The following is a 144,179-nucleotide window of genomic DNA, read 5'->3' on the forward strand; positions in this document are numbered from 1 at the left end:
CTCCTGCTCTTTTTAAATCTCCGCTCTGACTCTCAGCTCCCGCTCTTTTTAAATCTCCGCTCTGACTCTCGGCTCCCGCTCTTTTTAAATCTCCGCTCTGACTCTCGGCTCCCGCTCTTTTTAAATCTCCGCTCTGACTCTCGGCTCCCGCTCTTTTTAAATCTCCGCTCTGACTCTCGGCTCCCGCTCTTTTTAAATCTCCGCTCTGATTCTCGGCTCCCGTTCTTTTTAAATCTCCGCTCTGACTCTCGGCTCCCGCTCTTTTTAAATCTCCGCTCTGATTCTCGGCTCCCGTTCTTTTTAAATCTCCGCTCTGACTCTCGGCTCCCGCTCTTTTTAAATCTCCGCTCTGACTCTCGGCTCCCGCTCTTTTTAAATCTCCGCTCTGATTCTCGGCTCCCGTTCTTTTTAAATCTCCGCTCTGACTCTCGGCTCCCGCTCTTTTTAAATCTCCATGCTGACTCTCGGCTCCCGCTCTTTTTAAATCTCCGCTCTGACTCTCGGCTCCCGTTCTTTTTAAATCTCCGCTCTGACTCTCGGCTCCCGCTCTTTTTAAATCTCCGCTCTGACTCTCGGCTCCCGCTCTTTTTATATCTCTGCTCTGTCTCCCGGCTCCCGCTCTTTTTAAATCTCCATGCTGACTCTCGGCTCCCCCTCTTTTTATATTTCTGCTCTCGCTCTTTTTATATTTCTGCTCTGACTCCCAGCTCCTGCTCTTTTTAAATCTCCGCTCTGACTCTCAGCTCCCACTGTTTTTAAATCCGGGCTCTGACTCTCGACTCTCGCTCTTTTTAAATCTCCGTGCTGACTCTCAGCTCCCGCTCTTTTCAACTACACAACACGACTCCAGTGAAACATCCATGAGGAAAAGGACAGCTCTGGTTTTTAATTAAACGTCCCTGTGTCCCAATAATTTCCTCAAAATGGTTCAAACGTGCCACTTTTCAGCTTTCCCATTTATTCTATGGAAGTGGAATTAGTTCAAATTGCATTTAGGTTTGTGCACGTGACCTAGATCTAATGCTTTGCCCTGTAGTTGGCACAGTTTGTGTGATGCTCTGCACCCTGCAGTTGGTGCAGGTCATGAGGCTTTACCGTGAAGTCGATGCGACACATAACATTTCCAGATAATGCATGAAAGCACTTCTGGGTGAGGCTGACAGAAAACGGGCAGCAGGAAAGCAGAAGGTGCTTGTCCGAGTTGTTTACATCCACAGTGCTTGATTTCCTCAGAACTTGGCAGGGAATTGACTTTGAAGAGATTAAAGGCACAGATTTATGGTCACTTCACTTGTTTCAGGTGGTAAAATAATGTAACCAGAGAAGGTACTGCACCTGAGGAGATGCATGGGAAATCTGTTCGCATGGTGAGGGATTGCATTATCTGCGGGTGCCCTTGTTTTCACTTTTGAAAATCTGGTCACCCTATTAAATTGTTAAGTACTGGTTTTCTATGGATGGCACTACAGACAGCTAGTTATTTCAATTATATCACTTGTCCTTATGCGTATGACTTGGAATTGTTGCTTAAAATTTGGCACTTTTGAGTTAATCAACTCATTACAAGCAATCAATATTTTAAGTGGATCAAAACGTATAAAGTCTGAAAAGTTGAGCTTGATTAAGGTACCTAAAGCTGTTAGGCAAGCATGAATGTAGTTGTTAAACATACTGGGGGCAAAATTGAATAGCCTTCGAAAATGTGCATGAGGATCCTGCTATGTGATTAACCCATGCCCATTAGTTCTGTTACCGGCAGCACGCAAACTTTGTGCTGCCTGTGCATTTACATGTTTGCAATGTGCAACCATCACTAAATGCATTATTGAGTGGCTGCACCGCTGAACAGGGACACAAAATTGAGAAGCTAGCATGAATTCAAGCTGGTCTGTCCTGCCTAAAACCAGCTTGCACCCTGTAGGTTTATAAAGAATATTTTGATAAATTTAGCTGTTGCTTAATTTAGCTGTGCATGGCCTAATTACTGGATCCCAAATTAACCCTTTAAACTGTCTTAGTTTGATAGAGGTATAACCATCAGGCAAAGTCTCAGACACTGAATTAGCAAAATAATATCAAAATTTATTGAATAAAGGGAGAAATAAAACAATAATGCACTTATCAACTAACTGAGTTAAAGAACAAAAAGGTATACTTATCAATAATATACTGCAGACTCTACGACTTCAAATGGATGGACAATCCAGAAGAAGGGGAAAATGACCTCAACCCTTCTACGCCGACAAAAATTCTGCCTCTGTCTTGGAAGAAAACTACACTATGCAAGGTCCACGGCAACAGAAATTCTGTCTCTATCCTTGGCCCAGTGCTACGCTATGCATTCTCACGCTGACAGTAATTCTGCCTGTCCCTGAGAAAATATATTACACAGTCCCTTTACTTGGTGTACACAAACAAGCTGGTTCGTGAATCCCTCTTTTCTATCTAATTTTGGCATCAACCCACCTTGACCCAAGGTTGTTGCTAACAGCCAATTGGTCAATAATGTTGTAAGGGTTAATTTCATTAGATTTGTCCATCTGCGCAAATTGCCTTAAACATAAGACAATGGACTATTTCAAGATGTATTCTTAATCTTAATACTGCACAAGTCATTAATTCATTAGGCTCAGTGCTAGACAGTTTGTTTTGATAGGGATCTCTACTGGATAGTGTTGGTTGCTTCCTCACAACATGCTGTCACTGCATATAAAAACAAAAAATTGCGGATGCTGGAAATCCAAAACAAAAACAGAATTACCTGGAAAAACTCAGCGGAGAAGTAAAAAGTTGACGTTTCGAGTCCTCATGACCCTTCGACAGAACTAGGTGAATCCCAGGAAGGGGTGAAATATAAGCTGGTTTAAGGTGGTAGTGGGGGGGGGGGGTGCTTTGGGTGGGGGGAGAGAAGTGGAGGGGGGGTGGTGTGGTTGTAGGCAAAAGCAGTGATAGAAGCAGAACATCAAAAGATGTCACAGACAGCAGAACAAAAGAACACATAGGTGTCGAAGTTGGTGATATTATCTAAACGAATGTGCTAATTAAGAATGGATGGTAGGGCACTCAAGGTATAGCTCTAGTGGGGGTGGGGGGAGCATAAAAGATTTAAAAATATTTAAAAATAATGGAAATAGGTGGGAAAAAGAAAAATCTATATAATTTATTGGAAAAAAACAAAAGGAAGGGGGAAGAAACAGAAAGGGGGTGGGGATGGAGGAGGGAGGTCAAGATCTAAAGTTGTTGAATTCAATATTCAGTCCAGAAGGCTGTAAAGTGCCTAGTCGGAAGATGAGGTATTGTTCCTCCAGTTTGCGTTGGGCTTCACTGGAACAATGCAGCAAACCAAGGACAGACATGTGGGCAAGAGAGCAGGGTGGAGTGTTGAAATGGCAAGCAACAGGGAGGTTTGGGTCATTCTTGCGGACAGATCGCAGGTGTTCTGCAAAGCGGTCGCCCAGTTTACGTTTGGTCTCTCCAATGTGGAGGAGACCGCATTGGGAGCAACGAATGCAGTAGACTAAGTTAGGGGAAATGCAAGTGAAATGTTGCTTCACTTGAAAGGAGTGTTTGGGCCCTTGGACGGTGAGGAGAGAGGAAGTGAAGGGGCAGGTGTTACATCTTTTGCGTGGGCATGGGGTGGTGCCATAGGTGGGGGTTGGGGAGTAGGGGTGATGGAGGAGTGGACCAGGGTGTCCCGGAGGGAACGATCACTACGGAATGCCAACAGTGGGGGTGAAGGGAAGATGTGTTTGGTAGTGGCATCATGCTGGAGTTGGTGGAAATGGCGGAGGATGATCCTTTGAATGCGGAGGCTGGTGGGGTGATAAGTGAGGACAAGGGGGACCCTATCATGTTTCTGGGAGGGAGGAGAAGGCGTGAGGGCAAATGCGCAGGAGATGGGCCGGACACGGTTGAGGGCCCTGTCAATGACCGTGGGTGGAAAACCTCGGTTAAGGAAGAAGGAGGACATGTCAGAGGAACTGTTTTTGAAGGTAGCATCATCAGAACAGATGCGATGGAGGTGAAGGAACTGAGAGAATGGGATGGAGTCCTTACAGGAAGCGGGGTGTGAAGAGCTGCAGTCGAGGTAGCTGTGGGAGTCGGTAGGCTTGTAATGGATATTGGTGGACAGTCTATCACCAGAGATCGAGACAGTGAGGTCAAGGAAGGGAAGGGAAGTGTCAGAGATGGACCACGTGAAAATGATGGAGGGGTGGAGATTGGAAGCAAAATTAATAAATTTTTCCAAGTCCCGACGAGAGCACGAAGCAGCACCAACGTAATCATCGATGTACCGGAGAAAGAGTTGTGGAAGGGGGCCGCAGTAGGACTGCAACAGGGAATGTTCCACATACCCCATAAAGAGACAGGCATAGCTGGGGCCCATGCAGGTACCCATAGCCACACCTTTTATTTGGAGGAAGTGAGAGGAGTTGAAGGAGAAATTGTTCAGTGTGAGAACAAGTTCAGCCAGACGGAGGAGAGTAGTGGTGGATGGGGATTGTTCGGGCCTCTGTTCGAGGAAGAAGCTAAGGGCCCTCAGACCATCCTGGTGGGGGATGGAGGTGTAGAAGGATTGGACTTCCATGGTGAAGAGGAAGCGGTTGGGGCCAGGGAACTGGAAATTGTTGATGTGGCGTAAGGTGTCAGAGGAATCACGGATGTAGGTGGGGAGGGACTGGACAAGGGGAGAGAGAAGGGAGTCAAGATAACGAGAAATGAGTTCTGTGGGGCAGGAGCAAGCTGACACGATCAGTCTACCGGGACAGTTCTGTTTGTGGATTTTGGGTAGGAGGTAGAAGCGGGCCGTCCGAAGTTGGGCGACTATCAGGTTGGAAGCTGTGGGAGGAAGATCCCCAGAGGAGATGAGGTCAGTGACAGTCCTGGAAACAATGGCTTGATGTTCAGTGGTTTCCGTATCTCTCTTTTGCCTTGTTCACCTTCATTGCTTTCCATTTCTCTCCTGGTGCTTGACAAGGTGTTTACTAAAACCCGCTTTCACAGTCATATCTCCTTTCTCAGTGACTGTCTCCGTCTCTGAATCACCCCACGTGGATTTCAACTGAAATTCCACCCCTCATGTTTCGAACCCACCCAGGATTACAGGTATTTCCGGGACATAAAACATTTCTCGGACTGCTGTTCCCGTCGCACCCTGAGATCCACACTCAGTGCCATGCGCCGCCATATGAACACACTCGACCTCTCCCTCCAGCAGCACAACCCTACCCTTTTTCAAAGCTGCGCTTGCCCCCAGTTTCATTTTATTCTTCGGCTCATCTGACGCCTCAACAATAAACTTTTTCTCTTTCTCTCAAGTGCTAAGGAACGCAAGCTCCAACAACTCATCGATACCAACACCTATCTAGGACCCTCCACCCCTGCCTATCCCTCCGTCCCCAACCCATCTTCCAATCCCAGCCCCAGCCGTGTTTTCACTATACCCCCTGACCTTCCCCTCTCTGATGCTGAACGTTCAGTGCTCAGCAAAGGACTTAGTTTCATACCCCTACGCCCTCACCTTAATGAATTTCGGGCTCGGCATGATGCTTAACTCTTCTTCCGCCGTCTTCATCTCCGGGCTCACTTCTTTGGGCAGGAGTCCTCTCCCCATTCAATGGATCCTTTCACCCACCTCCAATATTCTCCCTCCACCTGGACCCCTCCCTCTGGATTCTTTCCTTCTCTTGATCTTTTCATTGAGAACTGTCGGCACGACATTAGTCATCTCAATTTCTCTGCTCCTCTCACCCATTCTAATCTCTCTCTCGCTGAACTTATTGCACTCCATTCTCTCAGATCCAACCCTGACATCATCATCAAACCCGCTGACAAGGGTGGTGCTGTTGCTGTCTGGCGCACTGATCTCTACCTCGCGGAGGCCGAGCGTCAACTGAACATCAAGCCATTGTTTCCAGGACTGTCACTGTTTTCATACAATCTCTCTATTATTTTTCAATCATCTGGTGCATCACACTATAGGAGTACTGGACTACACAAAGGCAAATGGGAGATAGGGATTAAGTGAATGCCCAGGATGATTGGTTGATGTATAGAATATTGGGTGGTTTATTTATTTAAATTTGGTTTGGAATGTTTATTTTCTGGTGATCTTATTGCATTCAGAGGATGCTGTGATAGTCAGTAACAAGGATGGTAAGGTATGGAACTGTTCTTGAATGGGGAATTATGGTTGAGTGGTATCATTAGTTTATTTTGCTACATTACCAATCATGGACAATGTGGCCAGCAAGGGGGTGTGCTTTCCACTTCCTCCTCAGTTGCTTGCCTAGTAGCATGAGATGTGTCCTCATGATGGCGAGCTTGTGCATTATGTAGCAGACCACACCGAATCATGACACGCTCTGGTGAATACTGCAGGGTTCCTTCAGAGCAGTCCAGATAGCAGAAAGTACCACTAAGTACCCCATTGGCCTGCTCAATGCTGCCCACTGTGTGCAGTGTTTCAGCATTAGTCATAATGGAGGGTGTCAGCTGTAGCCTTTATTGCCCAGTTGCTACCCTCCGTTCTCAAAGTGGCTAAACTGTTGATGATATAGAGGACTGGTGCAGAATAAAGACATCATGACTGCTGCTAAAATACAGACATTGACAAGCATGATGCTTTTGAGTATGGTCATGTACCAACTGGGCATTAAGGGAATTAAGCCCTTTGTGGCTGCAGTACATCTCTGGATGTACATGCAGCGTCCAAAAAGCAACGTGTATGTATTGTGTCACCCTGCACCTGGTGAAGCCACATACATGGTCTGCCAATTCCCCTCTTTGCACAGTGATATTCCTTATACAAAAATGGATGGTGAATTGTGAGAGGTTGCTTGTTCCTGCCTGGAAGGAGCCAACATGAAGTAGTTCATGGTTACGATCACCTCTACAGTCGCTGGCAATATTGTCCTCATCCTGCTCTGAGACTGCAGTCTACCTGCAACAGGTGGCAAATTTTAGTGAGCACCTCCTTTGTAAAACAGTAACATTGTACATACTGTCCTTGGCTTAGATTCAGATAAAAGAATTTCTCCCTGAAGACCCTGGGTGAATACAGCTCCTGTTAAGAGCCCTTCTCCCTCTTTTCCTCCACCCTCAAGCAGTTTATCCTCTGTCACTTCTGTTCGTTTGCTGTGTCATGCTGCCAGTCAAAGGGAATAGAAAATACAACATCCATGACTCGGAGCCAGTGGTCTGATGAGAACACTTGATATAAAAATCAAGACCTTCATCACATGCTACACCATTCCCTGTAGACTTCATCAAATTTAAATAGCAGTGTAACCCTCCAAGGACTCCCACCAACTCAACAACAGCTAGTAGAAATCTATGAACAACTAAACTGAAAGTGGTTGGTGATCCCCTTAATAGCACTGGTGGAAGGATGTTCAGCTGTGCAAGATTAAGTGAGGGCATTACTGAAGCATGTCAAAAATGGCATTTATGATCATCGTAGAGAACAATAACTTTTAGCAAGAAAATTGAATTCCCAGTGACCAAATTAAAGGAATTGCACGACAAGATTTCAAGTTAAGACTTTTACTGTATCAAATAAACTAAAATCAATATTGAATAAACATTAGAGTATCAGTTGCCTACTAGGTAAAGATAAGACTTATTAATGTTCTTATTAGTGCGACCAATAGCCATACGCTGCACAGATATAAATTACACCACGCTCTCCACAGGATTAATCTTTATAGGAAACAATCCAGTCGCTCTCAGCTTTCAATGGCATCATGTCTCCCTGCTTCGCCGAGTCATAACATTGAGTGACCATTGAATGGCGTTTCCCCCCAATTTTTGGAGACTTTCCAAACTGACTGCCAGCAGCAAGGTCTCTTCTGGTGATTTCTCCTCCTGCTTTGCCAGGGCAGATCTTCCAGAGTCTTTAGACTGCCATGGGATGGGTTTCTCTAACCAGAGACCATCCTCCCTTCCATGTTCTGCTTGGTAGTTCACCAAGAATTCACAGTCTTTTCCACTCTGCTGACCACACCAGCTGCAGCCTTTTGTCTGAGGCCTCTCTCTTTTCTTCCCATCCAAAAACTTGGTGATCAAAAGTCTTTCAGTTAGCTCAGCTACTCCTGCCTTTGCTATCAGGTGTGAATATTTTGCATCTTGCTCCCAGTATCAACCTGGGTCCCCTGTTCTTATGGTAACCAAGCTATCCCGGTTTGTTGCCAGGAAGAATTTGCAGATCACATGACCTTCCATTTCTCCTTGAATTATAGAATCCAAAACACAATCATCTTACAAAACATCACATTCATAACGTAGCACTAAAGTCAAATCTGCATTACATGCTGACATCATGATCTGCCTACTTCCAGCACATGCTAACACCATACCTGAAATGTGTCCGTGCTGCCTGCACCTGAGGAATGCGGATTGTGGATACCATTTTGGACCTGTAGCAGCACCCATAGTACTGAAACTACAAATGCTACACAATCAAATTGTGGCCATTGTATCTTCTTTTTAAGATTGTGCCATATGAGGTTTAAGGTAGCCATTGCGTTTTCATACTTAGTTGTATACTTTTTGGCTATGGATTTATTTTGACTGTGATTTACATTATACCACTGTTCAAATATGTAGAAAGTTTTGGGACAAGGCAAAAGCAACTTTGCAAAATTACTAGGTTACAGTTTGAATTTTGTAAGTTTATTTATTGACTTAGAACATCTGAAATTGCTATTCTTGATTACTCTTTTCCCCAAACCCAATGCTTTTTTTCCCCTCAGTAAAGGCATAATTAGCCCCTTACTTCTAGTTGGCAAATGATTTGCTGAATGCAAAGTCAGTGCTGCATTTCTTTTTAAGTCTTAGCTTAAGGTCATACCAGCCAACTTACTTGTGGAACAACTTCTTTCCAGAATGGGCAGTGAAAATAATTGATAATGATAAGAAATATTGATTAGTGAACTGGTTCCTAAAGAAATGCACACCAGGAACAAATGCAATGATTAAAAATGACGAAGATGAATCTAAGACTGAGTTTTTAAGATATCTCAGATTTTCATGGTGATAAGAGCAACTGTGTTAAAAGTAATCAACTAACATCTGAGTTTTGAAGCCGTGACAGATAATGAAATCACAATCATGCTGCCTATGTAAAACAAACCATTGTTACTGAACCTTTCTAGAGCAGTCTGTTGAAATGCCTATCCTTTAAGTTCTTAAATTTTGTTGGTATCTGATTAACTGTTAACCTGCATGGAGCATTATTTCTTTCTAGATTCAAAGTATGTTGTGGATATTCCTTGATGAGGAAGGAGAGAAATACTGGAATACATTACTTGAATCCTTCCCTTACTAATGAAAATTGGTGGTTCACAATGAGCTGATGTTGATCTGACAGGATGGTGCACCCTAAACCAATTTCATGAGAGGACATGAAGACAAATAAATTAGCATTTCTCAAATGTGGTAATTGTTTGAACTGTAGATAGTGTTTTGATTCAGAAATTTCCCCACTCGCTAGATTGCCTTTTTTGTATCAAAAACAAAAATACCTGGAAAAACTCAGCAGGTCTGACAGCATCTGCGGAGAGGAATACAGTTAACGTTTCGAGTCCGAATGACTACTCAAAACGTTAACTGTATTCCTCTCCACAGATGCTGTCAGACCTGCTGAGTTTTTCCAGGTATTTGTATTTTTGTTTCGAATTTCCAGTTTTTTTCTTTCGTCTTTTTTGTATCTTTGCTTTCCAATGTATATAATTATATACATGTAAAATTTAACCATACATTGCTAAGAGAAACGGTACACAATTTTATTAAGAGCAATTTAAGAGGAGAATGAGGTTTATTGACATAAAATAAAATGGGCAATTGATAAGTCAAAGTGCAAGTAATTAAAAGTATTGTCTAAAGCGTTACAATCTCCGTAAAGGACGACAACCTTTTAAAAGATTTGAATTTCCAATGACTGACTCAAAGGATCACTTGACAAGATTTCATATTTAGGATTTTTACTGTAACAAAAATCTACATCAACCAAACATTACTTAGTGGGCACCAAATACATACCCCCACTGAACTTCCTAACATGATTGAAAACCCTATGCTGCATTTATACATTGCACTGCACACACTGAAGAATTATTGCCTTTACAGGAACCAGCCCAAAGTTACTCCCAGCTTCCAATAGGCTCGCTTCTCCCCATTTCACTGAGTCATTACATCCAGCATCTCTCAGTCTTCTGTAGTTCCCTGAACTGTATTTCAGCAGCAAGGCCTACTACAGTGACTTCTCCCAGGCAGGGCTAAATCTTCAGTGTCCTTAAATCTCTACAGATCACATCTCTTCAACCAGAGATAGGCTGTCACCCACATTCTGCCCAGTGGCAGAATTAGATTAGATTCCAAATGTTATAGAAAATGAAAGACTGGATATTGGATGGGAATATGGTTTGGTGCAAAAAATGATGATTTTTCCCCTGCTGTTTGCATCAACTGCTATATTGCTCTCTCTCTATATCCAGGGGCTCTGATCTAGAAAATCAAGAGCCTGTAAGTCTACCTACAGCAAGGCCAGCTGCTCCCTTCTTTGTGCGGTGTGAATGCTGGCACTTGAGTTTCAATAGGATTTGCCTTGAGTCCCCACGGTGACCAGGACAAATCAGCTTATCACCAGACAGAATAGTAGGAAGTCACATGCTCCATTTTACCTTGAATTAAAACATAAAAGCCTCACATGTGGAAAAAAAGACAAGTGTTATATCAGAACAAGTTTTAAAAATGCTTTAAAAATTCAAAGGTTGAGGATCATTTTTCTACTTAAATTAGATGCAAATATAATCAATTAGATTTCAAGTGTTATATTAAATGAAAAACTGGATATTGGATGGGAATATGGTTTGGTTTAAAAGATGATTTGGCTTGGTGTTTTTTTTGCTAAGAAGCCTTGCTACCCGTTGTTAAACTGATGGAATATTTAAAGTGGAATCAATGTGCTTGATATGGGGATAAAATACACAAGAAAATAACGAACTACCTGAAGATATAGTGAGGGGAAAATGGTCTGGATCACACCAGAACTCCTTGTTGTGTATGCTCAGCTTTAAAAAGTGAAATATAAAATAGAAAATACAAAAGGAATACAGCACCTCATTTACAGTGTACTAAAGATAATGGAGGGTCAAAGAATTCAATCCCAAAGCACCAATAAAAAAAAAGCACTTTTTTAAATAAAAAGACAATTTGCTTTATTCAGTCACCTTAAATCAGTTGTCCCAATGTTTTGCCACATACAGAGTAATATCCACTTTCTCTGACTCAATGAGCAGTGCCAAGTTTCCAGCAATACAGTGAATCCTTCAATATCTTTCTACCTTTTAACACACTCCAACTTGTTATAAATAGGCAACAAGCTTGCAATTAAATTGAAATTTATAAGGCACCTGGACATCAGAACTAAACAGTAAATAAAATGGTCATAGTTCAAATGATCATGAAATTTTGCCCAAGTAGTACACCTGTGCAAATCAGTTACGATTGAACGATTCAGTGCTCCTCGCTTTTGGGATAAGCTCCATGTTTGACTGTTAGATGTTGAGCAAGCTCTATACACAAAAATGAGTACCGTGCTCACTTTCGTATCATCACAGGACATAAGAGACTGTGATAATCAGCAATTTTACAAAAATAGGCAATGTCTGTGGGGCAGTTGGTGCTGAATACATACAACACATACTGATCAGAATACGTCCAGGAAGGAAATAAGCAAGATTACTCTTTTGGAAAAGGCAGAAATAAAGGGACCCCTAATTCTCATCTGTTTTAAATTAAATAAACTATTTGGTTTCATTCACATCCCATTTTGCATCCTATCCTACATTGTACATGTAAAGTATACCACCATTCTGATTTTGCGTGTTTGAAAAAGTAATTTAAATTTCTTCCCCAGCAAAATTTTCTCCTTTTCTGTTGATGCTCACTGGGGTTTTGTTATCTGGCATCATGGGTAATTATTATTCATGTGTTTGTTTGAACAAGAAGTTTCAGTAGGCTATTCAACCATAGGGAACAAACCTGGGTCACTGGGAAGTCTAAACAATACTTCCATTATCCAGGCATTGTATATCACAAACAATCAACTGAACATGTATAGTTAAAGGAAATACAGATCACATTATGTTTTAGATTTCATCTTGAAATGTTTGCAATTACTTTGAAATCCTTGTGAATTCTTGTAAGCTTGACTTAATATAAAATGTACTACAAATTCAAGCCACTTACTCAAACCAAACATATATATAATTAAAATGAAGTCATGGGAAACTTTTCATCATCACCTTTTCCTATCTACTTATTTGATTGGGACAAATGACAAATTTTACAAAACTGAAGTATGCATTATGAAAGAATTAAAAACAACCCATGAAGTATAAACTAATGAATGAGAAATCTTCAAATGTCGTCGATATCCAACATATCAATGCTCTAACCTTAAACCACCTGCTACAATGCCTTAATCCATTTTCAGCTGAAGCAATAACATTAAGTACAATAAGAAAGCTGTTTGATAAAGTTTATTTTAGAAACCAACAAAACAATGATTTTACACTGCAATAAAATCAATGTGTACCAGTTATTACTGAAAGGAGAGCTTTCATTTTCCTAAAAAGGTCATCAGAAGTTAGATTCTGTATACGTAAGCCTAAAAAAGCATCACAGCTTCAGGAACATCAGATGGCCCATGATTCTTAGTTATGTCTGGGACTGTGAGAGCACCTGAAAGCAGTGCTCCTGTCAACCTAAACCATATAGCAAAGGAAAAAAAGGCTAAATGGATATCTAAGAAAATATTTTTTGATCAAGATTATTTTTTCAAACAGCAAAATATCTAAGGCAAAACAACATATCCTTAGTATGGCACAAAGTAACATATTTAAATAATTTCTGAACAAAAGTCCTTTGACACAAATTCACAGTACATTAGGTGTAAGCTGTACACGGTGCTTTACAGTTGCCAAGAATTCTGAAGGCAGCTTGAGTTACAACCATATGAAGGGCAATATTCAACTAATTCACCCAACTATCCATTCTTTTGCACATACGTTTGCTTTTGATGTACTTGTTCAAACTATTCTCATATCTTTAATTTATTTTTCAGCAACTCCAAAACATTGCAAAATATACACTTTTAATGTATATGTTTTTCAGTTCATTAAATTTAAACGTAGTTATAATTCCATAAATGTATTCTTATACATTACCATTTTGATTGGCAATTATCATTAAATACTTGCACTTAAATTGTCAGCTTTTTATGCATCATTGCAGTAATGTTTCCAAAAATTGGTTGAAATAATCAGGAGTTATTTAGTTATATCATAAAAAGGTTACACTCCTTTATGTACTCTTAAATTTGCTTAAGAACAACAATGAAAAAGATCAGAAAGGAAACTAAGCTTACACTAAAGAATAAGACAAAAACACCTAGGTAAATCTTTTCTCCAAACTGACTGAACACATTCCATAGCCAGATTGGAAATAATAACTTTCAAAGGTGTTTTAATTCAAACAGGAATTTCATGGAGTTCTCAGCTCAAATAAAATCGATTCATATAAAGTATGAAGGAGTTTGTGGCTGGTATGTCAACTTCATAGGCCATGTTGTGAATACTGATATAGAAGCACCAATGGTTAAAGCCACCAGCAATCTCCCAAGGAGCTTCAAAAAAAAATTAGATGATCCATCATTGCAGTAGCAACCACACTCAAAGTTCTTAAGTGGGCCACTCAAATCTGTCAACCTTAAGTGTGGGGAAATTCTCAGTCAATTTGTCACACACAAGGTGTCACTATACAACAAGAAATTGATATTGTTGCTTCAGCATTGGGAAGGTTATTTGTACCACCAGCCAATCATGGAGTCATTTTGGTTTTGACCCCTGTAAAATCAACGACCAGCATGCACTCCTAGCTGAAACAGAATGGGTGCGAAACAGCCAACAGAATGTAAAATAAGCAAATACAACCTTTCCCATTCCAGTCTTTCACTGGGAAAAGGATCCGACAAATTAGAGAAAAGGTTGCATCAGAATATGTTCATAAGAAGGCATCAGATGATTCCTGGATTTACTTGAAGGCTGAATTACTATTTTTAGTAGTGTGCTATAGTGTTCTTTTATATTTACATCAGAAATTTTTCTATCCATAGAATGAACTGTGTGACAAATGTGAATATTTAAAGATAAAAGTGATGCTTCTATGGAACACATGTAATGTACCATGTTTTAACCATTTACGAAATGTATAGTAACAAAATGTAAATAGACACTATTGAATCACAAATAGATTGCAAAAGAAACTGCTCCTTGATAAATGGTGACTCAATTACACCATTGCACATGTGCCTTTAAGAAAGAAGGGCAGACGGCTTTCACAATACTGTGACACAAAGTTCTGAGTTGAATTAGACACAATATTTGCTTTGCTTTACCACAAACTCTCCTCAGTGCTCAACATGGTAATTTCAGCCTGCACATTCATTATTGCGACATATACCCAAATTGATTCAACCTAGGGCAAGGCACAGAGATGAATTTTAAACTGTGATAGCCATCATCTTTAATTGGAATAAAACATCAATGAACTAGAAGCTATCAAATTAGAATTAACTGACTTTATTCATATTTTAGAAACTTTACATGCAATTACGAAAACCAAACAACTTCTTATGGGACATTAAAGACATTAAATTATTGTCCACAAAATATTAGACACCTCTGGATATCTAAATTTAGAATTATGTTCGGTACAGTCCTCTATGTACTTCATTATGTAATATACCAGATTCCAATTAAAAAATTCTAACTCAGAACGTTGCTCTGTATAACATTTGGTTAATTAAACTAAATTTTCTAACCTATATTGTACAGTTGCCTGCAAGTTCAAAATCAAACAAATGCTCACTTCTTACCATGACAAACATGAGGCTTAATACTTCACAGTACAACTGCCAGCATTACCAAGTTGCACAAGAATATTCAAGCTGTGGGAGCAATCTGTAAATTTTATAATAATTTTCACAAGTAACTATGTCACTGTGTCAAAACTCAGATTTAACACTCTAATCATTGTCCTGGCAGTTATCAAGTAAAACTGCTGATTTATGTTTTCAGTTTTGGATAACCATACTAAAAGGAATGGTGTCATCTAAGTGGGTTTTGCACCACTTTGAATTTATTGGAGATTAATCCTTTAAGTTCAGGAGAAAAGATACTGGCTCCAAAACAAGTCTGCATTCAAAAAGAATACATTCTCAGAGAAATCACATTGTCCTGTTAAAATCAAGAGGAGTTTTCACAAATTATTGAGATTCTATATCTGTGCACGTGGCCTCACAGAAATGCAGTTTCCAGAAAATTCATAATGTAAATGAATCCAGTGTCAGAAGTTATTTTATAAATATTGTATTTAAAAAAAAGCTTTCATTGTGAAACATACAGACCTAAAAAGGTTGCAGGCTCAAACCATGACACGACTAAGAATGGAAAGTCCTACTTCTTATAGCTATTCAATTACTGGTTTTTTGGAAATTAAACATTTCTGGAATTTAGATGGGGGCAATAATGGGTTGGGCTACTGACCCAATACATGACTACTTAGGTGAGATGTCAGAGTGCCCCGGTAATCATGGAAGTGTACTTCCAACATGCATCATTATTCAAGAAAAACCCAAAATCTGCAACACCAAACCTATGGATACTAAATATATTAGGAGAAAAAAAATCTTAAAGACAACTGTACCAGTAACATTCACATAATTCTTTAAGATAAATGCTAATTTTTATTTTGTTCACAAATGCTTATTGCATTACTAGTATTTTTTGCATTATACAGTAATCTACAGCTCTGGTACCAAGTGATATAGCTTAATATGAATGAATGGATTCCATTTTCTTTTTTGCAGGTTACTTGGATCTATGTCAATCAAAAATTTCATAAAAGAAATAGATGATGCAGTATTCTAACTGATATATCAGAAGTTTTCCAACTTTGTGGTCATAAGCTTAAATGTTAGAGGAACATGACACTGGAATTCACAACAATGAAGAATTTCCAGAGGCCAAAAGCTGACAATCTTGATCCACTTGTAGCTCGACTGGCAACTGGCCACAGTGCAGCACTGGCAGCACCAGCCATTGAAAAGGCCAGTTAACAGTTTCCCCCTTCAAGCTGACTGAAATCACATGGTTAGGAGAATAGAGAAAAAGGGAGAATTAAAATATAATGCATGAGTATCTACAGTAAGTACAACCTAATGTTCCGAGTACTGGCTTGTTTTACTGAAACCTTCAAAATTTGAAAAGTTTAAGTAATATGATTTTCAAGTTCAAATACAGATAAATTTGTAGTTTTAAAACAATTCAACGTTTACACATCATGTTGAATATTGTACAACACAGCTATAAAAGACTTATGTCACTATCTTATTCTTTTAAAGCCTCAATTCGTCAAAGAGACAAAATTAGTCTTCAGTAGAACTGAAACAAGTTAGCTCATGATATACAAGGTAAAACCCAAATAACTATGTTCAAGTTCACTTATGTTATGACTGTCCTTTGATAAGACAAGTGACTAAACCTTCACACCAGCACAAACAATACCCAACAGCAATTTTTCCTTCAATTGGATTATATGGTCAAATACATTTTTTAGTAAAATAAACACCCTAAAACCAGCTAGGAAACTAAATGAAACAATTTCCATCTTAAGAAAAGTACATGGTTTATTGTATCACGAGTCAACAAAACGTTATGAACAAATCAAAAAGTTGGACAGGTAGTTGCTGTTATTTATTTTGATTCTTTGGATTGCTGTAGCAACTTACCAGTACACAGAGGAAAAAAGAAAGTGTGGTATGACTTATCTTCTAAGGCATGCTGGTACAACACACATTGGGGTACTGTCTTGCCCATGTCAGCTAAAGTAATATTTTTCCAAACATCATGCACAAATAGCTAAATTCAAGCAAACTGTGATTAGATACTACGCAGATTGCAGATTTTACTGTTGCGTACAAACTTGTGTATGATATTTGGAATCTAGTTATTGTGATTAATAGCAAATTAGAAGAGTGGATTTAGGGATGTGCTGGAGGCAGAGGTCTCAGCCAAAGTTATGCAGTGCTAGCCTGAAGACATCATTGGTGCAGACCCAAGCGTCGTTGATGTTTTTCAGTAGAAATATCTGGTGAAATCCCATTACAGGGTCTTCATCAGCCTGAAAGGAAAGAAAATAGATTTAGGTTCTGAAGAAGCAAATGTTTCCTTTATTTGTTTGTACTTGCCCTTACAGGGTGAACAGCTAAAATAGTTAGCGTAAAGCTCCGAATACCCAGTTCAGTCATGTAAATAAATTCAATACATTGGTCCTCTGAAGTTCCTGGTTGAACCTATCAGTAAACATTAGGGATCCACTTAGAATCCTTCAGGCTGATTCTGAGCTTTTCCAGTTGCACTTGTAAGGCAGTAGAACTTCGATTATTCACTTAAAGGGCAAAGACATCCATCCCCATATTGAGACTTGCCAAGGCTATTGGCACAAAGGAGTTACATGAGAGAGTGTCAGAGATAGAGAAGCAGCCTGGATTCCTGAAAAGCCATCTTGTCTGGAGAATCCTCACCCTCCATTACAGGCAGACAGGTGTCAGAGATGTGATCAATGTGCTGTAAGAGCCCACCAGACTACATAAATTAAGAGCCATCCTGCTGACTCCACTGGAATTGTGGCCGGCAGATCTTCTGGCCACCTAACCTACTTAAATTACTGACATGCTTAGAGGTGTAGGGCAAGGCGAGAATGCCTAACAAGTACGTTGTATCTGAGTTTATGAAAGAAGATGCTGACAAAATATCAGCAAGAACAGAGATCGCAGAGGTAGTGGATGCAGTGAAAATTAATCGGCAGGGCGTACTGGAAAGGCTGGCTATGCTTAGTGTGGATAAGTCGCACGGTTCAGATGTCTTGCGTCCCAGGTTGCTAAAGGAAGTGGGGGTAGATATAGCAGAAGAGCTCGCCATAATTTTCCAAGCCTCCCTAGATACAGGGCAGGTGACAGAGGATTGGAAAGTGGCAAATGTGACACCCCTGGTAAAGAAAGGGTGTAAAGACATTCTTACAGGCCAATCAGTGTAACGTCTGTGGTGGGTAATGTTCTAGAAACAATAATGAGGGGAAAAAAATCAACAGGCACTTGAGAGGATTGAGCTAATCAAGAATTGCTAGTATGGATTTGTAAATGGCAGCTCATGTTTGGCTAAATTAGTTGAATTTTTTGATGAAGTGACAGAGAAGGTTGAAGGAAAAAGCACTGGATGTTGTCTATATGGATTTTAAGGAAGCATGCGACTAAGTATCACATAAAAAGCTGGTTAACAAAGCTCAGGCACATGAAATGGGACGATCTGTGTCAGCTTGGATAAAAAAATTGGTTTAAGGAAAGAAAACAGCAAGTTGTGGTAAATAGTTGTTTTTCCAGACTGAAGGATAGTAGTTTTTTTACACATATATATTTGATACATGTATAGATACTGGAATACAGAGTAAAATTTCAAAATTTGCTGATGATACCAAACTTGGTGGTGTAGCAAACAGTGAGGACTGCAACAGAATATAGGCTAGTTGAATGGGCAGACAAGTGGCCAATGCAATTTAATATAGAGGAGTGTGAGGTGTTGTAAATTGCAGAAGGGATAGGGAGAGACAATATATACTTAATGACATGATTCTAAAGAGAATGTATGGTCAGTGGGACTCAGAATACAATGCATAGATTTTTGAAGGTGGCAGGACATGTTGAGAGAGCAGTTAGTAAAACATACAGGATCTTGGGCTTCATAAATAGGGGCAGTGAGTATAAAAGCAAACAAGTTATCCTGAACCTTTAGAAAGCTCTGATTAGGCCTCAACTAGAGTAGTATGTCCAGTTCTGGTCACCATATTTTTGGAAGGATATGAGTGCCCTCGAGAGGGTGCAAAGGCGATTTACAAGATTGGTTCTAGGGATCGGGGGTTTTAGTTACAAGATTAGGTTAGAGAAGCTGGGGTTGTTCTCGTTGAAGCAAAGGAGGGTGAGAGGAGATTTGATAAAGGTGTACAAGATTATGTCAGGTTTAGATAACAGGGATGAGAATAGCCGAAGACAAGTTCTGAAATTTAGTGCTGAAGACTAAAAGGTCTGAAAACTTTTTACGCCAAGGAATAATGCAATTATAGCACTTATGATCTCTAGTGATTACAGAAACTTCTAGGCCACTTCAAATTGGTGGAATTATTAAACGTCAAGTGTGCAGAAACATTAGTTTGCTCATTGTTTACCTTCTATTACTGTCAAGACTGTGGACCAATGCATTTGTATCAAATCACCAGAGCAACCTCAGCATTTCAGCATTCAAAGCAGTTAGTATGGACTTCATTCTGTATTTTATGCACTAACAGAAAATGACCATGTTGGATTATGTACATGCGAAGCAAAGCACTACAGCAGTGCTTCAGAAACTATTTTCTAATGTGATGGCATTTTAACTCACCACCACCTTCCTATGGACAACTTGGGATGGACAACAAATGCTGGCCTTGCCAGTGATGCCCACATCCCATGAACAAGTATATAAAAAAACTCTTGAAAATTATCACAAACCCAGATACCAGTAAAAAGAAATAGCAAACAGCATAATAACATTCAGTGAATAATTAAAGTTTGCATATATCAGCATGTAATAATACATCATATAAACATGAAAATCTGTTTCTAAAGTACTTGTAAAAATATTATTTACACTTATACAGGAGTTCAGCCAAGCACTCCATATTCCCTGGTAACAGAAGATTCAGTGAAGCCCCTCACACCTCCAAACCCCATGTACACATTGGAATCAGCCCTTCTCCTCCACCATACATCCTTCCTCCCAGCTCACCTAACACCACTCACTCAGCAGCCCCTCTTCCCAATAACCCACCCGTCACTCACTCAGCAACCCCTATCCCCAACTCCACCCCCCCCAAATTAACTCACTCAGCAGCCCCTTTTCTCAACACAACACAACACCCCCCCCCACCCCGCTAACCACCAAATTAACTCACTCAGAGCCTGGCCTATCCAACAGCCTTACAACAACACCCTGTTGCTCTGGAGCCCCACAGGCCCCTTTGTGGCCAGTCACCGACTGAAAAATAGTGCATTCAGACTCCGCTGCATCATCCCGTGTAGCTAGTTGTACTGTATCAAAGCACGTCCCTTAACATGTCAGTTTTACCCTCTTTTGCAAGAACTCCCGTTCAGACTTGATTCAATGAGGGACTCATTTAAAAACAAGAAAAGTATCAGTCTGAATTAGCAGCAGGGGCAAGTTGTCAAATTAATTTTAGAATATTAATTAATCCAAACAAGGTTGTTCTGAGTCTATTTCCTAAAAGTACATTGGTAATGAACAACACTTTTTACAAAAACTGCATGCTTGATTCTCAATATTATGTTGCATTAATGTAAATTCTTCCATTGAGTGTTTTTTGCAATGGACAATTATTGCAACTATTGCATTTTAAAGCTAACTACATTATAACATCTCAGTGAATTAAGAAAAAAATGTTTGTGGCTTGTAAGCCTTTTTAATGAAGAATAATTCTGTAGTTTTTTTTTGCAGGAGACCAGAAATCATCAATCTTTACACTATCCCTTCCAGTGCACAAGTTTAAACATCTCACCCTTTTGACATGACAAATCAATAGGTAACACACAGTGCAGAATCTACCTAACTTTGGAAATTTCCAGTTTTGATGTCGTCATTTACATCCTCTGCAGCTACTGTTTCCAAGACATGCAAAGGAAAAAAGACTTCTGCATCAGGCTTGGGCTCCTCTGCTCCTTCCCCCTCCCCATTTGCCAAATCCCAGAGAGAATCAGGCTCCACTGCTCACCACCACCACTCCCCACCCCGTCGCCTGCTGAACCCCATGGAGGCTCAGGCTCCGCAGGTAGGCAAGGAAAAATCGTTCCAATTAGATGACAGGAGTAGTTGACATAAATTTAAGATTTTGGCCAAGACATTCAGGTGGTGGAGTGTGCAGCAAGTGGTAATAACCTAGAACTCACCACCTATGAGGTGGTGGAAGTGGAGGCAACGAATGATTTCAAAAGGAAGCGGGATGGGCACTTGATGGAATTAAATTTGCAGAACTGCAGGAGTAGAATCTGAGAATGAAGCTGACCGAATTGCTCTAGAGAGCGCCGATAGGTCTCATTCCGTGCCGTAATCACTCTATGAGCGAAGTGTTAATTCTTTAATATTTATCCCATAAACAGCAGTGGTTTTCTCATCAAAAATTGATGTAACATGATAATGCATTAAATCAGCATCAGCGAGTTCTTTGATAAGGCTGTAAATTCCCTCACTTCAACTAAAAGACATGGTGACTTGCAGGGCTGCGATCTATTTTGCAGTTAGTTTCTAGTCAAACTCAGGAAAAAGTGCAAGCAGCTCAGTTAAATTTTTTTAGCTTACTAATGAGGATGCCTCAAAATACTCTTGCCATCACTGTGCACAAACATAGTTTAACTTCAGTCAATAATGTTCAGTCAGCTTCTGATGTAACAATCAAGATCTCACTATGAAAGGATACTAATCAAACCTCAATTGAATTTAGCTATTACTATGTAGTGCTTTACCAGTAGATGTGAAAACATAGTGGATCAAATGACTTTAAGAAAATTTCAGTAAATTTTGTTCTCAAGTCAAAGCCGGTTTCCTTTCAGCATTGTTCACATTTCGACCTTTAAAATGCTACAGCAATCTTCTCGACAATACCATCAAAACCAACTTTAAAAAATTTGACTCAAATAATTTTTTACATTCTCAAAGTAAATTTGGTATGTATCCCATGATCTGTTTTAAAACAGCATGTTTCAGCCATTTTAGATATTGAATGCATCCAAGTGTAACAAGACCAGTGAGAAAGGTTTGAAAGAAAGACTTGTATTAAATTGTACACTATGAATTCCACCAAAATTATCAATTGTTTAGTCACTAATCATATCTGGCCATGAAATATCATAAAATTACACTTGGCAAAATTTCTCATTTCTAAACTAAGTCTTCCCCTATGATTTTAGCCACCAGGTGTCCTTGTGAGAGATTTCTCAGTTAATTGACCAGCAGACACAGTAAAGTGATCTGAAAGCAGATCACCTTCTTTCAGGCACGGCCCACAGGAACAAGTTATTTGCATTATCAGAATGTCAGCTTTGGCCCAGTGGGTAGCACTCTTGCTTCAGAGTCACACGGTTCTGGATTCAAGTTCCACTCCAGAGGCTTCAGCTTAAAAATCAAGGCTGACACTCAAAGTGCTGAGGGAATCCCCATCTGCCTGCTCAGTCTATGTAAAAGATCCCATGGTACCATTTCAAAAATAACAGCAGGGAGGTTATTCTTGTTGTCCAGGCCAATATTTATCACTCAATCGACATCATAGGTTATTTGGTCATTATCAAACTGCTGCTTGTGGGAGTTTGCTGAATGCAAAATTGGCTGCCATTTTTCCTACGGTACAAAACAAATAATAGAATCAAAGAGAGAGTAACAGACTAGCAGCTAACATAAAAGGAAATCCAAAAATCTTCTATAGGCATAATAAATAGTAAAAAGGTGGCAAGAGGAAGACTGGGGACAATTATGGACTTAAAAAGGGGGATTTACGTAAGGAGGCAAGAGCATGTCCGAGGTACTAAATGAGATTTTGCATCTGTCTTTACCAAAGAAGAAGAAGCTATCCAGGTTACAGTGAAAAAGGAGGTAATTAATAGACTAGAAGGGTTTAAAATTGGTAAGGAGATGGTATTGAATAGGTTGTTTGTACTTAAAAGTCGATAAGGCACCAGAGCCAGATACAATGTATCCAAGGAGACTGAGGGAAGTGAGGGTGGAAATTGTGGCGGCAATGGCCAAAATTCTCCAGTTTCCCTTAGACTCAAGGGTGGTGCCAGAGGATTGGAGAATTGCAAATGTTACACCATTGTTCAAAAGGGTGTAAAGATAAGCCCAGTAAATACAAGGCAGTCAGTTTAACTTCAGTGGTGAAAAACTTCTTGAAACAATAATTTAGGATAAAATTAATAGTTACATGGACAAATGCGTGTTAAGTAAGGAAAGCCAGCATGGCTTAAGGAAAAATCATGCTTCATTAACTTTTAAGAGATAACAAAGTGGGTTAAAGAAAGCAACGCTGTTGATGGGCTTCCAAAAGGCATTTGATACAGTGGTATCAACATGCAACAGATTTATGAGCAAAGTTAGAGGTCATGAAATTAAAGGAACAGCAGCAACACGGATACGAAATTGGCTGAGTGACCAGAAACAAAGTAGCGGTTAATGGATGTTTTTCTAAGGGCCAGTGTTGAGATCCTTGCTCTTCCTGATATATATTAATGACCTAGGCCTTGGTGTACAGGGCACAATTTCAAAACTTGTGAATGATACAAAACTTGGAAGCATTATGAATTGTGAGGAAGATAGTGTAAAACTTCAAAAGGACATGGACAAATGGGGGAATGGATGAACAAGTAGCAATGAAGTTCAATGTGGCTAAATGTGAAATGATTCATTTTGGTAGGAAGAATGAGAGACAATATAAAATAAAGGGTACAACACTAAAGAGGGTGCAGGAACAAAGGGACTTGAATATATACGTGCATAAGTCACTGAGGGTAGCAGGACAGGCTGAGCGTTGTTAATAAAGCACACAGTATCCCAGGCTTCATTAATAGGGGCAGGGTATAAGAGCAAGTAAGTTGTGTTGACCTTGTATAAGACACTAGTTTGGCCTCAGCTGGAGTACTGAGTCCAGTTCTGGGCGTTGCACTTTCAGAAAGATATGAAGGCATTGGAGAGAGTGCAGAAAAGATTCATGATAATGTGTCATGGAACAAGAAACTTCAGTTGCATGAATAGATTGGAGAAGCTTGAGCTGTTTTCCTTGAAGAGAAAATTAAGAGGTGATCTTAGCGAGGTGCTCAAAATCATGAAGGGTCTATACAGAGTAGATAGGGAGAAACTGTTCCCGTTGAAGGAAGAATCCAGAACCAGAAGACACTGATTTAAAGCAAATGCCAAAAGCAATGGCGACATGAGGAATTTTTTTTTTTTGTGTAACCACAGCGAGTAGTTAAGGTCTAGAATGCAGTGCTTGAGATTGTGGTGGAGGAAAATTCAATTGAGGTCTTCAAAGGAGAATTGGATAATTATCTGAAGAAAAAAAAATGAAGGACTATGGAGAAATGACAGGAGAGTGGCACAAGGTGAGTTGCTCTTGCAGAAAGCCAGCACAGACAGGATGGGTTGAATGGTTACAATAGAGAAGGAAGCTAACCTACAATGATGACTACAACAATGGCTTAATTGGTTGTAGAGTGTTTCGAGATGTCTGCTGGTCGTGAAAAGTGCAATATAAATGCATGCCTTCCTTTTTTCTTCTATTTGAGAATGTTAAACTTAGTGTACTATTTATCTGATTATATTTAGCACATTAATTTTGCAAAGCAAGCACTGTGGTCATAGAAATTGAATTATTCTGTGTATTTACAATTCAAGAAATTGTGTTACTGTTCTATTGCCAATGATTACATTGAAGATGAATACAATTGTGTATATTCATGTAGTCAGGAGAGCAATACATTGAAGCAGGATCTGATATCTACAGTGCTGCAATGTCCTCACTGCCTGCTTCTGCCTGAAAAACAAATTAATTTGTATTTAGAAAATTTCATATGCTCTCGGGGTGTTCTCAAGTAGCATTATAAGCCAGTGATCCGTTTTTGAATTGTCATCATTGTTGTCATGTTGCCAAACACAGCCAATTTACAGACAGCAAAATCCAAATAGTAATGAGATAAGTGATCAGTTACTCTATTTTGTGAAACAAAAAAAATACCTGGAAAAACTCAGCAGGTCTAACAGCACCTGCAGAGAGGAACACAGTTAACATTTCGAGTCCGTATGACTCTTCAACAGAACTAAGGAAAAATAGAAAAGAGGTGAAATATAAGCTGGTTTAAGGGGGGTGGGACAAGTAGAGCTGGATAGAGGGCCAGTGATAGGTGGACATGGCCAAAAGATGTCATAGACAAAAGGACAAAGAGGAGTTGAAGCTGGTGATATTATCTAAGGAATGTGATAATAAAGGTACAGATAGCCCTAGTGGGGATGGGGTTGGGGAAAGGGATCGAAATGGGCTAAACGGGAAAGATAAAACAATGGATGGAAATACATTTAAAAATAATGGAAATAGGTGGGAAAAGAAAAATCTATATAAATTATTGGAAAAAAGGGAGATCGGAAAGGGGGTGAGGATGGAGGAGAGAGTTCATGAGTGCAACACCTGCCCCTTTCCAAGGGCCCAAACATTCCTTTCAAGTGAAGCAGCATTTCACTTGCACTTCTCTCAATTTAGTCTACTGCATTCGCTGCTCCCAATGCGGTTTCCTCTACATTGGAGAGACCAATCGCAGACTGGGTGACTGCTTTGCAGAACACCATCCGCCTGTCCACAAGGATGACCCAGACCTCCCTGTCGCTTGCTATTTCAACATTCCACCCTGCCCTCATGCCCGTCCTTGGCCTGCTGCATTGTTCCAGTGAAGTTCAATGCAAACTGGAGGAACAGCACCTCATCTTCCAACTAGACACTTTACAACTTTCGGACTGAATATTGAGTTCAACAATTTTAGATCATGAACTCTCTCCTCCATCCCCACCCCCTTTCTGTTTATCCCCCCTCCTTTTTGTTTTTTCAAATAATTTATATAGATTTTTCTTTTCCCACCTATTTCCATCCATTGTTTTATCTCTACCTTTTAGCCTTTTTCGATTCCTTCACCCCACCACACCCCTACTAGGGCTATCTGTACCTTGCTTTTCCTGCTTTCTACCCTTAATTAGCACATTCCTTTAGATAATATCACCACCTTCAACACCTCTTTGTCCTTTTGTCTGTGACATCTTTTGGTAATCTCCACCTATCACTGGCCCTCTATCCAGCTGTCTTGTCCCAACGACCCCCCCCCCAAACCAGCTTATATTTCACCCCTTTTCTATTTTTCCTTAGTTCTGTTGAAGAGTCATGAGGACTCAAAACGTTAACTGTGCTCCCTTCCACAGATACTGCCAGACCTGCTGAGTTTTTCCAGGTATTTTTGTTTTTGTTTTTAACCTTTTATTTGTTCTCCAAGTCTAGGAAGCTCAAAAGTTGGAGCTGCCAAGATAGGTAAAATATGAATAGGATAACAGAGAAGGATGCTAGAAGAGACATGGGGAATCAGCAATTTTTGTATCTGGCTCTTGTGTGCATGGTCATTTTTCACCTTTTGGAATATGGGGATTAACACCATTTTTGTGCATCATCAACTCTTATTGTACGTACTGGGTTTCACTTTTTGTATACTGATGGGTCTCACATTGTGGGTGTATTGAGGGAAATGGCAACTCAACATTGGTCATGATCCCCGCAATCAACCGGGGTTAGCCAATGTAATTTTGTAGAAACGCGGCCATGATGCCCCAGAAAAGAAAATGACCTCTGACTTACTTTCTTTCTTTGTAGCTTTCCAAGGAGGTAAAATATCACAAATGAGCAATCAAACATTGAAAGTTCAATATTGAATTTTCTACAAGTCTAGGAAGCTCAAAAGTTGGAGCTGCCAAGATAGGTAAAATATGAATAGGATAACAGAGAAGGATGCTAGAAGAGACATGGGGAATCAGCAATTTTTGTATCTGGCTCTTGTGTGCATGGTCATTTTTCACCTTTTGGAATATGGGGATTAACACCATTTTTGTGCATCATCAACTCTTATTGTACGTACTGGGTTTCACTTTTTGTATACTGATGGGTCTCACATTGTGGGTGTATTGAGGGAAATGGCAACTCAACATTGGTCATGATCCCCGCAATCAACCGGGGTTAGCCAATGTAATTTTGTAGAAACGCGGCCATGATGCCCCAGAAAAGAAAATGACCTCTGACTTACTTTCTTTCTTTGTAGCTTTCCAAGGAGGTAAAATATCACAAATGAGCAATCAAACATTGAAAGTTCAATATTGAATTTTCTACATTGCATTACCACATTATGGAATATTGATATTCCACAATGTAGTGCAATAGAAGGCAGTTAGATTACATTTTTTGTACCGGGGTAATTTTATTGGTCCTTCTTCATAACCTCTCACACCAATCTTGGAGGCCTTTGCCCACTTTCTTTCATTTGAGACACTAAGGAGAAGGAAGAATGAGTATATATAGCACCTTTCTCAACCTTAGGATGTTCTAAGTGCTTCACAGCTAATGAAGTATTTGAAATGCAGGGATAAGTGTCCTCAGCAAGATCCCACAAGCACCAATTACATAGCCACCAGGTTTTGTTTTATTCATTTTGGAGGACAGAAAATATTGGCCAGGGCATGAGGAGAATGCCACTGCCCTTCTGTATATTGCACCTAGGATATTAGACATCTCATATCTAGCTTCCCCCATGGGGACAAAGAATGAGGAGGATTCAATCAATAGAAATAAGGACCTGAGCATCAATTAAATGCAAATTCCTCCATAAGTATCATTGCTCAACCCATTCATGGTCACAAAAATAGAAAGTCATGTCACTGCAGAAAATCAGTTGTTAAAATTACTTCTAACACAGAGACTAAGCATGATACCAAAAATTTAAGATACAGTAATAAATCAATAGCCATTTAACTTGTGCATCCTTTCTTTAGGTCACCATGCATTATGCTCGATGCTATCATGAGCTAGTTGCCGAGAGACTTCTGAAATATTTGACTGCTCAGTTCTCCTCATTTCCTTTTCCCATAACACACCAGGAAATTGTGACAATCATTCAGTAAATCACATCCCTTCATCTGCACTGCAAATTCCCCAATTTCAGAATGTGTGAAATCACACAGCACAATATGATACCATTAGCCTCTAGTGATATTTCACTATTAAAAACATATAATTAAATGACAATAATTACAGTCCTGTTTTTTGAAAAAATCTTAAGAGGGCCAATGGGTTGGATCTGCTTAGTGAGAATAACCAAACCTCAGTTTAATGGCAGGACAGATGATGTGACACGGCTGCATCACGTGGGAGTTCCTGGATAACATTATAATCCAGGGTAAATACGTCTGCAATAAGTTGTTTGCGGCTTGAGGAACTTCAGCTCAAAGTTATTGAGCTGGAAACTGAGCTGCAGACTCTGAAACACATCATGGAAGGGGAAAGTTACCTGGATGCTTTATACCAGGAGGCAGTCACACCACTTAGGGTAAGGTCTTCTGATTTGGTCAGTGGCCAGGGGCAGGAGGGTGTGCATGCGAGTGAGGCAGCTAAGGAGACCCAGGGGGCAGCAGTGCAAGCCGCTGCAATTGTCCAACAGGCTTGGGTTCTTTCAGCTTGCTTGGATGAGAGTAGGAGCTGCAGAGTGGATCAGCAAACTGACCATGGCACTGTGAAGCCACCCAAATGGGGGGAACAAAAAGGAATGTTGTGGTACTAAGGGACCGTACAGCAAGGGGAATTGACACTGATCTCTGTAGCAAAGAGCAAGAGTCCAGACAGCTTTGTTGCCTGCTCAGTGCCAGGGCTCGGGACATCTGCTCAGGGCTGGAGAGGAAGTTGCAGTGGGAGGGCGAGGATTCAGTGGTCGTGGTCCATGTAGGTATCAACGACATAGGCAGGATGAGGAAGGAGGCTCTGCATAGTCAGCATGACGAGCTAGGCACCAAATTAAGAGGAGAACCTCAAAGCTAATAATTTATAGGTTATTACCTGAGCCACGTGCAAATTGGCATAGGACAAATAAGATTACAGAAATGAATGCATAGCTCAAAGGCTAGTGTAGGAGAAGTGGGTTCTAGTTTGTGGGACACTAGCACCAGTATTGGAGAAAGTGGGATCTGTATCATTGGGATGGCCTACACCTGAACCATGCTGGGGCTGGCATCCTCGCGAGCCACCCAACTAAGGAAGTAAAAGAGTTTTAAACTGAATAGTAGAAGCAAGGGATCAAATTTGGAAAGATGTGGTAAACTAAAGAGTAGAGACAAGGCAAGAGAGACAGCTATTAATATGGGAAATGATAAACAGACTGTGAAAAGAAGGTACAGAGAGTACAAATCTAAGAGTAAATCAGCAGATAAGGCTTGACACTACAAAAATAAGAAGAGGACAAAACTAAGGACTCTGTATCCAAATAGCACTCGAAACAAAACAGATAGCACAGATATCAATAAATAAGTACGATCTGATAAACATTTCAGGGACATGGTACAGGATTGGGACCTGAATATTGAAGGGTATGTGACATTTAGGAACGACTGGAAGTTAAGAAAAGGTGGAGGGGTGGCTCTATTAATTAATGGTGGCATTAGCACATTAAAGAGGGATGTCCTAATTTCAGGAAACCAGGACGTAGAAGCGGTTTAGGTTGAGATAAGGAATGATAAAAGCAAGAAATCACTTGTGGGAGTGGTGTACAGGCCTCCTAATTGTAACTACACTGTAGGACAGAGTATAAAAGAGGAGATAATGGGAGCATACCAGAAAGTACATCAATAATCATGGGGGATTTTAATTTACATATAGACTGGAAAAATCAGATGGGCAAAGGTGGAATAGATGAGGAGTTCATGGAATGTCTTCAGGATAGTTTCTCAGAGCAGCATGTTCTGGAGCCATATAGACAGCAGGCTATATACTAGACCTGGTATTGAGCAATGAGATAGGATTAATTGATAACTTCCTGTGAAGGCACCCCGAGGTAGCAGCAATCATAATATGATTGAATTATGCATTCATCTTGAGGGAGAAGAGAGTGCAACCAAGCCTAGTATTTTAAACTTAAATAAGTGCTATATGAAGGCATGAAAGCATGGCTCGTTAAAGTGAACTGGCAAATGAGGTTAAGGGATATATCAATATAAGTTCAGTGGCAGTCATTTAAAGGGATATTTCAGAATACACAGAATATATACATTCCAATGAGAAAGAAAAATTCCAAGGAGAGGGCTCCCCACCCGTGGTTAACTAAAAAATGTTAAAGACAGTATCAAACTTAAAGAAAAAGCAGATAATTCACACAAAGACGGGTGGCAGGTCAAAAGATTGGAAAGAATATAAAGAACAGCAAAGAGTGACAAAAAGATTAATAAGGAGGGAAAAATTAGAGTAAGAGAGAAATCTAGCTAGTAATATAAAGACATATAGTAAGTATAGATATCAAAATACGAAGAGTTAACGGAGTGAGCACTGGTCCTATACTGTGCGCGTCTGGGGAATTGATAATGGAAAATAGGGAGATGGCAGGTCAATTAAACAGGTATTTTGCTTCGGCCTTCACTATAGCGGACACAAATAACATCCCAGAAATAGCTGTAAATCAGAAAGTGGAAGGGAGGGAGGAACTCAGGGAAATTACACTCACCAGGGAAGTGGTATTGAACAAATTGTTGAGGTTGAGCGTTGACAAATCCCCAAGTCCAGACTGACTTGACCCTAACGTCTTGAAAGAGGTGGCTAGTGAGATAGTTGATTTTAATTTTCCAAAATTCCCTAGATTCGGTGCAGGTTCCATTAGACTGGAAAATAGCAAATATAACTCCTTTATTCAAAAAGGGAGGGACACAGAAAGCAGGAAACTATAGGCCAGTTAGCCTAACATCTGTCATAGGGAAAATGTTAGAAGCTATTATTAAAGAAGTTATAGCAGGGCACTTAGAAAAATTCAAGGCAATCAGGCAGAGTCAACATGGCTTTGTAAACGGGAAATCATGTTCAACCAATTTAGTGGAGTTCTTCAAATGAGTCACATATTCTTCATGGATAACGGGGAACCATTGGATGTCATAGAAGTCTACAGCATGGAAAGAGGCCCATTGTGTCCCCACCGATCATCAAGCCCTAATCTACTCCGATCACATTTTCCAGCACTTGGCCCATAGCCTTGTATGCTGTGGTGTTTTAAGTGTTCATCTAAATACTTCTTAAATGTTATGAGGGTTCCCGCATCTACCACTCTTTAAGGCAGTAAGTTCCAGATACTCCCCACCATCTGGATGAAAATTTTTTGTCCTCAAAACCCCTCTAAACCTCCTGCCCCTTACCTTGAATCTATGCCCCCTGGTTACTGACCTCTCTACTAAGGGGCAAGGTTTCTTCCTATGACCTTGTAATTTCACCCACTGCAGTCAGGTCCCCCCTCAACCCTCTCTGCTCTAAGGAAAACAACCCCAGCCTACATCCTGGTGAATCTCCTGTGCACCCTCTCTAGTGCAATCACATCCTTCCTATAGTGTGGTGGCCAGAGCTGCCAGGCACCAAGTGAACATTCAGAAGGCAACACTAGCTGTACAGTGAGTGACACCAGTGAACATTCAGACTGCCACACTGCCTGCACAGTGAATGTGACCAGTGAACATTCAGACTGTCAATCTGACTGTACAGTGAGTGATACCAGTGAACATTCAGACTGTCGCATTGGCTGTACAGTGAGTGTTACCAGTGAACATTCAGACTGTCGCACTGAGTGCCAGACAGTGGCACCAGTGAACATTCAGACCGTCAATCTGACTATACAGTGAGTATTGAGACTGCCACCCTGGGTGTCACGCAGTGACACAATTGAACATTCAAACAACAAAACTGGCTGTACAGTGAGTGTCACCAGCGAACATTCAGGTGGCAGCACTGGCTGCACCAGTGAACATTCAGGTCATCAATCTGGCTGTACAATGGGTGCCACCAGTGAGCAGACTGCCACACTGCCTGCACAGTGAAGTGCTCAGTGAACATTCAGACTGTTAATCTGACTGTACAGTGAGTGACACCAGTGAACATTCAGACCGTCGCATTGGCTGTACAGTGAGTGTTACCAGTGAACATTCAGACGGCAACACTGGCTGTACAGTGAGCTGTACTTAGATTTCCAGAAGGCATTTGATAAAGTGCCACATCAAAGGTTACTGCAGAAAGTAAAAGCTCCTGGTGTGGGGGGTAACATGTTGGCATGGATAAAAGATTTGCTAGCTATCAGAAAGCGGAGAGTTGGCATAAATGAGTGTTTTTCTGGTTGGCAGGATGTGGCAAGTGGCGTGCCACAGGGAACACAGTGCTGGGACCTCAACTTTCTACAATTTATAAATGGCTTGGATGAAGGGACCAAAGGAATGGCTGCTAAATTTGCTGACAACACAACGATGGGTGGGAAAGTAAATTGTGAAGAGATCGTAAGGAGGCTACAAAGTGACAAAGATGGGTTAAGTGAGTGGGAAAAGATTTGGCAAATGGAGTATAATGTGGGCAAATGTGAAATTGTTCAATTTGGCAGGAAGAATAAAAAAAAATTATCTAAATGGTGAGAGATTGGAGAGTTCTGCGATTCAGATGGATCTAGGTGTCCTAGTGCATGAATCACAAAAGCTTAGTAAGTAGGTACAGCCAGGTAATTAGGAAAGCTAATAGAAAGTTATCATTTATTGTGAGGGGAATTGACTACAAAAGGAGGGAGGTTATGCTTCAATTGTACAGGGCCTTGGTGAGACCACATCTGGAGTATTGTGTATAGTACTGGTCTCCTTATTTAAAGAAAGATGTAAATGCGTTAGAAGCAATTCAGAGAAGATTTATTAGACTGATACCAGGAATCGGCTGGTTGTCTTATGAGGAAAGGTTGGGCAACTTAGGCTTGTATCCAATGGAATTTAGATGAGTAAGAGGTGACTTAATTGAAACCTTTAAGATCCTGAGGGGTCTTGACAGGGTGGATATGGAAAGGATGTTTCCTCTTGTGGGAAAATATAGAACTAGGGGTCACTGTTTAAAAATAAGGAGTCACTCATTTAAGACAGATGAGGAGAAATCCTCTCAGAGTTGAGTGTCTTTGGAACTCTCTTCCTCAAAAGGCAGTCAAAGCAGAGTCTTTGAATAATTTTATGGCAGAGCTAGGTAGGTTCTTGATTAACAAGGAGGTGAAAGGTTATCAAGGGTAGGCAGGAATGTGAGGTTGAGGTTACATTCAGATCAGCCATGATCTTATTGAATGTTGGAGCAGGCTCAAGGCTCCTAATTCGTATGTTCATATGTTTGTATGTCCATATGTATTTTCTTCCCTGAAGAAATTGCCTTGCTTTTCCAAATATTTCCCCTCTTAGCCTACCCATGAACTCAAAGCCAGAACAGCTGCAGTTCGATTGCTCAGCAATTTTAGCTGGTTAGCAACTGGAAGTTTCAAAACCCATGATGAGTTAGTTGATTTGAGGCAGCAGGAGCTCTGCAAATGGCTTCAGCCCTCTTGGCTCTTACTCTATCATTCTGCAATATCCTAGCATATGGGTGGACAAGACCGCATTCTGCTACAATGGTCTCAAAGGTCAGTCACCTAATACAATTTCAAAGCTCATACATGAAAAACTACCCTTCGGTATGTTACTGAAGAACACCTGGCACCAATGGCAACTCAACCCCAGATAATCTGAGGAAGCGAGGAGAGATAATTGAAAAATAGGTGAAATTTGAGCAACAGTCAGTTCTGAAATACTCATGACCAATTGGTTCTGAAGCTAACACCATTACAGTAATGCCAGAAAGTCATCGTCATGAAACATATGTTAAGTTTTGTAACAACTGGTGTCCATTCTGTCAAGGTCGAATTACTGTTGGCACTGCAAATTGCTGGTCGATATTGTGCTTCACTTATATAGTTAATGCTTTCCAGTGTTTCCAAACGGGTAATAGTTTCCATGGATGACAGCAAATTCTACTTTGGATAGGAATGCATAGAAGGCTAATTCAGCATAAGTTTTATATACGGACCTGGTGTTTCCTCTGCATTCTTGCCCAGATCCACAAATTTAAAAAAAATAGGAAACATAATCTCAGGATAAGGGATAGGCCATTTAAGACTGAGGTGGAGAACAATTTCTTCACTCAGAGGGTGGTGAATCTAAAGGGCTGCGGAAGCTCAATCATTGAGCATGTTCAAGGCAGAAACTGATAAATTTCTGGAGACTAATAACATCAAGGGATATGGAGATAGCACAGGAAAGTGACACTGAGGTAGACGATCAGCCATGAGCTAACTGAATGACTGAGCCGACTCGACAGGCCAAATGAGCTACTCCTGTTCCTACAAACTGGGTGTAAGCTAATTATGTGGCTTAAAAGATCATGAAATTTTGGGCATAAGGGTGAAACATTTGCAACTATAATATGGCCATGTCTCCTCGGCCTTTTATGCCTGTCCTCAAACTTTCCATCTGAACAAATCTCCATCCGTAAAACTGGCCATGCCCTGACTAAAATGGGAGTATCTTCCAAATGCGCTTGTTTGGTGAATAGTTTCAATTCTGTGACCCGATTTTCAGGTGTGGCAAGTAAAAGTCATTTTATCTTGTCTTTTAACTGTAATTTTCAAAGCATTTTTATAAAATGTATCCTCACCTGAGACACACTCTGTATTTTAATGTATTTTTTATGGCAAAGAATAAACCAAACTAAAAATTGCAAAGCTTCCATCAGGCTCTAATAAATGCTGTGACTATTATTCGTGAATGATGGTTGAATAAGTCAAAACATTTTAAGAATCAGTCTCCAACAAGCAGAAAGTCTAACCACTACCCCTTGACATTCAATGGCATAAGCATTGTCAAAGCCCTCACTGTCACAGGTGGGTCACCATTGACCAGAAACTCAACCATAAATATGGTGGCTACAAGAACAGACAGAGGCTGTGTATTCTACAGGGAGCGATTCACCTCCTAACACCCAAAGCCTTTACACTATGTCCAAGGGGTAAGCCAGCAATCTATTAGGATACTCCCCAGTTGCCTGGATGAGTGCATCTCCAACAACACTCAAGAAGCCGAACATTAGCAGCCCATTTGATTGGCACCCCCCCTTGTACCTTAAACTTTCACTCCTTCTACCACCGGCACACCATGGCTGTAGTGTGTACCATCTACAAGATACACTGCAGCAACTCACCCAAAGCTTCTTATACAGCATCTCCCAAACCCACATCCACTGCCTCCTTGAAGAACAAGGGCAGTAGGTGCATGAGAACATCACCACCTCCAAGCTCTTGTCCAAGTCTCACACCATCCTGATATGGAAATATAACACTGTTCCTTAATCATACAGGGTCAAATTCCTGGAACTCCCTACTTACCGGCATTGTGGGAGCACCTTCACCACATGAACAGCAGTGGTTCACCATCACCTCCAGGGCAAATAAGGACAGGCAATAAAATTTTTAAAATGTGGCTGCCAACTGATTTATATGAATTTTAAGTCTGAGCATATTATGGTGTGATGGAGAGAATATTTGGGTGCCACTTGACATTATCAAAATGGGCACAATTTCAGTTTGCACCCAAAGAGAGAAACTCCAAGCCATTGGGGGAAATAACTAACTTCACAAACAGCACACCTTTTACCGGTTACTTTTGTTTTTGATTAGGTGACAGTTGGACTCTCATATATATGATTCCTATTAAATCATTGCATTCCTGCAAAATCTCCCACCCTCCACAAAAAGACGTGTAGTATACTTACACAGCAGTTTATTAAAAATCAAGGTTTAGTTTAGTGGAAAATGAATGCCCCACTCTAATTAGCAATAAACAGCTAAAACAATCAGCAACCACACACAAAAAAACTTGCAAGTTAGCTGGACTGGAAAGAGTTGTACTGATGCAATAATATTAAAATTACACAGGGTGTCTATGCATCCAAAGCTTCTATTTTGCACATTGTAGGTACAAATATATTCTGTTATATTCACAGAATAGGGCAAACTATTAACTCCTTAAAATTCAGTGCAACACTCAAGACAAAAAAAACTCTCATGGGCTTATAGCAAGAACATGATGCAACTTCCTGCAAAGGTCACACACATGCAAAACTGCAAAAAGTGGTGCTTACTGGGAAGGAGGAAAGACAGACAGGGGTGAGAGTTGTTCATTTATTAAAAGTTGTGAAGTGCTAGCCTGAAGACCTCATTGGTACACACCCAGGTATCACTAAGACATTTCAACAAAAATGTTTGCTGGAAGCCTATAACTTGGTCGTCATCTGCCTGAGCAAAAGATGAAATAACAAATGGTTACCAAGTTTGATTTCATATTCTTGCATTTTTAAATTAAATTGCTATCTATTAGAAGATTCCATGTCAAAAACTAAAAGGTGTATGATTTTGCCCTTTGTAAACCCCAGGATATATTTTGAAGTGTTAACAATAATCCGAAGCAAAAACAAATAAGGAAGGGTAAAACCTACAGGTAATCAGTTTGATGATTCTAAACATTATGGTTTCTAAAGTCTGCCTGACCTCCAAATCTGACCCAATTCCAGTGCAACATATACACACTAAACTGGTACAAATGATCCATGGATTTGATACTACGTGCACACAATTTTTAAAAAACTGGCGGAGTCAAAGCGAATTGCCCCCGCTGCACTTGGCCAATTCTCCCACTCTGCCCCCGGACTATTTGCTACCTTCTACAATTCCAACTGTTTTAACTGAAAAAGTCAAATAATTTTTCTGTGGAGGTTAACAAGCACAGGGTAAAATTAGAATAAAATTTCAAATGGGTGGCTGACCTACTGCAAACATCAAGTCAAAGTAAGGTAACATCATTAATTCAATCAATGCAAATTTGCTAATGATCCATGGATTTGATACTACATGTACACAATTTTTAAAAAACTGGCAGAGTCAAAGCGAATTGCCCCCGCTGCACTTGGCCAATTCTCCCACTCTGCCCCCAGACTATTTGCTACCTTCTACAATTCCAACTGTTTTAACTGAAAAAGTCAAATAATTTTTCTGTGGAGGTTAACAAGCACAGGGTAAAATTAGAATAACATTTCAAATGGGTGGCTGACCTACTGCAAACATCAAGTCAAAGTAAGTTAACATCATTAATTCAATCAATGCAAATTTGCTAGAGTACAAGAAAGGAGGAATTAATGGGTCCAGATGCATAGATTGTCAAAAGTGGGTAACGCACTGAGAAAGGAACAAAAAAAAGGTAAAATCACTACTGTGTTTCCCATTCAGGTGCACTGAATATAAAAGCAAGGAAATAATATTAAATTTCTATAAGACATTGGTTAAACCACAGTTGGGAATAGTGTGTGCAGTTCTGGACATCCAATTACAAAGATTTTACTGTCATGGAAAGAGTGCAGTAAAGATTCATTGGAATAATACTATGAATTAGAGATTACAGTCATGAAGAGAGACTCGAGAAGTTGGGGGCTTATTTTACAAGTATAAGTTTATAAGAGGATCTGACAGGTGTTTCACATGTGATTTACGAGATATTTGAAATGTTTGAGAGGCTGAAAAGAAAAGGTTGTTTCTACTGGTCATTAATTAAATAACAGGGAAAATAGACCCGGTATTATCATTACAACAAAGAGGTAAGTTAAGAACTCTTACCACACAGCAGATTATTAAACATGATTTTTAAAATTATTTCACAGCACATGGACATCTCTGGCTAGGCCCGCATTTATTGCCTATCCCTAATTGCTCTCAAGGTGGTGGTAGTGATGAGCCAACTTCTTGAACTGCTGCTGTTCATCTGGTGTAGATACACCTACAGTGCCATTAGGAAGGGAGTTCCAGGATTTTGACCCAGCAACAATGAAGGAACAACAATATAGTTCCAAGTCAGGATGGTGTGTGGCTTGGAGGGGAACTTGGGAGTGGCGGTGTTCCCATGCATCTGCTACTCTTGTCCATCTTGGTGGTAGAGGCCACGGGTCTGGAAGATGCTGTTGAAGGAGCCTTGAGTTGCCGCAGTGCATCTTGTAGATGGTACACACTGCTGCCACTGTGCATCAGTAGTGCAGGAAGTGAATGTTTAAGGTGGTGGATGTGCCAATCAAGTGGGCTGCTTTGTCCTGGATGGTGTCTGGCTTCTTGAGTGTCGAGGGAGCTAACTCATCCAGGCAAGGGCAGAGTATTCCATCACACTCCTGACTTGTGCCTTGTAGATGCTTTGGGGAGTCAGGAGGCGAGTTACTCACCACAAAATTCCCAGCCTCTGACCTGCTCTTGTAGCCACAGTATTTATATAGCTGGTCCAATTCAGTTTCTGGTCAATGGTAATCCCCAGGATGTTGACAGTAGGGGAATTCAGCATTGGCAATGCCATTGAATGTCATGGGGAGATGACTCGGTCCTTTCTTGTTGGAGGTGATCAATGCCTGGCACTTGTGTGGTATTAAAGTTACTTGCCACTTATCAGCTCAAGCTTCAATGTTGTCCAGGTCTTGTTGCATATGGACATGGACTGCGCCAGTATCTGAGGAGTCACGAATGGTGAACATTAGGATGTTTTCTGATGATTGCACAATTTACAACCTTATGATGGAGGGAAAGTCATTAATGAAGCAGCTGAAGATGGTTGGACCTAGGACACAACCCCAAGGAATTCCTGCAGCGATGCCCGCAGAACTGAGATGATTGACATCCAACAACCATGCCATCTTCCTTTATTGCTAGGTATGACTAATCAGTGGAGAGCTACTCCCCCCACCACCATCACACCACCAATTCTATTGCCTACAGTTTTGCTAGGGCTCCATGATACCACACTTGGTCAAATGCTGCCTTAATGTCAAGGGCAGTCACTCTCACCTCTGGATTTCAGCTCTTTTGTCCATGTTTGGGCCAAGGCTGTTATGAGGTCAGGAGCTGAGAGGCTCAGGCGGAACCCAGGGTATACCATGAACATCTAATGAGACAGAGGCTGGGGCAGCATTAAAATAATTATTTGAAAAAAAGGAAAATGTAGAAAGACACAAGATCAGGAAAACATGATTAGGATAGATTGCACTAGTTAAGGTACATAGGCATCACCAACCACTCCAAATGGCTCCTGTTCTGAAATTTCTATTATGCACCTGCTGAGTTCAAATTACAGCATCTGGTCAGGAGATCATGATATAAACTCAACATTACTTCACACAAAAATTAAAAAAATAAAGCAAGATTTAAAAAAAACTCTCATTACAAAAGTGGCCCAGAAAGAAACTACTTGAACAGCATGGTTTTCTACTTTAACCAAAGAAATGGCAAACAAAACTATTTCAGAAACAACCAATCAACTCAGTCCATTTTTACTGAATTCTTCTATACAACTTAAAAGCGATTCGCTAGCCAGATCAGAAAATATCCCACGACAAAAACACTTCATTTGGCATAGTGCAAGCTAATTATTCGTGGTACAATCAAAATTATTTCCAACACGTAACTGTTAGCTGACCTTGACAATGACATAACAATTATATAAACACAACTGAGCCACAAAATTTTAACAAATAAATAATTTCTATATGCTATTAAAAAAGAACAAGCTACATTAAGAAAAATTTATCTACATCAAACCAGAACACTTCTCACAATTCACCTGCTTGGTTATTCAGATGATACGTTAATCATTAAAAAACAGACTGCTAATTAGAAGAAAACAGCTAACCTTGGTCAGGTAAGATGGCAGTATCTTCTAAACTCATTGAGTTTACCACAAATCATTCCATTCACACTATTGTACTGAAAATAGCCACTGCTACCCAATTCTCAAATCTACTCTCTCACACAACCAATTTCTTCTTACCCTCCACTTAGATCTTCTACACCATGCAAAATTCACTTGCTTAGACAGGCTTCCTCAATTTTGTAGCTGCAAACCATTCTGTGCTTTGTCCTCCAGTTACTCCCAATTATAATTTTCCTTTTATTCTTGTATTTCCTGCTTGCATATTTGTGGGATATTAAGTTGGGTCATTTCTGACTCATATGTTCTGTTCCATTAATTGACAGGCTCCTGTGAAAGTTAAATTTATCTACCTGCCCCTACTTGGTTGGATTCATTTATGATTTAGTTTTCAGCTCAGTCCTTTCTGGGACCTTATCTGTAATTCTTCTGCTCCAGCATGATATGACTAGGTTTGATGCACAATATACAGTCATTGCACAGTTCATTTTTAAGCCTTTTGTAAGATTCACCCTTCTACACTGTCCATTTTATTGTAATTTTCATTATAATTTGAAAATAAGACAGTGAGCAAACAACTGTTCGAAGGCCTATGCCAATGGCACATGAATGGAACATAGTTATGTACCGGATTATGAAAGACCACTATTCCACAGGATCACAGAATTGTTACAGAGCAGAAGGAGCCCATTCGGCCCACTGTGTCTGCATTAGCTCTCCGAATGAGCAATTTATTTAGTGCCATTCTCCCATCTTCTCCCTGTAACCCTGCACATTCTTCTTTTTCAGATAACAATCCCTTTCAAATGCTTTGATTGAACCTGCCTCTATCACACACCCAGCAACGAATTCCAGGCGTTAACCACTCACTGAGTGAAAGTATTTTCTCATGTCACTTTTGCTTCTTTTGCCAATTATGTTAAATCCTCTCGTTCTCACTCCTTTCACACATTTTCCCTACCTACACATTTCTTCCGTATCTACTCTGTCCAGGCTCCTCATTATTTTGAATACCATCTCACTGGATCCAGTAAAAAAATAGCTTCAGCGTACGGGGCATCATCCTATTGTGCTCCTCTAACCTCAATTATATATCGTATATAAAAAAAAAAACAGCCTAGTGGGGATTCCGACAAAATTCCACCATGATATATTGTACTAGTACAGGTCCATCGTAGTACTCATCTACCAATTCTTTCGTACATGCAGAAAGTCAGCAACTCCTTTAAAATTATTCATTTTTTTCAAAACACCTACATATCCAATTATGCTTTTGTTCTTTATTCATTCATGGGAATGTGGGCGTCTATAGCTAGGCCAGCATTTATTGCCCATCCCTAGCTGACCTTGTTCAAGGGGCATTGTTGTGGGTCTAGAGTCACATGTAGGCCAGGCCAGGTAAGGACGGCAGATTCCTTCCCTAAAGGGCACTAGTGAAGCAGATGGGTTTTTATAACAATCGGTAATGGTTTCATGGTCATCATCAGACTTTTAATTTTACTGAATTCAAATTTCACCATCTGCCATAGCGGGACTCGAACTCAGGTCCCAAGAGCATTACCCTGAGTCTCTGGAATACTAGTCCAGTGAAAATACCACTATCGCTTCCCCTTATAACAAACTAACTTTTTACGCACCATTTCTGTCGCTTCTAAACACCATATCTTGCTTGTGCAAAAACATTTTCCACATGACTAAGAGCCATAACTTGAGTTCAATCTTCCACTAGGCTTTTTGTTAGATTGAAACTTGTTGCCGCACTAAATACTCGACTACAGAATGTCACATTTCTGCAAGGTCATGTTTCCTCAAAGTGAGAAAGAGGAAGTAGAGAGTTCCAGAATGGAAATGGCAGAGGTTATCCATTAAGGGCTAAGAACTCAAAGAAAGAGAATTATAAAACTTCTTTAAAAAGACTATTGCAATGACTAACAATTAGCAATAGTGAATTACCATTAGGTATTTAATTCAAAGGTTGGATGCTGGTTTTATTATTATGCTTTTGAACCTTCCTACAATTTATGAACTTTTTCAAAAAGGTTGGTTGAATTTCTTACTGTAATCCAAAGATGTGAATGTAAACTTTTTTTCTAAAATGGCTTGGACACCATGCTCTTTGCATCATAGGAAATGGATATAAAAGGCAGAATAAACATTCTCATTGAACATCAATGTGGGTTAAAGCTTTGAATAAAACTGAAAACCATTAACAGAAACACTCTTACCTGAAGCTGTCCTACTACCATACTCAGGATGCAACTATCTGGGGTAGGTTGGTGGTCTTGTGCAGTTATGCTGTGCTGTATTTTACGAAATGGAAGGCCCTGTGTTTAAAAAGACAAACCTAATAAGAACAATTCCAATTTTCTTAGCTAAAAAAACTTCATGATTCAATGCAAACCATGAACATACCACTCTGACAGTCTCACTCCTGCAAATTAGACATTGTGTTTAAAATGCAAAAAACTCATCACAATTCAGAGCAGCAACATATTACTGTTTTGTCAACAGTTTAATGCAGGCAAACAAAAAATGCTTGGCCATTACTCACTGTTTACAATCTTATACACAATACTATCTAAAGTACAGTGAAGCCTTATTTGTTGAAACAAACATTTGCTTATATCCCAAATCGCTAGATACTATACAGGGTTGTATCTAAGGGAAGTTTCAGAAGATTCTGCAGGCAAATGTTGTACATGATAGGCTTCAAGCACTGTATAATACATAAACACTAAAATTACATTCAAATGAAACATTGCAGAAGATGCCAACTTTCACAGAAAATTATTGTGTATTAATTTGCGATGTCACCATTCTAAAGCTTGAGAAATATAATTTTAAAACTCAAACTGGTTGCTACTTTGACATTTAAAAGGACCTTCCATAAAAACAGGTTCAATTTTTTGTTTCAGGATTCAACTACAGCAATCCAAACTATCAAAGAAGGGGCGTAAAGGAATATTTTGCTCATAAACTGATCATTCTTAGAGAAAAAATTTATGGATTTACCATATTCTTTTGACTTTTTGTTTTTGAAAAGTAAATATTTTGCCAATTTGTGGTAGGGTCACCCTTCCACCCATTATGCCACTGCTGTAACACTAGTTATGATAGGTATCCTACAGCATCTCCCAACAGAATCAACGCAGTCTCCTGGCCTGGAAAGCCTAGATAGCCCTGAGTATTTATCAAATTAATACACTCCAAAATTTTATTTTAAATGGTAATTTTTTTAAATAACCATGAGGCATCCATCCTCCCATTCATGGTTATTGCATTTATAAGGCTAAGTGCAACTTAATGAGATTTTCTCACTTGCCTTGGCAGACAGTAACCCTGCCCTGCTCACAGGTTTCGTCCACAGCTTCAATCAAAAGGAATACTGGGAGCCAGTGGGGGAATGGAGAGGAGTGCAGAGAGTGGAAACGAAGGAACACTTCAGCGCATGGCCTTAGAAGCCAAAAAGATAATGAAAGCCAGCTTCACAGGAGTCAAGTTTCTAAAAGAAGTGCCATTTGTTTCCTTTTAAAATATTCTAGGACAACGAGACTTTGGCAGAAATGTTACTTTCCTTATTAAACATCTTCCTTTTCAGATAAATTATAGTTGTAAGGCTTCTGGGTACAGCCAAGAGGTAATGCCTATCAAACAAGTGGAATTAAAATTGATATACTCTGCTGATGCACAACAGGTTGGGGGATCTTCACAGAGCTTGGGCACATTCCCCAAGGGTTCCCCCAACAGCACATATTACCCTCACTTCTATTTCATTGAAATGCATCTCTTCCGATTTTACAGGACAGGCCTTCAACGAAGAAAGATGGAAAATAAAAAAAGCTGTTAACTTAATATGGATCATGTCAGGGACAAAAAAGATGCCCTATTTCTTTAAAATATAACTAATCAATTGCTTCTAAACAAACAATCATTTTACATAATTATTCTCTTTTGAACAAACATAAAACCATTTGCCGTTACAATTTTTAGGCACTAGTTATTTGAATTCACCAGAATCAGGCATTCTTGTAATGTCAAACCAGTGGGGCCTCGGACCAGTTTAACTTTACATCCCGATAAATGGATGTACAATCCGATAGGATTGCATTAATTAACTCTTTTGTTGTGTGAACTAGACGCCAAACAAACAATAATGTTTTGCAGTTTTTTCATAGTTTTCATAATGCTCATGACATTAAAAAACAAAGCATGACATATTATCTACTAGCAGAATAAATTCACACTCTGACATTCAATTCTTCAAGCAGTTTATACTAAGCTTAAAATGAACTATCACACTCTGTAACTGGCTTTTATTCCAGGTTACCACAAAGATCATAAGACCATAAGACATAGGAGCAGAAATTAGGCCATTCGGCCCATCGAGTCTGCTCCGCCATTCAATCATGGCTGATAAGTTTTTCAACCCCATTCTCCCGCCTTCTCCCTGTAACCTTTGATCCCCTTACCAATCAAGAACCTATCTATCTCGGTCTTAAATACACTCAATGACCTGGCCTCCACAGCCTTCTGTGGCAATGAATTCCATAGATTTACTGGCTAAAGAAGTTTCTCCTCATCTCTGTTCTAAAAGGTTTTCCCTTTACTCTGAGGCTGAGCCCTCGGGTCCTGGTCGCTCCTACTAATGGAAACATCTTCCCCACGTGCACTCTATCCAGGCCTTTCAGTATTCTGAAAGTCTCGATCAGATCCCCCCTCATCCTTCTGAACTCCATCGAGTACAGACCCAGAGTCCTCAAATGTTCCTCACGTGTTAAGCCTTTCATTCCTGGGATCATTCTCGTGAACCTCCTCTGGATCCTCTCCAGGGCCAGAACTTCCTTCCTGAGATACAGGGCCTAAAATTGCTCACAATATTCTAAATGTGGTCTGACCAGAGTCTTATAAAGCCTCAGCAGCACATCCCTGCTTTTATATTCTAGTCCTCTCAAAATAAATGCCAACATTGCATATGCCTTCCTAACTACCAACTCAACCTGCAAGTTAACCTTAAGAGAATCCTGGACTAGGACTCCCAAGTCCCTTTGCACTCCAGATTTCTGAATTCTCTCCCCATTTAGAAAATAGTCTATGCCTCTATTCTTCCTACTAAAGTGCATGACCTCACACTTCCCCACATTGTATTCCATCTACCACTTCTTTGCCCATTCTCCTAACCTGTCCAAATCCTTCTGCAGCCTCCCCGCCTCCTCAATACTACCTGTCCCTCCACCTATCTTTGTATCATCTACAAACTTAGCCAGGATGCCCTCAGTTCCTTCATCTAGATCATTAATGTTGAAAGTGAAAAGTTGTGGTCCCAACACTGACCCCTGCGGAACTCCACTCGTCACCGGCCACCATCCAGAGAAGAACCCCCTTATCCCCACTCTCTGCCTCCTGCCAGACAGCCAATCTTCCATCCATGCTAGTACTTTGCCTCTAACACCATGGGCTCTTATCCTACTAAGCAGCCTCCTGTGCGGCACCTTGTCAAAGGCCTTCTGGAAGTCCAAGTAGATAACATCCATTGGCTCTCCTTTGTCTAACCTACTCATTACCTCCTCAAAGAATTCTAACAGATTTGTCAGGCATGACCTCCCCTTGATGAAACCATGCTGACTTTGCCCTATTTTACCATGCACTTCCAAGTATTCTGAAACCTCATCCTTAATAATGGACTCTAAAATCTTACCAAATGACCGAGATCAGGCTAATCGGCCTATAATTTCCCGTCTTTTGCCTCACTCCCTTCTTAAACGGGGGGTTACATTTGCAATTTTCCAGTCCTCTGGGACCTTCCCTGACTCCAGTGATTCCTGAAAAATCACCACTAACACCTCCACTATCTCTTCCGCTATCTCCTTCAGAACTCTGGGGTGTAATCCATCTGGTCCAGGTGATTTATCCACCTTCAGACCTTTCAGTTTTCCTAGCACCTTCTCCTTGGTAATGGCCACCATACTCACCTCTGCCACCGACTCTCTTGAACTTTGGGGATGTTACTCGTGTCTTCCACCATGAAGACTGACGCAAAGTACCTATTCAGTTCCTCCGCCATTTCTTTGTTCCCCACTATTACTTCTCCAGCTTCATTTTCCAGCGGCCCAATGTCCACTTTTGCCTCTCTCTTACCCTTTATATATCTAAAAAACCCTTGCAATCTTCTTTTATATTACTGGCTAGTTTATCCTCTTATTTAATCTTCTCCCTCCTTATTTCTTTTTTAGTTGTCCTCTTTTGGTCTTTGTAGGCTTCCCAATCACCTGGTTTCCCACTGCTCTTCGCTGCTGTCTTGTCAGTTCGTTCCAGCTTACAAGAAGCTGAAGATTTGACCTCTGATCTTCCTCTAGCTCTTCATATCAGGAATGGTCAATTAAGCTGTGAATCAAATAAACTAGATGTGGGCTGTCCTGGCAGCTCTCTCATTTCTCCAGCACCTTGCACCCCCACACCCCACCCACTCCGTAACACTCATATGAATTCAAACGCTTCCAAAACTCAATTTTCTCTCTTGAAGGTGTTAAGCGAACTTTATTGTCTCGAGTTGAAGAAAAATAGGCTTCAAGCGGAACTAATTTGAAGACAGTGGAGATATTCATGTTTATTTAACTCTCAAGGGAGTATCAACATCTTAGCAAAAAGTACCCCAAATTCCAACAAATAATCTAAAACCTGGAAACATTATTGGTTTTGTTCAAGATCATTTATTTTATGCTCTAAACTTTGCCTGTAAGGTGGGTTCACCCTAAAATCTTACACGTATTAGTCACAGTGCAAACTCTATTGTTTGTTCTTCATGTTGTGAAGCTGCTATTGCATACATAAAGAGAGCACCAAGCTGCTTTAAGTTCCAACTGTCCAATATTTAAGCAACATTGTGACAGTGCTTTCAATTCATTAGACTAATTTATTGTCCGAAAGAACCAATCATTCTCCTACTATTACTAAATTTAATAATCCAGGCAGGGAAATTATACCTATGGGATACATTTACGTGATACAAATCTTGTTCATAGGTCTTCATAACTTCTAACTACGTCACTGGGCCATAATCTGCTGCCTAAATAACAGTGAGGCTAATGGTGCTCACCATTATTTATGCACAAATGGTACAGCAAATTCAGGTGAGGGCAGATGCTGTTTCAGATGTTTTGCTCCAACGTTAACTTCACAAATAGGGTATCTCACTGTCTGGTTCACCACTGAAATGTATTGAATGGTGTGAAGTTGCTGTAGTTGTGTGGTAGATACAAACTAAACTCTCAAAAAAAGTTAAATCTTGTCATTTCATTCCAAGCACAATTATAACAACATAATAAGTATTGACAATCAATTTCTCTAGCACTGAAAATCAATTATTACAAGTGTGGAATCTCATTCCTTTAGTTTTAATTGTTGTTGGAGATCTTAAAAAAGTCAAACATAATTTTTTTTCCTTTCTATCCAATTTTCCTTTCTATCTCTTTATTTCTCTTCTGCATCCAATTTAACACATTGTATTCAAGTGCTCTAATTTACATGTTTTTCTCAGTCCTTGCACTGTTAATTTCACAATGCTTCAACACGATCGATAAGATGCTTGCCCTGTTCACTCCAGTACAACTGGCCAGTTTTTCTCTGTGGCACAAAATGTAACTGCAGTTAAATGAGCAAAAGCAAGTCTAACTACAGCAGGATAACCCGTTTGTTGCCCTGGTCCAGCAAATTATGACTGCGTTTTCTAGATTCTTATTTTCTCACCAATTTTCTCTCATGAATGCACTGACCCCTTACAGGGAAGGTTCCACAAGTGCTGCATACTTTGCAGTCCTTGGGCTAAGAGATCACTGTTCACTTGTGAATATCGACAATGTGTATCAGCAGGCTATTATATCATGGGGTAATCAGTAGCAACCTTGATACTATCCTCATCTGACATCACATGTGCAGGATTCATTTGACAGCAACCAGGTGTGGGAATCCTGACTGATTTTCCTGTCCCTAATCCAGTACATTTTCGGAAAAACTATAACATTTCAATACAGCGGAACAGTAACCTATGGCACTGACATTCACAAGTTTGAACCATGATTGCAGACGGAAAAAGTTATAGCGAGAACTAATGATTTTAGATATCGTCTCTAAATGAGTCCTCCACGTAAAAGCCTACAGAGCAAAGCAATTTACTGTGGAGGCAAACTGGTCCTCATCAAACATCTATACAGATGCATTTTCTAGGAGCAATCAAACTGATAAACTTGTGAGCTATACAGTTCAGTTCAACACCAAGAATTGCCTGCAACCAATCATCACCTGGATGCTATGACGTATTTTTAGTGAAAAGTACATGCTGCTTGACCAGAATTTTGGAATAAAATTGAACAAAAAAATTGTTAAAAACTAAAACTCACCCCTATCATTTTCTGAACTGTGCTACAGTGCATTGTTCAATCATCAGTTTCATTATCAAAGAAGCAACCCAACAACATAACATCATAAATGAAGTGTGTAGCTTGGTGCTGATTAATCTGAAGCAGAAAAACTGAATTTGTCAGTATGGTTTAATTCAAATTTACAGGCGTCCAAATAAGGGTCTATTCAAACATTATTATTGCTTTGAACAGTTATTTCATTCCAACATACTTACAATTATTTTTTCCACAATGGCAGTTTTTCCTTGGAACTGCTGTCCTTCCCAACTTAGGCATGATGCATCAATCTAAAACAAAAATGCACTCCAGAAATTAAATTTGTTTCTGAATTATCTTATAAAAGCTACTCAAAGTAACAGTTGCTCTCACAGAAAAAAAAACACTCCCTAAAACACTAGAAACTCTCAAAGTTTAAGAGAAGGTCTGGAATACCTGCTTTCTAAATTCTTGCAATGTCTGAAAGTCTTTTCAGATAGCCTAGGCTTAGTTAGGAAATTACTCTGGTTTAGGTGGCATAGTGATCTGGCACCAATCAAGTTAGATCCTTTTAGTTATTTGCCATATGATGGCATTTTAAAATTGTCCATAGTTATTGAACTGATGTAAGAATCACTTGATTATACCAATGGCAGGGCCACAAAACAGTTTATGGCTCTATTATTATTCACCCTATAGATCAGGTGTCTCAAATATACATTGTCTTTCATGATCATGTGCCTCATTTAATGAACCTGCAATTTGATTCAGTTTTGAAATATGAATGCATTGAAATCACAGGTCTGAATCAAAATCTGATGGCACTTGCAACTAAGATCACTCATATATAGCAAGTGAATAAACTACCTTTTTTTGGAAGGAGGCACTGAGCTTACGTTTAGAGATTAAATTTAGAAAATAAATATTCTACTTGTCACCCAAGAGTCAACACTTAACACGCCTGGATTAACCACAAAATAAACCAATTATAGAATAAAACTTACTGTACAATTGGCCAACAATGCACTTTAACCTGAACTTCATTAAATTAAAGGGTCCAAATGCTGCCCAGTGATCTTCCCATACAAAAGTAGTTTCCTCTTTAATTCAAGTTGCTTAATTCAAATTATCTGGCAATTTTAGCATTATGCTAGTTACATCACTTACTATATAACCCAAAACATTTTTGCACAAAAAATGGCTTATACTAATCAGGAGTAGACTACTATACATTAAGATCAGAAACGCAGAAGTAAATATTATGGAAATAGGACAAGAGTGTTGTGATTGAAAATATTCACTTTGGAATGAGGGTTGACAAAAATAAATTCCATCAATAAAATCCTTTAATATAGCTGTTTTAATTCTTAATGGCAAGTGTTACATGTGAAAATTCCTCAATCTTTTTGAATCATATCACATTAAAGGAAAATAAAAATTATGGCAAATGAGTAGATAGCACCCAGTTCATACTTACATATAATGATCCTAGTTGGCTCCTGTCTGCATCAAAAACTTGATAGTAATGTTGTACAAAGCCACTTCCAATCTGCTCCCAGAGAGGCTTGTCACCCATTCTGAACTCACAGCCACAGGCACTAAAAACAGATCAAAACAAAGATTCAGTACGCTATTAGCTTAAAATTACTAATGTTCTTTTTTTGTTACCACACTTACTTTATTATCCATGAAAACTATAGTCACAGGCTTTTCCACTGTTGCCATTAATGTAATAGAATCATTGTCTAAAAAGATGGGCTGGGAAACTGACCCCAACAGCCTTCCCTTCACATATGCACAGTTTTCAATCTATCACTGCTACAAGTAGGACAGGTAAGTTGAAATTGCATGTCAACACTGGGATCTGAATGCCATTCCCAAACTTGGGAATGGAAAGATTAATCCTCCACCCTGAATTCAATATTCTACTACAGAACAAATGTAGAGTTGTCAAATTAAGGTGCACAAATAAAAAAAAAATTAAATTAGAAAAATGTACAAATAAAATGCCTTTCTGCCAGGAATGAGCAAAACCAAGGTGGAACATGAATGTTGGCCTGAAGGGAATATTTAAATTTCCTGACCAAGGCAAGTTAGGGGAATGAGCAGACAGGAACAACTAAACAGAAAAATAAACCATGGTTCCTCAACAACAAAAACAGAAAATACTAGAAAAACTCAGCAGGTCTGACAGCATCTGTGGAGAGAGAAACGGAGGAGTTGACATTTCGATTCCACACAACCCTTCTTCAGAGCTTAGAAAAAAAATAAAAATAATGGCAAATGAGTAGATAGGATCCAGTTCATTCTTACATTTAATGATCCTAGTTGGCTCCTGCCTGCGTCAAAAACTTGATAGTAATGTCGTAGCTCTGAAGAAGGGTCACATGGACTCGAAACGTCAACTGTTTCTCTCTCCACAGAGGCTTTCAGACCTGAGTTTTTCCAGCATTTTCTGTTTTTGTTTCACATTTCCAAAATCTGCAGTATTTTGGTTCCTCTAGTTTGCCTTCTACCATCAAGTTGCATGATACAATGATAACAAAGTTGCTGATTAATCATAAGGGTTGATCTTTATCAAATAATCTACAATATATCCAGGCATGGGACGAGAAAACCCTCAGTGGTGGAAAACATTTGGAACCATAGAACCAACAACACCTTGTTATGGTACTTGGATTGGATTGTTATTGCATTTATGTGTTCCCATTAACCTAGTACAACATCCCTATGCACTTCACAAGAGCGTTATCAAACATTTGACAGCAAGCCACGCAGGGGAATATTTGGAAAGAAACATGGTCAGATGTAAGCTTTGAAGCAATATCTTAAATAGAAAGGGTCTTCAAGGGGTACAGAGATGGAATTCCAGCACTTAGGGCCAAAGCAAATACCCTGCTAGCAACACCCACATCTCATGAATACACAGGAAAAAATAAATAAAATCAGTGTTCCTAGTCTGCTTCGAAGAGGTTACAACTAACAACACTGCATTAACGACCAAACAAATGGAACACACTTGGGACAAGTTTAAATGCTGCAGGAACAAATTTGCTCTTCAAATCATCTCGAACCCAAGACTAATCTTATTCAACTTCTGTTGAATTGAAGTGGCAAGTATGTGGGGTTTCAATTCCAAGTTTTGGAAGTTCAAAGTTAAAATCAGATTGGAAGCAAACCATTTCAAATTAAAATAAATCCTGATCACTAAAGTAACAAGAGATGTAGATCACCGCATTAACCTAATGTATCTTCATTAGTAATTTTTATTCCTACTAATCTTCTCCCCTTCCAAGGGGAATCATTCCGCTCACACTTTCCTGTAGATCCTCCAAGTGGCCATTACACATGCTCTGACATTACTGACAGAAAATTCAATCACACAGGGCAAGGAGAGAACACAACAGCTGAACTGGATTCCAACTCCAAACATGTGCAATTCCAGAAGTTTCTGGGTGGTGATCACAAGTAAAGCAAGTTGATGTTTCTCTTCCCAATTTAGGGACGCAGAAACTAATTCCAGAACCACTATTACCCCAGTGGATGTCAGCTATTTCAGCACAGACAAATTGTATATAGGACCCAACTGGGTCAGATTCACAAAATGCATAAGATCACTAATTCATTGAGAAAGCCGCATCCTATCTGGCTCTTCCTCATCTCTGGTCATCTGCAGTCAGTGACAAAAGATAGCCAGGTATTTATTTTTCCAAGTTAAGATAGTTGATTTTGTGATAAATTATGGGTACTATGCTACATCAAGCTTATTTTTTGTATACCCTAAGAAACTGTAGATTTGGGAGGTTTCTTCAATCAGAACCGGATATAAAGCCAAGTGTTATGGCTGAAAAGACATTATACCAATCCACTACACCAAGCTTGGGCTCCCAGCTTGATTAATAGGTCACACTGAGAACAGATATAATTTAAATTCAATAAACTTTTTGTATTGTGGATTTAAATCATTTTAAGGCAGCAGTTCAGATTCTTGAGAATTTTAACAAAATTATTCCTCTTGGAGCTCAGTAAAAAAAGTTGCACTTATATTGTCCCTTTCATGATCTTAGGACGCCCCAAAACTCTTCACACCCAATAAAGTACTTCTAAAGTGCCTTCATTATTGTAATGCAGAAAACTCGGCAGCCAATGTGTGTGCAGGAAGTTCCCACAAACAGCAATATGATAATGATCAGATAATCTGTTCTGGTGATGTTAATGAGGGATAAATATTGTCTTGGACACCAGGATAACTCCCTTACTCTTCTTCGAGATAGTGCAATCGGATCACTTACCATGCACTCGTCACATTCTAAAGATTTCACTTTCAACAGTGCAACAGCCCCTTTATACTGTACTGGATTGTTAACCTAGATATTTGTGCTCAAATCTCTGTGCTAAATTAACCAACCTTTTGACTCAAGAGGCAAGCATGTTACCACTGAGCCAAGGTTAACAGTAGTAGAATGCTAGAGTGCCAAGCAGTAGTACATAGAAACTCACTTGGAAAAAGGGCAAAATAGTTGAGTTTTATTTTCAGAGGAGTACAGTGGCATTTGTGTTTAAATCAAACACATCTTTTGTCAGTTGGATCTAGGTTTGCACAAATAATCCCTTAGTTGAATTCTCAATCTTCGCCATTTCATTGAGAGGTAGTATTTTCCAGGGAAGAGAAAACAGCATTATTCACATTTTTTTTGCAGATTTACAATACAGAGATTAAACATGTTTCTAACATAGGCCAGCATTAGGTTATGCAGGATCTTAAGCTGATTTTCTCAAAGCCCCAGATTGGGGGGGGGGAAAGACTGAATAGAAAGGAGGAAACGGAATAGAGTTATAGGCAATTTCTCAGAATGGATGAAAGCAGGTGGTGGTGCGTCAAAGGATTCTGGGATCACTTTTGTTCACTGCGTGCATCAATGATTTAGATATAAACTAGAGGGAATAGTATCTAAATTTATAGACAATAATAAAACGAGAGACACAGTAAGTAATTTTGAGGATCAAAGGAAGCTGCATGGGATGACAGAATGATGGAATAAGCAAAATGTGGCAGATCAAATCCAATGTCAGTTAATGAGAATGGTACATTTTGATTTAAAAAACAAATTTTGAATTGGAGAAGGATGGATGATATAGTAAAATCGTAAGATTTGTGTAAGAGTTAGAGCAAGTGAAGCTTTTTTTAAAAAGTGTATAATGGATGTGGAACATACTACCAGAGTTAGTGATTGTAGTTGAGGCCATATCAACATTGAAAAATACTTAAGTGGTTGAAGGAAAGAGGGGTAAAGGGACATGAGAACATGAAAAGCATATGGTTTAAGGACTATAAGGAATACCAGCAAGGACTGTTTGGGCCATATGGCCTGTTTTAATGTTTTAATTTCCATGCAATCCAAATAATTAAATTCTTGATGCAGCATTGATTATATAAGGTAAACTGCAACGCTGCTGGATTTGTCAGGAGTCTCTCAGAATAGAAGATTAATATCTTGGATACTGTCATTAACAAACCAGGAGATAATTCTGCAGTTCACTACTGCATGCCTCTATATTTCTCGTGCAAGAGATACTAGTGCACCAGCTGAAATGCTTCCAGTCCCAGAGAGTGTTGCCCAGCTCCGCACACAGCTGTCTATCTTAGGCTCCTAGCCATTCACTGTCTGCCATTTTAAGAAACAGCCCAGAATTTCTTGGTAGTTGGTCATGCACAGCTGTGGTAACCTCATCTGAAGTGTGGTTCAGCCACACTTCAGCAAAGTTACTAAGGCAGCAAAGTAGAACCAATTAGCTACAAGAAAATTGCTATTAAACTGTTGAATTATTAAATTAAACCAAGCTATTAAATTTTCAAAAGTGCAGCCTCAAAGTTCTGCAACTGATAAACAAATTAACTGGAGTCAGGAGGTGGCTTGCAAGATCGACAACTGTGGATCCTGCACTGCTCATTCTTTTTAAATTAACAGTGTAGGGTAAAAAGCAGATTTCTTCTTCAGCTCATTATCTTTTTTGTCCCTTGCCCACTCCAAAAATTTTGAAAATAAAGTGTAACTTTGATTTAAAAATAAATTTTATATTTCACAACAATGTTATAAAAGATATGCTTGTACGGGCAAATTAACTGAGTTACAAGTGTCTGGGAATACAGGGTTGCAAACTCTCCCAGACTGTTCAGCATGAAACAATGAGCAAAGATACTCAACTGTACGAATCCAAATCTTTATAAGGTAAATGCAGAAATATTTACCAACTATGGACTATTACCACACAATCAGATGTCACATGATCAAATGTCACACAATGGAACACCTCCAGAGTTGCTGACCCTACATGTAGTACATAATAGCTTCCAAAGTTCTAATGAAAAGATATTACAGTGGTTACTTTTTGCGACAATTTGACTGTGTCAAATTCAATTCATCCAGACAAGACATCATTAGCTTCAAATAGCAATGGATGTTGAAAGATGAAGATAGAGTGGAAGATCATTGAGATTGATAGACACTTCAGCACTGGAAACTGAAGAGATACTTTCCCCTTCCATGCAAAATGCAAATTAAGCATATAATTAGTATCAAATGGAATGAACATGTTTCAACTTTCTCTCAAGAGTTAAGATATCTGCATTTCAATTGCTATGCACAACAAATAGGTTGCTGTCATCCTTCAGTTATGGCCTTGATCTGCTCTGTCAGGTCCCATACATCACAAGTATCAGCTATCTTTTGTTGAGCTTTATGCTGAGTGAACTCTTCATCCTCTACTCCTGACTAACCAGAAAATGTATGAGCTCCATATTATCAACAGTCGCATGGAGAAAATTGCTACACTGAACAAAAACACTTATTGCTACTAGTTTATGTAAACATCAGTTTGCGAAGATCACATGGGAGAAGTACAAGCTAAGCAGCAATATGAAGAGATCAAACAGATTTTAAAAAATTAAGAAAACATGAAGAGACAGGAAAAGTAGATGATTAAAAGGAAAAAAGATAAAACAGCAAAGGAAGAATAGGGTTCTCCCATGCAGTAGACTAGCAAAAGAATGGAAAGCACACTCTTTTCCATTATCTGATACCCATGAACTGCTCAGGTTTTTCATGAGCAACAATAGGATAATGTAAGATCAAAAATGGGAAAACCAAAATTCAAGTTGCCAGATGAGGTATAATAGTGATATTAACAGACAATGAACGTTGTTTTTGTTACCAGATTCAATTATTTCTTGCTTAATGCACTGTGCAATAATATAACTCCTGTCACGAATCCTATACATTTCTCCCACCAGTGTTTTCTGACCCTTGTTATTCTTAATTTCCACCCATAATGATTCATAATTTCTGAGTCAAGGTCCTCTCGCACTAATGTCCTTATGTCATCTTTCACTATCAGGTCTCCGCATTTTCCATTCCACCTGTTTTAAAATGTGGTATACCCTGGAATATTTATTTCCCAACCTTGGTCACCTTGTAACTATGTCTTTGTAATGGCAATTAGATCTAAACCATTTATCTATAATTGTACCAATATTCATCTATCTTAATGCAAAAGCTTTGTGTAGGTAGTTTTTTTTACTGCTTTGTGCATAGACCTTTCTCATTATTACTTTAAACTTTATCCCTACTTGCCCCTCTCAACTTACTAAAATTGCTACACCATTCTATTGTCTCTAATTTTCTCTTTAGATTTCTAAATCTCACCTTACCTGAATTCTCCACACTCCCTTTTAGTGTTCAGCCATATCCATAGCCCTAGTAATACAATTCATCAAGACACTGATCCCAGCCTGTTTTAAGTGGAGCCCATTCCAATTAAACAACTCCCTCTTTCCCCAGGACTGGTACCAGTGCCCCATGAATCAAAACCCCTTCTTCCCACACCACTTTGGGCCACACATTTAACTTTCTGATCAGCTTGACCCTATGCCAATTGTTGCATGGCTCAGTTTACTTCAGGATATCAGTCAGATGCGTATGCTTGCTTCTCACTGCATGGTCTGTCTGTCTCTGCATGTTCCCCTCCAACGTGAGACAGTCAGCTGACTCTGCACTGCACACAGGTGGCCTCATTCCACTCCAGCCTCAAATTTCACATTATTTTGCAGATCCCAGGAAAATCACAGGCCCCAGTTTGAGAACCATTAAATCATGAAATAGAATGACATCCAGCCACATTAGGGGATAATCAGACAAGTGACCATAAACTCAAAGACATAGGATTTAAGGAGGAGAGAGAGGTCACAAGGCAGAGAGCTTTGGGGATGGAATTCCAGAGGTGAGCGTCTGGGTAGCTGTAGTCACCAATAGTGGAGTGATGGAAGTAAGGGATGCATAATCAGCCAGAATTGGAGAAGGGCAGAGATCTGAGGGTTTTAAGACTGGAAGAGGACACAGATAGGGAGGGGCCAGGCCATAGAGATGCACTTTTCTGCCTTATCCCATAAGCTCTTATATTCTTTATTAACCATTATCTATCATTTAATTTTTTAAATGCTCTGCTCAGTTTAGCAACAACCAGTTCTTGTGGAAAGCATTCCAAATGCTGATAACTGCATGAAAAATTTATTCTAACCTCATAAGCCACTAGAACAATGCAATTGGCCTTTGTGTCCTCAGAACAGAGATCTGTCAGCTTTCCAATTCATGATCACTATCCAATGATTTCTAATGGAAAAACATTAATATGGATGACAGATAAAGACATGATCATGGTTGGATGCAACGTCCCTCATGTTAAAGTAGCCTGCAACACACACTGCAGGGTTCACACATAAAGACGGAGCAAATCGTTGCTGTTCTGCATTACCTGCTGAATCTTTTCAGATGATATTGGCAAAAGGGGGATATTAAAGGAGAGTTAGTCCGCTCCTCCTCTCCCCTCCCATGCCAATCATTACCACTCTCCTCCCCAATACTTTCAGCAAGGGTCTTTGTCCGACTTAAAAGCTGAGAGAAAATATGTAACTTGATTTTTTTTATTGGCAAGTAACTAAGTGAGAAGACAAAAAAATTGGTGAATTAAAAATTGTTGAAGAATGTAAGGAGAATAGTGTTATATTTTCAGGGGAAATGGGCATAATTTAATTATTTTCCTTATTTGTTAACAATGGAACTGCTCATCAGGAGCAAACCTGATCAGTGCCTCTTATGAAAATAATGTAATAACCATCAAGGTTTTGAGATGGCAATATCCTACCTCACAAGCCTTCTTGACTTTCAGAAAGTGAAACTCCAAACAGATAATGGAAAATCATATCATCTGGTGCATTAAGATTACCAGGAGGCTTTTCTTTAAAGTATGAAAGGCTTGCTACTGAAACTGAAAACAGTGGGGAATCACTGTAAAACCTGAGTGCTATTAGGAAACTTAGTGAAAGGAAGGCAATTGTCAGTGAAGTTGGGAGGTCGGGGGAGTGGAGAGTTACCCCAAAATACCATTCTGAGCTACTATTTCTAACTTACATTCATACCTTACAAGGAAAGATTTTATTTCATGACCTTAGGACCTGTCAAAGCACTTTTCATAGTGATGCACTTTTGAAGTATAGTCACTATTGCAATTACAGCATGGTCTCACATACTATGGGACAATGGCCAGATAATCTTTTCAAAATAGTGTCATAGGATCTTTTATTAGAACAGGCAGAACCGTGATTTAACATCTCATCTGAAATTCAGCATCTCGAACAGTACTGTACTCCCTCCGTACTGCAGCGTGTCAGCCTAGATTGTGTCCAACTTTGAACCCGCAACCTTATGATTCAGAGAAAAGAGTGCTACCTACAGAGGCACAGTTGTCAAGACAGCCAAAGACCTAAACAGAAGGAGATGGGTAAAATCTTCAATAGGCTAAATCAGAGAGATGTAAGATGTTGCACGCGAGTAGGAAAACTGTATGTCACAGGTACATACTGTGCAGAAATTGCCATACAGCAGAAAAAGGATCTGGTTGCGATAGTAAACTTGGCGTTTAACATCTCAAATGACTGTGAAATAGCAATAAAATAAGCAAATATAATGATTACTAGGGCAGCTTAGTGTAAAATAAAAGGCATCATGCCTTGGACAGGATGCACTGATGTATGGTTAGATTTGATCACCAAGATAGAAGGAAAACATTCAAACAACGAAGTTGGTACAGAGAAAAGTCATACAACAGATGACATGCGTGAAAGGATTCAGTTACAAAAAAGGAGAAATTGGGGCTCTTTAGGCTTGAAAGGAGGAGTGTAAATGTGAGCTTAAAAGTAAACAAGATGTTAGAAGTCTGGCCAGGGCATCCACAATGCAGGACATCTCTGTTCTCATACTCAACTGACTTATGTTGTATTTATCTACTGAATTTTACTTCAAATGTTGTCCAATTCCTTTTATCAGTACAGAGGTGTTTTGCCTACCTTAGAAGTACCCCCTCTCCAACTCACCAACCCAAGCCCAATATAGTATAGTTTGAATTAGGCTTTTGTACCAAATCATTAATATAGATCAGCACAGCAACGGCATCAACACTGAATCCTCAGGTACTACTTCAAGCTATCCCATGATCATAAAATCATGAGAGCACAGAAGGAGCCCATTTGGTCCACTGTGCCTGTGCCAGTTCTTTGATGGAGCTTTCCAATCAATCTCATTCATCTCCCTCTCTCCCTATAGTCTCATAAATTTGCTCCCTGCAAGTATTTATCCAGTTCTCTTTTGAACATTACTACTGAATCTGCTTCCACAATCCTTCAGGGCAGATTATGAGAGACAGATTTCACATCATCATAACTCACTGCATAAAAAGTTTTACGTTGTCTCTAGCGCATTTAGCAACCACTTATGCCCTCTGGACCTTTCTGCCACTGGAAACAGTTAAACTTTATTTATTCTGTTGTTTTGATCAAGTCTTTCAAATCTCCTGTTAACCTTAATACAAAAGGAAAATGCTACAGATGCTAGAAATGGAAAAACAGAAAATGTTGAAAATACCCAGCAGGTCAGGCAGCATCTATGGAGAGAGAAACAGGGGTAACATTTCAGGTCTGTGGCCTTTCATCAGAGATGTGACCTTTCCTCTTAACCTTCTCTCCTTTAAGGAGAACATTCCCAGCTTCTCCAGTCTCTCAACATAACTGAAGTCCCTCATTCCTGATATTCTAATCAATCTCTTTTGCACCTTAGGTATTGACATCCTTCCAAAAGATGGTGCCCAGAATTGAACACAATATTCCAAGCTGATGACCAACCAATATTTTACAAAGGTTTAGGATAACATTGTGGCTTTTGCATTCCTCTATTAATAAATCCATTAGTGCTTCTTTTAAAAAAAAAAATCAATCTTCCAACTTTAACCGCTGCAGATGTAGGTACACCCACAGTGATGTTAGGGAGGGAGTTCCAGGATTTTGACTCAGCGACAGTGAAGGAATGGCAATACATTTCCATATCAGGGTGATGAGTTGCTTGCAAGTGAACTTCCAGGTGCTGACGTTTCCATGTGTCTGCTGCCCTTGTCCTTCGATAGGGCAGCAGTGGTGGGTTTGGAAGGTGTTGTCTAAGAGGCTTGTTGCGTTCCTGTGGTGCATCTTGTAGATGGTGTACACTGCTGGTGGTGGAGGCAGTGAATATTTGTGGATGGGGTGCCAATCAAGCAGGCCGCTTTGTTCTGGATGGTGCCAAGTGTCTTGAGTGTTGTTGGAGCTGCACTCATCCAGGCAAGTGGAGCCACATCATATGGCAAGTTTAGGCATATCACTTCTCCTCACTGATTCGACCAAAATGTGTCACTTCACACTTCTCTGCATTAAATTTGATTTTTCACGCGACTTCCCCATTTCACCAGTCTATATCCTACTGAAGTCTGTTATTATCCTCAATGTTTACTACATTAATAAATTTCATATCAATATCATCAGTAAACCCATTTCTAGGTCATTAGTGTATCTCAAAGAGAGTAACGGTCCTAACAGCAACCGCTGGGGAATACCCATTGGTTATTTTTCAGACTGGAGGGAAGCTTAACAATCATCATTAGTCTCTGCTTTCTGTCGCTTAGCAATTATGTATCGATGCTGCCATTATCCATTTAATACCACAGCCTTTAATTTTCCTAAGTCTATTATATGGCACTTTGTTAAATAACTTCAATAACATTAGTCTCAACTGTGGCACTTTGAGAACTCAACCAAGTTAGTCAAACATAATTTGCCTTTAACAAATTCATGCTGACTCATTTATTAGCCCATTTTTCCCAAATGCCAATTATCTCAAATTTTGCCCGCCACCATCAGTAGGCTGGATCGACTAGTTGCTAGACTTGTCAGTCTCCCCCCACACCGCCAATTTGTTTTAAAAAGATAGGCATGTAACACTCCCAAACCCCAGGTAAGGAGGGCAGAAAATGGTGGCCAGAGCCTCCACAATTTCCACTTTTATTTCCTTCAGTAACCTGGGATGCATTCCATAGAGACCATTCCATTTTCTTTCATTGAGCACTGCCAATCTTTTAGAACATCTTCATCTAATTTTATTCTGTCCATTAATCACTACTACCTTTTCCTTTACTGTTACATTTGCAGCATTCTCTTCTCCAGTAGAAAGATGCAACATAATCATCGAATATCACAGCCTCCACAAAAACGTGTCCTTTTTGGTCCCTCATCAGGCCCACCTTCAGCCAACAAGGAAGCTGTTCCCCTCATGGGAATGTGTATACTCAGCGCCCAAACCATCTCCTCTTTGAAAGCTTCCTATTGTTCAATTACTGATTTGCCCAGCAATTTTTTGATTCCATCCACCTGGGTCAGGTCTCTTTACAACACATGGAAGTTAGACCTCCTTCAGTAAAGTATTTTCATGCTTGACTGAACCTCATCCTTTTCCATAACTATTCTAAACTGATTTATCATCACTGCTCCTCAAATGCTTTCCCACTGAATCATGCTACACTTCATTCTTCAGAACTAGATCCAGCGCTGTTTCCTTTCTCATTGGGCTGGAAACACACATCAAGAAAAGTAATCTTGCACATATTTCAGGAATTTCCCTTTCTCTTTACCTTTCACACGATTGCTATCCCAGTCTATATTAGGATAAATGAAGTCCCCTATTATCACCACCATGTCGCATCTTTCTGTAATTGCCTATAAAATTTCTCCATTATTTCCTTTCACCATTTGGTGCATGTAGGATATCACCAGTTGCAAAGCAGCTCAATTATAACCAAATAAATTGTCTTTATCCCCCTCAACTACATCATCCCTCTCCAGTGCTATAATAGTTTCTTGGATTAATTCTGCCATCACCCACCCCACCTTTTCTTCCTTCCATACCATTCTTGAATACCAGGAATATAAAGCCCCCAAGACTCCAGTACTTTGAGCCAGGTTTGTTATTACGTCTTTAGCATAGGCTCACATATTGACTTGCACTTGTGGTTCTTCAACCATATTTATCACGATCTTGCATTTAAGCACATACACTCCAAACTCATCTTAGACTGCTGTGAATTTGTCCCTCTGAATCTTGCTATTTCTAAACTATTCTTTGATGGCGTTATTTGCCTTTCTGTCCTGTGTGCACCTTGTTTCTCCCTTCTAATGTCTCATCCTTTCGCACAAGTGTCAGGCAATGACCATCTCCAACAAGAGGGAATTCGGAATTCCTTGATTTCAATGGCATTACCATCACTGAATTCCTCACTATCAACATCCTGGGGGGGCTACCATTGACCAGAAACTGAACTGGACCATCCATATAAATACTGTGGCTGCAAGAGCAGGTCAGAGGTTAGGAATCTTGCGATGAGTAACTCACCTCCTGACTCCCCAAAGCCTGTCCACCATCGACAAGGCACAAGTCAGGAGCATGATGGAATACTCCCCACTGCCTGGATGAGTGCAGCTCCCACAACACTCAAGAAGCTTGACACTATCCAGGACAAAGCAGCCCACTTAATTGGCACCACACTCACAAACATTCATTCCACCACCAACACACAGTGGCAGCAGTGTGTACCATCTACAAATGCACTGCAGGAACGCAACAAGCCTCCTTAAACAGTATCTTCCAAACCCACGACCACTACCATCTAGAAGGACAAGGGCAGCAGATAGGTGGGAACACCACAACTCGGTAGTTCCCCCCAAGTCACTCACCATCCTGACTTGGAAATGTATCGCCATTCCTTCACTGTTGCTGGGTCAAAATCCTGGAACTCCCTTCCTAACAGCACTGTGAGTGTACCTACATCACATGGACTACAGCGGTTCAAGGAAGCAGATCACCATCTCAAGGGCAACTAGGGATGGGCAATAAATGATGGCGCAACCAGCGAAGCGCACATCCCATGAATAGAAAAAAAACCCATGCAAATTTAATCCTTCTCCCGCAATATTAATTAACCTCCCAGCAAGGACTTTAGTCCTAGCCAGATACCAGAACAAGATGGGGGCAAAGATTAAAACTGGTGAAAGGAAAATGTGCAGTAGGTATCAGAAAGAACTTCACATGGAGTGATTAATGCTTCCAATGGTCTTCCAGAATCTGAAAACCTTTTCCAATCCCTTTCAGTTGTTTCGACATATAGTATATTCACGATATCAATTTCCTCCTTGCATGCATTATTATTTTTCAGGAAACAGGTGACAAGGGGGGGGGGGGAATATTTTACCTTTAATTTCAAACGATTGAACCAAAACAAAAGCCTAATGCTAAAATAAAATCAAAGTACTGCGGATACTGAAGACGGAGACAAAAACAGCAAGTGCTGGAAAAACTCAGCTGGTCTGGCAGCATCTGAGGAGAAAGAGTTAACGTTGAGTCCAATATAACTCTTCTTCAGAACTGAGAGAGACAAGGATGTGATGGGTTTATGTTACTGATAAAAGGGAGATGGGCAGGTGGGCAAAAGAGAAGATTGGGGTAGGGTAGGGTAGGGAGAGATTAAATGACAAAGGTGTCATGGAACATAAGGTAAAGGGAGTGGTAATGATAGTATTAAAGACAAAAAGCATTGGTCCAGGCTAGGTATTAATAGCAGAATAAAAGTTAGCACTTGTCGGAAAGCAAAAACACGAGAACACGATGGAGACAGACACTCTGGCGGGCAGGGGTGGAATTAAAATGGAGGACAGTTCACAGAATTATAGAACACTTACAGCATAGAAAAAGGCCACTTGGCCCACATGCCTGTACCAGCCGCAAAAGCAAGCCACCCAGCCTAATCCCACTCTCCAGCATTTGGTTTGTAGCCCTGCAGGTTACAGCACTTGAGGTGCATATCCAGACAACTTTTAAATGAGCTGAGAGTTTCTGCCTCTACTTTTCAGGCAGTGAGTTCCAGACCCTCACAACCCTCTGGGTGAAAAAGTTTCTCCTTATCCAATCACATTACCAGTCATGATACCAATCCTACCAATCATGTTAAATCTATGCCCCCTAGTCAACTACCTCCCTGCTGAAATAAATAGGCCCTTCTCATCCACTCTATCCAGGCCCCTCTCAATTTTTTTACATCTCAATCAAATCTCCCCTCAGCCTCTTCTGTTCCAAGGAGAACAACCCCAGCCAATCAATCTTTTAACATGGCTGCAATTTTCCATTCCTGGCAAGATACTCATAAATCTTCTCTGTATCCTCTCTAGTGCAATTACAATATTTCTGTAATGAGGTGACCTGAACTGCACGCAGTACACAGTTGTGGCCTAACTAACATTTTACACAGTTCCAGCATAACCTCCCTGTTCTTACATTCTATGCCTTGGCTAATAAATGAAAGATTCCATATGCCTTATTAACCACCCTATCAACCTGTTCTGCTACCTTCAGGAATCTGTGGACATTCACTCAAAGGTGTCTCACCTCCTCTACACCTCTCAGTATCCTCCCAGTTATTGTGTAATCCTTTGCCTTGTGTGACCTCCCCAAATGCATCACCCCACAAATCTCTGGGTCAAATTCCATTTGCCTCTTTTCTGCCCACCCGACCAGTCCAGGGTCCAGTTCATGGTCTGAAATTATTGAACTCGATGTCGGGTAAGTGCCTAAGCCGAAGACGAGGTGCTGTTCCTCCAGCTTGTGTTGAGCTTCACTGGAACACTATTGCAGACTGAGGACAGAAATGTTAGCATGAAAGCAAAATGGTGAATTGAAATGGCAAGTGACCAGAAGGCTTACAGACTGAGTGAAGCTGTTCCACAGAGTCTGCAATTGGTCTCCCCAGTGTAGAGGAGACCACATTGTGAGCAAATACAATAGATTGAATTGAAAGTACAAGCAAATCGCTGCTTCACCTGGAAGGAGTGTCTGAGGCCGTGAACAGTGAGAACAGGGGAGGTAAAGGGAAGATAGAGGAGTGGACCAGGGTGTCATAGAGGGAACGGTCCCTTTGGAATGCTGACAGGAGTGGGAAGAGGAAGATATGTTCGGTGGTGGCATCAAGCTGGAACTGGAGGAGGATAATCCTTTGAATACAGAAGCCAGTGGGTAGAAAGTGAGGACAAGGGGAACCCTATCGATGACTCAGTTTCTCTCTCCACAGATGCTGCCAAACTGGTTGAATTTTTCCAGCACTTTGTTTTTATTAAAAACCTATTAACTGGTCAAGTTCACTGATGCAAAATTAAGTTGGGGTTTTGAGACAAGGCAACAGGGGACCTACAAAAAAAAAATAACCTGTCACTGTCCATTATCTTATTAACAATAAATGCAACAAGGTATTTAATACTGGAGAAAGTTTGGTGATTATATGCAAGTCCCTTTATTGAACTGCTTATACAAAAGGAGTAAACAATTTTTCGAATTATTACATTAAAAGACCCTTAAGAAATTAAATAAGTAAATACATTGTCGTCCTTTGGAAAGGTTCAAGTTTTATTGGCTGGAGGGGACCTCTTCTAATACGCAAGGACAGGCATCAAACCCAACCCTCAAAAAGTCATGTACATTATTTTGAGTGGCATAAAACTCCCGAATAAGATCAAGGGGGAGGTGCAGCTACAGAAATTCAAACATGCATGGTTTATTCCAAGTCTACTACAAACTCCCGGTGAAGTGCCAAGTACCGGCAAAACATAAAACGTGCAAAAAAAAGCATTGCAGTGTATACAACATATTTCCAATGTATAAAAATATATTTTTTAAAAAACTGAAAGACGATTATGGTTGATCCGACACAAACACAATCGGCGGCCCACTAGTGAATGAATGGCCACTTCTTATTGCAAAGAGATCACAGTGATAGGAGGAAAACCGAACTCTTCCTATAAAAAATAGCAGGCTCTTCTGGCCTTCATATCAGCATAGGATGGTTAAATGTTAATTGTTTTTAGACAGCGGCCTTTCACGGAAACCTGGGGCTGGGTGCGTGAGTGGGGAGAGGGTTCACTCAGGTCTCGGTGAAGAGACAATGTGCGGCCATTGGACTCGGCAAATACGTAGAAAACTAAAATAAATCGGTTCCTCCTGAACATAAAGAGAGAAACACAGGAGAGAAAAGATGGCATTGTAATAACTGAAGGGTGGGGTGGATTAAGATTGAAGGCTGGAGTGACCCGAGCTTTGGGCAGGCGGGAAATCTCACACGCTTTCTCTCTCTCACACACAGGGAGGAGGCGCGAGAGGCCGCTCGCTCATCTTCGGCCGCTTATATTTTTAAAAATTGATTCAAACTTAACGACGAAGCGTCATTACGGCCAGCAACAGCCTGGCTGCTGGCCGCTTCAACTCGCCCGCGCAGCGCCCGCTTGTCCTTCTCTCAGCCCGACGGAGCCGATCCTGTAGCTAGATAACTGCAAAGTATACACTGGCAACTGAAGGAACAGGCCGCCATCATTCAGCCTAAAAATCTCTCCCCCCCCACCCCCACCCCTCATTACCACCCGCCCCTTGACCAAGCCAGGCCCGACCCCCCTCCTCCCTCAGTGTCGGCACGTCGGCCGCCTCACACCGCATTGTCATGTGCGCAACGCGCCCAATAAACCCGCCCGCCCACCTCTCATTATGGATCCCCGCTTCGCGGCCATTTCACACCGTGACCATCGCAACACCATAGCGGACAACTGAGAGAAAAAGAAAAACCACACTCTTACCCCAGCGCCCCAAACTCCGGCCGATCGCAGTATGGCGACCAACGGCACCAGGCCACTCCCAGCCCCTGCGTGGGGGAGGGGGGGGGAGGAGGGGGAAGGGGAGGAGGAGACAACCTCTCAGCCGCTGAGGTACGGCGCATGCTCGCGGCAACGCGCGCGTGCACCACGGGCCTTGTAGTTCAGTCAAACAGCCGAGAACCGGAACATAAACAAAAATTGCTGGAAAAAAAATCAGCAGGTCTGACAGCATCTATCTTCAGTTCTGAAGAAAAGTAATACCGACTCTGTCTTTCTCGCCACAGATGCTGTCAGACCCGCTGAGTTTTTCCAGCAATTTTTGTTTTTGTGTCAGATTTCCAGCATCCGCAGTATTTTGCTTTTAGCTGAGAGCCGGAGATCGAGGGAACTACAATACCCACAACACATTTTGAGTTCACGTACGTGGGAGCGTCTGTTACAAACTGGACACATTTGAATGGTGGAACTGTTAAATTGGGGATAGATACGTTTTATCGAAGAAGATGTGTATTTGCAGTAATGTTTCCTCAAACTTTGTTTTTAACTTTTACTCCTCTACTATGAATATCTCCTCGCCCACCAATTCCAAATCCAGCGATTCAAACTGGGGATAGGATTTCAGAGTTAACAATAATAGGCCTCTCGTAAAACACCTAAATATCCATTCTTGATGTCCGATTGTGCATGGAGAACATTTTACCTTAAACTTCCGTTCTGCTTTTCTATTTTCCCCACGCGTATTTAATTAGCTCTGAATTAAGGTTCTGAATTCGGACTGAGTAGTTAAAAAGTGACAGTTGTGCTCAGTTCATCTAGTTTTAATTCAGAGCTGCTCGTTCTGGTGTCCCAGTAAGCCTTCAGTTGCAGTGTTTAAGTTTTGAGGATTCTATGTGCTTTGGTATGAAATCCCTTAATGGGTCAATAGCTAACTGCACTGCCTAAATCATACAGAACAGGCAAATTGGAAGTCTGGTACCTGGTTTATTTGACTAATGTACACACATGGAGTCCAGTTATGGAATAGGATTATCCTTGATTACTGAATGGCTTCTTGTTTGAATAATTTACTATCGAAGGTAAAGTACGAAAGAATAAGCACTTCGGCAAAATATTGAAGGACAACGGCTTCCTAAGTAATTCAGCAGAAGTCAGCTCATTCGGGAGAGATGGGAACAAAATTGTATGGAAAATTCTTTACATAGATATAATAAGTATTGTATAAAATAGTATGAAAATATATGGGTATAATTTTATTTAAATAAATATTCATACACAAGGATAGCATGATCTTGGTCTACATGTAGACCTTTGCTCCTGAGTTCAAGTGATACCAAATAAATGATACTTGATACCAAATAAACTAGATGGGGCAGTAAAACTTTCAGTATGAAAAGGAAGATGTGCATTTATATAAAGCCTTTTCCAACCTCCGCATACAAACACTTCCTGGCTGTAAAGGAATAGATCATCTTAAATATAATTCCATTTTACAACATTAACATGCACTAATATAGTTCTTTTAAAGTAATTAAACATCCCAAGGTGCTTCACAGGAGCATTATCAAACAAACATTGACACTGAGCCATATATGAAAATATTCAGACAGTGACCAAAAGCTTTGTCCAAAGAGCTAGGTCTTAAGGAACATCTTAAAGGGGGAGAGGGAGGTTTATGGAGGGAATTCCAGAGTTTAGGGCCTAGTAGCTGAAGGCATACCTGCAATAGTGCAGCCAATAAAATCTGGAATGCACAAGAGGCTAGAATTGGAGGAGCACAGAAATCTCTAAGGTTTGTAGGAGGTTACAGAAATCAAGAGAGACAAGACATGGGTGGATTTGAAAACAAAAATCTGAATTTTAAAATCGAGGTGTTGCCAAAACAGGTGCCAATGAAAGTCAGCAAGCTCAGGGGTGATGGAGTGGTTGGGACTTGGTGTAAGTTAGCATTCAGGTGACAGAATTATAGATTAGCTCAAGTTTATGGAAAGTGGAAGTTGGGAGGGCAGCTAGGGGAGTATTGGAATAGTCAAGCTCAAGGTAACTATATCACAGATGAGGGTTTAGCAGTAGATGAGTTGAGGAAGGTGGGCAATGCTACAAAGATGGCAGTAAATAGTGTTGGTGATGGATGGATATGTGGTCTGATGCTCATCTCAGCCAAACACAACAGCAAGGTTGTGAACAATCTGGTTCAGCCTCAGACAGTTGCTGGGAAGGGGAATGGAGTCGGTGGCTAGAGAACAGAGTTTTTGGTGTGGACCAAAGAGAATAGCTTCAGTCTTTCCAATGTTTAGCTGGAGAATATTTCTGTTCATCCAGTACTGGATGTCAGATAAGCAGAGTGAAAAATCAGACAGTGCCAGCTCAAGAGAGGTGGTGGTAAAGTACAGCTGGGTATCAGCATACATGTGGAATCTGATATTGTGTTTTTGGATTATGTCACTGAGAAACAGTATGGAGATGGGAAATAGAAGGGTGCCAATGATAGATCCTTTGGGGACTTCAGAGGTAACAGTGCAGGAGTTGAAGAGAAGCCATTGCCAAAGATTCTCTGGCTATGACTGATTAAATGAGAATGTCAAGCTGCCCTTGCCTGGTTACAATGGTGGTGAAGTGCTGAAGGAAGATGATGTGGTCAATATAAAAACTGCAGGCAAGTCAAGAAGGATGAATAAAGATAGTTTACCATGGTAATGGTTATACTGCACGTAATTTGGAACTTTGAGCAGGGCTGTTTCAATACTGTAGCAGGTTGGAAACCTATTTTGAGGAAATCAAACATGGAGTTGCTGGAAATATAACATGGATTTGGGAGTTGACAATGCAGTCAAGAACTTTTGAGAGGAAAGAAAAGTTGGAGATGAGGCAGTAGTTTGCAAACAACAATCAAGCTGGGATATTTTTGAGGGGAGGGTAATGACAGCAGATTTGAAGAGGAGGGGTCAGTACATAAGAAGAGGAACTATTAACAATTTCAGTTAACACTGGAATGAGGAAAGGAAGTTGCGTGATCAAAAAGTTGATGGGAATAGGGAATTTAAGTAGAATACCATATTGTGCGTCTTTTAAATTTGTTTATGGAACATAGGCATCGCTGGTATGATCAGCATTTATTGTCCATTCCTAATTACTCTTGAGAAAGTGGTGATGAGCAACCTTCCTGAAACGTTGCAGTCCATGTGATGTAGGCACACCAACATGTTAGGTGATGTTAGGCAGGGAGTTCTAGGTTTTTGACCCAGTGAAAGTGAAGGAACAGCGATGCAAGTCAGGGTGGTGTGTAATTTCGAGAGCAACTTGGTGGTGTTCCCATGCGCCAGGTGTCCTTCTTGTAGTGGTAGAATTTAGAGTTTTGGAAGGTGCTGTTGAAGGAGCTTTGGCAAGTTGCTGCATTTTATTTTGTAGATGGTATGGTACACATTGCAGCCACTGCATGCCAGTGGTGGAAGGAGTGAATATTTAAAGTCATTGACGGGGTGCAAATCAAATGGTTTGTTTTGTTCTGGATGGTTCTGGTTGAGCTTCTTGAGTGTTTTTGGAGCTGCACTCATCCAGACAAACAGAGAGTATTCCATCACACCCCTAGCTTATGCCGTGTGGATGGTAGGCAGGCTTTGGGGAATATGAAGGTGAGTTACTTGCCACAGAATTCCCAGCCTCTTGACTTGCTCTTGTAGCCACAGTATTTATATGGCTGGTCCAGTTAAGTTTCTGTTCAATCTTAATCACCTTGTTATGATCTTGAGGGAGACCAGTAACTTTTAAAAGTAAATTGAAACTCCCAGTTATTAACTGAAAGAATTATGCCACAAGATTTCACATTTTAAACAAAAAAAACATTTACCAGATTTAAACAAAGTACTGCTGACATAACATTATATTTCATAAACAAAGGTCGAAAATCTCAACAGGACACTCCCCGTTCTCTTTTTATTTGCACCCAAGAGTTCCCCAATACTTTACAGGATCTTGTGGGGTTCCTTCATTTCTTCTGGGACCAAACCATGATGTGCCACAGCTCTCAGAAATTCACTTTGATTCTCTTTAGTGTTCCTGCTATTCTCTGAGATATGAAATTTCTTGTGGTCCTTCCACTAGCTTCAGGCTAGGTGACCCTCCAACTCTCTTCAAGTATCTCACTATTTTGGACACCCCAGCTCAAGCATGGGCCTCACTGCTTTCTTGCTCAGTGACTCCAAAATCAGAAAACATCCTTGGTTTCTGAAAGTGCTTTGCTTTGGATCTACACCTCCTGGCCGATTTCTCTTCCTGCTTGTCTCAAAGCTGATCCCAGGCTGTCCCAAACTTCAACTGTTTCTGTGTAAAAATCCCAGAGATAAGCCCAAAACAAAATGCTCTGAAGAAGAGTCATATGGACTCAAAACGTCAACTGTGTTTCTCTCTCCACAGATACTGCCATAGAACCATAGAAAAGTTACAGCACAGAAAGAGGCCATTCAGCATCAGCCAAAAAATTTTTAAAAACTAGCTGTCCATTTTAATCCCACCTTCCAGCACCTGGTCCATAGCCTTGCAGGTTACAGCACCTTAGGTGCAAATCCAACCTTTGAAATGAGTTGAGGGTTTCTGTCTCCACCACCAACCAGCCAATGAATTCCCTCTGGATGAAATAATTTTTCCTCATGTCCCCTCTAATTCTTCTACCAATCACCTTATATCAGTGCCCCCTGGTAATTGACCTCCCAACTAGGGGAAACAGGGCATCCCTGACTATCTACACCCTTCATAATCTTGTACACCCTAATCAGGTCACTCCTTAGTTCCAAAGAAAATAACCGCAGTCTATCCGATTTTTCCCCATTGCTGCAATTTTCAAACCCTGGCAACATTCTTGTAAATCTCCTCTGTACTCTTTCCAGAGCAGTTATGTCCTCCCTGTAATGTGGCGATCAGAACTGTACACAAAATCCCAGTTGTGGCCTAACCAGCGTTTCATACAGTTCCATCATTACATCTCTGCTTTTGTATCTTATGCCTCATCCAATAAAGGAAACTCTTCCATATGCTTTCTTTACCACCTTATTCACCTGTCCTGCCACCTTCAGGGACCTGTGGAAACGGGCACCAAGGTCTCTTGCTTCCTCTACCCCTCCCAATATCCTCCAATTCATTGTGTGTTCCTAGCTTTGTTTGCCCTCCCCAAATGCATTACCTCACACTTCTCTGGATTGAATTCCATCTGCCACCATTCCACCCAATCAACCTAACTGTTGATATAATTCTGGAGACAACAGCTCTCCTTTCCACTATCAACTACGGACAATTTTTGTGTCATCTGCAAATTTCCCAATCATGCCTCCCACATTTAAGTCCAAATCATTAATATATACAACAAATAGCAAGGGACCCAACACTAAGCCCTGTGGAACGCCACTGGAAACCATTTTCTATTCGCAAAAACATCCATCAACCATTACCCTTGTTTCACGTCACTGAGCCAATTTTGAATCCAACTCATCACATTCCCTTGTATCCCATGGGCTTTTACTTTTCTGACCAGTCTGCCATGTGGGATCTTGTCAAATGCCTTACTAAAATCCATGTAGACAACATTTACTGCACTACCCTCCAATCCTCCTTGTTACTTCTTCAAAAAATTCTATTAAATTAGTGAGACATGATCTTCCCCTAACAAAACCATGCTGACTATCCCTGATTAATCCGTTCCTTTCGAAGTGATAGTTTATCCTGCCTCTCAGAATTGATTATAATAATTTGCCCACCACAGAAGTCAGAGTGACCAGCCTATAATTATTTGGTCTATCCCTTGCACCCTTTTTAAATAATGATACCACGTTCACAGACCTCCAATCCTTTGGTACCTCACCTGTATCTAGTGAGAACTGGAAAATGATCCTCAGAGCATTCACTATTTCCTCCTTGGCTTCCTTTAACAGCCTGGGATACAATCCATCCGGCCCTGGTGAGCTAGCCACCTTCAAGGATGTCAGTCCCTCCACTATGTTTATTGTATCTAATATTTCACAACCCACCTCTTTAACTATACATGTTCCCCAAAGAACCTCACTTTTAAATGCCTCCCACTGGTATGTTACTGATTTCCCTTCAAGTAGCTGTAACCAGTCCACTTTTGTCAGATCACCTCTCAGCTCCTTAAAATTTGTTTTTCCCCAATTTAGAATATTTACTCCTGCTCCATCTTTATCCTTTACCAAAATTATATTAAATCTAATTGTATTACGGTCACAATCTCCAAAAATGGTCACCCACTGCTACTTCATCCATTTGTCCAGCTTCATTTCTTAATACTAAATCTAGAATTGCACTCCCTCTTGTTGGGCTTGTTACGTGATAGCTAAAAAAGTTCTTTTGAATGTAGTTCAACAATTTTGTGCCCTCTGTGCCTATTACACTGCTTGTATCCCAGTGAGGGATTCAGTTATGGCAATGCCATTGAGAATGTCAAGGGGAGATAGTTAGATTCTCCTCTGTTGGAGATGGTCATTGCCTGGCACTTATTGGCACTTATTGGCACAATGTTACTTGCCAATTATCAGTCCAAGCCTCAAAGTTATCCAGGTCTTGCTTTATGCAATCATTAATCATTCTAGGTCATCACAGAAACATGAGGTTATATCTAAAGAAGAGTCAGAGCAATTGTGGAGTTGATTGGTTAGTTGAACTGGTTCTGCATTCAGAGTAGACCAGATGGTGCTTTTGACATGTTTGTGTTAAGTGCTCTGATGAAACATGCTAAAGTAGAGATGTGCTGCAGTGACTCCCCAAGACTTGTTCAGCGGCACCTTCCAAACCTGTGACCTCTACCGCCTAGAAGGACAAGGGTTGCAAAGGTCTGGGAACACCACAACAAGTTTCCCTCTAAGCCACACATCAACCTGATTTGGAACTTCACTACCACTGTGTCAAAATCCTGGAATTCCCTTCTTAACAGCGCAGAGGGTCTACCTATGCCAGATGGATTACAGCAGTTCAAGAAAGTAGCTCACCATCACCTTCTTAAGGACAATTTGTGATGAGCAGCAAATGCTAGCCTGGCCAATAATATTCACTAATGAAGAATAAAAAAATATTTTAAAGCCAAAAAAAAATTTTTAAAAATCTGGATAAATATGCATTTATGTTCCCATCCTTAGGCAATTCAAAGAATATGAAGCTAATAATTTTTATTGATATTTCACATGCTAATCTTAATGAGCGTTTTAGTGCAACAGGTTTCATAATATTTTGATGGGTGAGAATGCAAAATGTTCTGTAGCTTGGGAAGCTAAGAAAATAAAAAGTGTTGTTAATAGTACTCTGCTGAAAGGCTAGTTCTTGCAGAGGCAGCGGATATGGGATTTGTCAAATATTTTAGGTGAAATTCTGTGCAATGGGTGTACCGAAGATAATATTGCCATTGAATGTTATGTAGATAATCATTCCACCTGAGATAATATGAACATGCATATGAATTAGGAGCAGGACATATGAACATGCAAAATAGGAGCAGAAGTAGGCCAGTTGGCCCCTGGAGCCCGCTCCACCATTCAATAAGATCATGGCTGATGTGTTTAGAATTCCACATTCCCATCCACCTCCAATGACATTTGATTCATCTGCCTAACAAGAAACTATCTACCGCTGCTTTAAAATAGTCAATGACCCTACCTCCACCAACTTTGGACACAGAGTTCCAAAGTGGCACAAACCTCTGAGAAAGAAAAATTCTCCTCATCTCTGTCCGAAAAGGGCACCCCTAATTTTAAAACTGTGCCCCCTAGTTCTGCACTCACCCACAAGAGGAAACATCCTTTCCACATCCACTTTATCAACACCGTCCAGGATCTTATATACTTCAATCAAGCCACCCCTCATTCTTTTAAACTCCAGTGGAAACAAGCCCAGTCAGTCTAACCTTTCCTCATAAGATAACCCACTCATTCCAGGTATCAATCTAGTAAACTGCATCCAAGGCACTTAAATCCTTCCTTAAATAAGGAGACTAAAACTGCGCACAATATTAGAAATATGGTCTCGCCACTGCCCTGTATAACTGAAGCATAACTTCCTTACTTTTCCATTCAATTCCTCTGGTAATAAAGGCTAGCATTCCATTAGCCTTCTTAATTGCTTGCTGTACATACTAATTTTTGTGACTCATCCCCCTAGCCTAGTATCCCAGTTCATTTCAGTTAGCTCAGCTTTCATGCCCACGTAGTTGCCCTTATTTAAGTTTAAAATACAAGTCTTTGACCCACTCTTCTCCCTTTCAAACAGGATGTAAAATCCAATCATATTGTGGTCACTGCTACCTGGGGGTTCCTTCACACTGAGGTCATTAATTAATCCTGTCACATTACACAACACCAAGTCTAATATAACCTGCTCTCTGGTTGGTTCCAGAACGTGCTGCTCTAAAAAAACAATCTCAAAAGCATTCTATGAATTCCTCGTCCAGGCTACTATTGTCAATCTGACCTTTCCAGTTTACATGTAGATTAAAATCACCCAGGATTATTGCTGTCCTTTTGTCACAAGCACCCAATATTTCTTCTTGTATACTTTGTCCTACATTGTAGTTACTGTTAGGGGACCTACAGACCACTCCCACTAGTGACTTCTTTCCCCTACTATTCCTCATCTCCACCCAAACCAATTCTACATATTGATATCATGAAGCAAGGTCATCTCTATTGCATCAATGCCATCCTTGATCAACTGTGCTATCCCTCCACCTTTACCTCGCTTCCTATTTTTCTTGAATGTCATATACCCCTCAATATTCAGAATCCAATCCTAGTCATCCTGCAGCCACATAGGTCATTCACCCCTCGATCCTGCTCTGCCATTCAATGAGATCATGGTTGATCTGATTGTGGTCTCAATTCCACATTCTATGTACCCCCAATAACCTTTGACTCCCTTGTTAGTCAAGAATCTATCTACCTCTGCCATAAAAATATTCAATGACCCTGCCTCCAACGGTCTCTGGGGAGAGAGTTCCAAAGATTCCAACTCTCTGAGAGAATACATTTCTTCTCATCTCTGTCTTAAATGGAAAAGCCCTTATTTTTAAACTGTGTCCCCTAGTTCAAGTCTCTTCCACAAAGGGAAACATCCTTTCGGCATCCAACTTGTCAAGTTCCCCTCAGGATCTTATGTTTCGATAAGATCACCTCTCAATCTTCTAAATTCCAATGATCCAGTTCTCCTCTCCCTTCCACCTCCTGATTTACAGCTGTCACTGGAATGTTTTTTGTATCCTCTATAGTGAAGACAGAAGCAAAATATTTGTTCATTTCATCCGCCATTTCCTTTTTTTCTACTATTAACTCCCCACTGTCATTCCCTAAAGGACCAACACTCACTTTAGTTATTCTTTTCCTTTGTAGATACCTGTAGAAACTCTTGCTACCCATTTTTACATTTCTAGCTAGCTTCCTCTCATACTCTAATTTCTTTTCCCTGATTAACCTTATAATCATTCTCTGCTGTTCTTTATATTCTGACCAATCACCTGACCGTGACTCATCTTTGCGTAGGCTGTCCAACCTTTCCTCATAAGATAACCCTCACCCTGCATCACAGGTATCTGTTGAGTGAACCTTCTCTGAACTGCTTCTAAAGCATTTATATCCTTTCTTAAATAAGACCAAAAAACTGTACACCGTACTCTATTTGTGGTCTCACCAACGCCCTGTACAATTGTAGCAAAACATCCCTACATTTATATTCCATTTCTCTGCATTAAACAACAACACTCCATTTGCCTCCCTAATCACTTGCTGTACCCACATAATAATTTTTCCTGATTCATGTACCAGGACACCCAGGTCCCTCTGCACCTCAGAGTTCTGCAATCTCTGTCCATTTAAATAGTATGCTGCTTTTCTATTCTTCTGGCCAAAATGGACAAGTTGACATTTTCCCACATTATACTCCACCTGCCAAATTTTTGCCCATTCACTTAACCTACCTATGATCCTTTGCAGTCTCGTTATGTCCTCTTCACAACTTAGTTTCCAACTATCTTTGTGTCATCAACAAATTTAGCAACCATACATTCAGTCCCTTCATCCAAGTCATTGGGCAGAATTTTGCCCTTGATGGGCGGGCAGGCCCCACCAGCTCAGTGGCGGGCAGGCAGCCGATCGCCGCTGTCAAAATGGGCCCCGCTGCCATTTTAAGTGGGCGGGCCAATTAAGGCCCGCCCAGCAGGCCACCCATCGGGAAGCGCTATGTGCTTCCTATGCGGGGGGGGGGGGGGGAGGAGGGATTCCCCAACTGTCAGAGTGCACTCTTTCCCGCATGCTCACAAAAGAGCACACATCTCCCTGAGACTAAGTGCTGTCTCGGGGAGATCGGTGAAAGGTTTGTAAACTTCAAAAATAGAAAAATAACAAAATTATTAACATGTCCCCCTCATGTGACAATGTCACACAAGATGGGACATGTTACTAAAAAGCACAGAAACTTTATTAAACTTTTTAAAAATAGACATGAAACCTCATGCCGTCAGGGCTCCCGGCCTGCCCGCCAACCTTAAGGTTGGACGGGCAGGGCCTTTAATTAGTTAAACTACCCTGTCAATGGCCTCAATTAGCCACTGACAGGTCAGCGGGCGGACAGCTGATTTTGCTGTCCGCCCGCCTTCCTGAATATTTAAATGGGGCGGGATGATGTTAGGGGGAACCCCCGATGTCATCCCGTGTCATTTTCGTGTCGGTGAGCAGGCCCCGCCCCCAGCTCACCGTTGGAAAAATTCTGCCCATTGATACAAATTGTAAATAATTGAGACCCCAGCACTGATCCCTGTGGTATTCCACGCTACATCTTGCCAACCTGAAAAAGATCTATTTATTCCTACTTTCTGCTTCCTGTTAGCTAATCAATCCTCTATCCATGCTAACATGTTACTCACTACACCATGAGCTCTTATTTTGCGTAGTAACCTTTGATGTGGCATCTTGTCAAATGCCTTCTGGAAATCTAAGTACAGCACATCCACAGGTTCCCTTTATGTATGTTGCTTGTTACATCCCCAAAGAACTCCAATACATTGGTCAAACATGGTTTCCCTTTCACAAAACCATGTTGACTCTGCTTGATTGCAGTGAGATTTTCTAAGTGCCCACTATAACCTCCTTAATAATAGATTGCAGCAATATTCCCATGACATGTTAAGCTAACTGGCCTGTGGTGACCTGCTTTCTGTCTCCTTCCTTTCTGGAATAGAGGAGTTACATTTGCTATTTTCCAATTTGATGGGACCTTTCCAGAATCGAGGGAATTTTGGAAAATTAAGACCAATGCCTCTACTATCTCTGCAGCCACATTGTTTAAGACCTTAGGATGAAGTCCATTAGGACCTGGGGACTTGTCAGATTTTAGTTCTAATAATTTTCTCAGTACCCTTTCCCAAGTGATTGTAATTGCTTTCAGTTCCTTCCTCCTTTTCACCTCCTGATTCACAATTATTTCTGGGAAGTAATTTATATCCTCTGCATTGAAGACAAATGCAAAATATCTGTTCGATTCATTTACTATTTCCTTATTTTCAATTATTAATTCCCCATTCTCACTCTCTAGAGGACCAGCATTCATTTATGCTTTCCCTTTTTAAACACCTGTGGAAACTCTTCCTGTCACGAAGCTATTAATGTATATAATATTTTGGAAAATATTTTTATTTTAAAATTGAGGTTTAGTCTGTGGGAGGGTCTTAACTGGATTAAAGCCAGCTAGTCTGGGTACTTTGATGGGTATTAGTTTTGATATGTAAGAGAGTTAGCATGTAATTGCATTTTTTGAATACAGCATTCAAGAAGTGGAGTGAAAAATTATATCTACCTAGCAGATACCAAGCAATATGTTTATATTACTAATGAAATTGGTACTATGAAAGGGATTTCATTGTTAAAAGGTGAAGTTCAAAGAGGCTGGTGAGACAATGAGAATTTGAATTCAATCAGTGGTGATAGGTATAACTTCAGCAGTTTTGGGTGTGCAGAGCAGAGGCAATGTGAGATCAAAAGGCAGCTGTAAGTCTCCAATTGGCTTCAAATGAACCAAAGTGAAAGAACCTCATTTTGCATTTGTAAGGTGAAAATGCTTTGCCTGGTGTTTGGTTAAGTCTACGGGTTGCTGTTGCCTCAATGGGAATTTGTTAAAAGTTATGATAGTAGTAATTTGTAGCCATGTGTATATATATTTTTAACCTGTGTAAATTAATAAAATGTTTCAATTAGTTTAATGTAAAACCTCAAGAACTGATGGTCTGATTCCTAAATTTAGAATCACATCTCAGACATCATAACACTTAAAATTATAGATTATGACAGTTGCGTTAAGTTTTCCTGTGAGATTTTTAAATAACTCCGCTTTACCAGCTGCTTTGGTCATAACAACTAGGGGCTCATCCGGGATAAATTATATTTCTACTTCCTCGATTAGTTAGGAATTGGTGAACCTTAAGCTTATGAGTCAGCTTATGAATTCAGGAGTTGGTGAGGTATTTTAGAAGTAGTGAGACTGCAAGATGGCTTTGGCAATTGCTAAGACTTGTCCGAAAGTAAAAGTATTGTGGGTTCTGAGGTTCAGACAGAGGAGAAACCAATGGTTTATGTACAGGTAAAACAGGGAGAATCGGTGAAAAGTGAAGAAGTGGGATTGTGTTCACAGTTTGCTCAAGAGAATTCTGAGGAGCAGGTTGTAGAAACATTTAAAGACTTTGTATGTGAAGGGAAAGTCTTTCCATGTGTAAAGGGTGGAGTAGGTAAAGATGTTAAGATTTTAAGAGACACAGGGGCTAGGCAATCCTTAATGTTGTGAAATAGTGATATTTGTTGTTCCAAGGGAGTGTTGTAGGAGAAGGTAATAATAAGTGGGGTTCATGGAGATGCTAAATCTATTTCATTGCGGATGGTAAATTTAAAGAGCAGGTGGAAGAATGGTCAAGTTATAGTTGGAGTGGTGGAAAAATTGCCCATTGCAGGGGTTCAATTTATTTTTGGTAATGATATAGTTGGATCACAAATGTGGGTGATGCCTGTGGTAGTTGAGCAGCCAGTAGAAGTGTTTTCAACAGAAGTGCTACAGAAGGAACATCCTGGATTGTTTCCTGATTGTGTTATAATGAGATCAAAGACCCCATTGGGAAGAACAAAATAAACATGATAAGCAGGCAGTTCAAAGGCAAGAAGAAGGTGTCAAAATCCAATGAGCTGGCACTGTATTTGATAACATTGTTCAGGAAGAAGGAATGCAGGACAGTTCAGTTGAAGTGTTTAATTCAAAGTGGTTAGTTGAGTTACAGAAAAATGATTTGGAATTAAAACAGTTATATCAGAAAGCTTATTCAGAAACCAAAGCAAATTGTATTCCAGTATGTTATTATCTTTGGGAAAGTATTTTAATGAGAAAATGGTGGTCAGATCATGTCTCAGCAAATGAAAGCTGGAGGGAGGTGCATCAGATTGTTATCTCAATAGGGTATAGAAATGAGATTCTGAGGATTGCTCATGAAATTCCAATGCGGGGAGATTTAGGAATTAGGAAAACACAGGAAAAGATACAGAGGTTTTTTTTGGCCAGGATTGCATAGGGAAGTAGTCAAATTCGGTAGAACCTGTTATACATTTTAAATAACAAGAAAACCATAAGCAGTGATTAAGCAGGCACCTTTAATCCCAATACCAGCATTTGAAGAACCTTTTACCAGGGTCATGATTGATTGTGTAGGATCCCTCCCTAAGACTAAAAGTGGAAATCATCATTTATTAACAATAATGGATGTGTATACTAGGTTTCCTAAAGCAATACCTTTAAGAAGTATAATAACTAAGAATTAATTTTTTTACAAGATATGGTTTACCTAAGGAAATACAATCAGATCAGGGGTCAAGTTTCATGTCACAGTTGTTTAAGGAAGTAATGAACAATTTGGGGATAAAATAGTTTAAGTCAACAACTTATCATCCGGAGTCACAAGGAGCTTTGGAAAGGTAGTATCAAACTTTTAAAACTATGATAAGAGCATACTGTCTTGATTATACACAGGATTTGGATACAGGAATTCCATTTTTGTTATTTACGATTAGAGACACTCCTAATGCATTGACTAGTTTTAGCCCTTTTGAATTAGTTTATGGTCATGAGGTAAGGGGACCACTGAAATTGATTCAGGAGAAATTGGTGGGTCAAAATTCAGAAACTATTCTCCTGGATTACATATCAAATTTCAGGGAAAGATTTAACAAGGCATTTAAGTTGGCTAGGGAACATTTAAAGATATCACAGCAAGTGATAAAAGCGAAAGCAGGAAAGAAGGCTAAAGTTCGCAGTTTTGTTTCTGAAGAGAAAGTACTAGTTTTGTCACCAGAACTAGGTAATTCATTAAATGCAAGATTTAGTGGGCTTTATAAGATTGAAAAGAAATTTGAGTGAAGTAAATTATTTAATAAATACTCCAGATAGATAAAAGAAGCAGAAGGTGTGTCATGTAACTATGCTTAAGACGTACTTTAACATGGAAGAGGAACAAAAAGAGTTATTAGTGATGGTGGATGATTAGAAAGAGGTAGAAGTGCAGGACTCTGAAATTGATTTTCCTCTAATCAAATTGGATAATGAGGGGGTGCATGGAAATTTAAATGCAATATTGAGTTACCTTCCAAACAAGTGTCAAAGTGATTTGGAAAAGCTATTGCAGTCACACAAACCTATTTATGGAAATAAGTTGGGAAAGATACATTTAGCTTTACATGATGTATGTATAGAAATATCATCTTCAGTGAGACAACAATTTTATACATTAAATCTGGCAAAGTTATTACAAATACAAAAAGAAATTGCTTTCATGCTTCAAAATGATATCATTGTGTCTACTTTCAGTAACTGGAGCTCGCCTATTGTACTGGTACTAAAACCAGATGGAACAAAAAGGCTGTGTGTGGACTATCGAAAGGTGAATGCGGTGACAAAAGCGGATTCGTATTCCACACCACAGTCGGAGGATTGCATTGAGAAAGTGGGACAATCGAAATTTATCACAAAGATTGACTTGCTAAAAGGATATTGGTCGGTACCATTGTCGGAGAGAGCAAAGGAGATATCAGCTTTTGGAATGCCAAGTGGACTATATCAGTTTAAAGTCATGTCATTAGGTATGAAGAATGCACCTGCAATATTTTAAAGACTGACAAAGTAATTGCGCATCTAAGCAATTGTGTGGTTTATATTGATAATCTAATTGTTTACAGTCAGATGTGGGAGGAATTTACAGCATCTGGAAGAATTATTTACTCGACTACAAGAAGCTAATTTGGTGATGAACTTAGCTAAAAGTGAATTTGCAAAAACGCAAGTTACGTACCAAGGGCATACCATTGGACATGGTAAAGTGGCTCCGAAAGATGCGAAAGTCAAGGCTATCATGGATTTCCCAGTGCCTAACACACAACAAGAAGCTTTGAGATTTCTGGGCATGAGTGGGTTTTACCGGAAATTTGTACCAAATTTTAGCCATGTAGTTGCTCCACTGACTGAACTATTAAAAAAGAACAAGAAGTTTCAATGGACACTGGAGTGTCAGAAGTTATTTGATAGTTTGAAAACTGTATTAATTACAACACCAGTGTTGGCAGTACCCAATTATGCCAAGCAATTCAAGTTGGCCATTGACGTAAGTGATATAGGCATTGGGGCTGTACTGTTACAAAAAGATGACATTGGAATTGAAAAACCAGTAGGGTATTTTTCACGAAAGCTGAATGTAAAACAGAGAAGATATTGAACGATCGAAAAAGAAACTTTGAGTTTGGTGTTAGCATTGCAGCATTTTGAAATTTATGTTGCAAACAATTCAGCAGAAACAATTGTTTATACAGACCATAATGCTTTGAAGCTTTTGGACAAATTTCAACACAAAAGTGCAAGGCTTTTCAGAAGGAGTCTGTTATTACAAACATTAAATCTACGTGTTATACATATTGCTGGAAGAGAAAATGTGTTCGCAGATGCATTATCAAGAGCTTGAAGCTTAAAGGAAATTGGGACATTTAAAAAAAAACCTGGACACTGAACTGGAATGATTTCTGTTATGTATATATAGTTATGTTAATGCATGCATCTGGTAATGTAATAGCGTAATGAATATAGGATATAGTGTGAGATGGGTTATAAAAATGAAGCCGTCTTTTAGAATTATGATGGTTCATTTTTCAATAAGGGGGGGATGACATGAAGCTATTAATGTATATAATATTTTGAAAAACATTTTTCTTTTAAAATAGAGGTTTAGTCTGTGATGCAATGCCGGCAATGGGAATTTGAATTCAATCAGTGGTGGTAGGTATAACTTCAGTTTTGGGTGTGCAGAGCAGAGGCCATGTGAGATCAAAAGGCAGCTGTAACAGCCTTCAACTGTTACCTTAATGGAGATTAGTTTGGGAATTTGTTAAAAGTTATGATAGTAGTAATTTGTAGTCATGTGTGTATATATTATTAACCTCTGTAAATTAATAAAATGTTTCAATTAGTTTAATGTAAAACTTCAAGAACTGATGGTCTGATTCCTGAATTTAGAGTCACATCTCAAACATAACACTTTAAATCATAGGTTATGACAGTTGTTAAAAGCTTCCCTGTGAGATTTTTAAATAACTCCGCTTTACCAACTGCGTCGATCATAACACTGTTTTTATATTTCCAGTTAGGTTTCTCTTGTACGCTAATTTCTCCCCCCTTTATTAATATTTTAGTCATTCTTTGCTGTTCTGTATTTTCTGTCCAATCTTCTGACCTGCCACTCATCTTCGCAGAACCTTATGCTTTATCTTTCAATTTGATACATTTAGCTTCTTTCCTTAGCCACGGTTGGCGTGTCCTTCCCTTAGAGTCTTTCTTTCTCAATGGAATGTATCTTTTCTGGGTATTCTGAAATGCCTCCTTAAATATCTGCCACTGTATCTCTACTAACGCATCCCTGAGCCTAATTTCCAGTTCACTTTAGCAAGCCCTGTCTTCATGACCTCATAGTTCCCCTTATTTAAGTTTAAAACACTAGCCTTAGATCCAATCCTCTCTCCCTCAAGCTGAATGTGAAATTTAGTCATATTTGATCTCTGCTACCTAGGGGCACCTTCACTATAAGGTCATTCATTAAATTGTCTCATTGCACATTACCAGATCTAGCATAGCCTGCTCTCATGTTGGTGCTGAAATTTCCTACTCTAAAAAACCTGCCTCGAAAACACAGTATGAACTCATCATCCAGGCTGCCTTTGCCAATCTGATTTATCCAATCTATATGTGGATTAAAATCACCCATGATTATCACCGAACCTTTTTCACAAGCCCCTCCTTATTTCATCCCATGAATCCCGTACTACAGTGTGGTTACTGTTAGGGGGCCTATAAACCACTCCATCAAAGACTTCTTACCTTTACTGTTTCTCATCTCTACCCCAACTGATTCTACATCTTTGTCTCCAGATTAAGGTCATCTCTCCCTATTGTATCGATGTCATCCTTAATTAACAAAACTACCCCTCCACTTTTTCTTAGCTTCCTGTCCTTCCTAAATGTCCTCCCTTGAATAATCAGGTCCCAGTCTTTGTCATCCTGGAGCCATGTCTCTGAAATAGCTTTCAGATCATACATATTTATTTCTAATTGTGCTGTCAATTCATCTGTTTTGTTACGAATGCTACATGCATTCAGATACAGAGGCTTTAGTTCTGTCTTTTCACTTTTTTTGTAACCTCTAGCCTTATCTGCTGGTGCACTCTTAGGTTTGTACATTCTGTCCCTTCCGGCTATGCTCTAATCATCATTTCCCTTATTCCTACCTTGCTCTTTTGCCTTGTCTTTACTTTAATTTACCACACCTTCCCAAGCTTGATCCATTGTCCCCACTATTTAATTTAAAGCCCCCTTGACCTCCCTAGTTATATGACTCACCAGAACTCTCATCCCAGGATGGTTCAGATGAAGACCATACCAATGCTTCCACTTTCCCCAGTACTGGTGCCAGTGCCCCATGAATCGATACCCATTTATCCCATATCAATCTTTAAGCCAGGCATTTAACTCCCTAAAACAAAAACAGAATTACCTGGAAAAACTCAGCAGGTCTGGCAGCATCGGCAGAGAAGAAAAGAGTTGACGTTTCGAGTCCTCATGACCCTTCGACAGAACTTGAGTTCGAGTCCAAGAAAGAGTTGAAATATAAGCTGGTTTAAGGTGTGTGTGTCGGGGGCGGAGAGATAGAGAGAGAGAGAGGTGGAGGGGGGGTGTGGTTGTAGGGACAAACAAGCAGTGATAGAAGCAGATCATCAAAAGATGTCAACGACAATAGTACAATAGAACACACAGGTGTTAAAGTTAAGTTGGTGATATTATCTAAACGAATGTGCTAATTAAGAATGGATGGTAGGGCACTCAAGGTATAGCTCTAGTGGGGGTTTTTTTTTTAATAATGGAAATAGGTGGGAAAAGGAAAATCTTTATAATTTATTGGAAAAAAAAGGAAGGGGGAAACAGAAAGGGGGTGGGGATGGGGGAGGGAGCTCACGACCTAAAGTTGTTGAATTCAATATTCAGTCCGGAAGGCTGTAAAGTGCCTAGTCGGAAGATGAGGTGTTGTTCCTCCAGTTTGCGTTGGGCTTCACTGGAACAATGCAGCAAGCCAAGGACAGACATGTGGGCAAGAGAGCAGGGTGGAGTGTTAAAATGGCAAGCGACAGGGAGGTTTGGGTCATTCTTGCGGACAGACCGCAGGTGTTCTGCAAAGCGGTCGCCCAGTTTACGTTTGGTCTCTCCAGTGTAGAGGAGACCACATTGGGAGCAACGAATGCAGTAGACTAAGTTGGGGGAAATGCAAGTGAAATGCTGCTTCACTTGAAAGGAGTGTTTGGGTCCTTGGACGGTGAGGAGAGAGGAAGTGAAGGGGCAGGTGTTGCATCTTTTGCGTGGGCATGGGGTGGTGCCATAGGAGGGGGTTGAGGAGTAGGGGGTGATGGAGGAGTGGACCAGGGTGTCCCGGAGGGAGCGATCCCTACGGAATGCCAATAAGGGGGGTGAAGGGAAGATGTGTTTGGTGGTGGCATCATGCTGGAGTTGGCGGAAATGGCGGAGGATGATCCTTTGAATGCGGAGGCTGCTGGGGTGATAAGTGAGGACAAGGGGGACCCTTTCATGTTTCTGGGAGGGAGGAGAAGGCGTGAGGGCGGATGCGCGGGAGATGGGCCGGACACGGTTGAAGGCCCTGTCAACGACCGTGGGTGGAAAACCTCGGATAAGGAAGAAGGAGGACATGTCAGAGGAACTGTTTTTGAAGGTAGCATCATCGGAACAGATGCGACGGAGGCGCAGGAACTGAGAGAATGGGATGGAGTCCTTACAGGAAGCAGGGTGTGAGGAGCTGTAGTCGAGATAGCTGTGGGAGTCGGTGGGTTTGTAATGGATATTGGTGGATAGTCTATCACCAGAGATTGAGACAGAGAGGTCAAGGAAGGGAAGGGAAGTGTCAGAGATGGACCACGTGAAAATGATGGAGGGGTGGAGATTGGAAGCAAAATTAATAAATTTTTCCAAGTCCCGACGAGAGCATGAAGCGGCACCGAAGTAATCATCGATGTACCGGAGAAAGAGTTGTGGAAGGGGGCCGCAGTAGGACTGCAACAAGGAATGTTCCACATACCCCATAAAGAGACAGGCATAGCTGGGGCCCATGCGGGTACCCATAGCCACACCTTTTATTTGGAGGAAGTGAGAGGAGTTGAAGGAGAAATTGTTCAGCGTGAGAACAAGTTCAGCCAGACGGAGGAGAGTAGTGGTGGATGGGGATTGTTCGGGCCTCTGTTCGAGGAAGAAGCTAAGGGCCCTCAGACATTCCTGGTGGGGGATGGAGGTGTAGAGGGATTGGACGTCCATGGTGAAGAGGAAGCGGTTGGGGCCAGGGAACTGGAAATTGTTGATGTGACATAAGGTGTCAGAGGAATCACGGATGTAGGTAGGAAGGGACTGGACAAGGGGAGAGAGAAGGGAGTCAAGATAACGAGAAATGAGTTCTGTGGGGCAGGAGCAAGCTGAGACGATCGGTCTACCGGGGCTGTTCTGTTTGTGGATTTTGGGTAGGAGATAGAAGCGGGCCGTCCGAGGTTGGGCGACTATCAGGTTGGAAGCTGTGGGAGGTCCAACCCTGACATTGTCATCAAACCCGCTGACAAGGGTGGTGCTGTTGTTGTCTGGCGCATTGACCTCTACCTCGCGGAGGCTGAGCGTCAACTTGCAGACACTTCCTCCTACCTCTCCCTGGACCATGACCCCACCACTGAACATCAAGCCATTGATTCCAGGACTGTCACTGACCTCATCTCCTCTGAGGATCTCCCTCCCACAGCTTCCAACCTGATAGTCGCCCAACCTCGGACGGCCCGCTTCTATCTCCTACCCAAAATCCACAAACAGAACAGCCCCGGTAGACCGATCGTCTCAGCTTGCTCCTGCCCCACAGAACTCATTTCTCGTTATCTTGACTCCCTTCTCTCTCCCCTTGTCCAGTCCCTTCCTACCTACATCCGTGATTCCTCTGACACCTTACGTCACATCAACAATTTCCAGTTCCCTGGCCCCAACCGCTTCCTCTTCACCATGGACGTCCAATCCCTCTACACCTCCATCCCCCACCAGGATGGTCTGAGGGCGCTTAGCTTCTTCCTCGAACAGAGGCCCGAACAATCCCCATCCACCACTACTCTCCTCCGTCTGGCTGAACTTGTTCTCACGCTGAACAATTTCTCCTTCAACTCCTCTCACTTCCTCCAAATAAAAGGTGTGGCTATGGGTACCCGCATGGGCCCCAGCTATGCCTGTCTCTTTATGGGGTATGTGGAACATTCCTTGTTGCAGTCCTACTGCGGCCCCCTTCCACAACTCTTTCTCCGGTACATCGATGATTACTTCGGTGCCGCTTCATGCTCTCGTCGGGACTTGGAAAAATTTATTAATTTTGCTTCCAATCTCCACCCCTCCATCATTTTCACGTGGTCCATCTCTGACACTTCCCTCCCCTTCCTTGACCTCTCTGTCTCAATCTCTGGTGATAGACTGTCCACCAATATCCATTACAAACCCACCGACTCCCACAGCTATCTCGACTACAGCTCCTCACACCCTGCTTCCTGTAAGGACTCCATCCCATTCTCTCAGTTCCTTCGCCTCCGTCGCATCTGTTCCGATGATGCTACCTTCAAAAACAGTTCCTCTGACATGTCCTCCTTCTTCCTTATCCGAGGTTTTCCACCCACGGTCGTTGACAGGGCCCTCAACCGTGTCCGGCCCATCTCCCGCGCATCCGCCCTCACGCCTTCTCCTCCCTCCCAGAAACATGATAGGGTCCCCCTTGTCCTCACTTATCACCCCACCAGCCTCCGCATTCAAAGGATCATCCTCCGCCATTTCCGCCAACTCCAGCATGATGCCACCACCAAACACATCTTCTCTTCACCCCCCTTATTGGCATTCCGTAGGGATCGCTCCCTCCGGGACACCCTGGTCCAGTCCTCCATCACCCCCTACTCCTCAACCCCCTCCTATGGCACCACCCCATGCCCACGCAAAAGATGCAACACCTGCCCCTTCACTTCCTCTCTCCTCACCGTCCAAGGACCCAAACACTCCTTTCAAGTGAAGCAGCATTTCACTTGCATTTCCCCCAACTTAGTCTACTGCATTCGTTGCTCCCAATGTGGTCTCCTCTACATTGGAGAGACCAAACATAAACTGGGCGATCGCTTTGCTGAACACCTGCGGTCTGTCCGCAAGAATGACCCAAACCTCCCTGTCGCTTGCCATTTTAACACTCCACCCTGCTCTCTTGCCCACATGTCTGTCCTTGGCTTGCTGCATTGTTCCAGTGAAGCCCAACGCAAACTGGAGGAACAACACCTCATCTTCCGACTAGGCACTTTACAGCCTTCCGGACTGAATATTGAATTCAACAACTTTAGGTCGTGAGCTCCCTCCCCCATCCCCACCCCCTTTCTGTTTCCCCCTTCCTTTTTTTCCCATAAATTATAAAGATTTTCCTTTTCCCACCTTATTCCATTATTAAAAAAAAAAACCCCACTAGAGCTACACCTTGAGTGCCCTACCATCCAGTCATAATTAGCACATTCGTTTAGATAATATCACCAACTTAACTTTAACACCTGTGTGTTCTATTGTACTATTGTCATTGACATCTTTTGATGATCTGCTTCTATCACTGCTTGTTTGTCCCTACAACCACACCACCCCCCCCTCCACCTCTCTCTCTCTCCCTCTCTCTCCGCCCCCCACACACACACCTTAAACCAGCTTATATTTCAACTCTTTCTTGGACTCGAACTCAAGTTCTGTCGAAGGGTCATGAGGACTTGAAACGTCAACTCTTTTCTTCTCTGCCGATGCTGCCAGACCTGCTGAGTTTTTCCAGGTAATTCTGTTTTTGTTTTGGATTTCCAGCATCCGCAGTTTTTTTGTTTTTATCTCTGTATTTAACTCTCTAATCTGCTTTACCCTACACCAATTTGCTCATAGCTCAGATAGTAATCCAGAGATTATTACCTTTTGAGGTTCTGTTTTTTAATTTAGCCCCTAGCTGCTCATACTCCCTCAGCGGAACATCTTCCCTAGTTCTACCTATGTCATTGGTACCTATATGGACCATGATCACTGGATCCTCCCCCTCCCATTGCAAATTCCTATGCAACCCAGAGCAGCTGTCCAGAACATTAGTGCTGGGCAGGCAACACAGCAGCCTGGACTCAAGCTTTCGGCAGCAAGCCACTGTGTTTATCCCACTGCCTAAACTGTCTCCAACTACCATTATATTCCTATTAATTCCCCCCACTTAAATGGCTTCCTGTACCATGGTGCCATGGTCAGTTAGCTTATCCACCCTGCATCCATACAGGCTACAAGAACCTCAAACCCGTTAGACAATTCTAGGACCCTATACCTGCACAGTCACTCACAGTCACACCCTCCTGTCCCTGACCACTGACTAAATCAAAATACTCTACCCTAAGGGGTGCGACTGCCTCCTGGTACAAAGTGTCCAGATAACTTCCTTCTCCCTGATGCATTACAGTACCTGCAGCTCAGCCTACAGCTTGATGACTCTGAGCTGAAGCTCCTCAAGCCATAGACACTTATAGCAGACATGTTTTCCCTGGGTCACTGAGATGTCCAGGATATCCCACATTCTGCAGTTGCAATACATCACCTGCCCTGCCACCTTTATTGTGTTTGTTATAGCACAGTGGATGGTAATTGCTGCGCTGCTCAAATCCCAAAGGATTACTTGAAACAGCTGTCACAATTGGTTTTGTAATTTGTAGTTTATTTTGAGAGCTGTGCTTTGAATTCAAAAATAACAAGTCTACCAAGACTTAGAAGTTTTTTTACAAAACTAAACTAAACATTTATTAATAAAAGAAAAAGATTTTAAGCACATACATAGGTCTACAAATTGCTACTATAATAACTTCTAAATCCCCCAATTAATCTCACTCCCAGTTACACCTCCATTAAGGCAACAGTAAAACAAAATAAATTTCAACAGACCCAAGCAAAGCAACACACAATACCCTGGACAGGGGTGTTAAAAATGGGTTTTCTTAACTTCAGTTCTTGTAGACAGCAACTTGGGGCACAGAAGCTGGAGGGTTTTCACATATGTTAGATCTTAGAATGCCTTCCTATTCTTACATATAGCCTTTTCTCCTTTACGCATATTTCCCTCTTTGCATGCAAATTTCATTGTTTCAATATGTCTTTGGACATAACCTTTCTAATAATAAAAATCTTTCCTAGTACCAATTTTATCAGTAAGCTTTGGGAAAAATAAACACACTGTTTGGCTTCTTCTGGCTAAGTGTAACATTTCACCCTCTCTTTTGACTTTAAAATATTCTGGTTTATCTAAAATGCAAATTTTCCTTTATCCCTCACATTCTAAAACTTCAGCCCTGTTTACTTATTTAGCATTGCAAGCCTAGCTTTTCTTTGATACTTCAAAGCCTTCAGACCAGCTCTCTTTAATTCAATTAAGTCCCACATATACACACACACACCCACACACACACCCACACACACACAGACTATCCAGACCCCACAGTTCCTACTTTACAATAAATCCCAATAACATTATGGGGAAATTATTATATTTTCATGACATTCCCCTCCTTATTGAAAAATAAACCATCATAATTTTAAAAAGATGGCTTCAATTTCTTAATCCATCTCACATTACTTCAGATACTTACTACATTATTACATTACCAGATGCATGCATTAATATAACTATATATATATAATATATATATATATACACAAATCCTATATATCAACAGAAATCATTCCAGTCCAGTGTCCAGGTTTTAAATGTTCAATTTTCCCTTTAAGCTTCAAACTCTTGACAATGCGTCGGCAATCAGATTTTCTCATACAGTCGCATGTATAATCTGTAAATTAAATAGTTGCAGTAATAGACTCCATCTGAATAGTCTTGCACTTCTGTCTCGAAATTTGTCCAGAAAATTTAAAGGTCTGTATAAATAATTATTTCTGATGAATTGTTCCAAAGTAAGTCTCAAAATGCTGCAACACTAACACCAAACCCAAAGTTTCCTTTTCAGTCGTTAAATATCTCCTTTGTTGTACATTCAACTTTAGTGACAAATACCCTATCAGTTTCTCAATTTCATTTACATCTTCCTATAACAGGACAGCCCCAATACCTAGGTCACTTGCATCAACAGCCAACTTAAATTGTATGACCTAACTGGGTACTGCCAAAGTTGGTGTTGTAGTTAATACAGTTTTCAAACTGTCAAATGCCTTCTGACACTCCTGTGTCCATTGAAACTTCTTGTTCTTTTTTAATAGTTCAGTTAATGGAGCAACCACTTGGCTAAAATTTGGTACAAATTTCCGGTAAAACTCACTCATGCCCAGAAATCTCAAAACTTCTCCTTTTGTTGTAGGTACTGGGAATTCCACAATAGCTTTGACTTTCACATCTCTCGGAGCCACCTTACCACATCCAATGGTATGGCATAGATATGTAACTTGCGCTTTTGCAAATTCACTTTTAGCCAAGCTCATCACCAAATTAACTTCTTATAATCGACAAAACAATTCTTCCAGATGCTGTAAACATGCCTCCCTGACTGAAAACTATCAAGTTGTCAGTATAAACAGCACAATTGCACAGTCCTGCAATTACTTTGTTTGTCAGTCTTTAAAATGCAGGTGCATTTTTCATACCAAATGGCATGACTTTAAACTGATATAGTCTATCTGGTGTTAGAAAAGCCGATATCTCCTTTGCTCTCTCCAGTAATGGTACTTGCCAATATCCTTTTAGCAAGTCAATCTTTGTGATAACTTTTGACTGTTCCACTTTCTCGATGCAATCTTCTAACCATTGTATAGGATATGAATCCACTAGGTGAACTCCAGTTACTGCAACTAGACTCATTGATATTATTTTGAAGCGTGAATTCAATTTCTTTCTGTACTTGTGATAACTTTGCCAGATTTAACCTATAAGGATGTTGCCTTATCGAATACGAAACTTCTGCACATACATCATGTATAAATTTGCCCTCCCCTGCAATGTGACTGCAATAGCTTCTCTAAATAACTTTGACACTGCTCTGGAAGGTAACTCAATGTTAAATTTAAATTTTCAAGTACCCCCTCATTATGCAGTTTGATTAGAGGAAAATCAATTTCAGAATCCTTCATTTCTACCTCTTTCTCCTTATCTACCACCACTAATACCTCTTTTTGTTCCTCTTCACTGACAAAGTACTTTTTAAGCATGCTTACACAACACACCCTTTGCTTCTTTCTTCTATCTGGAGTATTTATTAAATAATTTACGTCACTCTGCTTCTTTTCAACTCTGTAGGGCTCACTAAACCTTGCTTTTAATGAGTTAACAAGTACGGGTAACAGGACTAGTACTTTTCCCCCAGCAACAAAGCTACAAGCTGTAGCTTTCCTATCTGCCTTCACTCTCATCACTTGCTGTGATATCTTTAAATGTTCCCTGGCTAACTTACATGCTCTATCCAATCTCTCTCTCTCTCTGAAGTTTAATACATAATCCAGGAGAGTAGTTTCTGAATTTTGACCCACCAATTTCTCATGTATCAATTTCAGTGGTTCCCCTTATTTCATTACCATAGACTAGTTTGAGGCGACTAAAACCGGTTGATGCATTAGAGTGTCTCTAATAGCAAATAACAAGAATGGAGTTCCCCTGACCCAATCCTGTGGATAATCCAGACCAAATGCCTTCATCATAGTTTTTGAACTTTGATGTCATCTTTCCAAAGTCCCTTGTGACTCAGGATGGTAAGCTGTTGACCTAAACTGTTTTATCCCCAAACTGTTCATTACTTCCTTAAACAGCATGAAATTTGAACTCTGATCTGATTGTATTTCTTTAGTTAAACTATACCTTAAGAAAAATTTAGTCAACTCCTCCACAATTCTCTTTGTTGTAATGTTTCTCAAAGGTATTGCTTTAGGAAACCTTGGATACGTATCCATTATTGTCAGTAAGTACTAATTTCCACTTTGTCTTAGGGAGGGGTCCTACATAATCAATCATGGCCCTACTAAAAGGTTCTTCAAATGCTGGAATTGGAATTAAAGGATCCAGCTTAATCACTGCTTGTGGTTTCCCTACCACCTGACATGTGTGACATGTTCTACAGAATTTGACTACATCTCTATGCAATCCAGGCCAATAAGAATGTTTTTCACCTGAGTCTTAATAATTTCTAAATGTCCTCGCATCGGAATTTCATGAGCTAAGCTCAGAATCTCAATTCTATATTCAAATGGTATAACTTGCCTCCAGCTTTCATTTGCTGAAACATGATACGGCCACCATTTTCTCATTAAAATATTACCCTTAAGGTCATAATATTCTGGAATACATCTTGCCTCTGTTTCTGAGTAAGCTGTCTGATGTAACTGTTCTATTTCTTTTCTGTAATTCCTCCAACTGCCTTGAGCTAAACGCCTCAGCTGCATTGCCCGCTATTCTTTCTTCCTGAACAACCTTTAGATAAATTGTGTCAGCCAATTGGACTTCAATGCCTTCTCCCTGCCTTTTAACTTCCTGTTTTTCCTGTTTCAACCTATGAGCCTGTGATCTTGTTATCTCACAATCTGGAAACAATCCAGGATTCTCCTTCTTCAATACCCCTGTTGAAGACACCTCTATAGCCTGCTCAACTACCATAGGCATCACCCACATCTGTGACCTAGCTATATCATTACCCAAAATAAGTTGAACTCCTGCATTCAGCAATTTTTCCACTACTCCAACAATCACCTCATCTGTTTTCCACTTACTCTTTAAATTTACCTTCAAGAATTGACTACCCCTGTGTCTCTTAGAATTTTAACATCTTTACCTGTTCCACCCTGTACACATGGAAATACTTTCCCTTAACATACAAAATCTTTAAACATTTCTGCAACCTGCTACTCAGAATTCTCTTGGGTAAATTGTGAACACATTCCCACTTCTTTACCGATCACTAATTCTTCCTGTTTTACTGCACACAAACCACTGGTTTTTCCTGTATCTGAACCTCAGAACCTACAGTACTTTTACTTCCCAAACATTTTTGCACTCCAATAATCCCAACAGATTTTCCCTGTAATTTCCGACAAGCTAACTTCATGCGTCCAATTTTGTTACATTGAAAATGCCTCAATTTCCGAATGTCACTTCTACCCTCAGCACCTTTTTTATTCCGAGAAAAAACTTTCTGGGAATTTCCACCTCCTCCTTCTCTTCCCTGACTACCTACCTTACTTTCACCTTCCCACTTCCTATCCTTCTCTGATTTAAAAGGGTGATGATAAAATGGTTCTAAAACTTCAGCCATGTTTGCTTATTTAACATTTCAAGCCTAGCTTCTTTTTTGATACATCAAAGCCTTAAGAGCAGCTTTCTTTAATTCAGTTAAGTCCCCCACACACATAAACACACACACAAACTATCCAGACCCCACTATTCCTACTTTATAATAAATCCCAATGACATTATTAAAATTATTATATTTTCATGATTGTTTTAACTAATTTATAATTAATAAATACTGCTGCTCCCAATATCCTTTATTAATGCTAAAAAACCTTAATACAATTAATAAACTTTGACAATTACTAATGAATTACACAAGTTTTGAAGATAAATGGACAAAATATTCAGCAAAGAATTACTTATCTGTTTTCCTATGATGTCATACTTTGATTTCTCTCAGAACGCAGCTGTTCCACCCTGGAGCCACAAACCGGACTGGATTTGATAGCTCTTCTAGGTGATTGTTACTGCCTCCAGGTCATCTTTTCACACACTCTTCTAGGTGCTGCTGACTGCCTCTGGGTCTTCTTTTTACCTGCTCTTCTAAGGCAGTGGTTTCTGCCTCCAGATCCTCCCCCCACCCCCGCCTCACTCTTCAGTGTACACTCCACAGAAAGTGTGAGTGATAAAAGATTATGGATTGACCTTGCTGGCTTGAAACAAATGCTGGAGAAAAAGACAACCTCTAAAATTAAATGAGTGGATGCAAGCCAACAACTGTCGGATTGTATTGAAAAAAGAAATGAACGTGCAACGAAATTGTTAGGAATTACATTTCATAATGTAATGCTTTGTACAGAACATGGATGTCTTTAGTTTAATTTGTTTTGAAACTTTGGTTATACATCAAAACTCTAATTTTCATTTAAAGAGAAGGGAATCTGTTAATTTTATATTAATTGTATTTGTATGCAGACAGTGGGCATTAACCAGGGATTCATTTGTGCTCCTGAAAATAAGAAGACTGAAACTGTGGTGATTGGGTTATTAGGTACATGTTTGTAATGTTTATCTCAGTCAATAAATGCTTATAAAAGTGTTTAAAGATTAGTTCCAGTGCTATCCATCACCACCTGCCTTTTTGGGATTTAATATTAAAACAATTGAAAACACTGTCAACGACACCTTCCATTGATGATTGAGCTGATGAGGTGGTAGCCGGCCAGATTGGATTTGTTCTCTTTTTTTGTGGGCAGGACGTACCACATTATCAGGTAGATGCCAGTCTTGAATCTGTCCTAAAACAGCTTGATTAGCGGCACAGCTAATTCTAGAGCACGTCTTTAGCACTTGTGCTGGGGTCACTCCTATCACTACTGTCATGAACAGATGCATCTGTAACAAGTAGCTTGGTGAGAGCAAGATCAAGCAGATTTTACCCTCCTGTTTGTTCTCTCTCCACCTACCACAAGCCCAGTCTAGCAGATACCCTGTATGTCCTTCAGGACTCCGAGGGCTCAGTCAGTAGTGTTGCTGCCAAACCACTTTTTGTGATGGACATTGAAGTCCCACAACCAGAGTACATTTGGTGTCCTTGCTACATGCAGTGCATCTTCCAAGTGTTGTTCAACATAGAAGACTACTGATTTATTGTCTGAGGAAGGGTAGTAGGTACTAATCATCGATTTCCTTGCCTGTGTTTGACTTGATGCCATGGACTTCATGGGGTTGTGTTTGGAAAACACCCCAGTTTACAGAGATTAATACCAAAAAAGATACAGTCAGCAGATGTGAAGGTTTTATGGGGTCAAAAGTCCACATTTTCATATGATGCGCACCTACTGTAACTTGGGTAGGTGTGCGACAGAAAGCTAGGAATTAGGCCATGAGCATTGCAGCTTCAAAGAGGGCAGAGATTTCCAAAGCTGAGAGTTCCCATGTCCAAGGCTCTCAGTTTTATATCAGTTGTAATTCCAAGCCAGCATATATTTTTATTCATTCATGGGATGTGGGCATCACTGACTAGGCCAGCATTTCTTGCCCATCCCTAAGTACCTTTGTTCAGAGGGCAGTTAAGAGACAATCACATTGCCGTGGGTCTGGAATCACATGTAGGCCAGACCAGGTAAGGACAGATTTCCTTCCTTAAAGGGCATTATTGAACCAGATGGGTTTTTAACAATAATCGGCAATGGTTTTGTGGTCATCATCAGACTTTTAAATCCAGATTTTTTTATTGAATTCAAGTTTCACCATCTACCGTGGTAGGATTCGAACCTGGGTCCCCAGAGCATTATGCTGAGTCACTATGCCACCACCTCCCCCTACATATAAACTTATATTTTATTCATTTAGGGGATATGGGCATCATTAGCATTTATTGCCCACCACTAATTGCCTTTGAGAAGGTGGTGGTGAGCTGCCTTCTTGAACTGCTGCAGTCCCTGTGGTGTAGATACACCAACAGTGCTATTAGGGAGGGAGTTCCAGGATTTTGACCCAGTAACAGTGAAGGAACAGCGATATATTTCCAATTTTTGATGGTGAGTGGCTTGGAGGGGAATTTCCAGGTGGTGGTGTTCCCATGTGCCTGCTGCCCTTGTCCTTCTAGATGGTAGTGTTCATGGGTTTGGAGGGTGCTGTCAAAGGAGCCTTGGTGAATTCCTGCATTGCATCTTATGGATGGAACACACTGCTGCCACTATACATCAGTGGTGGAGGGAGTGAATGTTTGTGGAAGGGACGCAATTCAAGCAGGCTGCTTTGACCTGCATGGAGTCGAGCTTCTTGAGTGTTGTTGGAGCTGCACTCATCCAGGCAAGTGGAGGGCATTCCATGACACTCCTCACTTGTATCTTGTAGATGGCGGACAGGCTTTAGGGACTCAGGAGGTGAGTTACTTGTTACAGGATTCCTAGCCTCTGACCTGCCCTTGAAGCTACAGTTCAATTCAGCATCTGGTCAATGGTAACCACAAGGGATGTTGATGGTGGGGGATTCAGCAATGGTAATGCCATTGAATGTCAAAGGGCAATGGTTAGATTCTCTCTGGTTGGAGATGCTCATTGCCTGGCACTTGTATGGCACAAATGTTACTTGCCACTTTTCAGCCCAAGCCTGGATATTGTCCAGGTCTAGCTACTTTTGGACATGGACTGCTTCAGTATCTGAGGAGTCCCGAATGGTGCTGAACATTGTGCAATCATCAGCGAACATCCCCACTTCTGACCTTATGATGGAAGGAAGGTCATTGATGAAGCAGCTAAAGATAGTTGGGCCTAGGACATTTACCTTGAGGAACTCCTGCAGTGGTGTCCTGGAACTGAGATGGTTGACCTCCAACCACCACAACCATCTTTCTTCATGCTAGGTATGACTCTAACCAGCAGAGAACTTTCCCCCTGATTCCCATTGATTCCAGTTTTGCTAGGGCTCATTGCTCCCATACTCAGTCAAATGCTGCCTTGATGTCAAGGGTAGTCACTTTCACCTCACCTCTGGAGTTCAGCTCTTTTTCCTATGTTTGAACCAAGGCTGTAATGAGGTCAGGAAATGAGTGACCCTGGCAGAACTGAAACTGAGCGTCAGTGAGCAGGTTATTGCTAAGCAAGTGCTGATGATAGCATTGTTGATGACCCCTTTCAATACTTTACTAATGATCGAGAGTAGACTGATGAGATGGTAATTGGCCAGGTTGGATTTGTCCTACTTTTTGTGTACAGGACATACCTGGATAATTTTCCAAATTGCTGGGTAGATGCCAGTGTTGTAGCTGCACTGGAACAGCTTGGCTAGGGGCGCAGCAAGTTCTGGGGCACACGTCTTCAGTACTGTTGCTGGATTATTGTCAGGGCCCATAGCCTTTGCAGTATCCAGTGCATTCAGCCATTTCTTGATATCATGTGGACTGTGCGGTGGTCACTCCTACCGATACTGTCATGGACAGATGCGTCTGTAGTAGGCAGGTTGATGAGGATGATGTCAAATATGTTTTCCCCTCTTGTTGGTTCCCTCAGCACCTGCCACAGACCCAGTCTAGCAGCTAAGTCCTTTAGGACTTGGCCAGCTTGGTCCCTGGCTGTGCTACTAAACCACTCTTGCTGATGGACATTTAAGTCTCCAACTCCAAGTACATTCTGCACTCTTGCCACCCTCAGTGCTTCCTCCAAGTGGTGTTCAACATGGGGGAGTACTGATTCCTCAGCTGAGTGGGAAGCGGTATATGGTGATCAGTAGGAGGTTTCCTTACCCATGTTTGACCTGATGCCCTGAGACCTCATGGGGTCGGAAGCTGATGTTGAGGACTTCCAGGGCAATTCCCTCCAAACTATATACTACTGTGCCGCCACCTCTGCCAGTGTGACGGGACATACACAAGGATGGTGATTGTGGCATCTGGGACATTATCTGCAAGATATGATTCCATGAATATTACTATGTTAGGCTGTTGCTTGGCTAGTCTGTGAGACAGCTCTCCCAATTTTGGCCCACCCCCCCATATATTAGTAAGGAGAACTGTGCAGAGTCGACAGGGCTGGGTTTGCCATTTTTGTTTCTAGTGCTGAGGTTGATGCCAGGTGTTCCATCTGGTTTCATTCCTTTTTATTGACTTTTTAGTGGTTGGATACAACTGAATGGCTTGCTAGGCCACTTAAGAGTCAACTACATTGCTGTGGATCTGTAGTCACATGTAGATCAGACCAAATGAGGATGACAGACTTCATTCCTTAAAGAGAACCTAATGGGTTTTTACGACACTTGACAATAGCTTCATTGTCATCACTAAACTTTTAATTCCAGATTTCTATTGGATTCGAGTTCCACTGTGGTGGGATTCAAACCCAGATCCCTAAAGCATTATCCTGGGTCTCCGGATTACTAGTCCAGTGATGATAACACTATGCCTTCTCCTCTCCCTGAAAATAATCTTTTCAAGGGTGTCCAACATTTTCACATGAGGGGCCACATTTCATTTTTTATCTCAGGCACAGGGCTGGTGAGAAAATTTTGGAAAGATAAGACATTAGAAATTTATCTCGCTATTAATCAAAACAACAAAAAATATCAATTTTTATGAACAAGCTTCAAATGAGAAAACTAATTTTTTGTTTACTTTCTTGTCACAATATTGAAGACTGAATTAGTGAGATATCTGGCATTGGAGCCACTGCAGTGCTAACCAAGGTTGTTAGTTGATCCTAAATGACCTGATATTGCTAAAACAATTGCCCATCACAGATTTGAATTACCTCTCATTTACTTATGCATGCACAATCCAGCATGGTGGCTTTGTGGGGACAGATCAGATCAACTCCTCCCCAAAGCACGTACCGAGACTCTGGAATTCTAGTGATCCTATCTGAGCAAACGCAGGAGGGAAATAGCCTGAGGTTGGAGGAACAGCTCCTTGCAGAACTTGCCTCTTCGTCCACTTAACTGTATTTTGAACACTGACCGCGAGCCGACAAACTGACCGCGAGCCGGATAGAAACCCTTGTCAGACTGGATTCTGGATGTATGTTGAACAACCCTGATCTGTTGTATGAAAGACATAAGTATAACCAAGGTAAGAAAGCAGCAAATTACTATTTTTCATATTTGAATGTCTTCCACATCAACAACAAATCATGCTCCTGATTTATAAATACTACCAGTTTTGATAAATATTAAATTGCCTGAATATCATTAAAAAATTCTACATAAATATTTCATGTTCCAGTGAAGTGCATGAAAATATTGCATGAAATGAACTGTCTAGTTTCTGCTCTTCAAAGTAACAAATATTAGAACTTAATTATGATTGTGGGTGAATCACACCTACAGGATTTTTTCACTTTATATATTATATTTTATTCAATGTAGATCTTAGACTATTCATTTAAGATGCAACCAGGTACAAGTTAAAATACAAAGATATGTGCACTTTCAGTCTTTCACATTATGTGACTTATGCGCCATAGCGCCTCTGTTCTCATAAAATCTAACTAGTGAGTAGCACTCACTGTGCAGTCAACCCATGTTATGAGTTATTTGCAATTATGTAATCAGCTCTTTTAACATTCATTGGAAACTTTTTGTCTCCCCTAACAATGCATTAAAATAGGTCTCCATTTTGGCAGGATATTAGATGCTATTTAACAATTATTTTAAAAATACAACAGGATAATAAGGACATAGAAACAGTAGCAATTATATTTTTATTTGAAAAATACATTTTTACGCTGAAAGGTTGTTACATGGAGGTTATTGAAGATCCTTAAATAGAAAGTTCCAACATGATGGCATTAGGTAGGTTGGTAGTTTTATAACCAAAAGCACATTTATTCCAATTGTAAAGAGAATATAATTTTTCCCAATATTACTATGGGAGCTGTGTACATGTGATTGTGTGTGTTTGTGTGTGTGTGTGTGGCTAATTCAATTAAACTGAAGACAGTCAGACTGCAAGGTTTAAATCATCAAAGGGCTTAGGTGTAAAAGCAGGCATATTGAAATGGAGATGGGTGAGCTAGGATGAGATCCCAGTAGTTATAGTATGAATGGGCATTTGCATTAGGAGATAAGTGAGGAGTAAATTGCTAGCTGTTGAATTTCAAAGAGGCATATCAGGAAGTTTTACAACTGGCAAAATCATAAATTAGGCAAAGTTATTAAGTTTATTTCTCCTGAAAGTGCTGGCTATAATGACAACATGAAAGACTTTTATATTCTGGGAAAGGTAACTTCCAGATAAAGTTTAGAACAATGGATTTATAGATCAAAAGGGAGAAAATATATTTAAGGGAAGATTGAAAGTTGTATGAGAAGTGGCCAAGTGAGATCTTGAAAGGTGGGCTGTGCGAAGACAGACTTGTGAAAAGCAGCCTCCAGCCACACCAGCGAAGTGCTCGATTGTTCTAGAGAGCAAGGTTTTGTTACATGCCTTGTATATCCAAAGTCGAGTGAGAAGGAGGGAGAAGCCCTGTGAAGTACCTCCCTTATGACAACAGTCGGTACCTTGCAGTAATATTACTGGATGTTTTATAGATTAAGAACCTATTTGGACTATTGTCAGGAAAAGGGTGCTTACTTGTGAGGCTAGCTAAGTAGAAATCTTTTGGGAAATGTTATAAGACTAAATTTAACTGCGTAATTGTAATCGTGTGTATTTAAGTTTTCTTTTATTAATCAATCTTTCAATTTAATATTTTCAAAACTCTAACCGTGGTAGCGGAATCTTTACTTCTGACTTCAATGCACATACCTTCTCATAATAAAATACAAATTGCAAATTGCTGTGATAGATTTGCCAGGTTTCCCTTTGGGATTTGGTCAGCCCGGCAATCACCACCTGCGTATCATAACAAATTATTATCAATTTATATGTTCCAGTGATAAGGAAAGCAAATGTTGGCAATGGGCCTCTCTATGGTGCTGCCGTTTGAAATCTAGAGTACAAAGTTATGGTTAGTGTGGCAGAATACAATAGGTGCCCCTAATGATTCTTCTTTCCTGCCACTAATTCACTAATTGAGCACTCTTGCATTAAAAGGCATTTAATTTGTGTGATCTGAGTGAACTTGAGAACAGTAAGGTAGTAATTAAGATTGTGAATTACTTTAGGGCCTTCAGGATAGGAATCTGAAAATCTCAGTTTTGGAGCTGGAAGGAAACTTCATTAGAGTTCATAAATAACCAGTTATACATTCATTAGTTTTCTTTAATTTACAGCTTCTATCTATTTAGAAGACAGTGATTACCAGATCATTGGTTGGAATTATAGTTTGTCAATTCATGTATTTGATTTGCAACTTCAAGGGTATAGCTTCAGCCTTTTATCTTGCTTGTATTCACACTTATAAACACTTTTGAGCCAACTGTATTCATACTTTTAATCTAGCTGATTGTAGATTTCTGCATAGTCACCATTAATGCCACTTTATTTGTTTAGGACTGGGCTCGTGCAGTGTTAACTCTTATTATACGTTTTATAATGATCCTTAGGGTAGACTCGTCCCAGATTTTCACTAAGTGAAGTGGTTAAAACAACATTTTGGCCACAATGGCTGATTTTCATGCCATATCATCCCAAACCCACCAAATGCCATTTCCATGGCGGGCGGGCTCTCATTCGTTTGCCCGCAATGCCCTCGCCACTTCATCACGCTGGGCGCCATATTTAAAATCCAGCCACATACTCATATCTCAGTGCTTCCAGCCCACAACTGCTGCAGGGCAGATGTCCACGAAAGGCAAAAATTCTGCAGCCTCCAGGTTCAGTGACACATCACTGGACCGCCTTTTGGATGCCATGGAGGCCTGGTGGGATGTACTCTACCCTGCACTGGCCACAGGATGGGCAACAGCCTGACCAACCAGGCTTGGGAAACAGTGGCAGTGGTGATCAGTGCTAATGCCCTTCAAAAGAGATCAGCCCCCCAGTGCCACAAGAGGATGAATGATCTCCGTTCCGCCAGGGTAAGTCACTCTTCTCATCACTCTCAACTCACAAACTCACAAATCCATCAGACATTCATAGCGCCCTCACTCACTGCCAGTTCAAGAGACATCACCATTCACACTCTCACACTTACTATCGTTGTCCTCATCCCATCCATGGGACCACTCACCACCCACACATGCCAGGCATACATATCATCTGACCTGGCAGGCATCCTGCTTACACTTTCTCTATCTCTATTCATGCAGGGCAAGCTGGCACACAACAACACTGAGAGGTCGCAGACCAGTGGAGGAATGCCTGAAATTAAGATCCTCACGGACTTTGAAAACAGAGCTTTCCAGCTGGCTGGCGAGGATCTGGACCGAGGTCGGTGGTGCTCTACCAAGTTAGGATCCAGCAGCGCAACATCCATCAGATAACCATGCTGTGAGTAATATGTCCACTTTCACAGACCACTGCCATGCACTAATTATCTCCCCTTGCTTCCGCAGGCACGTCTGCCAAACAGTTGCCAAAGTCCATGCCCAGGGCCCCCAATCTAGCACTGAAGAAACCTCTGAAGAGGAATGTGAAGGCACCCTCCTTGAAGTCCCATCACAACACTCACCCACACCCTGCACCAGCACAGAGACATACACCTCAGTGGGACCTAGCTTTAGAATAGCTCGGGATCACAATCTGGTGAGCATATCGCACTGTCTGATCCACAGCAGGTGGCGGCAGGGTCTTCTCTGGTGTCCAGTACTTGGCGAACTGCTGAAGGCCAGAGATTTGCTGAGTCCGAGTCAGATGATAAGCCTCTGGACTCGGACATGTCACAGTTTTGGGAGCTGCAAAGGCAAGCTCGGGAACATCAGGAAGGAATGTCCGCTGCACTCCTCAAATTGCAAGGCCCGATGGAAGAGTCTGCCTGCCTTCACATAGCGTCGGCCTGCCAATACACTGAGGTCAATACTGGTACGATGGCAGCCACCATGGAGGCCTTGGTCCAGGACATTTGTCCTGTACTGCTGCGTGGGCTCAACTCCATTGCTGATGCCATAGTTGGTCTCCAACAGTGTGTACGCAACAGGGGTGCCGGGCAGCTCAATCTCACTCCAGCTACCTCTTTTCCTCAAGGAGTCGGCTTGGGGCCCTTAGACACCCAGAGGGAGGAGGATCAGCAGAAGCATACCCCGGGACCATCCATCTAGGTGACTCCAGGAGTGTTCGGACCATCCAAATCCCCTTTTCCTGTGACCTCAGGAGCTCCAGCTCCACAGGCTGAGGAAGATGCCACTGACACACAGCAGGACCCCAAAAACAAGTCAGGGCCCTCCAAGTCTTGGCCCTCGAGAGGACACCTGCCAAGGTCATCACATACAGGGCGTTGCAGTCAGCAGGCTGCCTCCACCTCCACTATGGATGTCCGGGGAGCACCAAGATGTAGCTGCAGGGTTAGGAAAGTTAAGAAGAATTTGTTGCACAGCCTGGCACGGGTATTAATCACTTGTACACTGTTCACTATTGTCAATAAACTCCCAAGAATGTCTCCCTGCATATGGCTCTTTGTTGAGCAGTGTTCTTGTCACTTTGATGTGAAATCTTTCTAGACTAGATAAAGGCAGGTGTCTCTGCCCAGGGCCTCTTCCCTGTGCTCTGTGCAGCCTTCAGAGCAAAGTGATGGTCCAGCCTCACACTCCCTGGAATCATTACTGATGCCTGCACCTCGATGGTGCTTGACATTGCTGCCAGAATGTAGTGGGCAGGCACCACAGAGTTCCGTCATTCTCTCTGTGTGCTCTCAGCACCTTTAAGGCGGGGCTGGCCCCATCTCTTCATCAGTGACCACTGACATTGAGCTCCTGAAGGGATCAGGTTCTGACGGTTTCTAAAGTTTCATAGTTACATCTCTATAATATGACACTGATCAAAAAGCTCAAGCGAGCTGCACTCAGCCGGACAGGAGTCAAACATTCTGGGGCTATGTGAAGATCTATGGAATATCCTCATTGCATGTGGTCATCATCTTCCTGGAATTGAGCAACTATTGGGGCCCCCACTGAGTCTCCATGACAGAAACATTCTCACAGAGGGTAATCACACTGCCATAAGCCAGATTGGAGTCAAACATTCACAGATGCAATGTGAGGGTCTATGGGGGCACCTCTCTGCATGTCATCATTATCCTCCACAAATCTAGCAGCTATGATTGCCTCCCAAGCACGCCTGCCTTGTTTAGCCACTGTGAAGGCCTCATCCCTGTCATCATTGCCTTCAAGGACCTCCTCACCCTCATAACCATCAGTGACTTCATCGGAGGAGACCTCCAGCTCCTCCTAAGCCAGCTTGTCTCCCCGTTGTAGCGCCAGGTTGTAAAAAGCACAGCAGATGACGACGATGCATGACTCCCTTTTGGGACTGCATTGTAGGACTCCACAAGACCATCTCTGGCACTGGAACCTCATCTTCAGCATCCCGATGGTCTGCTCCATCAAGTTGCAAGCTGTGTCATGAGCCTCATTATACCATCGATCTACTGCAGTCCGAGGCCGCCACACAGGTGTCATCAGCCACGGCCTCTGCGGGTAGCCCTTGTCCCCTAGGAGCCATCCCTACAGCTTCTGTGGACTCTGGAAGACTTTAAGGATCTGTGACCAACTGAGGATGTAGGAGTCATGCACACTCCCTGGAAACCGTGTGCACATCGGCAGGATACATTTCTGGTGGACACAAACCGGCTACACATTCAGCGAGTAGAACCCCTCACGGTTGATGTAGTTCACTGCATGTTGCAACGGAGATCTGAGCATCACGTGAGTGCAGTCGATCCTACCCTGTACCTGTGGGGAATTTGAGATCTGGGCAAATCCAGTCGCTCTTGCACCCTGGTTGGCCTGGTCCACCTGACCAATTGTCCACAGCTTTGTCCATTGGGCTACATGCTGTTCTCTCAGCTCAGGTGCAAACATTCTTCCAAACCGCGCTGCAAGGCTGCAATGTTAGCGTGAAACATCGGGGAGTCTGGTCCAAACTGGGATGCTGACATTGCAAAGTGCTGAGAGCGCCCCCACCAGTGACTGCTGCATGGCCAACTTTAGCAAGGAGACTGTACAGTGTATACAGCCATAGAACTGTTCTGCCGTCCACTAAAATGTTCATGACTTTGTGGTCTGTGCTGGAGGGGGATGAAAAGCTTTGGAGCACTTGGTGGCATTTTGACGTGTCTGCATTGCTTGGGTGGACAGATAAGCTAGAAGCCTGACTCCAATCATATCAATGTGGCTGCGCCTGAACTGTGTCAGCTGTAGAGGAATGTTCACTTTATACATGTTTCCCTAATGTGTGGCCATTTCCTCGTCCACCCAACCCCCCATCTCACATGTGCTTGTGCACTATATTCAGTGGCAGGGCTGCACTTCACAAGCCACCTCAACCGCAAGGCAGACCTTCCCCCACCCCCCTCCCCCCAGCCAAAGGAGTCATTTCAACAGCAGGGCTGCCCTTGCCCCCAACCCCCACAAGTCTTTTTTGTTTAAATATACTTTATTCATAAAATATCTGGAAGAACATTACAAAACATTTCTAAATCACCATCACAAAGAGTGCAATCAGATTCAACTTTTACACATGGATCATGAGGTGCTTCAATACAATCAATGAATATTACAATCATTTCAATATGGTCATTACAGACAGTCAGACAGTGCAATGGTATTGGAGTTATCAACATACATCATGTTGCACTCTGAGGTGCTTCAGTACAATTATAATACAATTAGCATTCAATGCATACATTGATTGTGAGCTGTACAGCCTGAGGGGTCTATACCTTTCCAAGCCCCTCGGTGCACTATGGCAGAAAGCGACCTTTCCCCATTGCGCCCTTGCATTGGCTGCCCAAGTTTTAGTGCGTCCCTCAGCACGTAGTCCTGGACTTTGGAATGTGCCAGTCTGCAACACTTGGTCAGGGACAACTCTTTGCACTGAAAGACCAACAAGTTTCCAGCAGACCAAAGAGCTTCTTTCACCGAGTTGATGATCCTTCAGCTGCAGTGATGTTTGTATCGGTGTGTGTCCCTGGGCACAACCCAGAGAGCACAGAGTCCTGTGTCACGGAACTGCTCGGGATGAACCTCGACAAAAACCACTGCATCTCTCTCCAGACCTTCTTTGCGAAGGCACAATCCACAAGGAGGTGAACGACGGTCTTGTCCCCACCATAGCCATCTCGAGGGCAACATGCAGAGGAGGTGAGACTCCTGGCGGGTTGGAAGGATCTGATGGGGAAGGCCTTTTTCACCACCAGCCAAGCTATATCTTGGTGCTTGTTGGAAAGTTCTGGCGATAAGGCATTCTGCCAAATGACTTTGACAATCTGCTCAGGGAACCATCCCACAGGATCCACCATCTCTTTTTCCCTCAGGACCTCTAGGACATTACATGCCGACCACTGCCTGATGGACTTGTGATCAAAGGTGTTTCTCTGCATAAATTTTTCCATGAGGGACAAGTGGTACGGCACAGTCCAACTACTTGGAGTGTTCCACGGCAGCGTGGCCAGACCCATCCTTCGCAACACCGGGGACAGGTAGAATCTCAGCATGTAGTGACATTTGGTGTTTGCGTATCAAGGGTCTACGCTAAGCTTGATGCAGCTGCACACTAAGGTAGCCGTCAGTATGAGGGCGATGTTGGGCACATTTTTCCCCCCTTTATCTAGAGGCTTGTACATTGTGTCCCTGCAAACACAATCCATTTTTGACCTCCAGATAAAGCGAAAGATGGCTCAGGTGATCGCCATCATGCAGGAGTGTAGAATGGGCCAGACCTGCGCTGTGTACAACATCAGCGAGAGTGCCTCACACCTGATGACCAGGTTCTTACCTGCGCTGAGCGACGCACTAAAACTTGTGCAGCCAATGCAAGGGCGCAATTGGGAAAGGTCGCTTTCTGCCATAGTGCACCGAGGGGCTGGGAAAGGTATAGACCCCTCGGGCTGTACGGCTCACAATGAATGTATGCATTGAATGCTAATTGTATTGTAATTGTATTGAAGCACCTCAGAGTGCAACATGTTTTCTTTCCACCATAGCCATTCGCTCCTTCCAGTTCCTAACGCATGACCCGCTCCCTCCGAACCATATCCCCAGCACCTTCAGGCCGTCAGCCCTGACAGTGAAGGGGGACAAAGGATCCCAAAGAACATGGCCTCACTCTTCCCATGATTTACCTTGGCTCCCAAGGCCAATTTGAACTGGTCACAGACGTGGATCACTGCGCACTGACAGTGGATCCGAACAGAAGACAGCGACATCATACAGGGAGGCTTTGACCTGAGTGCCTCCACTGCCGGGAACGTCATTCCTCTTATGCCCGGATCCTTCCTGATGGACTCAGCAAAGGGTTCTATGCAACACACAAACAGGACAGGGGAGAGAGGGCAGCCCTGCCTGACTCCAGATTTAATTGGAAAATTTTCTGATTCCTGGCCATTGATTGAGATTGCACTACTGATGTTAGTGTACAGCAGTTGGATCCAGTTGTAGATTCCCTCCCCAAACCACCTTTTGGAGAGAACATCCTCCATGTAGATGTGTGATATTCTGTCAAAGGCCTTCTCCTGATCCAGGCTGATGAGGCAGGTGTCCACACCCCTGTCCTGCACATAGGCAATCATATCCCTGAGTAGCACAAGGCTGTCAGAGATCTTCCTGCCCAGTACAGTGCAGGTCTGGTCAGGGTGGATCACCAACTCCAGAGCAGACTTGACCCAATTGGCGATGACTTTGGACAGAATCTTATAGTCCACATTCAACAGTGAAATGGGTCGCCAGTTTCTAATTTCGTCCCATTCCCCCTTGTGCTTATAGATGAAGGTGATGATGCCTTTCTTCATGGAGTCTGACATGCTGCCAGCCAGAAGCATACTCTCGTACATTTCTAGCAGGTCTGGGCTGGTCCAGTCCCACAGAGCCGAATACAACTCAGCCGATAAGCCGTCGCTTCCGGAAGTCTTACTCTTCTCGAAGGCCTCAAGAGTCTTAGTCAGTTCATCAGGAGTTAGCGGTTTGTCCAGGCTCTCCCATATACTGTCGTCCAAGACCTCTGTGATAGAGGACAGAAAGGTCTGTGGGCTTCACATCATACAATCCAGCATAAAAGTATTTGCTGATCCTCAAAATGTCAGACTGCGATGACTTACTGAGCCGTCTGCTTACTTCAGGCTGCTGATCACAGAGCTCTCTCTGTGTACCTTTTGGAAGAAGAAACATGAGCACGTCTCATCCTCCATGGAGTGGACATTGGACAAGAAGATGATGTTGGAGGCATCCGAGGCAAAGAGCAAGGCCTGCTGGCTCCCCACCTATTGGAGTTCCTCCTTCACATTGACCCCCATCGATTGCAGCCGCAGCAGGTTCTGCATGTTTTTCTGGAATTGGGACATTTCCCTCTGTTCCTTTCTAGCTTTCTTGATGCCTTTGAGGATGGAAAACCTCTTGATGTTTTCCTTGATCACTTCCCACCAGTGTGTCAGGGACTCAAAGAGGGCTTTCACAGTTCTCCAACCTTTGTAACCCCTCTTGAGTTTCTCAATGTGCTCTGGGGTCAGCAGTTGCACGTTCAGCTTCCATGTCCCCCGCCAACCCTCTGGTCTTCCTGTAAGTGACAGTCGGCCAGTAGGAGGTAGTTGTCAGAGAAGGACACCTGCTTGATGTCTGTGGATCTGACTGTGAATGTACAGGACACAAACAGGAAGTCTATCCTGGAAAGGATGGACCCATCTGGCCGTGACCAGAGTACGCTGTTCTCCATCTGCAGGGTTGCTGAAGACATCGTGCAGCTTGGCATCCTTTACTGTTTCCATCAGGGATCTTTTGCCCATGTTTGAACCAAGGCTATAATGAGGTCAGGAGCTGACTGGCCCTGGCCGAACCCAAACTGGGCATCAGTGAGCAAGTTATTCCTAAGCAAGTGCCACTTGATAGCACTGTTGGTGACCCCTTCCATTCCTTTACTGATGATCTAAAGTAGACTGATGTGATGGGTTGGATTTTTCCTCCTTTTTGTGTACAGGACAAACCTGGGCAATTTTTCACATTGCCAGGTAGATGTCAGTGTTGTAGCTGCACAGGAACAGCTTGGCTCGGAGCGCAACAAGTTCTGGAGCACAAATCTTCAGTACTATTGCCAGAATATTGTCAGGGCCCATAGCCTTTGCAGTGTCCAATGCCTTCAGTCGTTTCTTGATATCAAGTGGAGTGAATTGAATTAGCTGAAGGCTGGCATCTGTGATGCTGGGGACATTTGGAGGAGGCCAAGATGGAGATTATAGCAAAGGCTCGAGCCATACGATTTGCACTGATGTGCTGGTCTTGCCCATCTTTGAGGATGGGGATATTTGTGGAGCCTCCTCCTCCAGTGAGTTGTTTAATTATCCATTCACAACTGGATGTGGCAGGACTGAAGAGCTTAGATCTGATCCGTTGGTTGTGGGATTGCTTAGCACTGTATTTCACCTGCTGCTTATGCTGTTTGGCACGCAAGTAGTCCTGTGTTATAGCTTCACCAAGTTGTTACCTCATTTTTAGGTATGCCTGGTGCTACTCCTGGCATGGCCTCCTGCATTCTTCATTGAACCAGGGCTGATCCCCTGCTTTGTAGGTAATGGTAGAGTGGAGATATGCCAGGCCATGAGGTTATGAATTGTGTTTGAGTACAATTCTGCTGCTGCTGATAGCCCACAGTGCCTCATGGTTGCCCAGTCATGTGTTGCTTGACCTGTTCAAAATATATCCCATTTGCGTGGTGTTAGTGCCACACAAGACAAAGGAGGGTATTCTCAATGTGAAGACGGGACTTGGTTTCCACAAGGACTGTACGGTGGTCACTTCTACTGACACTGTCATGGACAGATGCATCTGTGGCAGGCAGGTTGGTGAGGATGATGTCAAGTATGTTGTTCCTTCTTGTTGGTTCCCTCACCACCCTCACCACTATTCTAGCAGTTATGTCCTTTAGGACTCAGCCAGCTAGGTCAGTAGTGGTGCTACCAAACCACTCTTGATGATGGACATTGAAGTCCCCCACCTCGAGTACATTCTGTGCCATTGCCACCCTCAGTGTTTCCTCCAAGTGGTGTTTAACTGAGGGAGGGCAATAAGTGGTAATCAGCAGGAGGTTTCCTTGTCCATGTTTGACCTGATGCCATGAGACTTCATGTGGTCCGGAGTTGATGTTGAGGACTCCCAGGGCAATTCCCTCCCGACTGTATACCACTGTGCTACCACCTCTGCTGTATCTGTCCTGCCGGTGGGAGAGGACACACCCAGGGATGGTGATGGTTATTTCTGCGACATTATCTGTCAGGTATGATTCCATAAGGATGACTATGTCAGGCTGTTGATTGACTAGCCTGTGAGACAGCTGTCCCAATTTTGGCACTAACCCCCAGATGTTAGTAAGGAGGACTTTGCAGGGTCGACAGGGCTGAGTTTGCCATTGTCATTTCCGGTGCCTAGATCGATGCCAGTTGGTCTGTCTGGTTTCATTCTTTTCTTTTATGATGGTCCCTCATCTGAACCCAGGACTGGGTAAATTTATAAGAGCCAAATGACAAACATAGGATGTTTATCAATCTAACCACCCTCCTTATTTGGAAAATAATTTTGAGCTTGTAATTGGTCACATGGGTGAGTCAGCCATGTTTGTTGTCTGCTTTTAAAACAGCAAGAATCAGATCTGCATTGAACCAGTTGCAGTCAACTAAACAGCCAAGGTAATAAATAGCAATACCTTAAAAGTTGGAGAAAGACTCTCCCCAACCTGTTCCCACTTCACTTTCACCTGAGAACCAACATCCTAGAAAATCAACCATGAGAAGCCTCGCAGATTACCGAGAAATCTCTGCTTTCAAGACCTTCACTCCAACCAAAGTATCAACTCATCTAAGAAACTACAGGCCTGCTATGAAAGAGACTGGAATAATCCAAAGTTGTAATTGTTTTATTTTACTACAACTGTATTTAGTCTTGGGCCGGAATTTTATGGCTCCGCCAAAGTCAATGGACCTTTGAACAGCTTGCTACTTTTTACGGCCCCGCCCCTGCTGCAACAGGGCCGTAAAGTTCCATCCTTGGTGTGTGTGATAGTGTGAGTGAAATGCTGAGTTCTTTTAAATATTCGGGGCATGTGTGATAATAAATAATCTTTGTTTTAAAATTCATAAAAAAGTTTACTGCTGGAATTATTTAAATTGGGCCAACCATTTTGATGGTAAGAAAATACACACAACACACATACAAAACACATTGGTCATGAACAGTAAGAAGCACATAAATTTGCCAGTGACAGAAGAAAATTGATTTTCTATTTACTATGAGCCACAGAGGTGCATTTCACAACTGGCAAAGTATGCTCAGTCTACAGTAAGCAAGGAACCAAGATTCCTTATAGAAATATTTAAAAATAATGTTCTCCATGAAAAGAAATAAGACAAATTTCTTCTCTCAAAGATACATCTACTTAGTGTTAATATTGTGACTGCTCAGTTCATTTTCTCAACAAAGGAAAGCCTAATAAAGCATGACTCAACCCTTCCATTTTCAGTGCATTTTATTAACTTAAGAATGTAAAAACATTAACAAAAGACAGATTTTTGCTTACAGAGTCACAGCACCTCAAAGTATTTTGTGGTAGTTTATAACTTGTCTATGCATTGAATATACGCTTTTAAGAATTTCAATGCATCAGTGTCACAATTCAGGAATATATTTTGTCAATTTATCTGCAGAAAGGATTTTGGACAAAAGTTACTTTTCATGTGTTTTAGAAACGAAATGTATTAATTCAAAATTCACCATGTGCAATGTGGTTAATATGCTGGTGAAAGTTGTTTCTCCCCAAAGATTAAAAAGTAATCAGTTAATATTTATTTCAGTAATTGATAAATACCGCAGACCTATTGTGTCATCCAAGTTGCTGGTTCCAGAGGATGAGTTGGGTGAGGGGAAGTATAGCAGACCTGAATTGAGAATGATTTAAAAAAAGGGACAAAATAACAGCATTTGGATCCAGCCATAACTCTGATGGCAATTGGGTGTTAAAAAAGGGAAAGCTGTGAGGACTTTTGCATAAATTTAGAAGTCAGCAATGTAGGACAGCTAGATACAATTTTAATTATTTTTTAAAATCATTGATGGGATGTGCATGGCAGTGGCTAGGCCAGCATTTATTGCCTATCCCTAATTGCCCTTGAGAAGATGGTAGTGAGTGGCCTTCTTGAACCGCTGCAGTCCAGGTGGTGTCGGTACACCTACAATGCTCCAGTGCAAGGGAAAGAATTCCAGGATTTTGACTCAGTGACAGTGAAGGTACAGCAATATAATTCCAAGTCAGGGTGGTGAGTGGCTTGGAGGGGAACTTCCAGTTGGTGGTGTTCCCATGTGTCTGCTGCCCTTTTTCTTCTAGATGGTAGTGGTCCTGGGTTGGGAAGGTGCTTTCTAAGGAGGCTTGGTGAGTTCCTACAGTGCCTCTTGTAAATGGTACACACTGCTGCCACTGTGTGTCGGTGGTAGGAGTGAATGTTTGAAGATGGGGTGCCAATCAAGTGGGCTGCTTTGTCCTTGATGGTGTCAAGCTACTTGAGTGTTGTTGGAGCTGCACTCATCCGGGCAAGTGGAGAGCATTCCATTATACTTCTGACTTTTGCCTTGTAGATGGTGGACAGCTTTGGGGAGTCAGGAGGTGAGTTACTCGCTGCAGGATTCCTAGCCTCTGATCTGCTCTTGTATCCACAGCATTTATATGGCTGGTCCCATTCAGTTTATGGTCAGTGGTAACCACAGGATGTTGATAGTGATGGTAATGCCACTGAATGTCAAGGGGTGATGTTTGGATTTTCTCTTGTTGGAGATGGTCATTGCCTGGCACATGTGTGGTGCAAATGTTACTTGCCACTTGTCAGCCCAAGCCTGGATATTGTCCAGGTCTTGCTGCATTTGGACATAGACTGTTTCAGTACATGAGGAGTATTGCTGAAAAAAGAGACATGTCTAAGCTTTTTGTCTTGCACTCATCAGGACCCTCGCAAGAATACCAATATAAGGGGAAAGCAACAATTTATACTGTATGTCCCCTTATACTGGTATTCTTGCAAGTGCCCTGATGCGTGCAAGATGAAAAGCTTAGACATGTTTCTTTTTTTCAGCAATACTCAAGTTCTGTACTACCAAACAACTATTTATCCTAGGAGTCGTGAATGGTGCTGAACATTGTGCAATCATCAGAGAACATCACAACTTATGACCTTATGATGGAAGGAAGGTCATTAATGAAGCAGCTGAAGATGGTTGGGCGTAGGGCACGACCCTGAGGAACTGCTGCAGTGATGTTCTGGGACTGAGATGATTGACCTCTAACAACCACAAACATCTTCCTTTGTGCTAGGTATGACTCCAACCAGTGGAGAGTTTTTCCCCTGATTCCCGTTGACCTCAATTTTGCTAGGGCTCCTTGATGCCACTTTCAATCAAATGCTGCCTTGAAATCAAGGGCCGTCACTCTCACCTCACCTCTGAAGTTCAGCTCTTTTGTCTGTGTTTGAACCAAGGCTGTAATGAGGTCAGAAGTTGAGTGGCCTGAGTGGAACCTAAACTGGGCACCACTGAGTAGATTATTGCTAAGCAAGTGTCACTTGATAGCACTTCAGTACAAAGTCAAATAAGATGCACACTGATATGCTGAAGTGTGACGTGTACTTAATTTTACATTATTTTAAGAAAGTAAGTTGTACCAATTGAATTAAACAGATTATTGTAATTGCTTTTTGTAACAATTACTCTGTGAAATGCATGATGCAAAGAAACATTTCTTACTATTTTTACAGAATGTGAATTATTTTCCCTTACATTTCTTTCTAAAGTTCATATTATCAACATAATTATGTTAATTCAAAATGAAAGTGGCAATGTGATACCAGATGTATTCAAGTCAATCTACAAAACATAATTGAATGAGAATGTTACAAGTATGTGAAACCCACAAATCAATGAAGCGTATATGATAAAACCATTGTGAAATAAACGCATATCATATGACAGTTTATTTGATATTTTTTCAATTCAGGTTTTCATATGCATGTTCATTTTAGCTGCTGCAGTGATATCATATATTGTTCACTGGTGTAGGTTGATAATCCCTTTTTTATGGCATGTTTGATTTATGTTTCCAATTTTATCCAGGAAAATACAAATAAGGAAATCAACGGTTCAATGTGACCTGAAAGAACTTTGTCCAATCTGTTTGAGAATCTAACTGTGATGTGTCTCCATTTGGAATGGATTGAAAATGGCGATAACTTTGGACATATACACCTCTTCCTATGTGCACAAATAGAGCCTAAGGTGACAGCAAAGTGGTGGAGGGGTTCTGGTGCAGAAAACACAATTCTACACGGGCTGTTTTTAAGATGTGTATGTAGATCATTTGTATTGGTATACTGTGTTGCAATTAATTAAAAGGTGGCCTCACCTACAGATTTGGAAACAACACCCTTCAATTCTAAGAGTTGCTTTAGGTATTGATGGCGCCTGGAATGCTACATGGGTGCAGTATCCAACCTGGCCTATGGAAATCCCATGAGGGAAGCAAAACCAACAGCCTTCTGAGTTTGACTGGCCTCTACCTCAAAGTTCACATAATTGGAAGTCTATGCAAACAAAGCAATGGTAACCTGGCTGCGGTAGTTGGGTGGTACAGATTGTGAAATCCTACATTTGTCAGCAATTGAGCCCTGGAAGGGCCTGCAAAGGAATTGAGGGCTGTGGTTATCTTGACTGCCACAGGCAATGAGTGCATGGTCACCTGCTCCTCTTGAGTGGAAATCTTCTTCTGGGAGACTGTAGATGTCTGTGACCACCTTAGAGTTAAGGTATCAAAGATACTGCTGTTCAGAGAGGTTGAGGAAGTTCACTCTAGGCCTATAAACCCTGTGCTGAGGGTATTGCCTCCTTTGAGGCGCAGTCCTGTGACAATCCCCTCTGTTCTGTACAGCTGTCCGTGGGTGTGAGGAAGGCATTGCTGTCCCTGTCACTGTGGTTGCTGAGCTGGAGAAAACTGCACCTCCTCCTTAGAGGCTCTAGCAACTGCAAACCACATAGCCCCCATGTCACAGGGAAGTCTCACAGACAATTGCCTTCAGCGGAATGCAAGACACTTGATCGTGATTGCATAAAGTTGCTGTTCCCAACAAAACCATTGAATTTGGGCTGAAAGAACTGTTCCTGTCAGCATGAACCTTTCACTATGGCTGACCACAAACTTGATGGTCTCAGTGTTTATATTGTTTATTTTAGCTCAGTTTCACTAAACAGTGAGTTCCTACTATGCACTCGCCTTCTCCAACCTGGCCGATTTGCAGACACAGTGTGGAATCTGTGTGCTGTGGGTTAAAAAAGCCTTCTTAATTGGATCAATTGCTTTCCCACCAGACCCAAGGGGGTTTCCCACTGGACTTGGAATCCATCTCAGGGAAAGCTGAAAGAAGGTAGGATGCCATCAGAATCCCAATCCGACACCAATTCCAAGAGACTTAACACCCCACATTCACTGGAACCTGCTTCCACTTGCCTGGGAAAATTCCCCCCAATGTATTCAAAAGTGTTGATCATTAATACCTATTCTTATTCTAACAAAGTGCGCACCTCCTTTTAAGTGGACTCTACTTCGACTTACGTATGAGAGCACAGAGTCTGTCTCATTCAATAAGTAGGGGTTAAAAAGACCTGTAGCAGTTTTTTTTTTCAAAAAGAGGATTCATTTCCTCTCGAACATTCTCAAGTCACAGGTAATCATGACAATTTCTGATTCACTGAGCATCCTGGGAGAGCCTAAAAAAGCAAATCAGACAAAATAGTCCATCAAATCAGAATCAGGCTACCAACCATAACCGATCAAACCTATTATACTAAATATTGAGAAAAGGCCACCATGCCCATTAAGCCAAACTCATGACAATGTACACTACTGATCTAATTCAAACTACACAATCTCCTGAGGAGGTGGGAGGCAAAAAAGGAAAAAAGAACCAAAGCCTGCACCCAAGTCAGGAAAAATACTAGAAAATTTCTATAGCAATCAAGCAAAAGTTCCAAGAAAATGCTGTGGTGGCATGATCCCAGCAAACCCATGGGGCTGAATTTTACACTGATCGGGCAGGCACACGCTCGAAACAATTGGGCATGAAATCGTGCGAGATGACGTCGGGCAAGCATCCCAATGTCATCCCATGTTCGCACAATATTTCGGTCAGTGGGCAGGCACAAAAGTCGGCAGCGCACCTGCCAACGATTAAGAGGACAATTAAACCCGTTAATGTAGTAATTGGCCTGGATCTTTTGCTGCCCTTCCAACATTACGGTTGCGAGTTTGTGCTGATCATCTTGAGTGTTGTTGGAGCTACACTCATCCAGGCAAATGGAGAGTATTCCCATTCCTGATTTGTAGATGATGGACAAGGTTTAGGGAGTCAGGATGTGAGTTACTCACCGCAGAATTCCCGGCCTCTGAACTGCTCTTGTAGCCACTAGTTTCTCCTAGACTAGGTTGCCTGGTAGAGGATTAGAGAGGAAGTTGCCAGGTAGATATGGCCTACCTGGATCAAGATCCATAAGACATCAGGGGCAGGGCTGTATGAGACAAGCTAATGGATCAACTGGTCATTCTCCAACCAATATTTTCATACAGAGGTTCATAGGCCAGGATTACAAAGCCTCTCCCACCCGGCAGGATATTACAATCCCACCGAACTGAACGGAGATTTAAATGGCTCGCTGCATCCAGGGAGAGACACGCCATGGTGGGGCTGGAAAATCCAAGCTAGCCATAGAAGAGAAAGAAAGTTTCTGGAGAGCCACTTGATGGCCAGAGTGTGGAACTGCAGAAAGATTCAAACCAGGCTTTTTTTCACTTGGGAACGCCATTGTTCTATGTGAGATGGGACAGATCGAGAAAAATGCTGATCTTCCCATTCGGAAAGATTTGAAAAACCTATCAGGAAAGAGCTTAAACTTGTGCTGGACATTCTGGGAAGCAGTAGCTAATATTCTTGCAGCTGGTATCAATCCAACATCCAGATGAATGGAATCATGGACCTAGATTTTCATCCCCAGGTCGGGCGCGCAGAGTCGGGAGATTTCCCAGCTCAACAAACCCGACCTTTAAAAACGGTCATCCCCAGCTTGGATGATTGGTTGGTGGGGACAGCTAAAATAGGAGTCAAGGCAGGCGACCCCAGAATGAACAGTGAGGCTGCCGGGTGCAGAGTCGGGCTGAGCGCAAGGCCTACCTCTGTGCTCTGGCACTGTGTTTAAATAAATAAAACCTTCCAACCCTCTCCCCCCACCATCCCTATGCCCCATCCATGCCAACCTATGCCAATTCATACTCCCCTACCTACACCCGTGGCCCCTCATACCCCTATGCCAGCCCATGCCCCTCTACTCACCCATTGTCCCTCACACCCCAAGCCAACCCAGGCCCCTCAAACCACCCCCCCATGCCCCCTCAAACTTCCTATGCCAACAGTGCCAACTCATGCCAGCCCATGCCCTCCACACATGACCTTTTGCCCTTACCCCCTCCATGCCAACTCACCTAGAATCCTTGACACTTCCTGGACAGCTTTGACAGTTCCTTGACAGCTTTGACAGTTCCTTGACAGTTTGTCAGTTCCTTGACAGCTGGACAGTTCCAAGGAGCTTGTGCCTAAAAAGTACATAACCATGTTTAATTCTAACAACCTGAAACGGTGCCTTACCTCTCCCAAAGGGTGCCTCAGTTCTCCCAAAGGTGTCCTGGAACCTTATCCAAAGGGGTACCTTCCCTCTTCAAAGGGGTACGTACCCTATCCAAAGCATCCACCAAGTTCGGACCTCCACTTACCTGATCTGCTTTGCACATTCTGGGATTCACACAGCTGGGGCTCAAAAATCAGAAGTCAGTGGAAACAGCCTCTCCATCTTGGTGAAAGTCTGGACCATGGGATGCACGTAACATAAAAAACTAACACCACATCATGGAGCTAACAGCAAAGGTCCCTGGCCTTGTTCGCCCTCAAGACAGTGGGCAGTGCTCAACTGAATCCACACAGGGTTTGAACACTGCAGCCACCTCCTCCATGAATGGAAGATGAGGGATGACTCAAAGAGCAGCCATGGATACATTACATGAACTTGCCCACTAAGATCTGTTGTGGGAGGCACCGTATTTCTACACCCAGCTTTTCAGGTGGCCATCAAATTGATCACCAAGCTAGACATCCATTATAAGCTTTTCCCAAATTGTAGCAATGTTAGGGAATTAAAACAGAAAAATGTTGAAAACACACAGGAGGCAAATCAGCATCTGTGGAGAGAACAGACAAGTTGAGGCCTTGGGTGTGAAAACCTGTCTGTGCATTCCATAGATGCTGCGTTGTGTTTACAGTCTTTTCTGTTCATAGTATTTTGCATTTTAGTTTCACATTTCCAATGCCTGAAATGTTTGAATTTTTCTTCAGGAATTGTACTGAGTAACAAGCTTCCATAACTGAGAAAGACACAACAAAGGGTCGAATTCTGTAAATAGGGAAGTCTTATTAGAGTGCCATCTACATGTGTCATTGACAGTTACAAATCTAACAGGGGTGGCGACACAATTAATACTGGTAACTTCATGAGAAAAATTTACAGGTGATAGGCATATTGATCATGGATGTAGCTTGGTCAGTTATTGTGAATTTTCTAAATTGGTATGCAAGAGATAAGGTCACCATAAAGGAAGAGAAAGCATTGCTTGCAATGTTGGGTTAAGTAGGGAACAGTGTCATGGAGATGAACCATGGAAAGAGAGGCAGTGGAGGAAGGTGGCATGGTCGGCTGTGTCAAAGGCTACAAAGAAGTCAATGAGGCCAAGAAGGGATGACATACTATGGTCACACAGAATGCCCTTGGTGATTCTAACCAGCAATCTCAGTGCTGTGAATAAACAGAAGCCAGATCAGAGGTGAGAAAGGTGACATAGAACTGGATGGTAATTATGGGTTCACAAATCTCAGAGCGGAAGGGTACATTAGAAATGGACTGGCACGTGTACAGAGAACCAAAGGGTCCAGTGTAGGCTTTTTTTGAGTAGGGTGCTTACAGCAGTTTTTAAAGTTGTGAGGGTATCATTCCGATGGAAAAAGAAGCAGTTGCTGATGTTGAAGCTGAGTGGCACATTAGTGAAGAGGCTCGCAAAGTCGAACAGGCAAATAAATATAGCATTACTATCAATATGCAGGTCATGTATAGTCTTTGCAAAGCTGAAGGAATCCTTCACCATGTATGTGGAAAATTTACTCAAAACCAGTTGTAGCAACTCACTCAACCATTTGGCTAATTCATTTTATGTAGAACCAGTCATAGATAAATAAGAAAAGGCACAAAGGGACATCACATTTCTTGGATGTAGTGAACCATGAGGGTGAATCCTATCGTATATGCCACAAGGCAGCTCATTACTCTTACACAAGCCTAACAAATGTATTTGTAACTTGCTTTCGAGTAGGGCTGTGCAGTCATGCTTGGCGGCGAGTCCAATTGTTATGAATTTGGACATGTCATTAAGAACAGCGTACATTTTGTCAAGATAGTCATGTTTATGGATGCACTGAGATTGTGGTAGAGCCATATTCAATTGTGACATTCAAAAGAGACTTCAATCATTAATTGAAGAGGAAAAAGTTGTGGGCTATGGTGAAAAAGCAGGGGGGTGGAACTAGGTGCATTGCTTTTTCAGAGTTGATGAACTGGAGTCTGAGCTTCGGAAACTACGACACATCAGGAAGGGGGAGAGTTACCTGGACACTATGTTTCAGGGGACAGTCACACCCCTTAGATTAACTATCTTAAATTCGGCCAGTGGTCAGGGACAGGAGGGTGTGACTATGAGTGAGGCAGGTAGAGGAATCCAGGAATTAGCACCACAGGAGCCTCAGCTCTTGCCCTTATCCAACAGATTCAAGATTCTTGCTCCCTGTGTGGACGAGAGCAGGGACTGTAAGGGGGATGAGCAAACTGACCATAGCACCCTGGTACAGGAAGCCATTCATGTGGGGGGAGAAAAGACAAATGTAGTTGTAATCGGGGATAGTATAGTTAGGGGAATAGACACTGTTCTCCGTAGCCAGGATCGAGAGTCCCGAAGGCTGTGTTGCCTACCTGATGCCAGGGTTAAGGATACCTCATCTGGGCTGCCGATGAACTTATAGTGGGAGAGGAAAGATCCAGTTGTCATGGTCCACATAGGTACCAACAATATAGGTAGAACGAGGAAAGAGGTTCTGCTGAGAGAATATGAGCAGCTAGGGGCTAAATTAAAAAGTAGAACCAAAAAGGTAATAATCTCTGGATTACTACCTGAGCCACGAACTAATTGGCACAGGGTTAATAAGATTAAAGAGGTAAATGCGTGGCTCAAAGATTGGTGTGGGAGAAATGGGTTTGGATCCATGGGACATTGGCACCAGTACTGGGCAAAGAGGGAGCTATTCCGTTTGGACGGGCTCCACTTGAATCATGCTGGGACCAGTGTCCTGGCAAATTGCATAACAAGGGTTGTAGATAGGTCTTTAAACTAAATAGTGGGGGAAGAGGGTTCAGTTGCATGGAAATATAAAAAATCAAAGTTTAAGGAGAAGGTAAGAGTGCAGGTTAGTGACAAGGCTGATTGTTACCAAAAAGTGAAAGTAAGGGACAGTGTGTGCGAACGCCATATTGCACCAAAGAACCATATAAGAGTAGGGAAATTTGACAATAGGGTATACTTAAAGGCTTTGTATCTGAATGCTCGTAGCATTCGGAATAAAACTAATGAGTTAACAGTGCAAATAGAAATAAATAGGTATGATTTGGTGGCGATTACTGAGACATGGTTACAGGGAGAACAGGTTTGGGAGTTGAATATCCGAGGGTACACAATGTTTCGGAAGGATAGGAGATGGTGTAGCTTTGTTAGTAAAGGAAGAGATCAGTGCTATAGTGAGGAATGATATCGGCACTGGAGAGCAAGACGTAGAGTCAGTCTGGGCAGAAATGAGAAATAGCAAGGGAAAGAAGTCCTTGGTGGGAGTAATCTATAGTTCCCCAAGCAGTGGTTCAGCAGTAAGGCACAGTATAGACCAAGAAATACAGGGAGCATGTAAAAAAGGCACGGCAATAATCATGGATGACTTTAATGTGCATATAGACTGGACTAATCAAATTGGCAAGGGTAGCCTCGATAGAGCGTTTATAGAGTGTATTAGAGATTATTTCTTGGAGCACTATGTTGTGGAACCAACTAGGGAGCAGCTATTCTGGATTTAGTTCTGTGTAATGAGATGGGATTAATTAATGATCTCATTGTAAAGGATCCTCTAGGGAAGCATGATCATAGCATGCTAGAATTTCAAGTTCAGTTTGAGAGTGAGAAACATGAGTCCCACACTAGTGTTCTGGAGTTAAACAAATGTAACTACATAGGCATAATGGCAGATTTGGCCCGAGTGGACTGGGCAGGAAGGCTACAAGGTAGAACAGTTGATGAACAGTGGCTGATATTTGAGGTATTCAATTCCTACCAAGTAAAATATATTCCAAAGAGGAAGAAAGATGGCAAGAGGGGGAAAAAGCATCCATGGCTAAGCAAGGAAGTTAAAGACAACATTAAAACAAAAACTAAGGCATACCAAATTGCAAAGGTCAGTGTCAGGCTGGAAGAAAGGGAAACTTTTAAAGATCAACAAAGGGTTACTTAAAAAATAATAAAAAGAGCAAAGGTAAATTATGAAAGAACACAAGTGCAAAATGTAAAAACTGATACAAAAGCTTCTACAAGTATATAAAAGGAAAGAGAGTAGCTAAAGTGAATGTTGGTCCCTTGGAGGATGAAACTGGGGAGTTAATAGTGGGGAACACAGAAATGGCAGAGACACTTAATCAATATTTTGCCTCAGTTTTCACAGTGGAGGACATTAGTACCACCACAATAGTAACAGGTAGTGCAGAGAGTATAGAGAAGGAGGAACTTAGAACAATCACCATCAGTAGAGAAAAAGTACTGAGCAAGCTATTGGGATTAAAGGGTGACAAGTCCCCAGGACCTGATGGCCTACATCCCAGAGTCTTAAAGGAAGTGGCAGTAGAGATAGTGGATGCATTGGCTATAATATTCCAAAATTCCCTGGATTCTGGAAAGGTTCCAGTAGATTGGAAAAATGCTAGTATAACGCCCTTATTCAAAAAGGGGGAGGCAGAAAGTAGGAAACTATAGATCAGTTAGTTTAACATCTGTCATTGGGAAATTGTTGGAATCCATTATGAAGGAAGTAGTAATGGGGCATTTTGGAAAGTCAAAACGCAATCCATCAGCATGGGTTTATAAAGAGTAAATCATGTTTGACTAATTTGCTAGAGTTCTTCAAAGATGTGACAAGTAAACTGGATAATGGGGATCCTGTAGATGTAGTATGTCTGGACTTCCAGAAGGCCTTTGATAAGATGCCACACAAAAGATTAATACACAAGATAAGATCACACGGAATTAGCGATAATATATTAGCTTGGATAGAGGAACAAAAACAGAATTACCTGGAAAAACTCAGCAGGTCTGGCAGCATCGGTGGAGAAGAAAAGAGTTGACATTTCGAGGCCTCATGACCTTCAACTTCTAGTTCTGTTGAAGGGGCATGAGGACTCGAAACGTCAACTCTTTTCTTCTCCGCCAATGCTGCCAGACCTGCTGAGTTTTTCCAGGTAATTCTGTTTTTGTTTTGGATTTCCAGCATCCGCAGTTTTTTGTTTTTATTAGCTTGGATAGAGGATTGGCTAACCAACAGAAAGCAGAGTGTCGGGATAAAAGGGTCTTTTTCTGTATGGCAAGCTGTAACTAATGGGGTGCCACAGGGTTCGGTCCTTGGGCCCCAACTACTTACAATCTATATTAATGACTTAGATTCAGGGATAGAAGGTACTATAGCTAAATTTTCAGATGACTCCAAAATAGGTGGGAAAGTAAGTTGCAATGAAGAAATGAGAAATTTACAAATGGATATGGACAGATTAGGTGAATGGGCCAAAACTTGGCAGATGGAGTTTAATATGGATAAGTGTGAGGTTATCCATTTTGGTAGGAAGAATAAAAAGGCGACTTATTATTTAAATGGAGAGAAACTTCAGAATGCTTCAGTGCAGAGGGATCTGTCCTCGTGTATGAATCGCTGAAAGCTAGAATGCAGGTACAGCAGGTAATAAGGAAGGCAAATGGAATTTTGGCATTTATTGCTAAAGGAATAGAGTATAAAAATAGGGAAGTGTTGTTGCAACTGTACAAGGCATTGGTGAGACCACACCTGGAGTATCGTGCACAGTTTTGGTCCCCTTACTTGAGGAAGAATGTAGTTGCATTGGAGGCGGTTCAGAGGAGGTTCACTACTTTGATTCCAGATGCGGGGCTTGTCTTATGAAAAGAGATTTAGCAGTTTAGGCCTATACTCGCTAGAGTTTAGAAGGATGAGAGGGGATCTAATTGAAGTATATAAGATGCTAAAGGGGATAGACAAAGTAGACGTGGAGCGGATGTTTCCCCTTGTGGGGCATTCTAGAATGAGAGGCCATAGTTTTAGGCTAAGGGGTGATAGATTTAAATCAGAGATGAGGAGGAATTACTTTTCACAAAGGGTCGTGAATCTGTGCAATTCACTACCTCAGAGTGCAGTGGATGCCAGGACGCTTAATAAACTTAAGGAGGAAATGGACAGAATTTTAATTAGTAACGGTTTGAAAGGTTATGGGGAGAGGGCGGGAAATTGGAGTTGAGGCTGAAATGAGATCAGCCATGATTGTATTGAATGGCGGGGCAGGCTCGAGGGGCTGAATTGCCTAATCCTGCTCCTAGTTCTTATGTTCTTATGTTCTTAAGACTTCAGTTCAATGGCCTTTCATCAGAACTATTAAACGTTAAAAATGAATAGCTTTTAAACAAATGCAGAGTCAAGAAAAAAGGGGAGCATATAAAAGAACAAAAGGGAGAGATCTGTGAAAGAATGGAGGGCAGGAGTGGTGAGAAAAAGGATGATGGTGAAAGGCAAAAGGAGAAAGTATAAGAAAAATATGTAAACAAGATGGGCACAGAGGAGGTATAAATGGTTACAGCAGATAGCAGAGACGGAGGGAAACCTCGTAAAGTGGAAAGGAATTTGACCCAGGTATGTGGGAGAAGAAAGGCAGGTAGACCCCTAGCATTGCAGCCTCCCTGTTGGTCAGATACTGATAGAATTTCAGTAGCTGTTTCATCATAAGACAATGTTTTTTTTTTTAAAAACTCCAAGCCCTCTCCCAATTCGTAGCTAACTTAGTTGTTAATCAATTACATATTCCCCCAGTGACAGAGGCATTATGAATAACGCCTTTGGCTTTTGTTCACAACAGCTGAACTCACACATGCATCTGATGAAGCAATCAAATTGTTTGCTTCTCAACAGTTCTCTCAACGGATAATCAGTATCAACAGAGAAAAGAATGTAGTCAGAATCGCCCCAGATTTGCACTAAGTGCGGTAGCGGGTGGGTAAAACGATGTTTTACCCGCCGACCGCAATGGTAGCTTTTCACACCATATCATCCTAAACCCAACATATTAATTATGCATTCCTGGGAAACACGCCGTTTCTATGGCAGGTGCCATATTTAAAGTCCTGCCACACACCTACCTCTCAGTGCTTCCAGCCCACAACTGCTGCAAAGAAGACATGGCCCTGAAATGCAAAAAGACTGCAGCTCCCAGGTTCAATGACATGTCCCTCAAGTGCCTTTTGGACACAGCGAGGGCTGGCCGTGATGTCCTCTACCCCAGCTCTAGCCACAGGATAGGCAGCAACTCCAGCTTGGGAGGTGGTGGCAGGGATGGTCAGCGCCAATACCTTTCAAAAGAGCACAGCTGCCCAGTGCCATGAGAGGATGAATGATCTCTTTCATTTCACCAGGGTAAGTCACTTTTCTCATCACTCTCAACTCACACACTCACAAACCCATTACACATCCACAGGGCCCTCCCTGCTGGTTCAAGGAACATCACCATTCACTCTCACACACACCTTCATTGTCCTCATCCTGTCCATGGGACCACTCACCAACCACACACGCCAGGCATATTTATCATCTGGCTTGGGAGGCATCCTGCCTACACTGTCCATCTCTATTCATGCAGGACAAGCTGGCACACAAGAGGGAGAGGTTGCAGACCTGTAGAGGAATGCCTGAAATCAAGGTCCTCATGGACTTTGAAAGCAGAGCCATCCAGCTGGCCGGTGAGTATCTGGACCATTCCTGTGCTGACGGTGAGGTCGGCAGTGCTCTTCAAAGTGAGGATCCAGAAGAGCAACAGCCATCTGACAATTATGCTGTTACTGATGTGTCCTGTTTCACAGGCCACTGCCATGCACTAATTATCTTTTTTTTTAAAGAGGCCATTCAGCCCATCATGTCCGTACCAGTCAACAAATTTCTGACTACAGAAGTCCCATTTTTCAGTGCTTGGCCCATAGCCTGGAGGTTATGACAATGCAAGTGAATATCTAAATATTTAAACATTATGAGAGTTTCTGACTCAACCACCCTTTCAGGCAGTGAGTTCCAGATTCCCACCACCATCTGGGTGAAAAAATTTCTCTTCAACTCCCCTCTTAGTCTTCCTTAGTCTTCTGCGTATTACCTTAAATCTATGCCCCCTGGTTATTGACCCTTCTACTAATGCAAAAAGTGTCTTTCTATCCACCCTACCTATACCCCTTATTATCTTCCACAGGCACATCTGGGAAATAGCTGAGGGAGTCCATGACACAGGGCCTCCAATCAAGCCCCGAAGAACCCTCTGAAGAGGAATCTTGAAGCACCTTCCTCGAATCCCATCACAGCGCTCACCACACCCTTCACCAGCGCAGAAACACAAACCTCGGTGGGGCCTAGTTTTAGAGTAACCTCGGGATCACAATCTGGTGAGCACATCGCACTGTCTGGTCCACAGCAGCTGGTTGCAGGAACTTGCCAGGTGTCCAGCAGTTGGAGGACTGCTAGAGGCCAGAAATTTGCTGCCCGAGCCAGATGACAAGAGCCTCTGGACTTGATCTTGTCACAGTTGTTGGACCTGCAACAGCAAGCTCAGGAACATCAGGAAGGAATGTCCTCTGCACTGCTCAGATTGCAAGGCATGATGGAGGAGCCCATCTGCCTTCAGGCTCTGGTGGCACGGCATGCAAACACACCAGGTCAACACTGGCAGGATGGTGACTTTGGTCCAGGATGCTGCTCCTGCACTGCTGTGCGGGCTCAACTCCATCACTGGCGCCATAGTTGGCCTCCAATGGTGTGTCAGCAAGAGGGGTGCTGGGCAGCTCAATCTCACTCCAGCTACGCCTTCTCCTCAAGAAGTCAGCCTGGGGCCCTCAGGCACCCATAGGGAGGAGGATCTGCAGGTATACAGCCCGGTGCCATCCATCCAGATGCCTCTTGGAGTGTCCGACACATCCAAATCCCCTCTCCAGCTCCACAGGCCGAGGAGGATGTCACTGACACACAGCAGGACCCAAAAGCAGGCAGGGGCCCTCCAGGTCTTGGTCCTCCAGTGTACAGCCGCCAAGGTCATCACAGACAGGGTGTAGCAGTCAGCAGGCAGCTTCCACCTCTGCTGTGGATGGCCAGGGAGCACCAAGACGTAGTGGTAGGGTTAGGAAAGTTAAGAAGATGTAGTTGCACAGGCTGGGTACGGATGTTAATCACTTGTACATATTGTTCACTATTGTCAATAAACTCCCAAGAATATCTCCCTGCCTATGGTTCCTTCTTCTGATGAGCAGTGTTTATGTTACTCAAATGTGAAACCTTTCTGCACAAGATAAAGACAGGTGTCTCAGTCCAGGACCTCTTCCCTGAGCTATGTGCAACCTTCAGACTAAAATGATAGTCCAGCCTCACACTCACTGGACACATTACTGATGCCTGCACCTCGGTGGTGCTTGTCATTGCTGCCAGAATGTTGTGGGCAGGCATCATAAATAATCATCATTCTCCCTGCGTGCTCTCAGCATCTTTAAGGTGGGGCTGGCCCCGATCTCTTAAGCATTTATGACCAGTGACACCTAAAGGTAAACAAAGGATCAGATGCTTTTAACTTTTCATGGCTGCGTCTCCATGATATGACCCTGACCAAGAATGTAAGTGAGCTGCCCTCGGCCAAACAAGAGTCAGATATTCTCAGAGGCTATGTGAAGATCTATGGAGAATCCTCACTGCATGTCGTCATCATCCTCTTGCAATTGAGCCACTGTTAGGGCCTCCACTGTGTCTCTGTCATGAAGCTATTAATGTACATAATATTATTGGAAAATACTTTTCTTTTAAAATAGTTTAGTGTGTCTTAATTGGATTAAAGCCAGCTAGTCTGGATGCTTTGATATGTACTAGTTTTGATATGTAAGAGGTAGTACGCATTTGCAATTTTTGAATAGAGCATTCAAGAAGTGAGGTGAAAAATGAAATCTATTAGCAGACATCAAGCAATATGTTTATATTAATAATAAAATTGGTACTATGAAAGGGGTTTTATTGTTATCCTTTTGTTTATGACATCTTTTGGCAATCTCCACCTATCACTGGCCCTCTATCCAGCTCTACCTGTCCCACCCCACCTTAAACCAGCTTATATTTCACCTCTTTTCTATTTTTCCTTAGTTCTGATGAAGAGTCATTCGGACTCGAAACATTAACTGTATCTCTCTCCGCAGATGCTGTCAGACCTGCTGAGTTTTTCCAGGTATTTTTGTTTTTGTTCTAGATTTCCAGCATCCGCAGTATTTTGCTTTTATCTTAGCGTTTAATTGACTGCCACCTCTCTTTAAGGAATGTCTACTTTGAAGAAGTATTGCTCTTCCCTCCGACAGGATTTCCGCCTATCTCTTTTGCCTTGTTCACCTTCATTGCTTTCCATTTCTCTCCTGGTGTTTGACAAGGTGTTTACTAAAACTCACTTTCACAGCCATATTTCCTTCCTCGGTGACTGTCTCCATCTCCAACTTACCCCACGTGGATTCCAACTGAAGTTCCACCCTTCGTGTTTCGAACCTACCCAGGATTACAGGTATCTCTGGGACATACAATGCTCCTCAGACTGCTGTTCTCGTCGCATCCCGAGATCCACACTCAGTGCCATGCACCGCCATATGAACACACTCGACCTCTCCCTCCAGCAGCGCCGACACACCCTATTTCTAAGCTGTCCTTGCCCCCAGTTTCATTTTATTCTTCATCTCATCCGACGCCTCAACAAGAAACTTTGTGTCTTTCTTTCAGATGCAAAGGACCGCAAGCTCCAACAACCCATCAACACCAACACCCAGCCAGGACCCTCTGTCCCCATCCCGTCTTCCAAACCCAGCCCCGGCCGTGTTTTCACCATACCCCCTGACCTTCCCCTCTCCGACGCTGAATGTTCAGTGCTCAGCAAAGGACTTAGTTTCATACCCTTACGCCCTCATCTCAATAAATTTTGGGCTCAATGCTGAACTCTTCTTCAACCGCCTTCATCACCGTGCTCACTTCTTTGGGCATGAGTCCTCTCCCCGTTCAACGGATCCTTTTAACCACCTCCAATCCCTCCACCTGGACCCCTCCCTCTGGATTTTTACGTACTCTTGATCTTTTCATTGAGAACTGTCAGCGTGACATCAGTCATCTCAATTTCTCTGCTCCTCTCACCCACTCTAACCTTTCTCTTTCTGAACTTGCCGCATTCTGTTCTCTCAGGTCCAATCCTGACTTTGTCATCAAACCCACTGTCAAGGGTGGTGCTGTTGTTGTCTGGCGCACTGACCTCTACCTCGAAGAGGCTGAGCGTCAACTCGCAGACACTTCCTCCTACCTCCCCCTGGACCATGACCCCACCACTGAACATCAAGCCATTGTTTCCAGGACTGTTACTGACCTCATCTCCTCTGCAGATCTTCCCTCCACAGCTTCCAACCTCATAGTCTCCCAACCTTGGACGCTTCTACCTCCTAGCCAAAATCCACAAACAGGACTGTCCCAGCAGACCGATCGTATCAGCCTGTTCCTGCCCCACGGAACTCATTTCTTCCTTTCTTGACTCCATTGTCTCTCCCCTTGTCCAGTCCCTTCCCAACTACATCCGCGATTCCTCTCTCGCCTTACATCATATCAACAATTTCCAGTTCCCTGGCCCCAAACGCCTCCTCTACACCTCCATCCCCCACCGTGATAGTCTGAGGGCTCTCCGCTTCTTCCTCGAACAGTGGCCTGAACAATCCCCATCCACCACTACTCTCCTCTGTCAGGCTGAACTTGTTCTCTCACTGAACAATTTCTCCTTAAACTCATCTCACTTCCTCCAAATATAAGATATGGCTATGGGTACCCGCATGGGTCGCAGTTATGCCTGTCTCTTTATGGGGTATGTGGAACATTCCTTGTTCCAGTCCTACTCAGGCCCCCTCCCACAACTCTTTCTCCAGTACATCGATGATTACCTCGGTGCTGCTTCATGCTCTCGTCTGGACTTGGAAAAATTTATTAATTTTGCTTTCAATTTCCACTCTTCCATCATTTTCATGTGTTCTGTCACTGACACTTCCCTTCCTTTCCTTGACCTCTCTGTCTCAATTTCTGGTGATAGACTGTCCACCAATATTCATTACAAGCCTACCGACTTCCACAGCTACCTCGACTACAGCTCCTCACACCCCGCTTCCTGTAATGAATCCATCCCAATCTCTCAGTTCCTTCACCTCCATTGCATCTGTTCTGATGATGCCACTTTCAAAAACAGTTTCTCTGACATTTCTTCCTTAACCAATGTTTTCCACCCACAGTGGTTGACAGGACCTTCAACCGTGTCCAGCCCATCTCCCACACATCCACCCTCACACCTTACTCTCCCTCCCAGAACCATGATGGGGTCCCCTTGTCCTCACCTATCACCCCACTAGCTTCCGCATTCAAAGGATCATCCTCCGCCATTTCTGCCAACTCCACCCTGATGCCACCACCAAACACATCTTCCTTTCACCACCCCCGGCGGCATTTCGCAGGGATCGTTCCCTCCGGGACACCCTGGTCCACTCCTCCCCATCACCCCCTACACCTCAATTCCCTCCCATGGCACCTTCCCATGCAACCGCAGAAGGTGCAACACCTACCCCTTTATTTCCCTCCTCCTCATCTTCCAAGGGCCCAAACACTCCTTTCAAGTGAAGCAGCATTTCACTTGCACTTCCCTCAATTTAGTCTACTGCATTCGCTGCTCCCAATGCGGTTTCCTCTACATTGGAGAGACCAAATGCAGGCTGGGTGACCGCTTTGCAGAACACTTTCGGTCTGTGCGCAAGCATGACCCAGACCTCCCTGTCGCTTGCCATTTCAACACACCACCCTGTTTTCATGCCCACATGTCTGTCCTTGGCTTGCTGCATTGTTCCCGTGAAGCTCAACGCAAACTGGAGGAACAGCACCTCATCTTCCGACTAGGCACTTTACAGCCTTCCGGACTGAATATTGAATTCAACAACTTTAGATCATGAACTCTCTCTTCCTTCCTCACCCCTTTTCCGATCCCCCTTTTTCCAATAATTTATATATATTTCTCTTTTCCAACCTATTTCCATTATTTTTAAATGTACTTCCATCTATTGTTTTATCTCTATCTTTAAGTCTATTTCAATTTTCCCCCCCCTCACCCCACTCCCACTACGGCTATCTGTCCCTTGCTCGTCCTGCTTCCCACCCTTAATGTCCCCATTAGTACATTTCTTAGCTAATATCACCATCATCAACAACTCTTTGTCCTTTTGTCTATGATATCTTTTGGCAATCTCCACCTATCACTGGCCCTCTATCCATCTCTACCTGTCCCACCCCCTCTTAAACTGCATTATATTTCACCTTTTTATTTTTCCTTAGTTCTGATGAAGAGTCATTCAGACTCGAAAAGTTAACTGTATCTCTCTCCACAGATGCTGTTAGACCTGCTGAGTTTTTCCAGGTATTTTTGTTTTTGTTATTGTTAGAGAGGTTTAGTCAGAGGTTGTTGATATAATGAGAATTAACATTCAAAGGGGGGGGAGGGGGTGGTAGGTATAACTTTAGCAGTTTTTGGGTGTGCAGAGCAGAGGCAATGTGAGATCAAAAGATAGCTGTAAGCCTCCAACTGGATCCACAGGAACTAAAGTGAAAAGAACCTCATTTTGAATTCGTAAGGTGAACATGTTTTGCCTGGTGTTTGGTTAGGTCTATGGGTTGCTGTTGCCTTAATGGAGATTAGTTTGGGAATTTGTTGAAAGTTATGATAGTAATTTGAAGCCATGTGTATATATATTTTAACCTGTGTAAATTAATAAAATGTTTCATTTAGTTTAATGTAAAGCCTCGAGAACTGGCGGTCTGATTCCTGAATTTAGGGTCACATCTCAAACATAACACTTCAAATGATAGATTATGACAGTTATTTAAAGTTTCCCTCTGAGATTTTTAAATAACTCAGCTTTACCAACTGCATTGGTCATAACCGTTTCCATGACAGGAGCATTATCACAGAGGGTACAATGCGCTGCCATAGCCAGACTGGAGTCAAACATTCATAGATGCAATGTGAGGATCTTCACACCATATGTCGTCATCATCCTCCACAAATCTAGCAGCTATGAGATCCTCCCGAGCGCCTGCTTCGTTTGGCCAGTGCGAGGGCCTCATCCCTGACATCATTGCCTTCGTGGACCTCCTCACCCTCATTCCCGTCAGTGTCCTCCTCATCGGAGGGAACCTCCAGCTCCTCTGTATCCTCCTCATCCAGCTATTCTCCCCGTTGCCATGGTTGTAAAGAGCGCAGCAGACGATGATGATGTGTGACACTCTCTGTGGACTGTATTGCAGGGCTCCACCACTGGTCCAGGCACCAGAACCTCATTTTCAGCATCCCGATTGTCTGCTCCACCAAGGTGTGAGTTACAGCATGAGCCTCATTATATCTTCACTCTGCTGCAGTCTGAGGCCACCGCAAGGGTGTCATCAGCCACATCCTCTGCGGGTAGCCCTTGCCCCCCAGGAGCCATCCCTGCTGCTTCTGCGGACACTGGAAGATGTCAGGGATCTGTGACCGATTGAGAATGTAGGAGTCGTGGATACTCCCTGGAAACCGTGCACACAAGCTGCACATTCAGTGAATAGAATCCCTTGTGGTTGACGTAGATGGCCACATGTTGTGACAAAGATCTGAGTGCCACGTGAGTGCAGTAGCTAGCACCCTGCACCTGTGGAAAACTCAAAATCTGGGCAAAGCCAATCACTCATGCATCCTGGCTGTCCTGGTCCCAGGCAAAATGCACAAAGTTGTGTCCCTTTGCGAAGATGGCATCTGTGACCTCATTGGATGCATTTATGGGTCGAGGCTTGTGGTTGCCTGTGGAGCCCCAAAAGGAGCCACTGGCATAAAAATTGAGCACTGCAGACACTTTTACAGCCATGGACAGCGGACATCCTCCTGCAGCAGCTGGCAGATGTGACCAAACACTTCCCTAGATATGCGCAGCCTTTGGCAACAATGGTTGTCGGTCATTTGCAGGAATGAAAGGCGGCATTTATTGACCTTGGGTGTTGCTAAGCACTGACCAATGATGGTTAGCTGATTCTTCAGCTGCCCCTTCTTCCTGAGGGTGCTGCTCCTCGCTCTGCGCAGCCAGGCACCTCAGTTGCTCTCTTGTCAGTCGTTTTCACTCTCTGTACGCCACATGGCATACAGCTAGTTCTCCAGGCTCCATGATCCTGATGTACTCTTCCTGCAGGATGAAAGAGAGAGACGCATAGGTCAGCATGGGTGTACTAAGAACCTGTCTTGGTTAAGTGGGAAGGCTACTTAACGCATCCTGGAGAGTGCTGGTCACCACTTGGATGGCCAAAGATTAGTGCACTGCCCAAAATCCCACCCACCTCTACCCCACTCCATTTGACCGATTGGCAGCAGCTTTGCCCATTGGACTGCATGCTGTGCTCTCAGCTCAGGTGTAGGCGTTCTCCTAACCCGCAATGCAAGGCCGCGCTGTTAGCTTGAACCATTGGGGAGACTGGTCCAAACCAAGATGATGACATTACAAGGGGCTGTGAGTGCCACCGCCAGCTTCTGCTCCACAGCCAGCTTTCGCAAGGAGATTGTACAACATGCCCAGTCGTTCTGCAGTCCACTAAAAGGCTCATTACTTCGCAGTCTTTGCCCAAGGGGTGAAAAGCTCTGGAGCACTTGGTGACACTTTGATGGCTCTGTGTTGCTTGAATGGGAAGAGAATATAGAGGCTCGACTCCAATCATATCAATGTAGCTGCACCTGAATTGTCTCAGCTGCAGAGAAATGGTAACTTTATACAAGGTTTCCCTAACGCGTGGCCACTTCCCTTGCCCACCCCCTTCCCCTACACATGCTTGTACGCTACCTTCAACCGCAGGGCAGCCCTTGCCCCCCTGCTAATGCGCCTCAACCGCAGACAGCCGTTGCCTCCCCCCAATGCACCTCAACCACAGGGCAGCCCTTATCCCACACCCACCAAAGTGCCTCACCTGCAGACAGCCCTTACCCTTAGCCCCCATCCCCTCACACACCTCAACTGCCGTGCAGCTCTTGCTCTGCTCCCAATGCGCCTCAACCTTGAAGTCCAACAGGCGACCCAATGTTACTGTGTACACAGCTCCAAGTTCACCTCGAAGTGCAGCCTGCCAAATGTATGCCTTTTATATGCTGTTGTGAAACATGTCGGCGTGAGCAGGTGATCCAGCATGTGGGCGGGGGACGATTCTGACGGGCTGGGCTTATAATTGTATGCAGGTGTATTACAATGAGGTTCCCAACGTCCAATGGCGGGAAACACAGCCCACCATTGGAGGGCAGAGCGGATGATCGCAAACTGGCTTCATGACATCTTGAAACTGATTTTTGGCCTTCTCGCCATATTGTTTGCTCACGCCACTAAACACGCCCAATGCCAGCAGGCACAGATAATTCCACCCTGTGATTAATTCTATTCCAGACATGAATCCAGGATGGTCTTTTGCCTCCCTGGTGTCAGAGTCAACAATGTCACTGAGTGGCTGCAAGCACTCTGAGGAGAGAAGGTCATGGTCCATATTAGTATCAGTAGCATAAAGTAGCATAGGTAGAAAGGGGGTTGTAATCTTGCAGTCAGAGTTTAGGGAGCTAGGAAGAAAACTAGCAAGCAGGTACTTAAAGGTAGTAATCTCCAGAATACTCCCCGTACCACAGGCAGAAATAGGAGGATAGAGCAGATGAATGTTTGGGTGGAGAGATGGTGCAGGAGGGAGGGCTTTAGATTCCTAGGACACCAGTCTAGGGGAGCTGCGCCCTGTACAAGCCAGACGGGTTGCACCTGAACAAAATTGGGCCCAATTTCCTTGTTTTCCTTGTGGGTTGTCTTGCTAGTGATATTGGGGAGGGTTTAAATTAATTTGGCAGGGATGTGAGAACTGGGTGATAATATTAGATCGGAAAACTAAGGTACTAAGAGAATTAAGGGAAACAGATAGCACTATAGTAGAAAATAGTAAGGTATTAGTTGGGGTCAAAGTAAGAGGGAATGTAATAAGGTCTAAATTACTGTTAATGTGCACGTTTGTGAATGCGCTGAGTGTGGCATATAAAGTTGGTGAGCTAACCATGTGGAAATATGATGTTCTGGTGATAATGGAGAGCTGGCTCAAAGAACATCAGGACTGTACTGACTATTCTGGATAAAGGGTGTTCAGGAAAGTTAGAGAAGGAAAGAAAGGAGGAAGGGTGCCAGTGTTGATTAAGGAGAATACAAGAACATGAGAATTAGGAGGAGCAGTAGGTTATTAGGCTTCCTGAGCCTACTCAGCCATTCAAAAATGTCTGATCTCCCCCATCCCACCCCCAACCTGCACACTAACTGTTTGTGATTCATGTACAAGGACACCCTGATACCTCTGTACTGTAAGGTTCTGCAGTCTCTCTCTTAAATAACATGCTGCTTTTCTATTCTGCCTGCCAACGTGGACAAGTTCCCATCTTCCCACACTGTACTCCATCTGCCAATCTTTTGCCCACTCACTTAACCTGCCTTTGTAGACCCTTTATGTCCTTTTGACAATTTACTTTCCTACCCATCTTTGTGTCATTAACAAATTTAGCTACCATACATTCATTCCCTTCATCCAAGTCATTGACGTAGATTGTAAATAATTGAGATCCCAATACTGATTCCTGTGGCATGCCACTAGTTACAGCTTGCCAACCAGAAAATGACTCATTGATCTCTACTCTCTGCATCCTGTTAACTAACCAATCCTTTGTCCATGCTAATATGTTACCCCCTACTCCTTGAGCTCTTATTTTATGTAGCAAACTTTGATGTGGCATCTTATCAATGCCTTTTGGAACCCAAGTACGCCACATCAACACATTGCCCTTATCCACCTTGTTTGTTACTTCCTCAAAGAACTCTAATAAATTTGTCAAACAGTATTTCCCTTTCAGAAAACCATGTTGACTTTGCCTGATAATATTATTCCTAAATATCCTCATTTAACCTCCTTAATAATGGATTATAATTTTTTCCCTTTGACAGATGTTAGGCTAATTGGCCTTTAGTTTCCTGCTTTCTGTCTCCCTCCTTTCTTGAATAAAAGTGTTACATTTGCAATTTTCCAATCTGCTGGGACTTTTCCAGAATGTAGGGAGTTTTGGAAGATCACAACCATTGTCTCTACTATCTCTGTAGCCACTTATTTTAGGATCCTCGGATGCAGGCCACCAGGTCCAGAGAACTTGTTAGCTTTTAGTTCTAATAGTTTTCTTAGTACCTTCTCCTTAGTGACTGTGATTGTATTAAATTCCTCCCTCCCTTTTACCTCTTTATTTTCAAGTATTCTTGGGATTTTTTTCTGTGTTCTATGGTGAAGACATACCCAAATCACCTGTTCAATGCTTCTGCCATTTCATTGTTTCCCATTAATAATTTCCCAGATTCACCCTCTGAGGGACCCACACTAACTTAGTCACCCTTTTCCTTTTAAAAGCTCTTGTAGAAATTCTTACTATCTGTTTTTATATTTCCACCTAGCTTTCTCTCATACTCTAATTTCTCCCTCATTTTTTAAATCATTCTTTGTTGGTTTCTAAAATCTGTTCAACCTTCTCTCTTGCCACTAATCTTCGCAGTATTGTATACCTTTTCTTTCAATTCGATACCACCTTTCACTTCCTTAGTTAGCCACAGATGATGTATCCTTCTCATTCAGTCTTTCTTTCTTAATGAACTATATATTTGCTGACAATTATAAAATATCTCTTTAAATATCTGCCACTGCTTCTCCACTGCCTTATCTTTTAATAGATTTTCCCAGTTCACTTTAGCCAACTCTGTCTTCACACCTTTGTAATTGCCTTTATTTAAGTTTAAGGCACTAGTCTTAGACCCACACTCCTCACCATGAAACTGAACGTGAAATTTGATCATGTTATGATAACTGTTGCCTAGAGGCTCCTTTACTATGAGGTCATTAATTAATTATGTTACATTGCATACTACCAGTCTAAAATACTAAAATAGTCTGTTCCCTGGTTAACATTAGAACATACTGTTCTGAGAAATTATCCCAAATATATTCTGTGAACTCATTTTCTAGGCTACCTTTGCCAATCTAATTCATCCAATCTGCATGATTGATTAGTGCAGTACCTTTCTTACAAGCCCCCATTATTTCTTCCTGTATACTGTGTCCTATAGTACAGCTACAGTTAGGGGGCCTATTAACTACTGCCACAAGTGACTTCTTACATTTGCTACTTCTTATCTCTATCCAATTTGATTCTATGTCTTGATTTCTGAAATAACGTAATCTCTCACTACTGCATTAATGTCATCCTTAATTAACAAAGCTACCCAACCACCTTTTCCTAGCTTCCTGTCCTTCCTAAGTGTTAAATACTCTCTGAAATGGCTATTCGGTCATATATATTTATTTCTATTTGTGTTATCAATTCATTTTGTTATAAATGCTGCATGAATTCAGGTACAGAACCTTTAATTCTGTCTTTTTACCATTCCTGCAACCTCTGGCCTTACCTTCTGGTGAAATCTTAAATTTGTAAGCTTTGTCCCTTCCTGCCACACTCTCATTATAATTGCCCATATCGCTATAAAGAACAGTACAGTGCTGGAGAGAAAGAATGTCCCAAAGGATCAAGGGCAGATCTATTTGGTTAGAGTTAAGAAACAATAGAGATACCATTACACTACTGGGTATATTCTATATACCACCAACTAGTGTGAAAGATATAGAGGAGCAAATTTGCAAGGATATTCAGGGAAGTACAAGAATGATAGAATGTTTATAATGGGGAACTTTAAATATCCTAATATAGACTAGGATAATAATAGTGTAAAGGACAGAGAAGGACAAGAGTTTCTAGAGTGTGTTCAGGAGAATTTTCTTTGTCAGTATGTTTCCAGACCAAACAGAAAGGTTACATTGCCAGATCTGGTTCTGGGGAATGAGGTGGATCAAGTGTCAGTAGGAGAATGTTGAGGGGACAGTGATGGTAGTATCATAAACTTTTGGTTGGCTATGGAAAAAAGACAAGAAGCAGCGCAGAATAAGAATAATTAATTGGGGGAGGGCCAACTTCAAGGTGTGAGAGTGTATCTGTCCCAGATAAGTTTGAATCAAAGATTGGCAAGCAAAACTGTAATGGAACAATGGGCTTCCTTTAAAAAAATAGTTTGGGTACAGTCAAGATACATTCTCATGAGGGGGAAAGTGGGGCAAACAAATCCAGAGCTCCGTGAATGATAAAACAGATAGAGAGTAAGATTAAACAGAAAAAGAGTGCATATGACAGATGTCAGGTAGTAATACAATATAGTGGGTCTAGAGTGGAAGAGAAAAAAATAAATAAGATAATCAAAGAGAGAGTATGAAAAGAGACTGGCAGCTCACATAAAAGGGAATCCAAAAGCCTTCTATAGGCATATAAATTGTAAAAGGGCGATTAAAGGTTGGAGTGGGACCAATTAAGTCATAGTGATAACTAGTAATCTTCGGTAATCCAGAGGCCCGGGCTAATGCGATGGGGACACAGGTTCAAATCACACCACTGCAGCTGATGGAATTTAAATTCAATTCATTAAAAAATCTGAAATTGAAAGCTAGTCTCAGTAATTGGCGCAGTGAAACTATCATCGATTGTTGTAAAACTACCATCCTTACCTGGTCTGGCCTACATGTGATTCCAGAGCCACAGCAGTGTGGTTGACTCTTAAGTGCCCTCTGAAATGGCCTAGCAAGCCAATCAGTTAAAGGTTATTTAGGAATGGGCAACAAGTATTGGCCTTGCCAGGGACAGCCACTTCCCATGAAAGAAAAAAAAGGACCCAGAAAGGGATTTATGTATGGAAGCAGGGAGCATGGCTGAAGCTAAATGATTACTTTGCATCTGTCTTTACCAAGGATGAAGATGCTGGCAAAGCTGTAGTGAAAAAGTTGGTAACTGAGATTCTGGGTGAGCTAAAAATTGACAAAGAGGAGGTATTAGAACTTAAAGTTAATGAGTCAACAGGATCAGATCAGATACATCTGAGGATACTGAGGGTGAAAATTTCAGAGGCACTGGCCATAATCTTTCAATCCTCCTTAGATAAAGGAGTAGTGCCAGAGGACTGGATAATTGCAAATCTCACACCCTTTTTCAAAAAGGGTGTAAGGATAAGCCCAGAAATTACAGGCCAGTTAGTTTAACCTCAGAGGTGGGGAAACGTTTAGAAATTATTATCAGGGACAAAGTTAACAATCACTTGGGCAAATCTAGGTTAACTAAGGGAAGTCAGCACTAATCTGTTAAGAGCAGATCATTTTTAACTGACTTGCTTTAATTTTTATGAGATAACAGAGGGTGGGTGAGGGTAATGCAGTTGCGTTGATGTAGTGTACACAGACTTTCAAAAGACATCTGATAAAGTGCCATTTAACAGGTTTGTCAGCATAGTTAGAGCTCATGGAATAAAAGGGACAGTAACAGAGTGGCTACAAATTTGACAAGTGACAGGAAACAGAGTAGTGTGAATGAATGTTTTTCAAACTGGAGTAAGGTATTTTGTGGAGTTCCCCAGGGGTCGGTGTTGGGACTGCTGCTTTACTTGATATATATTAATGACCTAGACTTGGATGTACAGGGAACAATTTCAAAATTTGCAGATGACAGAAAACTTGGAAGTATTGTGAACTGTGAGGATGATCATGTTAAACTTTAAAAGGACATAGGCAGGATGGTAGACTGAGTGGACAGGTGGCAGATGAAATTTCATAAAGAAACGTGTGAAGTGATTCACTTTGTTAGGCAGAACAAGGAGAGGTAATATAATACAAAAGATACAATTCTAAAGGTGGTGCAAGATCAGAGGAACCTGGGGTATATGTGTCCAAATCATTGAAGGTGGCAGAGCAGGTTGAGAGTACGGGTAATAAAGCATACAGTATCCTTGGCTTTATGAATATCGTCATAGAGTACAAAAGCCAGGAAGTTATGATAAACCTGTATAAAACACTGGTTGATCTCAGCTGCAGTATTCTGTCCATTTCTGGGCACCACATTTTAGGAAGGATGTGAACGCATTACAAAAACAAAAATACCTGGAAAAACTCAGCAGGTCTGGCAGCATCTGCAGAGAGGAGCACAGTTAACGTTTTGAGTCCAAACGACCCTTCAACAGAACTAAGTAAAAATGGAAAAGAGGTGAAATATAAGCTGGTTTTGGCGGGGGGGGGGCAGTGTGGTGGTGGTAGTTGAGCTGGATAGAGGGCCACTGATGGGTGGAATAACCAAAAGATGTCACAGACAAAAGGACAAAGAGTTGTTGAATGTGGTGATATTATCTGAGGAATGTGCTAATTAAGGGTAGAAAGCAGGACAAGCAAGGTACAGATAGAAATAAAAACAAAAAACTGCGGATGCTGGAAATCCAAAACAAAAACAGAACTACCTGGAAAAACTCAGCAAGTCTGGCAGCATCAGCGGAGAAAAAAAGACTTGATGTTTCGAGTCCTCATGACCCTTCAGCAGAACTGGTTGAATCCAAGGAGAGGGGTGAAATATAAGCTGGTTTAAGGTGGGGGGAGGGTGGAGTGTTGGGTTGGGGGAGAGAAGTGGAGGGGTTGGTGTGGTTGTAGGGACAAGCAAGCAGTGATAGGAGCAGATAATCAAAAAATGTCACAGACAAAAGAACAAAAGAACGCAGAGGTGTTGAAGTTGGTGATATTATCTAAACGAATGTGCTAATTAAGAATGGATGGTAGGGCACTCAAGGTATAGCTCTAGTGGGGGTGGGGGGGGGCATAAAAGATTTAAAAATAATAGAAATAGGTGGGAAAAGAAAAATCTATATAAATTATTGGAAAAAACAAAAGGAAGGGGGAAGAAACAGAAAGGAGGTGGGGATGGAGGTCAAGATCTAAAGTTGTTGAATTCAATATTCAGTCCGGAAGGCTGTAAAGTGCCTAGTCGGAAGATGAGGTGCTGTTCCTCCAGCTTGCGTTGGGCTTCACTGGAACAATGCAGCAAGCCAAGGACAGACATGTGGGCAAGAGAGCAGGGTGGAGTGTTAAAATGGCAAGCGACAGGGAGGTTTGGGTCATTCTTGCGGACAGACCACAGGTGTTCTGCAAAGTGGGCGCCCAGTTTACGTTTGGTTTCTCCAATGTAGAGGAGACCACATTGGGAGCAACGAATGCAGTAGACTAAGTTGGGGGAAATGCAAGTGAAATGCTGCTTCACTTGAAAGAAGTGTTTGGGCCCTTGGAAGGTGAGAAGAGAGGAAATGAAGGGGCAGGTGTTGCATCTTTTGCGTGGGCATGGGGAGGTGCCATAGGTGGGGGTTGAGGAGTAGGGGGTGATGGAGGAGTGGACCAAGGTGTCCCAGATGGAACGATCCCTACGGAATGCCGCCGGGGGCATGAAGGTAAGATGTGTTTGGTGGTGGCATCATGCTGGAGTTGGCGGAAATGGCGGAGGATGATCCTTTGAATGCGGAGGCTGGTGGGGTGATACGAGAGGGCAAGGGGGACCCTTTCATGTTTCTGGGAGGGAGAAGAAGGTGTGAGCGTGGACACGCGGGAGATGGGCCGGACACGGTTGAGGGCCCTGTCAACCACCGTGGGTGGAAAACCTCGGTTAAGGAAGAAAGAGGACATGTCAGAGGAACTGTTTTTGAAAGTGACATCATCAGAACAGATGCGACGGAGGCGAAGAAACTGAGAGAATGGGATGGAGTCCTTACAGGAAGCGGGGTGTGAGGAGCTGTAGTCAAGGTAGCTGTGGGAGTCGGTAGGCTTGTATTGGATATTGGTGGACAGTCTATCACCAAAAATTGAGACAGGGAGGTCAAGGAAGGGAAGGGAAGTGTCAGAGATGGACCATGTGAAAATGATGGAGGGGTGGAGATTGGAAGCAAAATTAATAAATTTTTCCAAGTCCTGACAAGAGCATGAAGCAGCACTGAAGTAATCATCAATGTACCGGAAAAAGAGTTGTGGAAGGGGGCCGGAGTAGGACTGGAACAAGGAATGTTGAATGTTCCATATACCCCATAAAGATGATGTCACTTTCAAAAACAGTTCCTCTGACATGTCCTCTTTCTTCCTTAACCGAGGTTTTCCACCCACGGTGGTTGACAGGGCCCTCAACCGTGTCCGGCCCATCTCCCGCGTGTCCACGCTCACACCTTCTTCTCCCTCCCAGAAACATGAAAGGGTCCCCCTTGCCCTCTCGTATCACCCCACCAGCCTCCGCATTCAAAGGATCATCCTCCGCCATTTCCGCCAACTCCAGCATGATGACACCACCAAACACATCTTCCCTTCACCCCCCCCGGCGGCATTCCGTAGGGATCATTCCCTCCAGGACACCCTGGTCCACTCCTCCATCACCCCCTACTCCTCAACCCCCAACTATGGCACCTCCCCATGCCCACGCAAAAGATGCAACACCTGCCCCTTCACTTCCTCTCTCCTCACTGTCCAAGGGCCCAAACACTCCTTTCAAGTGAAGCAGCATTTCACTTGCATTTCCCCCAACTTAGTCTACTGCATTCGTTGCTCCCAATGCGGTCTCCTCTACATTGGAGAGACCAAACATAAACTGGGCGACCGCTTTGCAGAACACCTGCGGTCCATCCGCAAGAATGACCCAAACCTCCCTGTCGCTTGCCATTTTAACACTCCACTCTGCTCTCTTGCCCACATGTCTGACCTTGGCTTGCTGCATTGTTCCAGTGAAGCCCAACGCAAGCTGGAGGAACAGCACCTCATCTTCCGACTAGGCACTTTACAGCCTTCCGGACTGAATATTGAATTCAACAACTTTAGATCTTGACCTCCCTCCTCCATCCCCACCCCCTTTCTGTTTCTTCCCCCTTCCTTTTGTTTTTTCCAATAATTTATATAGATTTTTCTTTTCCCACCTATTTCTATTATTTTTAAATCTTTTATGCCCCCCCACCCCCACTAGAGTTATACCTTGAGTGCCCTACCATCCATTCTTAATTAGCACATTTGTTTAGATAATATCACCAACTTCAACACCTCTGTGTTCTGTTGTTCTTTTGTCTGTGACATCTTTTGATTATCTGCTCCTATCACTGCTTGTTGGTCCCTATAACCATACCACCCCACTCCACTTCTCTCCCCCAACCCAATAACCGCTGCCCCCCCCCCCCACCCCCCAACCACCACCACCTTAAACCAGCTTATATTTCACCCCTCTCCTTGGTTTCAACCAGTTCTGCTGAAGGGTCATGAGGACTCGAAACGTCAACTCTTTTTTTCTCCGCCGATGCTGCCAGACCTGCTGAGTTTTTCCAGGTAGTTCTGTTTTTGTCAAGGTACAGATAGTCCTAGTGGGGGTGGGGGTGAAGGAATCGAAAAAGGCTAAAAGGTAGAGATAAAATAATGGATGGAAATACATTTAAAAATAATGGAAATAGATGGGAAAAGAAAAATCTATATAAATTATTGGGGAAAAAAAAGGGTGGGGGAAATCAGAAAGGGGGTGGGGATGGAGGAGAGAGTTCATGATCTAAAATTGTTGAACTCAATATTCAGTCCAGAAGGCTGTAAAGTGCCTAGTCGGAAGATGAAGTGCTGTTCCTCCAGTTTGTGCTGAGCTTCACTGGAACAATGAAGCAAGCCAAGGACGGACATGTGGACAAGAGAGCAGGGTGGAGTGCTGAAATGGCAAGCTACAGGGAGGTCTGGGTAATGCTTGCAGACAGACCCAAGGTGTTCTGCAAAGCGGTCACCCAATCTGCGTTTGGTCTCTCCAAAGTAGCGGAAACCACATTGGGAGCAATGAACGCAGTAGACTAAATTGAGGGAAGTGCATGTGAAATGCCGCTTCACTTGAAAGGGGTGTTTGGGCACTGGGACGGTGAGGAGAGGGGAAGTAAAGGGGCAGGTGTTGCACCTTCTGCGGTTGCATGGGAAGGTGCTGTGGGAGGGGGTTGAGGTGTAGGGGGTGATGGAGGAGTGGACCAGGGAGTCCTGGAGGGAACGATCCATGCGGAATGCCACCGGGGGATGAAGGGAAGATGTGTTTGGTGGTGGCATCATGCTGGAGTTGGCGGAAATGGCGGAGGATGATCCTTTGAATGTGGATCCTTGTTCCAGTCCTACTCCGGCCCCCTTCCACAACTC

The 144,179-nt window shown here is 42.0% G+C and overlaps 1 protein-coding gene across 2 annotated transcripts; it reads right to left on the reverse strand.

The window, feature by feature from the left end:
• Window positions 1–12,530: 12,530 nt before the first annotated feature.
• Window positions 12,531–66,167, reverse strand: nutf2 (nuclear transport factor 2). 2 transcript variants are annotated; one of them, XM_041191315.1, is made up of 6 exons: window positions 66,045–66,167; window positions 49,449–49,569; window positions 48,211–48,282; window positions 41,807–41,905; window positions 38,321–38,387; window positions 12,531–17,247 (listed from the first exon to the last, which is right to left on the reverse strand). In XM_041191315.1, the coding sequence occupies exons 2-6, from the start codon at window positions 49,545–49,547 to the stop codon at window positions 17,243–17,245; spliced, it is 342 nt and encodes a 113-aa protein (XP_041047249.1). In that variant the 5' UTR covers window positions 49,548–49,569; window positions 66,045–66,167; the 3' UTR covers window positions 12,531–17,242. The 2 variants fall into 2 exon arrangements, with proteins under 2 accessions (XP_041047249.1, XP_041047248.1); XM_041191314.1 differs by lacking the exon at window positions 38,321–38,387.
• Between the last annotated feature and the right edge of the window lie 78,012 nt (window positions 66,168–144,179).

The sequence above is a fragment of the Carcharodon carcharias genome, chromosome 7, assembly GCF_017639515.1.
Source record: "Carcharodon carcharias isolate sCarCar2 chromosome 7, sCarCar2.pri, whole genome shotgun sequence".
NCBI lineage: Eukaryota > Metazoa > Chordata > Chondrichthyes > Lamniformes > Lamnidae > Carcharodon > Carcharodon carcharias.

Bases quoted from the DNA above. Each gene is read 5' to 3' on its own strand.
- nutf2 (XM_041191314.1), bottom strand. From the start codon at position 49,547: ATGGGTGACAAGCCTCTCTGGGAGCAGATTGGAAGTGGCTTTGTACAA. The intron at 41,906-48,210 runs GTAAGTATGTTG...TTTTAAACACAG, and splicing joins CCATTGTGGAAAAAATAATT to GGCCTTCCATTTCGTAAAAT. The intron at 17,248-41,806 runs GTAAGAGTGTTT...CTTTCCTTTCAG, and splicing joins TGGTAGTAGGACAGCTTCAG to GCTGATGAAGACCCTGTAAT.